The sequence below is a fragment of the Ammospiza caudacuta genome, chromosome 18 (assembly GCF_027887145.1).
Source record: "Ammospiza caudacuta isolate bAmmCau1 chromosome 18, bAmmCau1.pri, whole genome shotgun sequence".
In the NCBI taxonomy this organism is placed as follows: Eukaryota; Metazoa; Chordata; class Aves; order Passeriformes; family Passerellidae; genus Ammospiza; species Ammospiza caudacuta.
This window is the reverse complement of record NC_080610.1, coordinates 4,283,642-4,424,771: the sequence shown is the minus strand read 5'-3', so window position 1 is coordinate 4,424,771 and position 141,130 is coordinate 4,283,642. Positions and strand designations below refer to the sequence as shown.

Sequence of the window (141,130 nt, the reverse complement as noted above, 5' to 3'; positions counted from 1 at the left end):
GAGAAATTTGGGGTGGCTGCATCCAATCTGCAAATTCCCTGTGTTTGTGCAGTGCAGTGTCCATGAGGAGTGTACCCTGCAGTAAACCACACTCACTGTGCCTGCTGGGGTCACTGCAGATACCTAAAGGTGCTAAATCATGGGGAATGTTCAGTCCTGACCTTTAAAGGGGGAGAAATTCTGCTCCTGAAGCCCATTTGTCTGAGCAAGGTGGAATTGGAGTACGTGCTGGGGTCAGCCTGCCCAATGGCAATGGATTTTCTGAATCCCTGCTTTTCCTCATGCTGTGAGTGCGCCAAGCTGATCCTGCCTGCATTTGGAGTAATTGCAGTCTCCTTGAACATCTCATCTGCTGTCAGGCAGTGGGAATTGGGATCATCTCTTACTCTGCAATCAGCCTTCCTCAAGCAGTGCCTCTGACCATCCACTTCTGGCAAAGACTTTGAGCATGGAGGGTTTTAAACACTCCTCACTTCTTACAGTCAAACCCTTACTGTTTATGCACAGCCCTCATGGAAAACATGCTTAATTCTCTCTTTTCCTAAAACCTCTGCCAGCTGCAGGTTTGTTTCCTATCTAATTGATAATGTACACCCTGGCCTGCCTCCTGTCCTTCAATCAGGCAGGTCCACAGCAGCACAATCATGATCCTTCATGGGAAGCTAGAGAGAAAACAATCTACCTTAAAGTGATCTATCAGACAGGGACTGAAACACTTCTGCATTTACTGGAATCTGTGAACCTCATAGCTTAACAGGCTGTGCTCTGAACTGCACTGCTGAGTGCAAGGACTGTGGCCCCTCCTGGGCATCTTGAGGCACTTGTTGGCCCCTGGGGTGGGCAGGGAGGGTGGTGCCATGATGAAAATCCCTGCTGCAGGCTCCATGGAGCACACTGAGCATGTGGAATTGCAGGTCAGAAAACACTGTTCAATTCTGTGTCCCAGTGCCAGGATCTGAGGAGCCCATGGCTCAGGCAGTTTCCTTCTCTCCAAGAAGCACCAAGCATGAACACTCATGCTGCTTCAGCTGCCACTGACACACATAGTTCTGAGCTTAACCCTCATATCTGATCTTCCCCATCTCCTTTCTCTGCTAGTGAAGTGTTCTGCAAAGGAGGGAAAATCCTGCAGGAGGGTGAAACCATCAAGATGCCCAAACTAGCCGAGACCTACGCCACCATAGCCAATGAAGGAGCAGATGCCTTTTACACAGGAAGCCTGGCAAAGCAGATCATTGCTGACATCCACAATGCAGGTGAGGGCCAGGACACCCTTCCCAAGCAGCACACTGCTCAGAGCCCCAGGAGCAGCCAGTGATTGCAGAACCTGGGGAGAGACCAGCCCTGAAATGCTGCCTCTGAGATCTGTGGCAGCAGGACACCCAAAAGAGGCACTTTAACAGATGTGTTTGAAACTCAAAAATCGAGAGTGTTTGCTGTGCATTGCTGGGCCACAGAGCCTCCCAAGTCTGTGCAGTTCAGGCTGTTCACAGAGCCTGAATGCCTCGAGTTTGTGCCTAAATGTTCCATCCGTGGTGGTCCTGTGAGCTCTGAGCTGTTTGATCCCTCGGTGCCACTAGATGGTGGCAGTATCCCATCCCCACCAGCCAGCACTGGGCTTGGTGAGCTCCCTGTGAGTAATTACTGGCTTCATTTGTGGTGGATAATTACTCACTCTCTTCCCCCTTCAGATAAGAAAGAATATTCAAATTATTCTACCTCTGGGGTGCCACAAAGCATCTGCACCCAAAAGTGCATTTTCCTCCTGTAAACAGAATTCATAAGGACATTTTGTAGTAGCCTGACACTCCTGGTGTCCTTTGTAAAAAAAAGATGGATCACCAGAGTTGTGGCTGCTGTAAATCAGCCCAACTTTGTGCTTAGGCTATCTGAGCATGAGATGGATCTATCAAGGAGTAAATCTCCTGGGCACACATCTTTGCTTTCCTCACCTTGTTGCCTTTTGGATTTGTCCACGCTGTGATTCATGGTGGTGGAGCATGACCTCCCCTTCCCACCAGAGATGACACAAACCCACATCTCCATTTCCCTTCTCTTTCCAGGGGGAATTGTCACATTGGAAGACCTGCGGGACTACAATGCCACAGTGATCGAGGACCCCATACAGATCCAGCTCGGGGAGTTCACCCTCTACACACCCAGTGCCCCCCTGAGTGGCCCAGTCCTGGCCCTCATTCTGAACATATTGAAAGGTGACAGTGCCACAGAGCAGTGCCCCACAGGCAGCAGGAGCTGGGGGAGCTCCAAAGACATCACCTTTTTTGGGGGAGCAAGGTTTTTTGGGGGCTAGGCCTCCAGCAGGTGAGAGGTCTGAGAGCCCAGGAGAGATCAGAGGTGCAGAAACATTCCTGTTCTGCTGTAAACTCAGGGATCTTGCCTTCCTACCTGAAATACAGGTGCAAGAGGAAAAATATTTTCCAGATGGGGGAGCTTCCCTGATACTTGTATGGGTGGAACCTAACATTTACTTGAGACTTCTTTGGAAATCACCTCTGCAAGTACAAATTCTGCTGGTGACTCCCACAGTGCTCAGAACTACCAGAGCTCCTGAGCTCTCCATGTGGAGATGAGGACAGTCCAGTGACTGCATCTGGGCTTAGAGGTTCTACATTTGGCACAGGTGCATTAGCAATCCATGGACCCTGTGCTTTGTGTTCACACTTGTTTGTGCTCTGTTTCCAGGATATAATTTCTCTGCTGCCAGCATCAGAACCGTGGAGGAGAAGGGTCTGACCTACCACCGCATCGTGGAGGCGTTTCGCTTCGCCTACGCCAAGAGGACTCTGCTGGGAGACCCCAGATTTGTCAACATTACAGAGGTACCTGGCAAAAACCTTTTCTTTCTGCAACACCAAATGTGACTGGAACATGGCTGAAAGTTTTTTGGTGACTCCACTTTGTCAGGCATGCTCTGTGCCCCTTGCTGTGACAGGCACAGAAACAGCTCTGAGTCAGAAAGTGATGTCCTCTGTGGCTCATGGCTGAGCTGTCAGGGCTATAAATGGAGGCAACCTTCCTGCTGGAAGGAAAAGCAAACTCCTCAATTCACCAGGAAAGCTGGAGTACATTTAGGTCTAACTCTGCCTGCTTTTATAGTGTTTGAAGCCTTATTCACCATATTCCCAGCATCCTTGTGGCTCTCTAACCAGAGGCTTGCCTGTAGTAAAATGCTGCAGCAGGTGGGAAGGGATAAGACTGCTTGTCCCATCTTTGCACTTTGGGCTTTACTGCTGTGCCTGCAACAAGCAGCACACTCTGAGGCAGCCCAGTCTGATGAACACAATTTTTCAACTTACAAAACTCAGGTCAGACCTTGCTTTGTCCTTGTCCTCTGCCCCATCCCATTCCTCTTGTCCCTGCAGCAAGGGTAGCCCTGCTTCCCTCACAGCAGTGTGGGGGCAGCTTTCCATAGCACTGCAATAATGGATGCTGATCAACTTCTACACAAAGGGTTGACTTTAACAGCTGCTCCTGTGACAGCTTAAAATGATCTTTTGCTACAGTGTCCATCTTCCAAGAAGGAAGACTGTCACCATGATATTTTATGAAAAATCCTTTTGCCAGGATTTTTTCTCCTAAGAAGCTGAGAGGGCTCAGAAACGAAATGTTAACAATGGTTATCTGCTGCTGTAGAATGCAACAGGTGCATCTGTGATTGGTCTCATGTGGTTGTTTCTAATTAATGGCCAATCACAGTCAGCTGGCTCAGACTCTCTGAGAGTCACGAGCTTTTGTTATCATTCCTTTATTTTCCTTGCTAGCCTTCTGATGAAATCCTTTTCTTCTATTCTTTTAGTATTGTTTTAATATATCACTTTCTTTTAATATTATATATATCATAAATTAATAAATCAGCCTTCTGAAACACAGAGTCAAGATTCTCATCTCTTCCCTTGTGCTGGAACCCCAGTGAACACCACCACAGGAAGACCCTTGGGGGGAACCTGTAGCCTCACTGCTGGGATTTGCCACTGTTGTGTGGTGTAAAGTATGGAATAATTTTTTCTCATGAGTGTGAAAAACGCCAATCACTTGTTTTTAAAATTTTAAAAGTTTCATAGTAATAAAATGGTTATATAAAAATAGTAATATAATTAGAGTAATAATAATTTGGACAATTTGAATTAGGACAATATGAGACAATAGAGACAAAGAGTTACAGATGTCTAGGTACCTTTTTCTGGGCAGCATGTGCATGAAAAAGGACCCCTGTTAACAGAGGATTAACCCTTAAAAGCAACAGGCTGTTGCATATTCATAAACTTTATACATGATGCATAAATTCCATTTAAACACACGATTCTGTCTGATCATCATCAATGATCAATGTCTTCGTTCTAATCCTAACAGCACCTTTGAGGTGGGAAGAAGTTCGTTTCTTCTGATAAGAGAGCAATAAATTCTTTTTCCCTGAACGATTCAGGTGTCCTGGGGCTGCTATCTCACTGCAAGTCCTTTCTTTAAAAAAAGTATCCTACATAGCATCATTTCTATTTTAACAATTTTTATAACCTGAAACTATATTTAACACAGTACTTAAGAGAGTTAATACAGCATTACTTTCTAAAACAACACATATAATATTCATTTTAATATTTGCCAAAATCAAACCATAAAATACATGCATTTTTCACACGGGGACGTGCCTCAACGTGCTGAGTGGCTGCCCTGGGTTTCTCTGGCAGGCAATCAGGAACATGACATCCGAGCTGTTTGCGGACAGTCTGCGGAGGAAGATCACAGACAGCACCTCGCACCCCGTCGGCTACTACGAGCCCGTGTACTACACTGGAGACAATGCTGGTACATCCCACGTCTCCGTTGTGGCTGACGATGGCAGTGCTGTGTCCGCCACCAGCACCATCAACCAATAGTAGGAGCTCAGACATTCCTTCCCTGTAGGCCTTTGCCATCCTCCTAGCGCTGGTTCTGGGTGTCAAACACCTCTGAGTGTCCCCTCTGGGGCGGGCTGTGGGTCAGCACTGCTGGGGATGGGCGCTTCTGCTGAGCCTGCAGTCAGTGCTCAACACTGAGGCTTCTCTCAGTGCTTGTGTCGTCTCTCTTGTTGAATCCCACCACAACACTGGCTGCATCTGGATCTTCTCATGAGCACAGCTATTGCTGCTGGTTCTGATTTCCCAGGCTTTTGGAGGGAATTTGAGCTAATGCAGCTGGCCTGGGAGCGCAGTGTTTGGCTGTGAGTGCTGTCAGAAAGAGCTGTGTTCACACATATGGCCTGGAGCCAGGGTGTGAAGCTTATTTTTATCCATAGAAAATGTCTCCAGCTTGACACATCTAAGCAAAGCCCCAGTCATTCCCAAATGTGCTGCCGCTGAATGGAGGGCAGTGCTGCCCACCTGGAAGGGGCAGTAGTTGTCCTGAGGTGCTGTGCTGGTTTTCCCCACGGGATCCTCTCAGGGGAGGTGTAGGAATGGCTCTGGGCTGCCTTTCCTCTGTGTGAAGCTGTGTACTCACAGTATTAACTGCTTCCTTCCCCCTAGGGGTGACAGAATGTCCTTTACAATGGGAGGGAGTGGAGCGTTACTCCAATCAAATCCCAGGTTTCACATTGCAGTAAATTCAGCTGAAGCTCTGCCTGGATTTGCTGTGGGTTTGACCTGACTTTGACAATTTGTTTTCCCCAGCTTTGGCTCTGATGTACGATCCAACGTGAGTGGAATCATATTTAATGACGAAATGGATGACTTCAGCTCACCTTACATCATCAATGGATTTGGGATCCCTCCTTCTCCAGCAAATTTCATAGCTCCAGGTAGCTGTAAACTGCATTCCTGACCCAACCTTTTGGCTGCATTGTGCATGCTCACACTGCAGCATCTGTGTCATGGGACCTGCAGGGGACAGGGATGGGAGAGAGTCAAGAAGGAAATGAGTGCAGGGGATGGTGGGATCCCCAAGGGCTGAGCAGGACATGAGCTGAGTCAGGAAGGTGAATACTGAGCCTCTGGTCTTAGATGTGGAGCAAGAGCTGGAAATTGTGAGCTGCAGGCAGAAAGCTGAGCCTCTGTGCTGCCTCTGTGTCCCCACCAGGTAAACAGCCCATGTCCTCTATGTGCCCCTCCATTTTGGTGGATAAAATGAAACAGGTGAGGATGGTGGTCGGTGCTTCTGGAGGAACAAAAATAACGACAGCAACAGCACTGGTACGTGAGGGTGTGGGCAAATGGGGCAAAATGGGAGAGGCGGCATTTGGGGGGACACCTGTCTGCACCTGTGACAGGATCATGGCTGTGGCTCCCTGCTGGGGCCAGGGGCTTGCAAAGGAGATTCCTGCCTGGCATTCTGAGGGCCAGACCTCCAACACCAACTCCTGCCAGGGCTACAAAGGTCTGCCATTAAATTGCCCCCTTGAGTGACTCCAGTGCCTCCTTTAGTGACGTTTTCGCTGGCAAGTTGTTCTTACCACTTGCACAGGATTTGCTTTGAGTTCTGTTCTCTGCATCTCCATCTCCCTATTTACTTAGTTTAGAGTTGTTCCCATCCAACATCCCAAACTTTGGATCAAAGTCCTACAGAGAAACTAAGTAAGAACTCAGTTCAGGCATGGTGTCAGGCCTGACAGGCCGGGCCTCTGTGAGCTGCTGTGGCAGCAGCACCAGGCTGGATCTGGCCTTTTGGCTGAGGTAGAGGAGAATTCTGTAAAAACCACTACAAACAAGTTCCTAAGCCCTGGACTCTGAGTGTTCTCACCTCCCAGCAGCTCCAGCCTGCAGTTCAGTGCTGTAGAGAGGAGCCAGGCCCAGGGGAACTGTTTGTACAATAGCAGGAAGCTGTAGGTGTGTTTGCTGAGGTGTGCTTGGCTCCAGCAGCATAAACCCAGCCACCATGGCTCAGGGATCTGATCCTTTTGCTGTGTTCATTTTAGTCACTCATGGCTTCTTCATGTGGGAATCTCCCTGAATATATACAAGCTGCAATGTACCTGTGTTTTGCTTGGCCAAGAGAAGAACCTCTGAAAGCCACATAACCCAGAAATGGTGCCTTTGGTGTGCTCTGGTGAGCATCCTTGAGGCACCTCTGCCTGTCAGACTTCTCTGAACACAGTAATTAACATTGAGGCTTTTTGCTTCTCACAGACAATCATGAATTCCCTCTGGTTTGGTTATGATGTGAAGAATGCAGTGGAGGAGCCCAGAATTCACGATCAGCTGTTTCCCAACATCACAGAGCTGGAGCAGCAAATAGAGGAGGTTGGTCTCACCAGAGCCATACATGAACTTGTATGAGCTGGGCCCCTGGTGCTGGGAGGGCAGGCACTGTGGAAAACCATCAGGTTTGGCCAAATGTTCCCAGGTGAGCAGCAGTAAAGCTGGTACAGGTCTGGTGCTGGGTCACAATGAGCTGTGCAAAGTGCACCTTCAGTCTCAGTCACACAGGGGTGAAGCCAGTGCATTGAAGAGGGACTTGTGTCTGACACTGAGCATCTGCTTGCAGTGATGCTTGGCACAAAGGAATTGCAAAGCAGCAAATCACATCAGGGCCCAGGCCATCCAGCAGTCTCAATCCAGTCAGTCTCAGGGAGCTCTTGTCCTGTTGTGTAACCTCATGATGAATCTGGAAGGCCCAGAGGGACCTGGGAACAGGCTTGAAAATAATTCACAGTAGAGATGTCAGCACAGCACTGTCAGCTGGAGAGCTGATGGCAAGGTCTACCTTGCTCTCCAGACCCCTCACCTGAGCTGGCAGCTTCATTCACCCTGAGCACCTGCACATCCCCAGAGGCCTGAGGCAGGCACAGGCTTTGGACATCTCTCATGCCTCTGTATCTGCCTCTGTGTACCAATCTCATATCTCTGTGCCTCTCTATTTGGGAAAACAGTCCTACATAATGCAGTTTTCTTATCAAACTCTGCAGAAGTTCCTCTGTTAATAAGTTTCTTATGAAGGTAAGAGCTGGAATCTGCCAGCACTGAGGAGGATGCCCTGCTCTCTACAAGTCCTGTCTTCTCCACCACTGCCAGACAGGATCCATCAGTCCTGGCTGTTAGTGTGTGAATATCTGTGACCAAGAATAGTGTTGGTAACCCACACTGAGCACCACACATATCAAATTCTGAATTCCACTCCTTCAAAAGTAGGGCAAAGGGAAGAGGAGGAACAACACAGCCCTGTGCAACACAGGCCCTGAGCACCTGGCTGGTTGTGGGGGATGCAGGGTGCAGAGCTGCAGCAGGTGCATTTTGCTCACACAGCTGTGCATTGCAGGGCATTAAGCAGGTGCTGTTTGCTCACACAGCACACATTGCAGACTGCAGCAGGCGCAGTGTGTTCACCCAGCTGTGCATTGCAGGATGCAGCAGGTGCGGTGTCCCTTTGTGCTCATGCAGCTGTGCATTGCAGGTGCAGTTTCCTGCAGGTGCAGTTTCCCTTTGTGCTCACAGAGCTGTGCATTGCAGGCTGCAGCAGGTGCATTCATTGCAGGGTGCAGCAGAGGCATTTTCCCCGTGTGCTGACCCAGCTGTGCATTGCAGGGCATCGAACAGTGCTCACCCAGCAGTGCATTGCAGGGTGCAGCAGGTGCATTTTCCCCGTGTGCTCACAGAGCTGTGCATTGCAGGGTGCAGCAGGTGCAGTTTGCTCACCCAGCTGTCATTGCAGGGCATTGAGCAGGTGCAGTTTCCCTGTGTGCTCACCCAGCTGTGCATTGCAGGGCATTGAGCAGGTGCAGTTTCCCTGTGTGCTCACCCAGCTGCGCATTTCAGGGTGCAGCAGGTGCATTTCCCTGTGTGCTGTGCATTGCAGGGCTGCAGCAGGTGCAGTTTTCTCACACAGCTGTGCATTGCAGGGCATTGAGCAGGTGCAGTTTTCTCACCCAGCTGTGCATTGCAGGCTGCAGCCGGTGCAGTTTTCTCACACAGCTGTGCATTTCAGGGTGCAGCAGGTGCATTTCCCTGTGTGCTGTGCATTGCAGGCTGCAGCAGGTGCATTTCCCCATGCGCTGACCCCGCTGTGCATTGCAGGGTGCAGCAGGTGCATTTCCCTGTGTGCTGTGCATTGCAGGCTGCAGCAGGTGCAGTTTTCTCACCCAGCTGTGCATTTCAGGGTGCAGCAGGTGCATTTCCCCGTGTGCTGTGCATTTTAGGGTGCAGCAGGTGCATTTCCCCGTGCGCTGACCCCGCTGTCGTTGCAGGGCATCGAGCAGCAGCTGAGGAAGAGGAGGCACGACACGGCGCGGATCAGCAGCGGCGCGGTGGTCCAGGCCATCCTGCGCACCGAGCGCGGCTGGGCCGCCGCCTCCGACTCGCGCAAAGGCGGATTCCCTGCGGGCTACTGACCTGCTCTGCTCCTGCTCTAGTGACACCAAGGTGTGTTTGGGGGGAAGATCCTTTAGATCTGCAACTCAGGGACTTCTCACAGGAAAGAGAACGCATTTACCTGTGATTCTGTTGGTGGAACTGGGACAGTTCTCTACAGCCATGACCGAAGTGCCTCATGCCACAGCCGTCTGCTAGGACAGGCGCGTCCACCAGGACGTGCAGTGCTTACTTGAAGAGTCTGTTCTGCCTCGAAGAGTTTGTTCCCTGCCTCCTCTCCATCCCACGAAGACAGATTGGGTGCCCAGTTGCTCACTCAAGCTGCAGGAAGCGTTTCCCCTGCACGGTGTCCCTGTCACTGCTAGAGAAGATATTTGTTTCCTGTTGAGTAGGTGGGAGTTACAGGACTCTGGGGCTGGGTTTTCTAAGTTACAAACTAATAGGTCTGTGCCATAGCAGGAAGCCCAGCTCTAGACTGGGACAAGCCAAACTCACCACTCTGTTAACAAAAGATGTTTCTGCATTTCACCCAGTTGATTTTTGGAGATGAGGGGGGAAATGGGAAAATGGCTTCAAACTTTTTTATATTTCTGTTGAGAAGGTCTAAAGGGAAGATGCTACCTGTAAAACTCTGAGCACAACTAAAATAAATAAATACGGAGTCACACATTTTCCTTGCCTGCACAGTTGCTGCAAAAAGGGATGGTGAGAGTCTGTGTGAAAGAAGCTCTTCTGAGACTTTTGTTTTTTCTTCACTGCTTTGATCAAGTCATGAGTAAGCAACAATAGTTAAACATCCAATACAAGCTTGTTTTTCTGCACTTTGCATTTTATGATGTCATACTGCAGGCATGAAATATCAGAGTTTGAGGAAATTAAATTTCTAAAAAAGGACACCATGCAGCTACTCTTGTTTAAAGGTAAGTTACTGTTAACCAGACTTTTAAGGAGCTCTCAGAAATCCTTGTCTGTTATGGAGCAGCTGAGAGTGTTTGTACCTCCATGAGGGGGTTTGGTGTGGGAGCAATACATCACATCACATCAACTTAGCCAAGACCAAACCCAAATGATCCAGGGGTTGTCATGCTCTAGTGGTGTTCTTGAAATCCTTGATACACAAGTGGCTGTAAGTTCTCTCATCTATTTGGCTTGTGGAAACTTCCTGTCAGTTCGTAAGAACCTTAAAATACAGAAAAGAAAATGAAAGTCTGAAGTTTTAGGCATCATGCAGCCTCTTTCCTAGAAGTGTCTGGAGCTGAGGAGAGCCCAGTCTCCCAGAATAAAGTGAGAGCCAGATGATGCATAAATCAGAGTCATGACTTTGACATACAGGTTTGCTTATATCATTTGACCCAAAGCTTTTACCAAACGTGTCCTGGGTGTGCTCTGGCTCCTTTTCCTGAGCTCTTACTGGTGGTGCTGCTTTAGGTGCAGCAAAGACAGTGACTGTAAATGACCTCTACTCACTGTGTTCCCTTTTGTTCCCTCAAGAGACCAGTCTGGGGCCAAGCCTCTGTCCCCTTATTGCCAAACTAGGACTTTCACTTTTCCACTTCTTGTAATTTCACTTCTGGTGCTCCCCAGTGTCAGGCTGCCTTTGGAATTGGGACTAGCTGAATTCTTTCTTGGCTAGGTGTGACCTGGGAAATAAAGAAAATCACTACACAGCAAAATAAGCTTATTGGAATCTTACAGTCACTACAGTTAGTCTAAAATAGGAAGGGAACTGATTTCTGGGAAGTACCTGATGACAATCCTGATTTCTGGTACAGGTCTGAGTGGCTGCTGCTGGGCTGCATCTAACAGTTTGTGGTGCAGCACTTGTTCTTATGTTCCTGAATTTCCTCTTGCTAGTCAGAAAATTCCCCTATTATTCATAACCTGTGTTTAAAAGCTTCCCCTGTGGAAAGCTTAAAACACTCCTAGTTACAACTGTTCTTACAAAATGCATTTGAATTCTTGACTCTGCAGAAGTTGCTTTGTTTGGTTGTTTTTTAGCAGTAGGAAAAGCAAAGGAAGGAAGAAGAAGGAATTATTAAACTGGGCTACAGCTGCAGAGGAAGGATTTGTTAAACTGAGCCACAGCTTGCACTCACTCCCTATGTTTTTAAAAAGCTGTGGATACTTGTGCAAGCTGTAGCTATCTGCATCTCATTTGGACATATCTGTACACAGAGCAGGCACTTCTGCCACCTGCTTGGAGACCACATCCCACTACTCACCCTGTGCATCAGCAGCCAGATGTCAGGCAGTGGTTCCTGCTGTAAAACTCCAACTGCACCTCCAAGCTGCTCAGCTTATGGGATGCAGGGAAAATCTTCAGGCTAGGACAAGAGGGAATGCCTTTAAACTGAAAGAGAGTACATTTAGGGTACATATTAAGATTATATTCTTGATTATGACAGCAGTGAGGCCCTGGCAGAGGTTTATCCGGAGAAACCCTGGCTGTGCCTGCCTGGAAATGCTCAAGGACAGGTTGGATGGCGCTTGGAGCAACTGGGTTTGGTGAGTGACATGCCTGCCCATGACAGGGGCAGAACAAGATGGTCCCTGAGGTCCCTCATCATTCCATGTCCCACCTCTTGAATGCTGGCTCTGCTCCTGGGGGCACACAGAGTGTTGGTGAGGGCTGCCTGCAACAGGACACATTCATGGCTGATTCCAGCTGATGGGAAAGGAAGCTGTGCCATTAAAAGGCAATTCAGATCGTGAGCTGGAGGGTTCACCTCTTGCCCCTGTTCTTCAGTCTGACATTAGTACAAGTTTCTTTTGGCACCCACCCAGCCTCTGCCAGGGAACAAAACTCAGCTGTGAGAGACAAGTGGCACAAGCTGCACCATTCCTCAGCTTCTCCAGCAGCATCTGAGGCTCCAGAGTGAACAACTGGAGAAACACCTGCATGGAGTCCTCCTGTGCTTGTGTGATGGGGTAGGCAACAGGTTTAGAGGAGAAAATCCCAAACAGGTTTAAAAACACTTTATTAAAATATAACTCAAAGACTTCATTAGAAAATAGAGCAGCCTCTGTATAATGATGCTTTAAAAGTCCATGTATGTTGCTTTCAGTACAAAAATAATGCTCTTTTGTTGGGAGGAGCAGGAATGTGGAGAGACCAAACTGAGAGGCTCTCGATCCACACAGATTTCAGCAGCAGTGAGGAGGTGGCAGGGTAAGAGCAGAGGTGCCAGAGCAGGTACAGTCTCAGCTTCACCAGGTATTCTGGAAGTCTCTGCTGTGCTGAGACATCTGCACTCCCATTCCCTTCTGTCTTGCAAATTACATCTGTCACGGGCTTTTAAACTGCTTCAGTGGCGCACTTGCAAAGTTAATAGCAAAGCAGTTAAACTGCAGTGAGTGCTGGACTAAAGATAATATTTCCATGTCTTTGTGGTGGGAAGAAGCTGTGATATTGCTGCACTGGAAAGGTGACAGGCTGGAGTGCTGCAGGGTGCTTCACCCTAAGCTGTGTCAGAAGCAAAGGTAAAGGAAGACTTTGTTACTTGGTGACTTGGGTTTTCTGCAGTGGAACATGATGGAGAGGGACCAGAGGGTGCTGAAGGTGGCCCAGCAGGCAAGCTGGGGGTGCTGTCCCTGTCTCCAGCAGTGCCACTCTCAGCTGCTGCCTGTAAACTCCCAGCTCAGTGGGATTAGCTGGAAATACCCCCGGATCTCGCCAGAGCCAGCATCCTGTCTGGGCTGTGTCTGGGGCTGCTGCAGACGTGTCTGGCCCTGTCAGGGCTTCCCCTGTCAGCTGCTATTCCTGACACCACCACCGTGCACCCCGGAGCTGCCAGCTGGGACAGGGGCGTTCATCAAGGCAGAAAACTTCACCAAATTAGATAGATTTGGTTTCTTTGCTGGTCATAGCCAAAGTGAACATAGAAACTGCCCCCCAGCATTTGGGGCTGTTTCCTTTCCCATTCACCAGCACTGTGATGCTGCCTCTCAGGCTGCCAGGCCACTTCCACAATGAGTGAGCAGCTCTGATGGAGAAACCATTCTAATGGAGAACCCTCCAGCAGCCCTTCCTGAGCTGGGGGATTTAAGATGAATTCCACTTGGCCAAGGAGGGAGCAGGGCAGTGCATGGAGCTGGCTCTGTCCATGAGTAACTCGATTTCCAGCTTGTGGTCAGGACCTGGTAACTCATCAATCATCCCCTGCTGCAGCAGGGCAGTGCTGCAGTCCTTGGGGTACAACTTGTGAAGGAAAACACACGTCTGGCTCTGGGCAGCCTCACTCCCACCATCACTAAAATGCAAGTGAAGGCTGGGATTTCAGTAAATGGATGGCTTTTTTGGACAGGCTTTGAGGGTAAAAACACTGGTGTAAAATCTGGCTGGTCTTGTTTTAATTTGTGTTTTTTAATGGTGTGTGCTTGTTTTATGTTTACAGAGGGATTCTATTTGTTGGAGACCAGGGAGTCCCATGGGCTCTGTGTGTGAGGGGGAGGCTCTGCTGGTGCCTGGCTCTGGTTTCACAGTTTCACAGCACTGTGCCCATAGGGCAATCAGGCTCAGGAGCTTTCAGAAAATCGAATTTTGGAGGATTCTGGGAATTTGACCTTGTATATTTGAAGAATTTTGGGGGTTTTCTGAGTTTTAGGCTTTATTTTCACGAATGTTTGATTCTCTTGGCAATTTTGAGCAGGGCAAGGCTATGGATTAACTGCAAAAGACCTTTTGCATCCAAGTGCAAAATCCAGGACCTTTTGTGTTCAGGTCTTCTCCAAAAGTTTTCCTTTTCTGTGATAGTTCTTAGAGTCCTACAATGCCCTCTGTGTGGTCTGAAGGGAACACTAGAGACAACAGGCTGTGGTAAACAGGGATTTGGAGCATGGAGGATATGGGAGAATTCTGCTAATGCCTGATAATGCTGCATCACTTCTCAGCAGTCCTGGTGAGAAGGCTGAGCTCAGGGCCAGGCTGGGCTCAGGGCTGCAAATGACATCTCCTGATCATGTACACTTTGCAATTTGGAGGAAGTTCTAAAGCTTCCAAAAGCAGCATTTCCACTGCCCTCCTGACCTGCCTTCCCTAAGCTGATGTACCAGTGTTGAGGAGGGGGAGCTGGCACAGACCCATCTCACCACAGGGAGAGGCACCTCCGGGGAGCTCAGCTGAAGCTGTTGGTCCCAGGAGCAGGGAAATCACACATGCCCCCATGGGAGGCTGTCTCAGAGTGTGCAGGCTGGAGGAGGTGTTGGTGCAGTTCCCCTGAGCTTGTGCTTGGGGGAGCTTTGCACCCCAGGGCAGAGAGCAGCAGGCAGGGCAGCGCTTGTGCCATGGTGTGATTTCATCTGCCACTTGGGGAAAGCTGGGCTTCTTTGGATGGGAAAACAGAGGGAGAGTGTGGAATTTTGATCTCTTCCCTCTCCAAATCCATGCTCTAAGCCTGAATGCTTCAGATTTTAAAATCCTGACCCTACAGATGCTCCTTGTTCGTGGCTAAAATACTTCTGTATTTCACATTGCTGAGCCCCAGCAATAGGCTTATTGTGGAACAGCCTGAAAGAAACTGAGATTCCATCAGGAATGGAAGATGCAGCTGGGCCGTTTCACAGTGATCTCAGTGGGGTTTGGACCAGTTTTCCTTTCACACTTTGTATTCTCTCCTCCTGAGTAACTGATGTGCTCAAGAAATGTGTTCTATGTGCATCACATAATGAAAGGTGTAGCTCTAAACAAGGCTGGCTGACCTCTCCTTGTATTGCCTGGGGTGACCTGCAGGCAATCCCAGGCTGTGCCCATGCTCCAGGAGACATCCTGATGGGAATTAGTGGCAAATCCAAGCAAAGCATGTTCTGGATCTCCTGTGGCTTTGTGGATGGTGATGCCATTTCACACTAATACCCAGCAGACTTCCCCAGCTTCCTTTTATCAGAGTAAGCAGAGATGCACTTTCCTTCCTTGGAAATTCCCTGTACAACATTCATTGCAAGTTTATCTTGCTTCTCTTTATGTCCTCTTCCCAGCAGGCCAGTCTTAACCTCCTGTGGGGGGAGAGAAGAGGAAATGGAGTGAGTGGGGCAGGGGCCTGGGATCTCAACATTGCCAGGTGTGAAACAGGAGGATGTGTGTGTGGAGCCAGGCTGAGGAATTGAGGTTTAAACAAGAAGGAGGTGAGCCAGAGGCAAGATAAAGATTACCCAGGAGAGTTACAAAGCAATCTGCTCCCCACCAAGGCCACTCACCTGGCTGAAAGAGTCCTCAAACAGGACACTGTCCCCCTGGGTGTGCATGACAGGAGCTGAAATGGCGTGTTCCAAGTCATAACCAAACCACAGCTTGTTTATAATTGCCTGCAACAAAATAAAACAAATCCCACACTGCCCAGCTGGACATGGAACGTGGCCTGTCCAAGCCAGGCTGCACTGAGGCAGACCCACAGTCCTGCCAGCCTGGTGTCCTCCTTTTGTGGTGACTTTTGGGGGAAGTAAAAGAACAGGATGAGCATGTAATACTTCCCAGAATGCTTTCCCTGGCCTACAGTCTCAACTTTTAGTGACTTCTAAAGTGCAAATTAACAAAAGCACCGAGGAGTCAAGATGCAAGGAGAGGTGAGTAGGGACTGACCGTGGTTAGAAATCTGGGAGGGCTGGAAAACCTGGCAGCTTGCTGTGGGTTTCACTTACCATGGTGGTGGCACTGATAATCCAGCTCCCCCCAGCTCCTCCAATCACCAGCATGTCCCCTGACTTGGAGAGGAGGATGGAAGGCACCATTGCTGAGGGAGGCTTCTCTCCTAGAGCAGAAGCAGAGATATTATTCTTTCCATGTGGCTCTGAACAGGGTAGGAGGAGCACAGGTTCTTCTACCTTGCCTTTATTTTGTCTCCCACACAAAAAAAAGCTGCTCCTTCCTCAAGATGCTCAAGATTTCCAGAAAATTTTCCTTGTACTGAAAGCCCATCTCCCAAGAAAATGGGACCTTTTGGCACAAGCTAAACAAGCTTCTCTTGATGCAGGACAGGGCATCCTACAAGTATTCAGGACCTGCTGCAGCTCATCCAACCAGATGAGGAGCCCTCAGCAGAAACCCTGCCCCAGCAGCACTGGTGTCCTCTCCCAGCAGGGACAGCTGATGGCACAGAGCCATGTCTGCACCAACAGAGCGCACAGAGCTCAGTGCAAGCCTGCACAGCTCTGTACTCAGAATCAGACATGAGCCTAAAATATCACCAGGCTTCTTTTAGCAGTAGTTTCTCCACTTCTTCCCTTCCCTTCAGCCAGTGATCAGCTTCAGCTTTTTTTTTTTTTTAACCTCTGGTTTCTCTGGCTAGAAGCCAAAACTCCTGTATTTCCATACAAGGAGATATTTGAGTAGACACAGACTCACTACAGGGATTTATCCTCTTTTAGTCTGAAATAAACTTGCTCTCATCCAGATGTAGGAAAGGAAAGAGTGTAAACTTACAAGTGTAAGTTTACAGGTTGTTCCTGCCTGTGGTGGTGCTCACAGGGGTCCCAGGATGAGGGAAGGGATGAGGATCTGACTCCATGTTTCAGAAGGTTGATTTATTATTTTATGATATATATTATATTAAAATGATATATTAAAACTATACTAAAAGAATAGAAGAAAGGATTTCATCAGGAGGCTTGAAAGCAAAGGAAAGAAAATGGAAATGATAATATAATCTTGTGACTCTCAGACAGCCCAAGACAGCTGGACTGTGATTGGCCATTAATTAGAAATAACCACATGAACCAATCCCAGATGCACCTGTTGCATTCCACAGCAGCAGATAATCATTGTTTACATTTTGTTCCTGAGGCCTCTCAGCTTCTCAGGAGGAAAAATCCTAAGGAAAGGACATTTTATAAAACATGTCTGTGACACCTGCCCACTCGCACACAGCCTGTGTGTCCATCCCCTGGCCCTGTGCTTTATTCTGAGGATGAGGATGCTCACCTGGTTTAATGCTTCTGTTTGCTATGCAGAAGTCAGCAAGTTCATTATTTAAAATGATCCCAGTTTGGTTGGAATACACAAGGGAGCCAAACCTGCAGGGAGGAAAGATGAAGCCTTTCAGTGCCCAGGGTTCTCCTGTTGTGAATGACATTTACTGCACATGGCATCCTGTGAGTAACTTGTGTCTCCTCCCAGCCTGCAAGTGTCCCAGTGAGGGTGTCCAAAAGGAATTTGTGCTGCTGCTGGTGACAGAGATGAGTTTCCTGTTACAGGTGCCACAGAAATTCAGCAAGAGCCTCAGCAATTTCTTGCATCCTCCTGAATTATGGCAGCCCTTGGAGCTGATGCTCATGGATCTTGGCTGTCACATGAAAAAGGCACTCCTGAGACAGAGTAGAAATTCTCCAGAATAGAAATCCATTTTGATTTAGGTGAAATACACATCTTTGAGTCTGTGGTTAGAAAACATAGCTATGTAGCCTGAGTGCAAAGCCTAGGCTCAGGGAAACTGATTCAGTGAAGAACAGAGATAAGGGGGGGAGACAGAGGGTGATAGAGAGAGACAGAGAGACTGCTGTGAGCGCAGCTCAACCTGACCTAGGAATTCTCTCTGATAAAGAAGAACTAGCAGCAAATGTTACGCGAAATTCGTAAAAATGAATATGTATGAACCTATTGTGAAACTGTACGCATATTTATTTGAGAGGGGTGATAAGACCTTGATCTTGGCCTTATCACTCAGCGATGCAGGATAGTCTGGATAACTCAGTCCCTCTGGGAGACAGAGTGCCCGAGTGCCCAGTCAGCTCACAGCTGTGGTTACCCTTAGCAAGCTCATTGATTTCAGCTCTTTAGTGATATCAGCTCTCCCAGGATTTCAGCTCTTTGCTTGCTAGGTAGGGAGCCCTTGGCTGAGGCTGCAGCAGATGAGAGAGAGGAGAAGGAGAGGTCCTGGCAGTTCCACAGCGATGGTTTCTTGGGGAGTCTGTGAAGGGTCCAGTGACAGCTCTTCTGTCAGATGGGCTAAAACAGCCCCTTTTTATAGGGTGTAGGGGGATCCAAACTTGTCCAATAGTAAGGGGTAGGGGAAAAGTGGCCTATGGGGTTACAGAGATGAGCTATGGGGCGGGGGGTCAGAGACAGGAGCTTATTTTGCTGTCTCATCATGACTCAGCAGCTCCTACTGTTAAGTCTCAATCCTCTATGGAGCTCTAGTAAGCTCTATGGAGTCTGCTACAGAGGGGGATAAAAAGGGACCTGAAGTTCCCAGAAGTACACATGTCTTTTAAGGAGAGTCATCTCCACATGCATCCAGCGCTGTAATAAACATACCAGCTTCACAACTTCCACAAAGTTGTGGAGTTTTTGGCCCTCTCCACAAAACACCCCCAGCTCAGAAGCTGCCTAAACCAGTGAAGCCCAGAGGTTTTGCTTTGCCAGCGAGCCCTCCCAGGTGCCCAGCCTGTGTGAGTGTCCCCGGCCCGGTTACTCACGGGTAGTTGATGGTGCTGGTGGCCGACACGGCGCTGCCGTCTGCAGCCAGCACGGAGATGTGGCTCGTGCCCAGGCTCCTGTGCTGCTCCCTGAGGAGGGGCTCCAGCAGGCTGTAGTGGCTCAGCTGGTGGTCACCACGAGCATCTATCCTCTGCCTGGCAGACTCAGCAAACTGCTCAGACAGCAGGGTCTCCACAGGCACCTGCCAGCACAGCAAGGACACTGAGCTGGGCACCAAAGCACAGGCCTGTCTTTGGGCTCAGCAATTGAGCCCCAAGTCAGAGCTTGGGGTGGCAGCATTCAGTCCCAGGCCACTCTCATCTCAGAAAATGGACCAAGCTCAGCACCAGGGCACCTCAACCTGTGCACAGCCTTTGTCAGGCAAGTGAGTGCCTGCCTGCAGCTGAAGCTGCAGAGTAACAGCCTGATCCTGATCCTGATCCTGATCCTGATCCTGATCCTGATCCTGCCCTGCCTTGGCAAAATCAGCTGCATTGCTCTTCAGCAGCAGCTCTAAGGATTTTCTTTCCTTCCAGGCTGCACAGAAGGAGTGTAGGAGTGTCAGGGGGTGGGATGGTCAGGATGGACAGAAACGAGAGATCTCTGAGGCCAGGTCAGGAACTTGGGGCTCATTGCAGAGAGCCTGGGTGCAGGGCCCTGCTGGGAGCTGCCAAACACAGCTGGGGCAGGGCTGAGAGAAGAGAGGGGCAGAGAGGATGGGAGGGTGAGAGAGTAAAAGGGTAAGAGAATAAAAGGGGTAAGAGGGCTAAGTTCTCGTTACAATACAATAAATCTTCTTCTGTGTTGAATATTCTGATTCTCACTAACCAATCTAGTGCAAGATACAAATCCTATAGCATTTACATACAGCCTGTAAGAATCATTACATCACCATACTGTGTTACATTTCAAACCCTAAAAACTCCTCTTTGGGCCCCTTCTGCCAAGCTGTAGGGTCTGCTCTGACCCTTGGGCCTGTCTGCAAGCAGAGGGTGTTGTTCCATCAAAAGGGGATCACCTTCAGCTGGCCACACCATTGTTTTCCAGTTGTTCAGTAACTGAGGGATCTCAAAGCTTGCTTTCATTTCAATCTCACTTATAGTTTCTATATTCTCAAAATCTTTTGCCAGACAATCATATTTATAAGGCTTTCCTGTTTCACCTTCCCCAACAAAGGAGCATGTCAGAGCATTGCTCAGTGCTGTAGCACTGTACCCACACACCATGGAGCTCACCTGGGCTTCAGAGAAGGCTGGGTCACTCATGTGGGGTCTCAGCATGTTGCCAAACTTCAGGGCCTCTGCAATGTAGTGATAGGTTTCTATCTTCTCCTCAGGTGTTGCCAGTGATGTTTTATGGAATTTATACTCTGTGGAGCAGGATGGAATAATTTTGTTAATGGACCAGAGACATTGTTTTTTCAAGAAGTGTAAAAAAAACAAAGGTTGAAAGGAGCCTCCTCTTCCCGTCCCAGTTCTTATCAAGTTTCCCCTCTGCTTTAGCAGGATGTAGATGCAGAAACAACCAAGTACCAACTTCCACTGTGACTTCAATTTGTTTTGAAGCTTTGGGAAAGCCTTGCATCCTTTGGCCTCTGCAGCAGCTGTGGTGATGCTGACCCACTGTATAAGTGAACCAGTTCATCCTCCTGCTGCATAGCATGATCACACTGCTGCTTTGGGACCCATTCTGGCTCAAAAACTCCATTTCTGCCTGTTGCATTTTATCACTCTGGAGCAACACTCTCTGAAAACCCGTTGCTGACCCCTTTCCATTAGGAATTTACCTTCCAATACCTTGAGGATGAACATGAGCACTGCACCTCCCATGGGTGGTCCTGGAGCAAACACTTTGGTGTGGTTGTTCAGGGTGATGTTCAGAGCTGAGGACACCTGTGCTTTGTACGCCCGAAGATCCTCCAGTGAGAGACTGGACCCTTCAACAGAGAGAGACCCAGGAGCTGCCATTAGCACAGAAACTTACATCTGCCTACATCAGAGCCTTGGTAAAGCTTGTGAGGAGCTCAAATTCCTCCCACCCAGCACAGCACTGCCCTCACACATCCTCATGTGCTGCCAAACCCAGCATGTCACAAAGCCTAAAGGAGTCAGAGGGGCAAACACAGTGGGCAAAGGCCAGACAGGGGGTGGTCTCAGCCCTGCTTCTGGGCCTAAGTTACAGGAATTAGGGAAAGGTGGCCTCTTCCCATGTCAGGCACCACCCCAAGTGACAAACAAATGGCACGGGTTGGCTTTCCCCTGGTCCAGGCTCACTGTGACCCAATGGCTGGGAGAAAGGCCAGTTTTTATGTGTGTCAGGACTCCCTGTAGCTGTTACTCACCAGCCTTGCTGATGTCCTCCACCAGGGCCCTCCCAATCTCTCCCTCATAGAACGCAGCAGCTCCCTGTTCCGCCACGGCTCGCAGCGTTCGCTGCAGCGCTGGCCACCGGAATGACTCGCCGAGATTCAGGAATCTGCCACCAGCACACAGCAGCGGGCTGTTCAACAAGAACATCCATCACTGTCAGCACCCAGGACACCCCTCTGGCTGTCCAGGACCCCTGCCAGGGGGCTCAGAAGCCCTGGCACAGAGCCCAAAACACCTGTGGGTTTGATTGTGACCCGTGGAGCAAATTACCAACCTTAGATGAAGATCAGCAAGCCACAACAGTTTAAGTAGAATATTAGTGAAGTTATCACAACATGGAGATGTAGATTTTAGGGTTTTTGGTATGGGGGCAAGATGGAGGGAACTGGGTGTGTCCAGCCTTTCTCCTTCTTCTTCTTGGCCTCCATCTTCTGCTGTGATGTTGGCACTCACAGATTGGTTTAGAGTAGAAGCTCACTGTCTAACATAGGTGATGGGTATTGGGAAGTAATTGTAAACATTGTACATGTAGTTTTTAGTATAAAGACATAACACTGCCCTGGGGGCAGGCAGAGTGCCTGGAACCGTCCTGCTGGATGGACCTCAGCAGGGCAGGAGAAATTTTTTTATAGATAAGAAACAATGAACAATCTTGAGACCAAGAAATGAAGAGCCCTGACTCCTTCTTCAAGCACCAGGCTGGGAAAAGAGACTTTGGAACTTTTCTCGGAATCACTCTGACCAGCTAGAGATCCCAACACATCACTTTTACAGCATGAGCTTGTTCTTGCCCAAGCCAATGACATTTTTTTCCTCCCAGGAGCTGATCTGGGTTATGCATGCTGTGGACTTTCCAATGTCAGAGAAATCATCTGAAGCTGAGGGAACAGTGGCCCTCACCCTGCAGTGCCATCCATGGCTCTTACCACAGGCTTTTCCCTGGTCCAGAGAAGGCTGAGTGATTGAGAATTTTTTCCAGAACTGGAGAAATGACCAGTGGCTCTGAAAGCAGCTTGATGGTTGGCTCAAACAGGGCTTTCCATGGCAGGCGGCCGTGGCGCTTGTGGGCTTCCTCATAGCCCCGGAGCTCTCCAGGGACACCAATCCAGCGGGGACCTGGGGAGCACAGCAGCACTGTCACACTCATACAGCACCCACACAACCCTGGTTTGGGGGTCCCACCTCTCTGAAAGCTCTCCAGTCCAAGTCTGAGCTGGTAGAGGCAAAAGCAGGCTGGGTTTGTTCATTGCCTTTTCCTGTTCATGTATTTCTCTGTTACTGAGCAGCAGGGGTGTGGAGAGGCTGGAGCCAGGCCTGAGGTGTGCTGAAAACATAACAGGCAACAGGCAGGGGCTGCAGCAAGGGAGGTGACAGCTGGGCACTGGAGAAATGGCACTCCATTGGGGTGGGGCCTGGGCAAACATCAGAACAAGGAAAGCAGTGAAATTCTACATCCCTGGGGAAATTTAAAAATGAGACAAGACAAGCTGTCACATGTCTGACATGCTCCTTCTTTAACCCTGGGCAGCCTGAGCAACACCTGACATCACCCTGCTCTGAGCAGAGCTGCAGCTGTCCCTTCCAACCAGAGTTGCTCCTGATTCCTTTTCAGGCTCTTCCAAGGGTAAGAACATCTCCAGAATCTAGGATACACCCCAAAAGATAACATTCCAGGGAAGGAGAATGAACACAGCAAGAAATGTGGAAAGATCCAAGATGTGCTGCTAAAGCAAGAGTGCCTGAGCCCAGCAACCCAACCCCTTTGTGCCAGCATGTTTCCCCCATCTGTGGACATGGCAAGCACACAAGATTGATTCCTTTTTTCCCCAAAAGCTATTGATCTTATTTTTCTCTGTAAGAACTTCTGGGGAATGAGAGCCTTGGGAAATCCAGTCTTGAACTGCAGACTTCCTAGAGAGGGAAGTTACCTTGTGATTTCTCCTCATGCTGGCTCCCCATTGCCTGGCTGGTCAGGTTGCCAGGAACTTTTTGTGTTTATGGCCCTAATCTTTTTTGTTACTTTTGCAAAAAGCAGTCCAGGCAGAGGGTGTTAAACTAGACAGAACTGCAGATCAAGCCAGTGAGGTGCTCAGCTCCCCACCCTGAGCTCTGTGCACACAGGAGCTCTGTCCTTACCAATGTGGAAGCCAACACCACAGCCAGACAAGAGGTTGAGAGGAAACACTCGTGGGGCTGTCTCACGGGCGTTGATCACCTCCACTGTCCCTGGAAAGAAGAGAAGGGAAATACATCATGTTGTCCTCCTGCAGCAGGTGAACATCACCATTCAATCATCACTGCACGTGCTGCTGGTCCAGAGTTGAGCTGCTCTGGAGCCTTTTGCCAGGTGTGCCAAGTGCACCTGCGGAGTCAGCTGTCAGGACAACTTGTCCTTCACTCCTGTGCTTTTATTTAGAGCAAACCAAGCAGTGCCCACCAAAGGTACTGAAAGTACAGGGATAAGGCCAGGGCTTGTCTCCAGGCAGTGAAGGCTCCCCCCGGGGATCATGGCTGGGATATGGGCTGGGATATGCTGCCTCCTGCACTTCTTCTACAGATAAGACATGTCAGAGGCATAATGTGAGCCTCATGCTCCTGGGAGGGCCATTTACCAAATGATGATGAGGCAAGTCTCATATCTGAAGCCATATTTTGAAGCCCTCTATGTATCAGGGAGCTTGAAAGGACAAAAACAAACCCAAACCCCCACTTGCAGGCACTCATATTTCAGGTCTAGCCTATCACTTTACTCCTTCTCTGCCTTGTATTTGTCCCTGTCACAGTCCCAGAGCCAGCTGTGCTGCAGGAGCCCACAGTGCTCCCTGGTGCACCCAGAGCCTCAGCTCTGTGCAGCAGCATAACTCAGGCAGCACAGGAGGATTGTTGTCAGGAAACAAAGTTCCATGGCTCTGCCAAAAGGAAAAAAGGAGAAAAATATAGGTGGTCTGCCAAAAAGGAAAAAGAAAAAAAATATAGGTGGTCTGCCAAAAGGAAAAAAAGAAAAAAAACATAGGTGCTCTGCCAAATTAGGCTCTTGCATAAGATACACCCAAACAATGCCAGATTTGTGACTCGATGAAACTACTTGGCAGGGATTTTAAAATGATTATATTGTTACAGTGCTTATTGTTGATATTACTATTAGATATATAAGCTCTGGGGGTTTTTGGAAGCCAAGACTTAAAAACTCCCACGTTGAAGACATAAAAGCAACCAAACAACAGTGGAGTTTAAGCCAAGCACAGAAAGGCTCCCCAGCAGACACTGAACCTTGCCAGGTTTAGATTTCTGAAGTGGAGATGCATCTCCTGGGACAGGAGGTGTCAGCACTGCATGGGGAGTCACAGCAGCTCTGGTGAGACAGCCGCAGGGCCAGCAGGCACTGCCAGAGCTGCTGGGGCAGCACAAACCCCTCAGGTGCCATCCCAGGGGCTCAGCTGGCACTGCCAGCCCAACACTGCCAGCACAAACCCCTGCCTGCCTGCTTCTCTCAGCCACTCACACCTGCCTGCAGGGATCGTGTGACTTTGGGATTGCCTTGGAGGGGCAAGGAGGGGCAAACTCAGCTCATTTTCTATCAAAGCTCTTTCCTCCACACACACATTTCTTGCTGTGAAATGACAATCAGAGCTCCCTGTGCTGGATGCTTTGGATTAAGAGCACAAGTGTGCTTTGTGATGTAGCTTTTATATTCAAAATATTGCTCTGAGAGAGCAGGCAGGATTCTGATTTGTGTATCTGCAGAGGGACAGGGCACCATGGAGAGGCCATACCTGTGCTGGCATTATAGATGGTAAAAATGACCCCACCACCCAGGCCTGAGCTCTGGGGGTTCATCACTGAAGTGCAGATCAAGCCTGCAATGGCAGCATCCACAGCTGAGCCTCCACTTTTCAGGATGTCCCTGTGGTGGGAAGGGAAGAAAAAAGACACTGTTAAAATCCAGGAATGTCAGGATGGAGGAACCACATGGAAATGCCTCCTTGGGACCCCTGCAAGCTGAGGAGAGCAGCTGGAGAAATGCAGTGTGGGGCGTGAGGGGCACCTTCCTCAGCTGGATAAAAAGAACAATTAGAGGGAAAGAAAGGAGGGTCTACAGGAGGAAAGAGCAGCCAGGGCCAGACCTTCTGGCAGGCTGGACTTGCTCTGGGGAAAGAGTTATGGGAGAGAGAGAACTGCAGCTGCTCACAAATGCTGTGGGCTGAAAGGGACAGCAAGACATGGAGAAGGATGCTCTGAGCACAGAAATGGGCTTCCCACGTACTAGGAACCAACCAACTGATCTCTAGCTTCCCAAATGCCATTCCTCATAAAGGCACATGCTGGTCAACTGGACAGGAGCACTGAAGTGGGAACACTGGGGCCATGTGAAGCAAACTCCTGAGAAAACTCCTGTCAATTAGCTTTTCATTGTTCCCACAATGTGACTTCTGGGCTTATTAGCACAAAAATGGCCCAGCCTGCTCCCTGTATTTCCAAAGATAAAACCAACAAAGAAACAAAAAAAAAAAAAGCTGAAAAATCCCCAAAAAACCAACCAACCAAAAAAAAAAAAAAACCAACCAAACAGGAAACGAACCCTCAACTGCTTCTACCAAGGCACACATTAAGGCAGCCTCTTGCTGCTGACAGCAATGAGGTTCTGTTACAGAAACTGTCTCAACAAATGCTTCCCTCAAGAACATCTGAAAGCCATCATTTCCTTGCAGTGGAAATGGGGTGGCATTTCCTGCACAGCCAGCACTGGGGTTTGCTAGGAAGGCTCCTGACTGCTTCACTGGGTCATTGCTCAGATAAGGCAAAGCCAGAGGGGAGACTGGAGCAGTTCAGTGGCTGCAGTGCAGCTGATCCCAGGGTTTGCATGGGAACACAGAGCACACACAGAGGCTGGTGTTTATTTTCCATCCACGGAATAGCTGGGACCTGCTGGCTCAGGAACAGGATGCTGCCAGCAGGCAGGCTGATGTGGCTTTCCTTTGTTTCCCCAAGTGCCTCAGAACCATGCCTGCAAGGAAATGACATGTGGACGAGTGGGAAGAAAAGAAATAGTAGGGAATATCAGGCTGTCTCTTTCTGCACGGCTTTTGGCCTCCTGGGAGCTCCCTGGCTGTAAAAAAAAGCAAAGAGCAGATTTAATTGAAATTCAGTCAAGACAGTATAAGTATAAAAGACATATTTGCACCACTTGGAAAGAAAGATGTAGGTTAAAAAAGTTCTCAGGATGTTCAGGTTGTACACCTTCAGTTTGTGTAAAACCTGTCTCTCAAACATTTTGACTCCCATGTGATTATTTTACTGTTCTTTCAATGATTAAATGCCTATGTCCATGAAAGCAGAAGGATGGGAGTTTACATGGCTGTAAAAAAACATCTGACCATGGAGACTGAGGCTCAGGGTCACCCATCCAGCCCTTGCAGCAGGGGATGGACTCACCACACCAATGTCCCTGGGAGGTGCTTTTCTGAACCCAAGCTGTTAATGGCTGTCTTGGTTTGGAAAGACAGGAGTCTGCTAAGGAAGGCAGGAGCCTCCCCTGAAATGGAGAATGTAAATCCTCCCCACCCCTCTGAATTGCTATAAATTTTGAATTATGGGGGCACTCAGGCAAAAATATGGGAGCGGGAAATAACAGTGCTTTAATAGGGAAAGGGAAAAAATCAAAGGATAAAATAAACAATGCAGTGCACTAGAACAACAGTGACAGAGTCAGAGCCCAACCTGACACCCTGTGGGTCAGGGTGTTGGTGGCAGTCCCATTGGAATTGTGGCTCAGCCCCCCTGCAGTGTCAGGGGTGGTTCTGTTGGAGCAGGGATCCTGTAGAGAAGGATGTATTCTTCCTCTGAAGATCCAGTGGGAGAAGAGGCAGCTGCTGTTCCTCTGGGGAATCCAGTGCAGAAGCCGTGCTGGTGTCTCAGAACCTCTGGATTATATCTGGGTAGGAATGCTTGGCTCCTCCCTCTGGGCTCACATCTCCCAATGGGATGCTGTAGTTCTTATCAGCCATGCAGTGACACTCAATAGCTGTTATCAGCAATGTCCCCTCATGAGGGAGGTGTGAATGTGATCACTCAAAGAGAGAGATAAGGCAAACTGCCCACTTGACAAAGATAATCTGCCATACAGATGGTGATTGAAAACATCTTGCATTGCAGTCTTCAACAATTGCTGACACAAGGGCTTCCTAAAAAACTCAGTCACCTCTGCAGAAGAGCCAGAAGTGTTAGAAAGATGGAAAAAATTAGAAAATTTAAGGAAAAAGAGGGAAGAAGGACTGCTGCACTGAGCTGAGACAGTGTTCCCCAGAGCCCCTGGAGAGTGGCCTGTGAGGGAACACATGTACAAAGCCTGGTGACAGGGAAAGGCATGGATCTGACAGGGAAATGCATAGTTCTGGCTGGGAAATGCATGGTTCTGAGAGGGAAAGGCATGGATCTGGTTCTGACAGGGAGGGGCATGGTTCTGGCAGGGAAAAACAGCTTTGAAAAGAAGCTTGGAGATGGTATAGTGCACATTTCAGTGCAATGTATTAAGACCTTAACATGGAACATCAGGGACATTTCCAAAGCCTGAAAAGCACCATTCTCACCCAAATTCACAGCACATTCACACTGGCCTCCAGCCTTGATGCCTTTCCCCCCAGCCTCTCCAGAGACTGAAATTCAACAGAAAATACAGAGCTGGCTCTTGGCGTGTCACATGTACCTCCCTGTGCATGGCTCACTCATTTCCAGTCACAGACCTGCCCTGGGGAATTTAGGGCCATTACATATAGCAAAACCACATCTGGATTTATGTCCCATTACTTGGCTCCCTTCAGATGGATCTCTGCTGCAACGAGCTCCGTTATAATGCAAAGCCCTTCATCAAGTTGTGGCACCTCACCAGGTCTCCCTAGAGATACCCCAGAGTGCTGCAGCTGACAAGATCTGATAAACAATGTTTTGTCCCATATCCTTCCTGACAATTAGCGTTGGGGTTTAGTCATTAATGGAGTTTCCTTATGAGAAGGAGCAGAAGAGGGTGTTAACAACCAAATCCCATTCCAGTAGCAGCAAACAGGGACTCACCTTCCCTGGAAAGGGTGAATGGTGGCACTTTGCTCACAGCAAAGATGGGCTGTGCTGGACTGCAGACCAGACCTCTGCTCTGCCCTAGGCTAGAGGGAGCCCTGAAGCCCCTTTAAACACACTGGAAATGCTAATGTATTAAATTTAATAATTAATTAAACGATGGCGTTTTTTCTGCTAAAGAAGGCTGGGGACTGGGACACCACCCATTACACAGCAGCTGCCTCCATAGGATTTATGAAGAGCAAAAGCAATAACTGCTTCTGTGAAAAAACGCCAGTTACCAAATTTAAAATGCACAAGAAGGGAAACCAAATCCTTTGGGATGCAAACATTCTTCAGAAATCTGCTGGGCCATCACTGAAAAGGATTTTTTTGCATCAGATTCTCTGGTTAGAGCTGAGTTTCTCAGGGCTGCAGACGTTTTCTGACTGTGCAAGTCTCACCATTCTCAGCCTCCCCACACCCTGTCCCCCCGGGGTGCTGATTTCAAAGGCTGGTTCCCAGGGTTTGTGTGAGGCTGCACTGGAGGAGTGGGATCAGAGATGGCTGCTGGGCCAGGCTAGGTCAGCTCTCCTTCTGCAGTGAATCCCATCACTGGGAATGAACATTTGTCCTAAATGTGTCCCTGACCTTATGCTGGCTCTTGCTTCTGCTAATTTGGGAAACAAAGGAATGCAGAGCAGTGGATGGCAGAGCTCAAACAGCACACACTGGTGGGGAATGTAGAGATTTTTTTGCATGCTTGATGAAAAGAGCCTCTTCCAGGAGGGAACAAGAGTTGAGAGCTGGAGGTGAGGTTTGAGTTCCTCTTACTGTCTCCTCAGGGCTCTTGACATGAGGAGAAATTAGTGAGGTGGGCTGTGGTACCAAATCCACATCCTTGGGTAAAAACTGCTCTGGTTCTCCTTTTAGCCTCCCGTGCCTCTTCAGCAAAGCATTTCACTTCATTCAGGGACAAGTTTTCTCCCAGGGCAGGGTTTTAGTCTCTGGACCAGGCAGCTGTACAAGGCTGATTTCAGCCCCCAATTTCCAGCAGAACAAACAGAGCAAGAAACCCAACCTTGCTGAGCACTGAGAGCTGGGCACTGATGGCTAAGGGAAAGTTTAGCTCAGGAGCTGCCAACATGGATGGTGACAGGCTGAAGGCTCACTGAGACTGCTCACTTTCTGCAGGGACCCAAAGAGTTCCATAAAGATTTCAGAAATCCAGAGTGCCTGAACACAATCTCCAGAGCTGGAAAACACATGAGCCCTGAGGAGTTTTCCCCAGCCCACTATCCCACTCATTGAAATACAAGATTCCTCCTCGAGCAAGAGACTTAGTTCAGTTATTCTCAGTGAGTTCAACTGACAATTCTATTAGGAACACACAAAGACTCCCAAATGGAAAAGAATCTCAAACCAACAGAGTATCATGTCATTTCATTCCTGACAACTCACAGAGCATGTTGTTTGAGTTTATCTTGAAAATAAACAAGATTTTTTAATTAAAGAAAAAAAATCTGTGAGTAAGTCAGAGATTAGGGGCTGCTTTTAGATTCCAAGGCTTTAGGCACCAGACCAGTTCTGTGAGCATCCCCCACACGGATTCCTGTGAGCTTTGGGGGATTTGCAGGATGAAAGGGGAGGCTGTGGGGTCACAGCAGGAGAGAGGGACTGCAAGGTCAGTGAGGAAGAGCAGGGACAAACCAGCTCTGTAGGGTATCTGGGGACTGGCATCTGGCATCTAGGGCTGCTTGGCTTTGTTGGCTTTGCCCTGCTCTCACCTTGTTGCTGAAGTGTCACATGAACTGCCAGTTCACAGGTGGGGACAGCAGGGCCTAATGGCCAGGACTGCTCTCAGAAATTGGATTTTATTGCTCTTGCTGTGACAAAATTCCTAAAATCTTATTCAGCAAAGATGAGGCAGGAAGGAGCTGTGTTTTTATCATCTCATGGTGCTCCCATCAGGGAGCCTGAGTCACCCTGCAGAGTCACACAGGAGGTCACAGAGCAGAGCTGATGGCTCTGAGAGGCTGAGCCCTGCCAGAGCCCCTGTGCTGAGGGATTCTCACCAGTGAAAGAACATCATTTCCTCACCTGGCAGTTTGCTCTGAGAACTAATATAGTGCTGAGAGCACTAAAGAGCATCATGTGCTAAGAGCTGACAGCTTAAAAAGTGACATACAGGTGTAACAGCACAGAAATGTCTGGGAGAAAATGAACAGGATCACATGCAGAGCAGTGCAGAGCACACAATGAGCTTCCTAGAGAGAAAAACGAAGCCACCACTGTGGGCCAGTGGGATGGAGAAAGAAATATGACTACAAGGAAAATGGCAAATATAATATAAATCTTCTGGTCCCAAGCTCTCTAGCAGAGGAACATTTTTATGAACAATTTTACTTTTATTATGATTTTTTTACAAGGACATGCACAGAAGAAGCTGGGAGAACACAGGAGTTTGTCTCATTCTGAGTCTAAGGACAGCATGAAATGAGCACAAAGATTTCCAAGAATGGCTGGAGGCAAAGGATACCAGGAAGAGCAGCAGCACTCATGCAGCAGCAGGGGAATAGGGCTGACCAGGCACAGGGTGAGCAGGGCAGAGCCCCGGCACAGGAGGAGAGCAGCCGTGGCTGGGAACATCCCAGAAGCTCGGCAGGGCTGGAGGAGAGAGCAGGACCTGATGTGCAGATGCAAAAGGAAGGGAAAATGAGCTGGGAAGGTGGAGCAAGGGCAGGATTTTGTGGGGATCATTGGCAGACTGTTTGTAGGAAATTCAAGTTGGTCCATCGGAGTGGAGGGACAGCACAGACCTGTCAGCAAGGCTGGAGCTGCAGCTGTGGTGGAGGCTGGGGAAGCCTGGGGAGCTCCTTGCTGAGAGAAGGGAAGGAAGCCAGGGAGAGCCCAGCAGCAGCAGCCAACGAGACAAAGCTGCTCAGTTCTTCACCGGCCGCAGATTTCCGTGCCTCTCACTTCAACGTCTTCCAGCTGATTACAAACTACATCAAGTTAAAGCTTACAAAAGCTGCAAAAACAAATGCAATGGTTTTCCCCAGCAGATTCTTTGGGCAATCCAATTATGTCTTTTCCTCTTTTTCCATTAATAGTGATTTTAAAAGTACTTCTGCTTTCTGAAGAACATGTGGCTTCACATAAAAACCCCATCTCACTGCTTGACAGATGTGCAGCCACTGTATATTTTCTCCAGCTGCTCACAAATGCTGTACATCACTGCCAGAATCAAAGGTGAGACATGGCAAAGTGTGATATTATGGCACCATGTCTCATTTCAGTCCCCCAGCCATGAGGCAAAGCACACAGCATCCATCATGGAGCATCCAGCATCACATGTAAACTTCCATCCTTCTGCTTTCATGGATATTTAGTAATTGAAACAATAGTAAAATAATCACATGGAAGTCAAAATGCTTGAGAGACAAGTTTTACACAAACTGAAGGTGTACAACATGGACATCTTGAGAAATTTTTTAGCTTACATCTTTCTTTCCAAGTGGTGTAAATATGTCTTTTATACTTCTACTGTCTTGACTGTAGAAAATCTGCTAAATCTAAATCTGCTCTTTGCTTTTTTCTTCATAGCAGACACACTTACTGCAGGCTTCAGTCCAGAAACAGACCCCCAAAAGGAAGGGATACCTTTTGTCCCTGCCTTCCCTTCCCCATCTCTGTTGAAGCCTGGCTGCATCTCTCTGCAAGCTCCTCTAAGTCCTTTATCCGACAGATCTACCACGCCACGAAAAGTAAATTTCTCCCTTCCCCACTTAAAACCAGCATTATACTTGCATACTACAAATATTTATACCTTCCAAAAGGCCAAGGGTTTGCAGATTTTTGGAACACTGCAATGACAGTGAACATCATCCGCGGAGGCAGAGGCGCCGTCTGCTCTCCCGGCTGGAGCGGCACCGGAGCGGGACCTGTCTGAGTGCGGGTCCCGTCCGTGAGCCCCCGCCTCGGAGCTCCGTGCGCCTACCGGCCCATGAGGGAGCCCCCGCCTCGGAGCTCCGTGCGCCTACCGGCCCATGAGGGAGCCCCACACCGAGCTCCGTGCGCCTTCCGGCCCATGAGGGAGCCCCACGCCTCGGAGCTCCGTGCGTCTACCGGCCCATGAGGGAGCCCACGCCTCGGAGCTCCGTGCACCTACCGGCCCATGAGGGAGCCCATGCCTCGGAGCTCCGTGCGTCTACCGGCCCATGAGGGAGCCCACGCCTCGGAGCTCCGTGCACCTACCGGCCCATGAGGGAGCCCCACACCGAGCTCCGTGCCCCTATCGGCCCATGAGGGAGCTCCACACCAAGCTCCGTGCACCTACCGGCCGATGAGGGAGCCCATGACTCGGAGCTCCGTGCACCTACCGGCCCATGAGGGAGCCCCACACCGAGCTCCGTGCACCTACCGGCCGATGAGGGAGCCCATGACTCGGAGCTCCGTGCACCTACCGGCCCATGAGGGAGCCCCACACCGAGCTCCGTGCACCTACCGGCCCATGAGGGAGCCCCACACCGAGCTCCGAGCACCTACCGGCCCATGAGGGAGCCCCACACCGAGCTCCGTGCACCTACCGGCCGATGAGGGAGCATGTCTCGGTGTCGGCAGCCACGGCGCCGTGCCGGTACTGCTGGGCAGCGCACCGGGGCTGGCTCAGGATGACCACGAGCGTCACGGCCCCCGCCAGCACGGCCAGGGCCAGCAGCACCAGGCAGCAGATCTTGCCCGTGGACATGGCTGTCCTGCCCCAGAGCAGCCGCGGGGCTCGGTCCCGGCGAGGAGGCGCCTGCCCCGCTCGGGGGAAGTGGATTTATCGCGGGCTGTGACGGAGGTCCCGCGGCAGTGGGCTGTGCCCACAGCGATCACATTCTTCCGAACATTAAAGCTGCTAAAAAGCGAACTGTGTTCTGTCTTTCCTACTCTTTTTTATAAACTTTTCTTGCGGATCCACAATCCGCCCTTTTTTTGTGTGTGTCTCTGATGAAAATGTTTAACACATTCACTCCTGAATTTGTTCACTCTGCCCACTACTCCTGCTTCTCACAGCCTCTCTGCCTTCCCATTCCTGGCGCACAAATTACCTAACAACAGTGTGAATCACTGGGGAAATTACCTCAGCCCTACACTGCAAACTTGGGGTGTTTTGTTCCTCTAAAACTACTCATAGAAGTAAAAGCTGAACACAGTGTACAAACCCTCAACAGTAGAAGGTTTGTAGAACTAGAACCTTCAACAGTACAAAGCTAGAACCTTCATCTATGCTATTAGTTTACCTTATATTATTATAATAGGTAATAATAATAATAATCATCATCATCATCATCATCTTAGTGACTTTCTTTCCATATGTACATCTTGCCAGTGTCCACAGCATGCATCCTTTGCAAATGAGCACAAGAGAGCAACTGGAATAAAGCAACACATTGCAAACATTGGTGCCCAGAGCACCAAGAGCTCTGGGGTCCAACCTGTGCATAGCACCTCGCTGGGACAGACCAGATCCCTCACAGAGCAGTGATGAGCAGCAGGAATTGCTGCCCAAACAGCCTCTTAATTATAGAGTTCTCCTTATATTCTAGAAGTTAAAGATAGGGCTCCACATCTGCCTGCTGTCTTTCTAAAAGATGTTACCTGTGGTCCTTTCCCTGCTAGATTTGGGAGAAGGGGAATTTACCTGGGCAGATTTACACATGTGCTTCAGAGCAGATTTTGAACTTGTCCCACTAAATTTTGTCTATAAGCAATACTATTCCACATGTCATATCTCAGTAAATGGATTTGATAGGCTAAAATGTCTTTTTTTGTGGTTACAACCTTATGAGAACTGAAAATAGTTCAAGAAAAAGTTGGCATGAGCAAACAAGCCTCCTCAGCTCTAATGTGACTCTTCACTCCATTGCAAAACATTGCTGATTTTGTGAGTTTCTCAATCCCTACATTACTTTAATGTTTCATTTTTGACAAATTACAGTATCACACTAAAGAATCATCATCCTGCTGTTTCTGGGAAAGATCTTCCCTTTAAACTCATAGCAGGGCTGATCACTCAGTACCAATGAGACAAGTGGATTTTGCCTATTCACTTTCAACAAATGCTGTGGAGAATTCAACTGTAGTCTCTCCAATTTCTCCCAGTTTCCAGATTTGGGTTTTAACTCAGCACATCAAACCTCTGCATCTGGAAAATTATCATTGTGCAGTCAAGGAGGAGACCTGGAAGAGGCAAGACAGGTAAAGGAGAATGTCATCTCCCAGAGCAAGGGAGAGGCCAAGGATGGCCTGGGAAGGCCAAGTCATAGTTATGGTTAATAACTATTAATAGTTAGTTATCCCAACTAACTGCTGCTTCCTCTCACAGTCAAAACCCATTTTTCTTTTTGTATGGAAATGAAGACTGAGCGTCTTTGTCTCTTTCCCTGTGCAACCTTTACAGTCTTGGTGCAACATTCAACTTTGACCATATGTGCACTGACCCTCCCATGTCAGAAGATGCTTAGCAGTTCATATGCTGGGATTCAGGACTTTGACCTCTATTTTTCTGTTTGTTTGTTTGTCAAAACTTTCACATTTGCTATCATTGTCTGGGAGCACAGTTTGCCTTGGCAGAAATCTCCACACATAGCCTGCACTCTCTGGTCTTCTGCTGCCAGCATGAAGGGCTTTGTATGCTGCTTGAAAGGGGATTCAAGTATTTACAGACCCTTACAGGCCAAGATACACTCTGGGAAAATTAAACTAGAATTTTAATTATTATCAGAATCATTATTCATTAACTTATAAAAAGGCAGAGTATCTTTAAATTGTCCTTTACATTGTTGGGGTCCTGCTACCTCTTTGTCCAAATCTGCAATCAAGAGATCAAATTTGAACATTATGTAATATTTGGAGTACAGGCATTGCTAAGGTTGATGTGAAGACCACAGCTGTCTTTTGGAGGGTAAAAATTATCTAAGGGTGTAAACCCTCAGATTTCTTTCCCAATTTCTCTCTCGGGTTATTACAGAGCTGTTGAAGAGTCTCAGCCATGGGCTGAGTTGGTGGGGAGAGCACAGGGGGACATCTACTGACCAAAGGGGCCAGGGCAGGCTTTGGAGGCACCAGGAGCTTCTCCTTCAGCCTTGCTGGGACATTGTGCACCTTGGTTTGTGTGTTGCACTAAGCCAATGTAATTCCACCTCAAGCCCCAACACGTCCTGACACACACCGAGCTGCCATCTGTAGTCACTGCTGCTCTGACAGTGAAGCTGGTTTGGGATTATGGCAGCATCAGCTGTATTTGAGGAGAAGAAAGCTGGTTGCTGGTTGAAAGACACCCCTCATAACCAGCCCTTAGAGCCTGGAGGTGAGGAGACAATCCCAGAGAGCCCCAGCATCCACACAAGCTGTAAGCATGCTTTCATTTGGCAGAATAAGCCTGGAGATGGCAAATCAAGGAGCCACCTTCAGGGAAGATGAAGACTCAGTGTTGAAGCAGGATTCATGAGAGTCCAGGGCCAGATGAAGAAAACAGAGGTTGCAGCTTTGTGTGCAGCAAAAGAGCAGGTTTGTGGCATGAATGACATTTCAAACATTGCATTTTACCTCCTTTTCTTTAGTGCTGCTTTCCATTGATTGAGGGAAAGTAAACAACAGACAGAAAGTCAGGTATTTGTACTCAACAAAGAAAAGCTAAGATATTGACAATCAGTTTATCACCCTTCATCTCATCTTTTAAAATTATAAATTTAAAGAACCCTAAATGTACACCAAACTCATGAGCCATTCTCACACTAATGTTGTAAATAACCTCATTTGCCTTGGTCTCTACACTGTCCAAATTATTTTGCAACATACTCAGGGGTATGCCTCTTTCTGCTGGAATTTGTCTGCAGAGCATTGTCTACAGTCACCAAGCTCTTAATGTAATAAATAAGAAATGCGTTTTATATTTCCCAGCTCTAAATTAGGTTTTAACCATTGGACAAGAGTCTAAAAAAGCTTCCAAGGTCTTGCAACCAAAAGCCAAATTGGATGTAGTTCATACACTGTTTGTCCCCTACTTCAGTCATGTTGATTTATAACCCAGGAATATAAATTAATTCTATATGATAATCAAATAACCCTTTAATAGGCAATATTCAGGGAGTTTATTGTCCAGATTTTCTGAGGGACATGGCTGTGAGTTCCACAGCTGGTGCTCATGACCCATTTGTCTCAGTACTCAAGTCCATTTGTTGTCAGAAACTGCTGCACACTAAACTTTGCACATTGTTTTTCTTTGCACACAAACAAGTTTATTTTATTGAGGGTCATGGGTCTGCTCCCACAAAAATCAAGTGTTCAGGCATCTGGAGAAACAGATACTTGGAATCAGGAAATTCTGATACTCAAGAATTTCTTATTCATATTTTTCTTCCTTCTGTAATTCCTCAGAATTAAGGATAATAGTTAAACCCATAAACCGCCCTGATTCAGGAAAGCCAAATAATCCTTCTTTTGTTACTGAAATCATAAAAGGGAAATATGTTCCTAATTTACTCACAGGTTTATTCTTTGCTGAGATTAACATTTAAGTACCTTCTGAACCAAGTTTTTTTGTTTTCCTTTTAATTGGAAAGCACGCCAGGGAATAACTCTCACACTTTTAGCTGAGAAACTTGGCAGAATTTCATCTCAAGCCTTGCAAACACACTTCTGGCTCCAGTGTAAGGGCTAAACAGATTCATCCAACAAAGCCTTGAAGGGTTGGAGGGCGATCACAAGCATTCCATGTTTTAGAAGCACAGCAGCAGGGCAGAGACAGATGACTGGAGAGGACAAAGCTACATCTTGAGGACAGCAAGTATCAACAGCCCAACACTACTCTGGTGCTATTTTCCTCAACCACACTGTCCTTCAGTTTTCCACTTAAAGAATGTCTCTTTGTGGGCTGTAAGCATGAGTTTGGAAGGCGCTTGAATGGGACATCACAGGACAGAGAACATTTCTCACACCACTGAAAGCCCAAAGGGACCTGCAGAATGTCAGGGATTCCTCAGCCTTTGTTGAATTTCTCAAGGTTAAAAGCAAAGCTGCTGCCTCCTTCTTCCTTTCCTGCTGGTTGAATGTAATGCCTGTTGGAAATGCTCTGTGGAACCCAAACCAGAACCATCTCTATTTCACAGTGACATTGGTCCAAGGGAGTCAACTTTTGCACAGCTCAACTCAGTGGGACACATGGCACAAACCATTGCCCGAGGGAAACTCTTCTCCATTTGCTTTATTCAATGAGAATATCCAGGCACAGTTTACTGCAAACATCAGCACTTTATTCTTTCTCCTACACTGCAGCTATGCTCAATATTAGATTAACAGTGAAACCTTCTGATTCAGTCCTTAACTCTTGAGTGCCCTTCTGGACCAAATCCATCAGTTTTCTTAAAGACTAAACCTCATTAGTACAATTACTGTAACAGCTGAAAATACTGGCAGGAGAAAACAAAAGGGAGCTTTGTGTGCATGCAAAGACACCAACAGCAAACTCTGCCTGAACCCTGCATTGTCTAAAATAGGCTGGAGTATTACATTAGTGACCCCAAAGGATATCTGTGGAGGGTTTTAACCCACATGGAAGTATTAAATATAATATATTTATAGTATAGTGTCTGTGTATCTGTGTGTGACTACCTATAGAGCTGCCATCATATGGTTAGTATGAGCTCAGTGAGTGCTGGTTCACTGCCATGCTCATTCAGGAGCTGTCTGGATCAGTTTTGCTCACTGGGTCCTGTGCAGGCTTTTGGCATTGAAGAGTTCAGGATTTGAGTATATTCCTTCTCTCTGTGAAGATCCCTGTCAAAAATCCCTCCCCAGCTTCCTCAGCTGATGTGCTTCCCTTGTGTGTTCAGAGTGGCTCTTGCTGCCCTGTGCTGGGCTCTGGGGAGGCTCTCTCCAATGTGGGCTGCTCTCCATGCTGGAGAGGGATCCAGGTAAATGGCTATTTAAATGCTGGCTGTTATAAATGATCAAATTGTGAACCAAAACTATAAGAAAATTTAGCAAAGATTTATTAATTTGTTAGCGAGATCGAAGTTCGATTGTCAAAAACCACCACAGCCAAGGGCAGCGTCGAGCCCGGGATCGGCTCTGGGTGAACACAGATCTGACCTCAAAAATGTCAGAGTCTCCCCCTCGGTTCACAAATGCTGCTTCGGCAGCGAGTTCTTGTACAGTTTATTGTGCCCGAGGCATAGATGACCGAATTTTCTTTGCGTCCCTTCACATGCAGAACCGGGGCTTTACATGTGCAGAGGCAGACAAAGATCCGGTCCAGGTGTCTCGATGCTGTCAGAGAACTTTGGGGAAGTCAGCATTCACATGTAACAGGGTGGTGCCATCGTGGTAGATATAATCCTCGAGGTGATAATCACTCTTGGGTGGACCCCCACCCAGGGAAGCCAGCGATTATCGCCCTAGAAACTTCTGTTCTTACATTAAAACCCCGATGTTTATCTCAACGAGTGTCCAGGAACTAGATGTATATGAATAAGACACTGCTCCTGGCCAGGATGGTCAAAAGACATAGTTTGGATCTTACAATATTTTATACATTAATAGCATGAATTATCTCTACCATATGCTACACTGGCAAAATCCACAAGCTTGGCTGTGCGCTCTCTTCCAAGCCCTCCACGTGCTTCTCCAGCCTCTAACAGCCTGGTTCCCAGCTCCACAAAGCAGGGACTGTCCCCCACCAAGCAATCCCACTTCTCCCTCCCCTGCCATCCCACACTCGGGGTCCCTGCTCCATGTTCTGGCCCCACACATTCAGTCAATTCAAGCTCACACAATGCAGGAGATGAGGGCAAATTCTCCATGGGCTGCACATGCTGAGCCCAGGCAGTGGGGATGTGATGTCTGCAAAAAGCTCTTGTGCAACAGCTACAACATTTTTCTTTTCACTTTTTACTTGTTTTTTTTTTTTTTAAGTTCCTGGTGTTAAGAGTATATAACAACAATAGGGACTTTTATCTTAAGAGATCATCTGAAAACAACCTCATCCTCTCCGAAAAAGCATCAAGGATGGGAAATATTTTCTAAAAATTCCCCTAAATGAGAACTGAGGCTTTTGTGGGATTCCCAGGTAAATGACAGAGCTGCACTGCTGTGCACAGAGAGGCTTTCCAAAGTGCTTAATCACACTGCAATTTCTGAGTCAGGAATCAAGACCAGGACTAGCATCTGGATTTCATCTCCCCTCCAAAATGAGCAGGACTGCCGAAATGGAGCCAGACAGATTGCACTTTCCTGTGAAGTCAGCAGGCCCCACCTCTGCCTACCCCTGCAGCCCTTCCTGAGAAATGAAAGCATCCACACAGCATCCCCACTGCAGTCCTGCACTTTTCTATTTCACTGGAATCCAGGGACATGCATCAGCATCAGAGGGCTGGGAGGGAGAGCAAGGGAGGACGTGTGCAGCTGGTGCAGGGAGGATGGGAAGGAGCAGGAGGTGCCTCTGGGAAGCCACAAGCTGCTGAGGAGATTCCCTCACACCTGCCTCAGGCTCTGCCCTCATGAATCCCAGTTTAAACACCTTAAACACAGCCTGAGAACTCTGCAGCACTGCCCTCTCCCTGCTGCACTCCCAGCTCTTTGGGAAGGATAAATTCCAGATGTGTGAGTGCTGCAGGTCAATAAGGGAGCCAGCACTTATGGAAAACCAGAGCAAGCTGAGCTTCTCTGCAAGGGAAGGGGGGAAGAGCAGGTTCTGTACTGCCCTGTGGTCCTCATGCACTTCACAAGTGTGGAAAATGCCAATCACCTGTTTTTAAAATTTTAAAAGTTTATTAGTAATAAAATGGTTATAAAAATAGTAATATAATTAGAGTAATAATAATTTGGAGAATTTGAATTAGGACAACATGAGACAATAAGAACAAAGAGTTATGGATGGTCCAGGTACTTCTTTCTGGGCAAAATAAGCCAGGAAAAGGATCCACGTTTACAAAGGATTAACCCTTAAAAGCAACAGCCTGTTGCATATTCATACACCTCATACATGATGCATAAATTCCATTCAAACACAGGATTCTGTCTGGTCAGTGACAACTTCTTCCTCTGAATCTTAACAGCGCCTTCGAGGTGGGAAGAAGTTCATTTCTTCTGATAAGAGGGCAATAAATTCTTTTTCTCTGAAAGATTTAGGTGTCCTGGGGCTGCTATGTGGTGTGAGTGCCTCATTCCCTTTTAAAAAAAAAAAAAATCCCACTTACACAGTTCTTATTTTAACTACAAAACTTACCTTTTAACTACAAGACTACATTTATCATATTATTAAAATGTTTACACAGCACTAGTAATCAATACATCAAAATACATATGATAAATATCTGTATAGAGCCATTTATTATGCACTTTTCACACAAGCAAAGCAAGCCTCAGAGAGGCTGACATAACCATAAACCCCAGCTCCATAAACAGCCCTTGCCATGTCCTGGTGCAAAAATATGAAGGTCACTGGTACTGTGCAACTACAGATGTAGGCTCCCAGCTCTGTCCGGGTTCCAGGGATAACAGCATTGTTCACAATAACTTCCTTTCCTCCTGAATGGCCCTGAGAGCCCATGGGAAGTAACCTTTTCCTTGTGCAAGAGCACAAGAAACTGTTTGCTTTCTTCCCTAGAAAGTGGAAGAGCAGCATGCAAGAAAAGAGAAAATCAGTTTTGTAGAGTTTGTTTTCTGTTCTTTTTCCCTGGTTATCTTTCACTGCTGTTTTACTTTGGAAATTCCCTGGTATTCAAATTCCAGGCTGTTGCACAATTCCCTTTGGAGCTGTTGTATCACTTCTCATTAGCCACTTTCCCACACTGTGATCATTGTAAATGTCTCCTTCAAATTTTTACACTCTTTCCTCTAGGGACATGCTGATATTATAGTCCCAAAATTTACTCAGCTGGAACACGGGGTAGAAAATGCAAGAAGTCAAATTTTGATCATTTATGAGCATGAGCAATGGGAATGGAAAAAAATCCCCGCTTTCCCACATTCAGAATTTGAATACTCAACTTCATCAGTGTTAAATATATAGTGTAAGAACACCTGAGCTGAGATGCCTCAGTACATCTTTTTATTTCAACAGAAAATAAGCTGTTTTCAGAATTTCGTGCATACCCTCCCTTTCTTTTCTACTTTGCATATTAATTTTAATTTTTTTTGTACAAGAGCTGGTTAAGTTTCTTATCATATTGAAGGGAGACATTTTCAGCTTATCAGATTGGAAAATGCAAGTAAGTTATTGTTAGCAATGCATTTTAGTTCTCAACCATAACACGGTCCTTTCCCCATCATGTGGCAGCAGCTGTACCAGCACAGAACATTTCACAAACCTTCTCTGGATTCAAACCCTAAGCCAGTACAGTAATTTCCACAGAAACCATCAAAAAGAGAGGCAGTTGCATGTGGAAAAAGGACTTAAGAAAACCTTGAGGGTTTGTGAGGGGTTGTTTGGGGTTGGGTTTGGGTTTTTTACTTGAGTTGTTTGTTTGTTTGTATTTTTGGGGTGAATTGTTTGTTTTGATTTGGGGTTATTTTGTTTTGTTTTGGGTTTCTTTTTAGTTTTTGTGATTTTTCCAAAAAAGCAGAGCTGCTGGTCTCCATACCAAAGGGCAGATGGGAGCAGCAGCATTTAACAAAAAGGAGCAGTTTCTCCATGGCTCACCAGGGTCAATGGAGAAAGGACAAAATAAATAATGAACACAGAAACATCTGGGGTTTGTCTGCAACAGATTAAAGGACTTCCAGCAGTGACTGGACAGAGTGTCCTAGTTTAATGAAAATTAAATTAATTTGAAAGCTTTTGGAACACATAATCTGGATCACAACGTGCATCTCCAGAGCTCCATGCTAGCAGGCAGGATGGAAAATTGTCCTTCAGGCACACACACCAACCTCTCTGAAATTCAGGAAACCAAAACCCAGCTCCAGGTACCAAAGCCATGAGGCTGATGGCATCTTGGTTTCCCTTCTGGCATTCTTCTCCTTTCTGTCTGCACCGGCAATTTTCACAGTGTTTCCACTTTCACTGCCTCTTTCAGGCAGAGTCTTTTGGATGCTGTTCATGAGCAGTGACCAAACTTTCTGTCACTGCAGGCCCCTGGATGAGTTACAGAAATCCACAGCTCTCCTACCAGGTATTTCTATCCCTTTATCCCATCAGCATCTATCCTCCTGCCTGCTGCTTTCTTCTCTGAGCTCTGCTTCTTGTCCACACAGCTTTCCCAGCTGGCCATTCCTGGTGCAGCCTCTTGAGTGCTGCACAGCCATGAAAGCATTCCACACCCAAACCATGTGGAATTTATAATCAATTACAGAGATCCTTTGAGCTGCCCAAGAGCATGGACAGTGCCTCATTATTAAAGCTTCATCTCTGTCCTTTCTGGGACACTTGGTGCCTGGGGCTGCTCTCTCCCTGGCAGTTCCCTCCTGACCTGGCCATGCCCCCACCACAAGGACAATTCTTTTCTTTCAACAGCTCTGCCCAGTGTCTATCACCTCCTGGAATGGGAAAGCCTTGTCCTTTAAATCAGGCAGCCATCACCAAGGCCCAAAGAAACAATTCTGGACTCAACCCTTTGCTCCTGCCAAAAGGAACCAGCACTTTTCCCTTCCTTTGCCTATTCCCATTTCCCACTGCCTGGGACAAGTGAAACCAGCTCCTGAATGTCAGTCTCTGTTTCATGTCCCGTGCTAAAATGGTGCCACATCTCAGTTTTGGAGCCAACTTGGACTTTCTCTTTTCTGCTTCCTCCCAAAGTCTGCCTTGCTGCAGAATCAAGGGCAGATGTGTGCTGGATTCCAGAAAGCTGCCAAGGACTCCCAGCAGACTGTGCAGGTTTTGTATTGCCTTGCCTGACATGAAATTCAGTCAGTCTGAACAGAGTTGGAGACACACATAAACACACTCATCACACACATCAGTGGCCAAGATTGCCCAACACCATATTTTGGAGGCTTGTTTATTCAAGATTAACCAAATGGCCGTTTTGAAAACATAAACACAGTAAAAACAAAAGTATTTATATTGAGAAAATGTTTATATTCTTTATATATTGTTTAGAAAGAGAAAAAATTCTAAAACCCCCTGAAACAGTTCAATGTTCAAATGTAATAGATATGTCTATATAATGTCTGTATATATATAATGACTATATATATAATATGTCTACATAATGTCTGTATATATATATAGACATTTTATATATATATATATATATATAGACATTTTATATATATATAGTCTGTGTATATATATATATATAGTCTGTATATATATATATATATATAGTCTGTATATATATGACATCTATACATATAATGTGCTTGTAATAATGTCTATACAGCACAAATCTGTCCTGGTTTAATGGTCACAGATATTGTTTCATCTAAAGAAAATTTGTCTCATTTGCTTACATTTCCGTCCTTTCTAAACAATAGGCGTAGATGTTGACTATATTTATATTATTGTTCTATTGTTCTATTATTGTATATTTTGTTCTAATATATAATTTATATTAGAACAAAAAACCAGGCAGCTGGGTAAAACTGAGAGCTCCACAGCACCTGTCTCTGACAGCAGCCAGCACTGGATGCCCAAGGAAGACTAAAGCAGGAAGAGTACAACAATAAATGTGTAGTGATTCTTCCCTAAATGATCTCTCAGCCTCCAAATACTTGAAATTCAGAAACTTCCTGAGCCACAAGTGCCTCTTTGCATCTGGTACCCCCTGATAATTTAGTTTAGTGGATTTTTGCAATATCATCCAGCTTCTGATTTACAGGATGATAAAAACCTTCAGAGCAAAACACCTCTTCACTGCGCTGCTTCCCTTCAGGCTCATCACTCTTGATCCCCCAGACTGCTGCTACTCCAGCAGTGCAATAACAGTGGTGAGGCTCTGCTTTAGAAAAACAGAACAGCCCAAGGAAACACTGTCACTGCACCACTGGAGAGGACTCAGTGCTGAGTCCTGTCACTACTGCTGTCACCCCAGTGAGCCCAGAGCACTGATGTGGCCTGCAAAGAGCCACTCTCAAAGCAGCAGCTTCTGAATCCCCCTGCAAATCGTGTCCCCTTTGCCACCCTCCTGACTGCAGCACCTCGAGCCATGAAGTGGCAGGAATATGTGCAACAAGCCAGAATAAAGGCTTTGGGAACATTACCCTAAATGAGCAATCAGAAGGAAAGAAACCCACTGAGTGTGAGTCTGAGAGAGCTGCCTGTCCTCTGACCCTTTGGACAACTGAGCCAACATCTCAGGGCTTTTCTGAAAAACAGGCTGAGCACAGTCACAGCACAGCAGGAGTCCTAGAATGTGAACTATGAAGGGATTCATAACAAGAAAGAAAAAGGGAGATTTAAGTAACTTCTTACTCTTTCAAAAAACCACAGACTTTATCAATTTAGCCACAACCCTGCACCCAACAGCCAATGTTTAGCTCATGCCTCATGGATGTGTTGGACAGTTAAATATGATCTCGTGATAAATGCAAATACGTTGTGTCAGAGGAGTTCAAGATAAACCCAAAACCATCTCAACTCATAGCTTACAAATTAAAAACTTAATTTCCCATGACCCACTAGAAACCCAAAAGCAAGTTCCTATTGTAGTTGTATTTATGCTGACACATGAAGTCACCTGAGATTCAAGGTTTAATTGTCAAAGCAACAATCACAACACAGGCAGTAACAACTCTCTGAGAACAGTCATAGACTGGAAATCATTTCCAACAGAGAACATGACAGAGAGTAATACTGACATCAGACTACAGTTAAGAGCTCTTCTCCATAATAGCCAGTTTCCACAAGAAATTAAAGATGGAACTTGCTTTTGAGTCCAAGCAGTTCCACTGATAGTTCCCAGTGATTCAGCAAAGTGAGAATTAATGGTGACTACTTGCTGCAGAGAACAGGTGTCTACATTTCTGAAACTAATAGTGCCCCACTGTCATTGTCACTGCCACTGTCAATAACAAGGCTGGATGTTGGAAGTAGCCCTCAGGCACCTCCTTGCTCCAAGCTGATGCCTGCTCCTTTGTGACAGCACAGCATGAATTCTCATCCTGCAAATATAGCTCGTGTAAGAGAATGAAAGTTTTGTTCTTCTTGAGGCTGTGATTTGGCATTTCTGATCAGCCACATAATGTTGGTAACAGTAAAATGATGTAAAAGTTGGTGTTTAGTCATTTCCTTTTACTAGAAGTAACAGGAATGTCAAATCCAAACACTCAGAGAACAGCAAGAGAGCAGTTTGAAAAGGACAGCAATAGGCAAGAAATTGCACAGCTGCAGCTCAGTGATGGTGGGGAAGCAATGTGAATGCCCAGAGGTTAAACTATCATGGACAGGAAGAAAGGAACTCTCAGCATGCTAGAAATATGAGATATGACTTCTAAGGGTCAAAAAGCTCAACACATTTCTGGGAAATAGAGAAGAGGTTTTTTTTAAAAAAGATACAGGCTTGGAAACAAAGTTCATTAGTGAAACTGGGAACTCTCCCCTCTGCCCGGACCTCTGTGCAATTCTAAACACAATTTGATAATAGGTCCTTTAGAAGGAATCAATGAACTTAATCTTTATTTACATAGGAGAGTAGCTCTGTCTCAAGAAAAATAAGTGCGTGTTGAGGGTGATTGTGTTAACCCTGGCTGTGCTAAGGAAAAATTCATGGCATGGTTCTTTTCCTCTCTGGCAGTGACAGCCCCAGTGCTTTCACCATGGGTGGATGCCCTGCTGAGGGCTGACTGTAGAACCCCTGGTCCTGTTCCCTCTTGGTGACCTGCAGGGCCTGGACGGGGCTGGTGTGGGCAGCAAATACAGCTCTGAGCCCAGCAAATACAGCTCAGACAGAGGCAGAGGGGAACAAGGCTCTGGATGAGAAGCAGTGCTGTATTAATGGCTGGACTTGATGATTTTAAAAGCCTTTTCCACTTACATGACTCTATGACCTGTCTGTGTCTGCCCAAGAGCCACTAGACCCCATCCCTCACCCACCCTCAAGATGTCCCTTATCCATGGGGCACTCCAGTCCCCACTCAAAGGATCACACAAGTAAAAGCCCTCAGTTTATTGTGGTATCACCTCTGAACTCCACTCCTGCCATATGGCTCAATTTCTCCTTGTCAGAGCAGTAATCTTGACTCTGAACCTTGACTGAGCTCTCAGCCAGAACAACAGCCACACTTCAGGGCACATGGTGAACCCTATAAACTGTTTTGACAACCCCTCTCAATGTCCCTGTCTCACTCTACATGTAGATTTCTCTTTCTTTAGTTCCTAACTCTAACTCCATGTTTGTACTGAGGCTTACACCTTGGGATTACTGCAAAATTTGGGAAGGTTTAGGTGGGAATAAACCCAGCTGTGCCCAGTGGCAAAGCTACTGCTGTTCTCCAGAGATGCTTTGATAAGCACACTGTCCTATCAGGTGAGCTGTACTTTGACAAATATCTGTGCAGGATCCATCAGTGCCTCAGGGCATTTGGAAATCAACACACAATTTGGTGAATATATTGGGAGATGAGGACACCTACAGGAAAAAGGATCTTCCCCAGGCTGTTCCTGAAGCATTACTTCAATAAGTCTTGACATGACATCATGTTTTGTGCTGCACAAAACAGCTGATAGATCTGGGGATGACTGTCAGCACTCCAGGTTCAGCAATAGCTCTGCTGGCATTGACAGAGGTGATTTTTTAACCCCTGGAGCTGACCAACACTCAGAAATTTCTGGGCTTTTCTGCTAATGCATTTCAATAACTTTCAGCTAATATACTTTAGATACCATAAGGTTGCCAATGTCTTTTTCTCCTCTGTTGTGGCTTGTTCAGCAACTCCTAAACTTCTGAACTTGAAGGATATAGGAACAAGATATGGAGGCATAAGGTACCTGCCACACAATCTGAACTCTATCCTTGAATGACAGCCCAGCCCAAGCACAATTCCTACTCTCAGTCAGTCTCTGAGCTCCCTAGAACAGGAACTGTTGATAGCCATAAACTTACACAGCACAACAGAAATAACCCCACACGTGGCACTTGTCTGAATCCCTTCCTCTTTGTGCAATAAACTGTATTTCATTTTAACCAACAGCAATCCTACAAATCATATTCATTTCCCACCACGGCAGCAATAAAAAATTTATATTTCCCCTCAGTCAAATGTTTTACTCACTCTCCAAACTTGCATGATTTACAGGCACCTATTGTGACATTCACTATTCAATATTTCATATTTAGAAGCAAGATTATAAAGTTTTATTATTTTGGAGAACAGAACAATGTGATGTTCTGTTTTTTATGATATTCCTGTAAGTCCTTATATACTGTAGGATTTATTTTAAATCCACTCTCATGATACAAAATAAACTTCAACCCAGGAAATCTGGCAATTGAGGATTTCACATGCAAAGGATGAATTGTTGGTTGGTAATCTATCTGCTCTGTTTCCTGCTGTGTGTGACAGGCATGAGCCTGGAGCCCCTGCACACAGTTTGCTTTAGGGTGGCTCTAAAACCCCAAGGGAGAAAAGCAATAGGGCCTGTCCTACTGGGCCCCAAATTTCAGTTCTGGGCCCATTTCTCAGTTCTGTTCAGTACTGCTGGAAATACACCAAGAAATCTGGTTCAGGATAAGAACAGGCTGTTCAAGACAGTTGCTCTCATTTCAACATTTCAAATGCTCTTGAACGCTTGGCTCAGCATCCAAAGCAGAAACTCTTAATTCCACCCTTAATTCCATCTCCTGTATGACTGGGAGATTTTATCATGACAAGTTTGGTTATAGAATTGGGCACTTGGAATGAGAAATAAAATTAAAGAAGCAAATATTGGTTTGAGGTAAATCTGTTACATTCAAAATGGTGTTACATTAGAAACGCAACTTCAGCTCTTGTACTGCAAGGAAACAAATCCACCTTCCATCTTCCAGGAATAAGAAAGTGCCAGCTTCTGAGAATTTAAAAATAATATAAATCCAAAATATATTTAAAAATGTGTTTGACTAAATACAAATGTCAATATCATGTCTGTAAGCAGCTTCATGAAAACCTGTGGCCTCCCCCATTAAGTCAAATTAAAAAAAGAAGGTGGACAATTAATGTGAGTAATAGATTTGAAAGGTGAAATTACACCAGAAGTTGTTCAGTATTCACAGAAGTTTCTTGCATGAGTCCCTCCTTTCTGCCTCAGTAGACCTTATGTATTTGTTCTTTTTTGTGGTCTTTTCTGAGGTCCTGTGACTGATCCTCCCTCATGGCTCCATGCAGCTCCCCATTCATGCACACTTCATTATGCTTGTCAGGCTGAAGCAGCCAATATTCAAGGCTTTCAAGTTTCACCTCCTGGTCACTCACCCCAGCAATCTACATTGATTTCTCTCTTCTTGACTGCCAGGAGCTAAAAACAACATGCTCTGAGAGCAAATTATTCACATGGGTAGAGGCTGCAGAATCAGAAAGGATAAAGATGAAAGCCAGTTGGCAGACAGCCATTAGTGGGAGAGACATCCTGCTTCCAAAATATGGCTTTCAAAAGGAAAGCAAAGATTATTAAAGGTATCATTAAATTGATTCTGTGCTCTTTAAGGATGGCAGTATCTGGGTTTAACTGGAAGGATAAAAATAACATGAAATACTGTATCAGTTACAAAACCAACCAGCTACAGCTTATTCCATTCATATTATAGCTCTGAACTGCCTCCCTTCCTAAGGCTATTATTTCTTCTTTATTATATTTCATTTTATTAAACAGCTTAGAGCTGTATTTACTTGGTTTTTTTTGAGTACAGGGGTTGTAAAAGGGACCTGGATGCCAAACTAATCCAAGGACCTCTTGCCATGGTTTTAGCTCAGCAGGTTCCTTGGGAATATTCACCTAACACAAATCTTGTAGCTGGAGAAGCTGCTTTTCAGGGACACAGACAGGGTGACCACAGTCACAGGTATCCAGCACTGTGCAGCAAGGACTGTCACTGTCCCTCTGCAGCAGGACAGATGCTTCTCCACCACACTGGTGGACATCCTGCAGCTGGGAAAACAATGGAAATGTGCCAGAACACAAAGAGGTCTGTGCTCTGAGTGAGAATAAATTACCTGACAAATAAAGATTCTCTCTGGGAGGCCCAGATTCCACAGCTGGAAACGCACAGGATTTAGAGGCTGATTCAGGGCTCTGTGGCAAATTCCAGAATTTAATCAGGAGCCCACTCCTCCCCTCAGGCTGTGGGGAGCACTGTGCACACCCAGCACAAAGGCAGCCCCCTCCTGCACAGTGCCCCATTCTACAGCTCATCAGGAGAAGGTGACTTTGCTGCCAGTGGCACTTTGCAGAAACCTGGTGAACTGAAACATCAACTCCTGCAACAGGAGCATCAATTTGGCAAAGTATAAACAGCAAGCAGAGCTCCCACTGCATGCTTCAAGTATTAGTTAAAGCTGAGCAATTCATCCTTATCTTACTGCAACAAGATCTCATTTAAGAAACAGGGAGATTTCTGGAAATGAAAGCAGTTATCAGCTTGAAGCACTATTTCCTTCAAAATCAACAGGAAAAGCTTCTCACAAATGGCACAAAGAGTTTTCTTGCCCAGGCTAATCTTACTTAAAAACAGATTATGGACCACCAGAAACTAAAATGGAAAATGGAACCTTAAGTGTGGCTTTACTTTTCAAAGCCCAATCCCAGACCTCAACCTCTATAATAGAAAAGCAAAACTCAGTAATGGTCACCATATGCAGCTTCCTCAGACTCTTGATCCAAGAGTTGCTTTATCCCCCTGCATAATGCATTATGTTCACACACACTGCCACCAGAACTCATATTTTATCCCAAGTGTTGAAATCCCGAGATTACTTATGCCTCAAGCTCCCGGATTCATGTGATTATGCAAGAAATCCAATTTTAATGAAAACCAAATTTCTAGCGCTTCATATGGTGAATAAAATCTTCAAAATGGGACTGCCAAAATTTCAAAACAGGCACAAAATACACTGCTTATTAAATCAGAATATTCTTAAGGTACTCTCAAGACTGTGGGAGGCAAGCTGGAGCTGGAACTCCTGATACCATGCTGTCATGCAACATCTTAAGCAATTTCTGCCTGCAGAAACCAGGCAAAAACATAACAAATTTGTAGAAATCATTATGAAAAATGACAATGGATGCCCAAAGAGCTGCACACACTCAAACTGGGTGGAGATGGGGATGCCTCAGCCGGCTGTGGTTCAATGCTGCTAACATTTCCTTCACAGGAGAAGCCATCACAGGCACTGGGTGAGTTAATGTTTAATGTTTTCCCACACTACACATGAAGTCCCATCTCCAGCCATGTGGAACTCTGACTGGCAGCCTTAGCAAGCCTGTGCACGTCAGGAACAGCATAAAGTTGGTGTCTGCATGAACTGAACAGCTTTGGAGTCAGAAGTTACTTTGATTGGGCTAGAAACATAATGACAGGTCTGAAAATTCCCCTTTTCTCCCCACCTATATGAATCCAGGCCCTGTTCCAGATGATTTCTCATGAACTGGTAGTCTGGTTTTGTTCCCATCACAGCTGAACACACTGGATATTTTCTAGTCATTTTACCCATCCCTGCCATATCAACACCCAAACAATTCTCCAGCCAAAAGAAAACATTTGACAGATCTCCACTGTTAGAACACTCTAACCTGTGCTTACAGGAAGAGATTAAATTAACCCTGCAAAAGCAACAAGGTCTGACCATGTTATCAGATGCCTGTGCTGTTTCTCTAAATTAGATTATTTCTAATTCGCCTTTTCCTTTCATTAATCAGCAAAATCAAGTTGCAGTCACATGTTCCCAGCTTGGACTTGTTTGCTGCATCTGAGTCAGACTTCAAGAGAAGCTGGAGTGCCCCAAAGCTTCTGGTTCTCCCCCTGATGTCCACCAGCTCTATAAAAGATGGCATCTCTCACTACAAACACTTCTTTTTGAAGGGGAAAAGCCCCTTCCTAAAGCCTTGATATAACACTCCTGAACCCAAACTTCCCATCAATGCCTGTGGATGGTGCAGTGGTTGCTCATATGGATTAATTCAAAAGTTTTTAGTACTGCTTTCAGAAAAAAAAGGCTTTGTGAGCACCAGAACCACACAGTCTGGTTCTTTACTTGTCCCAAATGTTTAACCTGAGCATCAGCAGCAGTGCAAGCTGGCACTGCAGGATTTAGAGACATTTTTCTTCATGGATTTTCTGGTAACTGAGTGTTGCATTAACTCCATATTCTATGCACAAATTGAGTTATTAATCTTTATGACAATTACATTAACCTAATTAGCTCTGTAGAGCTTGATTGATGCTCTAGTGATTACACCAAGGTGACAAAATGTGAGGCTACCCAGGAGAGCTCCTGGTACGGCTGGTTAGTCACTTCTTTTCCTGTCAGGAACCTCTGACAATAAATGATAAAAACATAAAACAAGCCCAAAACCACAGAATCCATACTTGCAGAAAACAGCTCAGCCTCCAACTCCCTCAGGGATACTTCTCTCAGGAAAAACATACCAACAACAGAAAAAAAGCCTTTCTTGTTGCTGTGGCTTCAAGGTAGCTAAAATTTGGGAGGAAGGGGAAAATGAAACCTAGATAAGTGGCATATCAGAGGAAACCTAGGTAAGGTGACTTTTCTGGACTTTGGTCTTTGCATCTGCTAAATGAGAAAAAAATACATATACAGTCTTATATATACATGTGGAAATGAGGGATAATGAACCTATACTGTTGATTTCAGCAGGCTCCAGAGCACACCAAATTGTCCTTCCACAGTTCTCCACAGCAGTCCCATTAGTGCTTCAAATAATTGGACACATTTCTCCCATGCAGCTGTCTGTTTAAACAGGCATCACTGACCTCACCTCCAGTGCTGTTTCCACATTTTCACCCAATCCTTTATTTCCTCTTGCATTCTTTCCCCGATCCTGTCACCTGTGGCATTCACATTCTCTGAAATGAGAGAGACATAATTCTCTCTCTCAGGGCTTTTTTCCTGGAGAAGCACAAAGAGAAGAAGAGAAAAACAATTCTTACCTCTACCTGCTGCTCCTGTTGTTTTGCACATGTAGAATGTGTTAGGATGATTATTTAACTAAAGGGATTTGTCAATTGGATTCTGCTGAAGATTGTTTTGTTTCCTGCTGAAATTTGTTTTGTTTCCTTGGCCAGTCACTCAAAGCTGTGTCCTGGCTGTCTAGAGACAGTCACGAGTTTTCTTTAATATCTTTTAGTATTCTTTGTAGTACATCTCTTTAATATAGTATAATATAATGTAATATAGTATAGTTTAATAAATCAATTGTTCAGCCTTCTGAATCAATAGAATCAGACACCAATCATTCCTCACGTCGGAGATTTCCTGTTTTACTATAATCACCCACTGAAAACACACCAGCTCTACGTTTCCTTAATTCCTGACACTTTCACAGCCAAGTAAACACACAGCAGAATCCTTGCCATCAGGTCCAGGAGCTTTTTCTGGAGCTAAAGCAGCTCGTTATCCCCATCTGGAGGAGCAGTGTTCACTCACAGCCACTCTATATCTACAAAGGGATGTGTAGGACACGGCAGGAATCCCACCAGGACGCATCACACCCAGCAGAGGACAGCCCTGAAAAACGCCTATTTTATGACTGGCTTTTTGCAAATATTCAAATGAATATTATATGTGCTATGTTAGAAATTGATGCTGTGTTAATTTTCTTAAGTAGTGTGTTAAATATAGTTTTAGGTTATAGAAAATGTTAAAATAGAAATTATGCTATGTAGGATACTTTTTTAAAAGAAAGGACTCGCAGCGAGATAGCAGCCACAGGACACCTGAATTTTTCAGAGAAAAAGAATTTATTGCTCTCTTCTCAGAAGTAATTAACTTCTTCCTGCCTCGAAGGTGCTGTTAGGATTCAGAGGAAGAAGTTAACAATAAGCAGACAGAATCCTGTGTTTGAATGGAATTTATGCATCATGTATGAGGTGTATGAATATGCAACAGGCTGTTGTTTTTAAGGGTTAATCCTCTGTTAACGGGTGTCCTTTATCAGGCTTATTTTGCCCAGAAAAAGGTACCCGGACGTCCGTAACTCTTTGTCTCTATTGTCTCTTATTGTCCTAATTCAAATTGTCCAAATTATTATTACTCTACTTGTATTACTCTTTTTATAACCATTTTATTACTATTAAACATTTAAAATTTTAAAAACGTGATTAGTGTTTTTCACAAACACCTTCACAGGGGCAGTGCAGGGACAGGCACTGATCTGGCGACCAGGAACAGAACTCGAGGAAAGGGCACAAAGCTGAGCCAGGGGAGGTTTAGGCTGGATACTGGGAAAAGGTTCTTATCCAGAGGGTGGTTGAGCACTGGAAGAGGCTCCCCAGGGCAAACCTGGCGTAGTTCAAGGAGTGTTTGGATAAGGCCCTGAGGCAGGCACAGGGTGGGATTGCTGGGTGCCCTCGGTGATCGCTGAGGGGCGCTCCCGGCTCGGGCCCTTGCCCGGCTCTGCCACGGCCGCGGCCCTGCCCGCCCTCAGCGCGGGCCGGCTCCATGGCAACGCCGCCGTGACGTCATCCGCGCGGGCCGTGACGCGCAAGGGGCGCGCGGGCGCGGGGAGCGAACGGGGTCCGCGCTGAGGGCCGGGAGCGGAGCGGCGGCATGGCCGGGCCGCACCTGCAGCAGCCCAGCTTCCTGCTGGTGAGTGCGGGGACACGGCCTCCTCCTCCTCCTGCTGCCGGGAGAATGCACCAGGGACAGGACGGGCCGGGCCGGGCCGGGCGGGCACTCAGCGGTGTCTCGGTGCATGGAGCTGCTGTCCCGGCCGCTGCAGCCCCGGGTGTGGCGGGAATGCTGAGGGGGGACTGTGGCGGTCATGGCCGCGGTGAGTGCTGTCCTGAGGGAATGCTGAGGGGGATTGTGGCGGTCATGGGCGCGGTGAGTGCTGTCCTGAGGGGGGATTTCGGGGTCATGGCCGCGGTGAGTGCTGTCCTGAGGGGGAATTGTGGCGGTCATGGCCGCGGTGAGTGCTGTTCTGAGGGAATGCTGAGGGGGAATTGCGGGGTCATGGCCGCGTTAGGTGCTGTCCTGAGGGAATGCTGAGGGGGGAATTGCGGGGTCATGGCCGCGTTAGGTGCTGTCCTGAGGGAATGCTGAGGGGGGATTGTGGCGGTCATGGCCGCGGTAGGTGCTGTGCTGTCTTATCCTGCCCTGCCCGGCTGCCGTGATCGCATTTCCCTTGTGGTTTGTGCCAGGCCACGCTGAAGGCGGATTGTGTCAACAAACCGTTCGCGCAGAGGTGCCGCGATCTGGAGACGGTCATCGAGGAGCTGCCTGCCAAGGTGAGCGGCCCCTTGCCTCTCCAGGACCTCCCTGCTTGGCGTGATTCAGGGAAACTGGTTTTTATATTACTGCTTAGATTGTTCCTCTCTGTCTTATCAAGACAATCTGTGTGGAACGGGCTGCCCAGGGAGGTGTTCAGGGAAGTGGTGCTCAGTGCCAGGGTCTGGTTTACTCGGTGGTGTCTGGTCACAGGATGGACTCGATGGTCTCAGCTCTTTTCCAACCTAACTGATTCTGTGATTCTGGGTTTGGGGGACCTCCAGTGAAACAGTGGGAATGCAGGGTTGCCAAGAATTAAGAACCTTTTCTAGTCATTATAGTGTTGTTTCATTTCACTTACCTTCATTAACACTTTTCAGCCTCAATTTACAAAGAAAACTTGTTTTTAAAATGTGGCAAATAACTGCAAATGATGCTGATGAGAAATCAGGATAGCTCTCCCATAATTGCCGTGTTATAGTGCAATGTTTTGAATGGACAGTCTGCCCAGTGATAACCCAGAAACAGACATAAATAAATGGCTGACATATCTCTGTGTGTTCTAGTACATGCAGGAGAGATTGTCCAAGTGAGGGATTGTGCACATCAATTCTTTGTGTCTGTTTTCCCTGCAGGAACTCCATGGCATCTTCCCATGGCTGGTGGAGAGCATTTTTGGCAGCCTGGATGGCATCATCGTGGGCTGGAACCTTCGCTGCCTGCAGGGAAGAACAAACCCTAATGAATATTCTGTGGCTCTGGATTTCCTGGATCCCAGGTGAACTCATTCATTTCAGCACAGATTAAGAAATGGATTGGTGAACAATGACCAGTGTTTGGCCTCTTTTCATTGTGCAGACTAAGCTCACAGAAGTGAGGCAGCAGAGGGGTTTTTATTTACCATGGGATTCACTTTCTGATGTTTGTTTGCAGTGGCCCAATGATGAAGCTGGTTTACAAACTCCAAGCAGAAGAGTACAGATATGATTTCCCAGTCTCATATCTTCCAGTGAGTAACTGAATAGTTTGTAACAAGGGAATGTAGTTGTTGTGGAAGCTGGTGGAAATTTGCCTGCACTTTGTACCTACGTTTCAGTGCAGGCCAAAGTGTGGCCTCAGTGCTCCAGGTTTGGAGCAGATCCATTTCTTGAAATGGCTCTTGAGTGGAGCAGGAGAGTTCCCAGCCATAAAATCTCTGGGAGATTGTGGTTCTCAGCAGCTGGATGTGTGTGTTCAGCCAAGAAAGCTGCACTGTTATTCTTACTCTGTCCCCAGAGGGAGTTGTGTGGTGTAAGAATCCATGTAGTACAACAGTGTGGTTATTGGTAGTTGCAGGATTGAAAGTCATTTTTTAAGCTTATCCCAGGGCAGAGCCTTCCCTGCCTTTGCTGTGTGCCTGTGTTAAAGGTCTGACTGCTGTCCTGGATGTGAAGTGTCACATTTCCAGCAGAGTTCATCTGTTCATCTGCAGAGTTGTTTTGCTGTGTTTCTTCTATTGCTACCACCCACATGCTGTCTGCAAATTGGTTCAGATAGTCCTACAGGCTTTGACAAACAGAAACCTCATTTAAGTAAATGCTAATTGTTGGTACACACCTCAGTTACCTGGACAAAAGCAGCAGCCAAACACCAATACTCTGCTGCTCCCACTCCAACTGGGAAAATTACTGTAAAGGCTTTTTTTAAAAAATACTGAATTTAAATTTAGAAAATACTGAATTTTCATTTTCAGAGAGAAAGTTGACAGTCTTCAACTTTCCCTGTCCAACCCTGCATCTGGGCACAGAACTCCTGCAATGCAATAAAATCACTGAGCTGAATGTACAGATCACCCCAGAATGCTGGAATGCACAATCTCACTATCTGAAAACATATTTTGCAGTATGCTGAGTACCCAGATTAATGTTCCATTACTCTGTAATGAAATTATAAACATTTCCTTACTCTCTCTTTCAGGGCCCTGTGAAGGCTTCAATACAAGAGCAAGTTCTACCAGAATGTTCTTTATACCACAACAAGGTCCAGTTTCCTTCATCTGGGGGTTTAGGTTTGAATTTGGCTCTTAGTATCCTTTTAATTGTTGAGTATCTAATTATTTTTTTTTAAATATCTAAAACTGAGAGATCATGAGTGTTTCTGTTAAACATTTCTTATCTATGTGGGGTAAATCATGGTCATGCTGGAGAGTTTAGGCTGATTAGGAATGTTTAGATTTACAATTTAAAATAAACGTGTCCTCTTATAAACCCTTCTTAGAGAAATTTCTGGCCTTAATCAAGTCAACAACAAAATTCCCAGTGTTTCTCAGCAGAGCCTGTATTTCACAATTTTTGTTTTTGTAACTGCTTGTAGTTTATGCAATATGGCAGGAAAAGGGCACGTTCACTTTGCATTTTTGGAAGCAGTGTAGCTGTAGCTGGGCTGGTTTCAGTTTGAAGTAGTCAGATGTGCCAGGAGTACAGAACACTTTGTCACACAGAGAACACCTCAATCACCAATGTTTCAGCCAGCTGCAGAGCAAGAAGCCTAGGCTGAATTTGCACAAAAGCTCTAGCAAGGTACATTAGCATTGAAAAGGACCAATGTGGTGTCTATTCAGCACCTGCCAATATCCAACTGCTGTACCTGCTTTTTATTATGTGATCCTTAACTCTGTTCTTCCAGATCCATTTGAATACTACATGTTTTACTTTGCAATCAGTTTGATTACACAGAAGGTAAGTACCTTTCACATTTTTTTCCCTTAAAATAGTATTGGCCTTTCTCCATAATACTCTAAGAGCCTGCTGGGGTGCTGTGTAGCTAAATTAACAGCAGTTTCATCTGTTCTGTTGGAATTTTTTATTGCTTTGGTTCACTTGGTGATCCAAGACTGGATAATAAACAAAGTACCTCCCTTGGATTCACCAGTGAGCAGCCATGGCAGCAAGGAGCAGGCAGTGGGTTCCAAATGGTTTCTGTCCCCCTGTACCCAGTGAGGGTTTCTCTACAGTCAGAACCACAGTGTGGTGCTGTGGGCTGTGGTTCTTTGGTTCCTCTGCCTGTTGTTCCCTCTCTTCTGCCTGGTTGCAGTCACTGCTGCAGCAGCCCTTCTCTCACAGCTCATTTTCCTTTGCTCCAGGGGTGTTTGCTGCCAGTTCACCCTTTCTAACACTGGGCTTCTGCTTTTTTATGCTGAGGGGGTCTGACATCACCCCCAGCACTGCCTTAAAGCAGCAGTGTTTAACCCCAGGTACATCTGTGTGTCTCTTGCAGAACTCACCTGCCACCCATCATGTCAGCCCTTCCAACAGTGCTTATTTCATCCTGGTGGACACATACCTCAAGTGTTTCCTGCCCACAGAAGGAAGTGTCCTTCCCCCACCTTCTTCAAACCCTGGGGGAGCCATCCCTTCCCCTACTCCCAGGTAATGGCTCCAGTGTCAGGGGCAAATTGTGGGAACAGTGCAGGCAAAATATGGCTTGTTGGAACTGTCTTGGTTTGGAAAGACAGGAGTCTGGTAAGGAAGGCAGGAGCCTCCCTTGACTTGGAGAATTTAAACCCTCCCCACCCTTCCAAATTGCTATAAATTTTGAATTAAGGGGCTCTCAGGCAAAAATGTGGGAGCAGGAAATAACAGATCTTTAATAGGGAAGAAAAAAAAATAAAAGGATAAAATAAACAACGCAGTACACTAGAACAACAGTGACAGAGTCAGAGCCCAACCTGACACCCCGTGGGTCAGGGTGTTGGTGGCAGTGCCATTGGAATTGTGGCTCAGCCCTCCTGCAGTGTCAGGGGTGGTTCTGCTGGAGCAGGGATCCTGTAGAGAAGGATGTATTCTTCCTCTGGAGATCCAGTGGAAGGAGAGGCAGCTGCTGTTCCTCTGGGGAATCCAGTGCAGAAGCCGTGCTGGTGTCTCAGAACCTCTGGATTATATCTGGGTAGGAATGCTTGGCTCCTCCCTCTGGGCTCACATCTCCCAATGGGATGCTGTAGTTCTTATCAGCCATGCAGTGACATTCAATAGCTGTTATCAGCAATGTCCCCTCCCAAGGGAGGTGTGAATGTGGTCACTCAGAGAGAGAGATAAAGCAAACTGCCCACTTGACAAAAGATAATTTGCCATACAGATGGTAATTGAAAACATCTTGCATTGCAATTTTCAACAGGAATAAAATCAAATAGAAAACACCTCCACACTTCATCTGTATGTACTTATTACATAGGAACAGTGGTGCAGTGCTTGGTTATAGTTAGAGTTGAAGTAATTGGTAATTACAGGAAGTTGCAGAAGTTTGAAATGTGCAATCAATTATGCAGTTTGAAAGACTGTTTCAAAGTGTATAAAATACTGATTCAAACAATGATGCATCCCTCCATCCCCCTGTGCTGCACCAAGCCCTCCTGACCTGTGTCATTCCGTGCGTTTGTCCTCCAGGTCCCCAGCAGTGCCTTTCTCCTCCTATGGCATGCACCACACCAGCCTGCTGAAGAGGCACATTGCCCACCAGCCCTCTGTGAACGCTGACCCAGCCTCCCAGGAGATCTGGAGATCAGAAACACTGCTTCAGGTACCTGCCATTTAAGGAAGGAAATGCCCTGCTCACTGAGGGATCTCTTCTTGTTAAAGCACTGGCAGATTGGCCAGTTTGCTTTAGCTTGGTTTTGGAATTGAGCAGTGCAGCTGCTGCTTCCTGTTATTGCAACAAAGAACCATTGTGAGATGTTAAGTTGTAGCTTGGAAAGGCACTTAATACCTTTTCTTAGACTAAGGATCTAAGGCATTTGAGTATTTTTTTCTGGAAAAGTTTCTGCATCTGATTTTCTTTTTTAAATCTTACACCACTTTTCTTTTTTAAATCTTATACCACCACTGCAAAAGCAAAGGTTAAACACAGCCAAGTTGGTTTTGTTCATTATCAAGGGAAGGAAAAGAAAATCTGGATTTAGCAGTTATTCTGAAACAAGTTCCTATCGTGCTGCTGAGCTGACAAATTGATGCCTGGCAGATGCTGGGAGTTTGTCATCTCAGCCATTGGCATAACCTGGAACATCTTGAATAGGTGCTGCCTATTTGCCAGTACAGCTTAGTTTTCAAGTTGTATACTGTGGTCTTTCTTATATTATCTTCTGACTGACAGTGTGGGATTACTTCTCTTTCCCTAGCTGAGAAAATATTTGTTTTACAGATCTTTGTTGAAATGTGGCTCCATCATTACTCACTGGAAATGTATCAGAAAATGCAGTCCCCTCACGTCAAGGTAATAGTTTGTACTGCTCTCCTGAACATCACCTGGTGGTTGAGCTCTTACCTTGGGGTAAATCTCCTGTTGTGTGCCGAATTTATTTTTGTGTATTGGTCCAAAGGAAAGAAATAATTTACCAGAGTAGCTACATAAGTGTGCCAGAGTTGATAATCCAGTTACAAAGAATGTTGTGAATAAGTGTGTCATCCAGATTTGCCTTCATTGCAGAAGTTGTGTTAGTTTTGTTCTGTTTTTGTTTCTTTTTTTTGTTCAAGATGAGTTTGTGGGATGGTCACAACAATCTGAACATCAAAGTATTAATGATTGAGAAGATGCCACTATAAAACCATTGTGTTAAATCCCACTGGGGCAACATGACTGCTAAAAATAGCCCAAATTGATTTCCAGCAGAGATAGCAACTGTTACTGAAATACCAATTAGTAATTTCTAACATCCATAACCATTTTTAGCCTAAATCCAAATTTTAAAAAATCTTTCTAAACTGCTATTTTTATTGTTTCATGTTCCAAAATATGCTTTTCACCATAATGGTGTCAGAAGCAGTTCTGTAGCTGCAGAATTTGGATTATCTGACAAGCTCTTGCTCAGATAATGCACTGTTGTAAGCAGTTTGTGGTGGCCTGTTCAGTAACAAACTACTGCATGTAAGAAGTGAGTAAGTGTTGGGGAGGCTAAGACTGAAGGCATTATAAATGTAAAGGGAATTTGAAGGAGAAAATTCTGATCCTCTGAATTCCCTCTGGGTCACAGTGGGACTTTCATAGAAGGGGAGAGAAATAATAAAAGCTACTCAGGATTTATTCCTGTGTGGAAGTGCAATATGGGAGTTGACTGAAAAATTCTAATCCTTCACTCCACAGGATATGAAATAAAACACATTTATATTTTGCTAGGGAAAAACATTGGAGAGCTGAAATGTGATGGGTTTTGTCTTTTACTCTCAAAGTTGAGGTCAAAATGCTAACTCACTAATGTTGCAAAGTCTCCACTTGGGACTCCCAGCAGCATGGCTGTGCACCTGTGATGGAAAGGCTTTGCTTGAAGTTCCTTTGGTCTGTCTGTCTGTCCAGTCTCTGTGCATCAAGCGCTGTGCTTAGGGCAGAAATGATGATTGCTTTAAACTTCTCTCCTCTGTTCACCCTCTGTATTTCAGATGCTTTCTTCTAGCACTAGGGAGCAGCAGTTGCAGACAATGACTCTGCACCTTATGGTGGAGTAGGGCCTAGGTAGAGCTTACAGTTCTCTGAAATCAGCACTTCAGGATCCTCCACAAGGTGTGTTGAGCCACAGCCTGAGGCCATAACTCCCTGATGGTATTTTAGTTTCATTTTTGATGGGAAGTAATCATGAACATGTAAAATAGGAAGTCTTCCTCTTTGGGGGGGGGGGTGGAGCAGTGGAATGGGGGACTGGAATTCCCCGTGAGATACATGAATGGATGAAGGATCTCTCCTGCAGGACTGAGGAAAGGTTCCAGATCAGGGCAGGACTGTTCATTAGCCTGTGATGCTTAAACTGAGCTTTGTAGTCTGGGTGGGCTGAGGGAGAGCAGGCTGCCTTGTAGTTCCTCAGATGAGCAAGTAGAACATCCAGAAGCAGAAGCTCTGTTTTAGCACAAGCATTAAAGACCTTGACTGGAAACCCAAGATGGCCCTATTCCTTATTCTTAAATTATTGACAATTCTGCAGGTTCACTTGATAGCATCCAGCCTTGTGTGTGCTTGGGAGGAAGGGAGTTAGTGACGTTCAGTGCTGGATCTAGAGCTGTTTGACCATCACTGATAGGAAATGGCTGCATGTCTGTTTTGGAAGGTGGGGTGAGGTTCTGCAGAACTTGCTCACTCTGTCCAGCAGCCAGATTTGTTTGCTGTCATGGGCCAAACAGATCTCAGATAAGTAACTTTCTTGAGAAGGAGAGTCACAGATTTTTCTTAAGCCTTGGTAATGTCATCACAGACTTCCCTTTATAAGTAGAAGGCAGTGGAATGGGAATGAACAGTAAACAATTTCTTTTGAGAAGATACACATTACAGCTTTGAAATCTTCTTGGATCTGCTACGAACCTGAGGTTGATGCTATTTGCTATGCTGTCATTGTTTTCCCTTTTAATTCAACTATTTTCCAATTCTTTTGTCTGTTTGTTTTTTCTCTCTCTAATGATCTAGAGTCCAAGTGTGCAGCAGCTTTTTTCCTATTCCCTTCTGCTGTTACCACAAGAAAAACTTAAAAAGAAGTAGTTTGATCAAACTTTATGTCATGCTTCCTGACCTTCCAAAGCTAGGTGTTCAGCCCCCAGCACTGCATGTGGAACAGCCATGAAAATCCAGGGGGTTGCAGGTTCCTGTGGCAGGGGAGTCAGTCTGGAAGCAGAAAATCTGCCCAAGCTCTTGGGGAGCCTGCAGGAACCATCCTGCCACTCCAAGGGTGTGGAACCAGAAGCTGCCAAACTGGCAGCAGAGGAGATGGGGTAGAGGCTGTTTAAAGACAGCAGAGGTGTGATCTGGAGAGTTAGTTTAGATGCCTGACAACAGTCATTGGGGTCTGTGTAGTGTACATTTTTTGTTTTATGTTTTTTCATTAATTTCATACATGTGTGTCACTGTTGCTACAGTATCCTCTTCACTGTCATAGTCAGAAAATGCTGATCAGGTTGTTCCTTCAAAAAGGGATCTGGCTGAGGCTTGCAGAGACTTCATTGTTATGGCAAGGTGCCTTTTGCATCAGCATACCTGTGCTAGGTATATCTATGCCTTTTTAGATGTGTAATGTCTCCCTCACAGCAAAAGTAATTTCCTTGTTTGAGGAAATTCACAAGACCCGCACCCTTCACAAATAGCCTTTAGTAGAGAGAAGACACAGGATTTCTCTGGACAGGAAAGTCCAATTTGAACTTCTTCCACATACAAACTGTGCTTCTCCAGCAGAACAGGAAGAAATGACAAAGTTTTCAAAACAAATGTAAAAAAGCTTGCAGAATATTGCCCTCTTACTCCATTTTTAATAAACAGTGTGTAAATCCTTGTTGCTGCAGTTCAATTCGCTTCTGAAATGGGAAATTTATTTGGCAAAAGCTCCATATCCCCCACTAGTCCTTGCTCTGAGCTCAGAAAAGACAGCGGCCAATTTTTTGATACTTGCTCCCAGTTGTATTTCTAAGTGGATAAGAAATACTATGAATCAATCTCCTCAACACCAGAAAGAAGAGGATACTGTGGCTGCAGTTGTTATTGTGATATGTTGTCCCTGACTGTATTTGTGATGTTCATTTTTCCCCCCACCCTTCTTCCTTGGGCTCATTCTCACTTTTTTTTTTCTCTTGCTCTCTTCTCTCCTTTTTTCCCTCCCCCCTTCCTTTTTGTTTCTGTTGTCTCAGCTGGAGGTTCTCCACTACCGACTCAGTATCTCCAGTAAACACCACGGTAGTCCTGCCCAATCCAGCTACCAGGCCCTCCACGCATACCAAGTATTACCATCTTTTCATTTGGTTTCCTTTTTTAAGAATCTTGTTCCATCCTATAATCTGCCAAGTGTATTGGTGCTGGCTGTACAGCAGCTCCTTCTGCCAAGGTGTGGTTTTGTAATTGGGAACGTTGCATTGAAATTCACCAAATTGGTCAGTGAAACTGATACTGAGAGATGTTAGCAAAGGTGATGGAGAAAAGAGTTAAACTCTAGCATGTTATGAGGACTGATTGGAAACTGTATTTCTAAAAATGCATTTTTGCAATGTAAGACTTACCAGCTATGCTGTTTTTTGGCACCAAAGCTGTCTCCACCAATGGCAGATTTCTGCCTCTCACTCAGTAGTCATTTAATCAAACCTTGCGTGGAAGAAAAGATCAGAATTTGCATGGCTGTCACCCAGATTAAGGTAGGTAACATCTGGGGGTTTTTAGCCAAGGAAATGTCATTGGATAATACTAAATTTGTGGTGGCAATGTCAATTTGGCTGTCCACTTTTGCAAAAGCACAAGTGGTACATTTGCAGATTGTTCAGGAAATGTGCATGCAAAAACATTCCTGTTGGAACAGATTGCTGATTCCTCTTTTCCTACTTCAGCCCTTTATTCATTGGGTCTTCATTTTGGGAATGGGGAGGGTTGAGCTTATGTACTGTAAAGCTCTTTAGCCCTACATGGCATTTCCCTGCTCTTTAATCCTTTTTTTTTGTTTTGATTTGTTTTAATTAAGTGCTATGATATCTCAAGGTGCTGTTTAGAAAGGGACACAGAAAGTACTACCTTAAATCTATTTTACTTTATATTAATGTAATTACTGTATTAAGAATTAACGGTGGTACACATCCATCCTGTACAAAAAGGTTTAACAACAAAAACACTTCTGGGGAAAAGTAGTTTTTAGACCAGTGACATTCACAATGGTGGTGATCCAGGCTAAGAGGAAATTGTATGTGGAGAAACTACTAACATCACCCAAAATGCTGTATTGAAATAGGGTGGTTTTCTAAATTCCAAAGGTACCTTCAGGGGAGGCTTGGGGCTTTTAAAATTACACCTTTCAAGGCCTGTATCAGAGTACTCAGCCTCTGTAAAGGCTGTGGAGATCCTGGTCCAAGGACCACACAGCTTCTTGGAGTTCTACCTTCTGCATAAACTCATCAGGACTGTGGGAAATGTGCTGATACAAGTTGGAGCTGTCAGAAACACGCCCAGCCTTCATTAGAACTGGTAAAGGTTTAACCCTCCCTCCCTTAGGAGAGTCCCAGGCCTGGCTGCACTGCAGGGCTGTGTCTGTCATGGAGCCTGCAGTGAATGTCACAGTGTGTTCAGAATCTCAAATCTCAAAAGGCATCTGCTGTGCCTCAGGCATTGCTGAGAGAGGACATAAACACTGACACTGACACTCCCTCCCTGCCTCAAGCACTAGAAACTTCTTGCAGCTAATCCCACACACCTTTCCAGCACTTTCCATTATATTTGCAGCTGTAAGTTACATTTCATGTACACCATTCTTCTCAACTTTTGTGAAACAGAATACAAATCTCAAATCTGCCTTCAGTGGTGGATTGGTATTAGCTCACTACTCTTAGAGCAGATTACAGCAGCAATGGAGTTTGTGCTTTGAAGCAGCACTTCTGTGCCTCGTGCACCTCCCTGCTGTGTCACACTCCTCACAGTAACATCACTGTGGCTCACCATCACTCCTGGTGCTGCTCCCAGCCAGGCTGTTCTCCCCTGAGGGTGCTGGAACCAACAGGATCTCACAGGACTCAGACCAGTTCCTGTTTTACTGTAACTGTCCAGGATTGTTCTCTCCTGTAAGGCCGATGGTACCAGCCTAGGAAGGAGAACTCAGTACAGCCAGCCATGAGTATAAGCAAAGGACCTGCTGTGCTTCTGCAGCAAGGAACTTGTAGCCATAATGAAAGGCTGAATATTCTTTTTTCAGAAAAGGGTAAGTCAAAATCTACAAGTTATTATGTTCTTTAAAGCTGGCCCAAAATTCAGTGCATTAGAGAACTGTAGATAACTTTTCTTACAATCCAAATTTGCTGCTGTTTCTTAGTGAGCTGATGGCAGAAGATTGATGCAGCTTTTCCTGGGGAGCAAACCTGTCCAAAATCAGGTGGCACCAAACTATGGTGAAGAACCTAGAAGGAAAAGAGCATTTCCTATATTTTGATCTGAGAATATAATTTTCCTGAATTCCCTGGACATTTAGCAAATGACACTCATTAGTGCCTCTCTTTTGCTTTGAATCCAGGAGTCATTCAAGCCCACTGAAGAACACGTGCTAGTGGTAAGACTGCTTGTGAAACATCTGCATGCTTTCAGCAACAGCCTGAAACCAGAGCCTCTCTCCCCTTCAGCCCACTCCCACACAGCCAGCCCACTGGAGGAGTTTAAAAGGTTGGTACATGAGCATGTCTCTGAAATGTACAGAACTGGAAAGCTGAGCTTTCTCCATGAACATCTCAGCTTTCCTTGAGAGGTTGAATTAGGCTGTTTTGATGCTAAATAGAGAAGTACATTATTAAAAATACATGAGAACTAATGGATTATGTTTTTCACATCCTCTGAGGGAGGGCATCTTCAGCAGCAGCTATTGCACCAGTCTATAGAGGAAAGAAAATGCTACCAGAGAATTCTGGCCAAAATTAGTTTAGTATTTGGTATTTAATAATTTGAGTTGAAATTCAATGGCTTGAAGTAGTTTCAGTTTAAAAGGAACAAATTTTGCTCAGTTCTTTCTCTATTTGCATTTGTGGAAGTGTGCTGGGTTGGGTGTTTAGTTTTCAAAATTTGCTACCAGTTTTATGTATGTGACTGTCTTTGAATCTCTTTGCAGGGTTGTGATTCCTCGGTTTGTCCAGGAGAAGCTTTATATCTTTTTGCAGCACTGTTTTGGGCACTGGCCTCTGGATGCCTCCTTCAGAGCAGTATGTACTTGCTTCTCCACTTAGTCTGTACTCAACAGAACTACTTATTAATTACTAGGACTAGTTATTAGTTACTAGAATTAGTTATTAGTTATTGCTGTTTAGCAGCTGTTTCTTGGTCTTTTTTTGTTGTTGTTGTTTCTTGGTCATCTCTCTTTTCTAGACCAGTAAACTTTATATAACAAATTTAAAAATCAACAAAAAACCCTTCCTCCCTTCTTTCCAGTAAAGTCCTGGCACTCATGTGGGTTTATGTGTGACTTTGCCCAGGTTCTTGAGATGTGGCTGAGCTACCTGCAGCCCTGGAGGTACGCGCCCGAGAAGCCCCCGCAGAGCACGGAGCCTTTGCCTCGCAGCGTCTCAGAGAAATGGTGAGGAGGGCAGCAGCTGGGGCTGATCTGAGCCAAACCTGAGTGAAACAGCAGGATTTCAGGAACTGTGCACCAACCTGAGTTAAATTCCTCAGTTATTCCTAGAGAATGATTTCTTAGAACACTAGTTTTTGTTCTGAGAGTATTCTTTTCTCTCAATGTAAGTTGACCATCTTTCCAGAGACAGTATAAAACATTCCCTTAGTGCCTTATTTGATAGAAGACAAAATAACACTTCTTTAAATAGCTGTACTCACAAATCCTGTACTCACTTTGACAGGGCTGCCTTCATTCAAGAGAACCTGCTCATGTACACCAAGCTGTTTGTGGGATTTCTCAACAGAGCTCTTCGGACAGACTTGGTCAGTCCAAAAAATGCCCTCATGGTGTTCCGAGTAGCAAAGGTCTTTGCTCAGCCCAATCTAGCTGAAATGATCCTCAAAGGTAAAAGGATGCTTTGACATCTTCTGTTGTCCTGTCTCAATCTTTCCTCACAATAGTTGCATCTCATCTCATTAGCAGAAGTGCACTTCTCTCCCATTTTTCATGCTCTTTTCCCATTCAAAATCTGTCTTCATTAATGTGTCTCAATTGGTTTAGTAAGTCTATAGTTCTCTTCTAATCACCATAGATTGCATTTCACAATTTTTCTTTAAAGAATAAAGAGCCCAATTAGAATTGTCAGTTTTTCTTACACTTGTATTATTTCATTACATACCTCAAGATTTAAACTTCATATATCTCTGAAAGTCTCTGTACTTAGTAAAAGAGTCATGCATGCATTTCAGGATAATTAGGATATAGTGAATTTGGGAGTGGTGAGATTTGACAAGTATCAATATCTGAAGTATGTTTCTCCCCTGCCTTTTGTTGAAAAATATTACGAATTTTAAATGCTGCTTTGTATGGTCTGCATTAAGTGCAGGCTGACATTTCCTGCTCTGGGCAGAGAGAAGTAAGTAATGAACACTAATTAAGGCCTCCTTCCCCTGCAAGACCAGTGTTATGCAACCATCATCAGTTCTTTTTTCAAATTCCAGGAGAACAGTTATTCCTGGAGCCAGAACTTGTGATTCCCCACCGGCAACACCGACTTTTTATGAGCCCCACTCTTGGTGGGAGTTTTTTGTCATCACGGTCTCCAGCTGTTACAGATGCCTCATTTAAGGTGAAGAGTCATGTTTACAGCCTGGAAGGACAGGATTTCCAGTACAAACAGATGTTTGGCACAGAAGTCAGGAATTTGGTAAGCAACAAGCTCCTTTGCACCTGCCTTTCTACTGTGACAGATGTTCCTCAGTGCTGAGCATCCATATCAGAAGCTGAAAGTAGAAAGCTTCACACCCTGCATTACTGAATAATTTAGTTTGCTTTTGGACCCTGAGGGGTCTCAGTCCAGCACAGCTGTAAAAATCTGCTTCTCTTTGATAAATAATAAGTTAATGTAACAGCTTGCTGCCTTGGAGCAGGACATGGTGTTTCCTCTCAAACATGCTTACTGTGATCTTCTGATTCATCAGTACCTACCAGCAACTCAGACAAAATCAGCAGGAAAATTTAAAAAAGCAGCTGAAGAACCTAAGCAGCTCTGAGGTTTTTTAAATGCTTCAACAGAACTGCCTCTGCCCTATTGGAAATCCTGCTAACAGCACAAACCCATATGCACTAAGGGAGTGGGTTTGCTGGGATTGCTCTCACTTGCAGCTGTCAAGGCACAGTTTTATCCATGTATTGATGCTTACTAGTCCTTTATCTTCATCTCACACAATTTTTGGTGTTTGTTTTAGGTGTTAAAACTGGCCCAGTTAATTTGTCAGGCACAGCAGACAGCAAAGTCCATATCAGACCATTCTGCAGAGACCATGGCCAGCCAGTCCTTCTTCTCATGGTTTAGATTCACACCATCTGACATGAATGGTTCCTACACAGGCAATGACCTTGATGAAATTGGGCAGGACAGCATCAAAAAGACAGATGAATATTTAGAGAAGGCACTGGAGTATTTGTGCCAGATCTTTAAGGTAAGTAACATCTTTCTAAGAACTTGGCAGTGAGAACAAAAGTCAGGATTTGTCAAATGTACATCTGTGTCTCTTGTACTGTGTGGGGTCACAAAGCTGTCCAGAGACCTTGCTAGTAAATTTTAACATCATCTCAACTTTGCCATTTTCAATGTAGATGGAATCAGGTGTTTTGAATTTCTAAGTATCAAACCTACTTTGTTTAAGTGATGACTCTTCTGACTGTATAATTTACACCAAACCTGTTTATACCAAGGTGTCCTCTTGTTTCCAAACAGGCAGTTTTAAAAACTCTCCTGTATCTTCTAAATGTAGAGCTGTAAAAATACAACTGCAGCTATGGACAAACTGTTAAACTTGAAAATAATAGATTATTTTCTCTGCAGCCACACTCCCTTGTACAGAATTGCCCTAGGAGACAGCTCTTTGATACTCCTTGAGAGCTAAGGGAGATACAAACCAGAGCACTGATCTAGAACTGGACAAGAACAAGCAAATCTGGAGAGGTTTATCTCATTTTAATGTCTAACTGAGGTGCTCTTAAACAGTTCTTGTTATCTGAGCTGGCTGTCAAAGACTTCCAAGGCTAATGAGTTTGTGAAGTGAGAAATAAATTAAATAGAGGGTGGATCAAACACACCTGCTTTAGAAGTGTGTTATTGATTCTTGCATAGCTGAGTGAAGCCCAGCTGACCCAGATGATGATGAAGTGTGGGACAGCTCAAGATGAGAATGGAAAGAAACAGCTTCCAGACTGCATTGCCAGTGAGAATGGCCTCATCCTCACCCCCCTTGGCAGGTACCAGGTGAGAGAAAAACTACTCCAAATCACTGCCTGGGCTGTTCTTGAAAATACAAGAGAAATGCACCTTACCTGGGGCTGAGAGGTGCCAGTACAAAGCTGTTTCAGGTGGGAGCTGCAAGTTGAGGTGTTTCTTTTCCCATTTGTAGATCATAAATGGCTTAAGAAGGTTTGAGCTGCAGTACCAGGGGGACACCGAGCTCCAGCCCATCCGCAGCTACGAGAACGCGGCTCTGGTGCGGCTCCTGTTCCGCCTGTCCTCGGCGCTCAACGAGAGGGTGAGCACAGCCCTGCCCCTCCTCCTCCTCCTCCTCCTCCTCCTCCTGGCCTTCCCCCTGCACGTTCCTGTTCCACCTCACCTGTACCTGTGGGACACTTGGTTTGTTCTTACTCCATCTTCTCCACTGTGGTCTAGATGGGTGTTGTCTAGTAGTATTAGCCTGCTTCTCTACCTGTCATTCTGCTTTTCCTACACAAAACATTGCATTGTGATTTATTAAGGGACTCATGGTTGATGAACAAGGGAGTAACATTCATAGTGAATGCTTCTAAACAGGAAAAGTAAATTCTTTTCTTAGTGCAGACTTGCCCTGTGTTTTCATACCTAATGGTTTTTATACCATTTCTGCTGTTAAAAAGTGCAGTTTGATCCCTATAATGCTCATTCTCTATATTAAGAAAATCATAAGTTAGTTCCTCCTGCAAATGCTGTCATAAAGTAACTTCTAAATGCCTCTTCCCTCAGTTTGCAGATCAGATGGAAGTGCTTTGCTCCAGGGATGATTTTGTTGGCAGACTGTGTCGCTACCACCTGACCAACCCCCAGCTCATACAGAAAATCAGGTACAGCCCCGTGGTGAGGGACAGAACGAGCCAGAACTGGGGACCCAGGATCAGCCTGAGGTTTCTGGCCAGCTACAGGACTCTGATCTCCCTGCTGCTGATCTACTTCCTTGCATCCTGGTTTCATATTGGGCCAGTTGGCTGCACATTCATTATCCTAACTGGATATTTTCTGTATGCTATAATAATGACTTTTTTCTTTGAAGGATGGAAACCACATGAACACTAGTGTCCTCTTCCTGGCTTCTAGAAATAAATGTTTTAAGGATGAGCCTAAGATTCCATGACTAAAATGTTTTAATTATATCAGCTCTTCCTAAAATATTTTTTAATACTAAAGTTAATGGAGTTTTATAAACATTGATGTGGCCTTGTCAAGATAATCAATGTAAATTTTATTTTTATAAAAGTCTTCCTGTAGACTCGAGTGGATATATTGTTTGGGTTTTTTTTTTTTTTTGAGGGGGGAGGAATGAGCCATGAGTATTTATAAAACTGCAGTGCTGCCACAGGTGCATCATCACTGACCTCCTGACCAGTTCTTCCAGTTCACTGAGGACAGGAAGGATGTGGTGCATGACACTGAGCCATTTGTGGTTTTGTCCCCTAACCTTCACTGCCTGTGAGTTTGCACTTCCCACAGAACACAGCAACCCTCATCCCATGGTATCCTAACAGGGGAGGAGCAGTGCAATGTCAGCATCCAACAGAGGAATAATAATAAATTTATTACAGTAGAAACAAACAGATAATGCATTAGCTCATGTACAAAATCCTGACAGCGTTCTGCTGCCTCAGTCAGTGCTCACTAATTACCCACATTTAAAAACATCCTAGAACTGATGACACCACATGGATTTACAGAGGTCACAGCAATTTCTTGACACTACTGTAAGAGAGCCCAGCTACTCTTTGAGGTTTGCTGCACCATACAGAGAGGTGGGGCAGGATATAATTGAAACATCTGATATTTGAAATTCTCCTGCACCTCGGGAACTCAAGAAGGACCAACTGGGACACATGGGGAAGTATGAAAAATGCATTAAATTAGAGTTACATGTGGTAAGTGTTTTCATTCAAAGTGCCCACACTAAGGCAGCTGCTGACTGAGCTGAGTGCCCACCACAGCTGAAGGCACAATGGATTAATTGTCAGTTCCACTCCTGAGATGATGTTTTTTTTGCCTTTTTTGTTTAAACAAACTGATGTAGTATAGAAACACTTTCAGTGCACTGCATTAACTCCCACTGGAAGCCAGGTGCCTCAGAAGGAATCTGAAAGGAAGAAATGCAGCAACAAACCTGCTGGACTCATCATGTCACTTGGCCTTTATGCTGTTGGTTCCCCCATCTTTATGTGCACATTTAGTGAATTTACAGAGCAACTCAGTGTGCACATCAGGATCTCTTATTTCTCATCAATCTTACTCAGCTGGGGTGAGAAACCTGGTCCATGCTAACCAAAAACCATTTATACAAAGTTGCATTTAAAATAAGCTACAAAAGGGTTTATAAAATTAAACCTTTTTTGCTCTGTTTGGTTCCACATTCCCACCCTCAAGCATAATTATGCAGATTTATCTCACGTATTTGAGGGATGCCATAAAGGATGTTATTTATCCCATCTCTGGGCAAAGCTAATTCATAGTCACAAAGATTTCCTGCACCCACTGGCAAGTTTTGCAAGCACATCTGAGTTGCAGCTCATTTATTTCTGGGGCAGTGTCAGGTCACAAAACATACAGTGTGAAAGAAATACTGGCATGGAGCAAATTCTGAAGCAAATTAGGACATTTTTCCCTACCCCCTCTTATACCAGACTCCCTGATGGAAGTCCACAAATAATTTCTTCTCTAAGAAGACAATTAAAAACTCATCCTAAATACAGTCTTGAGAACCATATATACACATTTTGTATATCTGAAAATGCTGGCAAAAGTCCACAGAGGCAGAAGATAGAAAGCATGAAAGCTAAGTCTAACCTCAGGTTCTCTACTGAACCTGCCAACCTAGGAACAAAACACCATAAGGCTTCTTTCTTCTGAAGTCACCTCCCATGCTGTGGTTTTGCAGTGGCTTGTGGAAGGTCTTGGCCAGCTGTTGAGGGTTCCTCCTGGCTGCATGAGCAGGAGCTGTTATGCAGCAGACAGACAGGCCTGGCGGATGCTCTGTGCCCAGGTGTTCAGCAGAGCTGTGACTGAATGCTTGTCTGGCAGCTGCAAGAGTTTGGAAGTCATGTATCTGTACACTGACTGCAAAAAGGGATTGGCTGCTGGAGAAAAAAGAGGTAACAGATAAAGGAGGTTGTTGTAAAAATCATATTTAAACATTAAAATAAAATAAGTGTTCACACTTCCCCACTAGTGGCACACACACAAATGTCATACCATACTGCCTGGGGTTCTTTATCCACAGAGGGCTCTGATCTGGATAGTCTGCTGGAACACTGAGCTGGAGTGGGGGGACATTTGGAAGATTCTTGTCATCTGAAAGGCAAACACACTTCCATCAGGGCAGAGCATTTCCTGCCAGACAGGAGGCTGGTAGTGCATAGCTGAGCTTGATTTCTAGCCTGTGAACCCCAGGGAGGAACCAGAGTGCACACCTCCCCCTTCCTTCTTACCTAGCTTGCATATGAGATGAACTGTGCCATTATTACTGCAGTGTGAAGGGTCCAGGTTCACCAGGAATTTAGGATTTAATCTTGCAACTTCTCCTTGTAGGACATTTGGGATGGTCTGTCTTTCATCCTCCTCGTATTTCCGCTTCCGAGGGGAAGCAACGGGGGCCCTGTGTACAACAACACAGCCCACAAAAGGAATCATTAAACATTCCAGACATGAAAAAAGGAATCCACAAACCCATCTGTCCTTTGAATGATTCCACAGAGGGATTTCTGCTCCACGCAGAGCAGCTGGGTACGTACGTGATGGGCTGCCCGTGGATGGCCGTCATGGCCGGCATGAAGGTGCGGTACAGGGAGTGGTTGAACACGGGGGAACGGATGTTGGCCAGAACAGCATCCAGCAGGGGCTGGCACAGGTACTGCTGCTTGGTGGGGGGCACTGGGGGAGGTGGTGGAGTTGGCTGAAACACAACAGAAGCTTTAATCATCACCAAAAATAGAAATATTTACTGTGGAGTCTGAAAAATTTTATAGCCGTAAACTTCCGATGCAAATGATTCTCAAAACTGTACATAGTAACATTAAGGGAGGAAGTAAACAAAAAAAACCATAGGCAGTTTTGGTTTAGGAAGGCTGTCCTGAAATTAGCCACAGTCCAAAGAAACATTTACTCAAGTCTTTGCACAGAGCACAAGAAATTGAAATTCATTCAAAAGATGCAACTTACACGAAAGTACATGCTTGCCCATTTTTTCTGTTTTCTTATTTTGTCCAACCTTACTTGAAGTTTTAACAGCATTGAGTAGTAAAACTCAGTAATAAAAACTGTAAAAATGAGTAATAAAAACTGCAAAAATGATCCTGGCCAAGTCTTAACACCTTTTGGAATGAGTTGCTTATCTCTGCTGCCACAAAGCATTACATACCACAGCCATATCGTTTTTCAGCTTCTCCAGAGCAATTTCACATTTCTGCAGCGTCTTCAGGGGGCACCTGTGGGAGAGGAGAAATTTCATCCACATCAGCCACCAAACAGGCACCTCAGCTGGAGTTTCTGCTGTGTGAGCCCCAGACAGCCTCTGGCAACAGGGCTGGGGCCAACAGCAGATTTCTGCCCCAGCTGGGAAAGCTGACAGGAACAGTTACCGTTTAGAAGGGTCTGTCAGGATATCCAAGAGACTCTTCATTTTACTCAGGTCCTTCTTCCTGTCTGAAACAGTGTGAGAAGCAAACACTGACTACAAGAAAAGCTTCCATTCTTGCAGACAGAGATACAGTCAAAATGAAAACATGAGCCAATACTAAAGAAAGTAGTGAGGATTAAAGATCTTTCATCTAATCCCAAGTATATCCAAAGCATGAACTCTACATGTTTCAAAACCATCAGAAGTAAAAAAAAAAAACTGATGAGAATTTAAGGATAAGAGTTTTGCCCATTCCTCACACTAAAGTCTTTAGTTAGAAGCAAGAAAGAACAGCTCTGACACTTTAAATCCCTGGAAAAGAAGTCACCACAAAAGACAAAGTATTGCTCCTCCCAGCAGATAAGAGAGCTCACACAGGTAAATGCATGGCCAAATTCAGGAAACCTCACCTTCATTTTTATCTATTTTATTGATCATCCTCCGGAGCGGCTCGATGTATTTTGAAAGTTGTTTGAGTTTTTCCAGGTACTGTTGCTCCTCTGACTGACCAGAACTGGCTGGACTCATGACAGAATTTGGATTTCCTGGCAAAAAGGAAGACTGCATGTCACAGGGTGATAAAAGATACTTTTATCTTTTATCAGAACATTACTCTTAATTAATCTTGATCTGAAATGTGGCACTCTCAAAGTGTAGCTCATGTCAAATATCCAAATCTACAACTGGATGCCCTCCATAGTTTAGGTGCTTGCCCAACCTCAAGTTTTCATATAGAAATAACATGTCCTATGGGCAGAACAGCAATTCCCACTTAATACATATTTTTCTGCAAAGTTCCACATACCCATTTTCTAGGTCTTTATTTTGCTTTCACTCTGATGCTTTAAACACAAAATAAACAAAATAAATTCACAGTGGTTTTTGTTAAGTGGGTCCTTCCCTATCTGCAAAGCACACAGCAGTGGTAGGAGAAGGAGCCAGGCTGTGATACCATGAATGGAAGTGACAAACTGCTTATTCTGACTGGGAGGGAAGTGCCAAGTGCCAGAGGACACCTGGGAAGGTGCTCTGGAGCAAAGCAGCCTCGTGCCTGGGATGAACTGTAGTGCTGTCTGGGATGAAGTGGTTTTGTCCTTCACATCTGCACAGTGTCACTAAGCGTTCCTTCCTGTTGGAACTACGGAATCATTATGCCTCTATAAACTTGCTCCATTAAATTAAGTATCATTCTTTTTTTCAAAGACTGGGGATGTCAGAAAAACCCACTGGATAATTCAGTGATGAGAAAAGAGGTTTCAGTGGATTTTGATTTGGGAATCCAAGCAGTTCTGTTATGTGGTGTGTGTGACCTGCTCACTACCTGCAATACCAGCTGCTACCTAGAGCTCTTGGAAGTTCACACTGTGCCAAAAGGTTTCCCAGGAATTATCACAGTTCCCAAAACACAGCCCAAGCCCTGGAGTGCAGCACAGCTCTCAGATGATTTACCTGGAGTGTTGAGAGGACCTGGGGATGGGACACTGAAGTTCTGGGGTGTTCGTGCAGCTGCTGGGCTCTGTGATGGCTGTGGAGAGGGACTGGGGAGAAAGCTGCTGGGTGATGGAGCAGGGCCAGAGCTGGAAAATAAACATAAATTAAACCTGTCAGAACCTGACAAGGAAGGATCCTCAGCCTGGAAGCAGATATGACTTTAGTTGTTGGGATCTCTAGCTGGTCAGTGACCCTGAGATTGTTAAAAGTCTCTTTTCCCAGCCCAGTGCTTGAAGAAAGAGTCAGAGCTCTTCATTTCTCAGTCTCAAGGTTGTTCATTGTATTTTATCTACAAAATTCTTTCTCCTGTCCTGCCAAGGTCCATTCAGCATGACAGTCAGAGGCATTCAGTGTTACACTAGAAACTAGGTGTACATTATTTACAATTACTTTCCAATACCTATGTTAGACAGTGAGCTTCTACTCTAAACCAATCTGTGAGTGCCACCATCACAGCAGAAGGTGGAGGCCAAGAAGAAGAAGGAGAAAGGCTGGACACACCCAGTTCCCTCCATCTTGCCTCCTGAACCCCCATACCAAAACCTCAAAATCTACTTTTCCACCTTGTGATAAATTCACTATCATTCTACTTAACTTGTCATGGCTTGCAGATCTTCATCTAAGGTTGGTAATTTGCTCCATGGGTCATAATCAAACCCACAGGTGTTCTGGGCTCTGTGCCAGGGTCTCTGAGGGGTCCTGGCTGCTCAGGACAGCCAGAGGGATGTCCTGGGTCCTGACACTTAGTAAGCATCATTATGGCAGCCTGTAGTTCTGCCCTGGTGAGATTTCATACACAGATTCTTTATGTAAAATGTGACTTTTCAGAGTGAACTCAGCACAGTCTCACCAGTGGAGCTGGTATTAACATTCATTCATTCCAACAGAAGCAGAGTAAGGTTACTGAATATTTCTGAAAACCTCCCACCTGTGGCACGACCAGAAGTTGCAGTGGGGCTCACCTGACATTGGAGTTTGGCTGGGAATTTGGCTGGCCTGGCTGAGGAGAGGGCTGGGGCTGAGGTGGGGGAGGCATGGACTGGGGAGTCTGAGCCTGCTGCACAGGAGATGGGGAGGACATCATGGTGATGTTGCTCTGGCTGACCTGCAGGGTGGGAACAGACACCATCAGGAACAGCAAAGGGAGCAGAGCAGGGGAACCTAACTACAAGGCTTTACCTGTGGAGAGAAGTGTTCCTCAGACCTACAAGAAATGAAAGCATTAGTTTCCTTTCCCCCCACAAGGACACTCCCACCTGGATCACTCCTGAAGATCTCAGGGCAGTAAATTTATCAACTTCAGTAGAAATGACCATTAAATCTGCACATAACCTGAATTAACTGCATAACAATTATTTTTCACTGCGCAAACCATCATGTTGCAATTAAAATGTCAGAAGTGCAATGTGAAAAACCTGTATTTTATTAGAACTAAAAAAGAGCAGGAAGAAAAGACATTTCCCATTTGATAATTAAGAGTCAAAAACCCCTCCTTATTTACACATTTTAATTACAGCCTTCAAAGGTCTGTCAGACTCTGCAGCTTCTCAACTGGTTTTCTTTAGGAAGAAGGAAGAAAGAAAATTAAGGAAGCCAAATCACCAACATCTTGTTTAAATACTGAGTTCTGAAAATCTGGGTTGAGATAGAAACTCCAAACTGAGCAGCTGGGTGGAATAAAAATGAAGCAGCTTTCTGACCTTTGGAGAATGATGAGGTGTGCCTAAAGGACAAAAAGGCAAGTAAGAGCATTCCAGAACAGCACCAAACAACCAAGTTTATTCTGTACACCCTGCAGTGCCAGAGGAACACTAAAATTTGAGCAACTTCTCACATTTGTTCTAATTCACATTTTTCCCCTTAATCACTTAAAACCAAACAAGAAAACCTGTGCAATGGCAGAGGCATGGGACAGTAATGCAGGTATTGAGTGATCACATTTGTTTAAGGAGCATGCAGAGTTCTTATGACTTGAGGCTATAAGTAAGGACATACAAAGATAAATGGAATTAGCCTGCAGAGATTGTGGCTCATTAACCCATTGTCCATTCTGTAAGTCACTGATGAACACCTTGGAATTAACAACTCTTTCCCTCAGTCTAAACCATTTTTAAGGGAAGGTTCCAGTAAACCCACAAGTCCCAGGCACATCACAGGCACTGCAAACTGGTGGTGCCCTTCACTCTCTTGTTAAATAACCCAGCTGTATGCAGAGGACAAGATATTTAGCACACTGAAAAATATTGCATTGTCTGCTTCTGCATGGACACACTGACTGCAACAGGAGCTGCTCTGCCTGGTACCTCACACTGCAGCCATGCAAAAGGTCATGTTCCCCTCCAAAAAGGCACAAACAACCCCAGCTCAGTGTAAAACTACTCATCTTGAAGATACCAGTTTGTCACCCATTACAGAACAGCTCAAAACCAAATGCAGCCTGACACACTATGATTTTTTTATTCTTCAATAACCCCAGTACCTTTGCAACCTCTCACACAAAGTTAATATTAATACATGGAACAAGTGAGGCTGAAATTAAATATCTTCCTTTTCTTTATAAGCAAAACTACAGAGCCTGGGCTTCTGCTCTCCAAAGGAGGTGGGTTTTTTACCAGCACATCTCTCCTCAACAGCTGGAAAAGCATTTCTGAGGCTGAAAGGCACAGTTTGCCTCCTGCAGACACCATGTGTGGAAGGAAGGATGGACACTGCAAAGAGCATTCCCTGATCCTTCACAAGCCCATTTAATGTGCTATCAGACAGCAAGGGATTTGGAATTTACCCCTATGGATACTGCACCCATTTCTCATCAAGTCAGACTAACACCACCTGGAGTGGTTCATGTCTTCCTGAAAATCAGGTCCCTGTTAAGTGTCTCAAATTGGTTACAAAAAGGACTTCTGAACACTTAAATCCTTGTGTTTTGGGAAGGAAGGAGAAATATCTCATTAGGTTTTCTGCCAGATTTAAGTTGCTGTGTGTAATTCAGCACCAAGGATATTATTTACATTAATTTACAAATGCTGCAGAAAAGTGAAGAAAAGGACATGCAGCATTTACTGTGCACAAAAGCACTGGATGAATTGCAATTTTTGCACTACCCCTTCTCATCCAAATACTTGCACAGGCAAACAGATTTCCTCTTTTCCAGGTTTGCTCTCTGCCACCTTCATTTCAGAACAGCAAAGGCCAATGCTTAACAGTAAGCAAAATTGTGATATTTTCAAAAACGTGCATTCAGAAATGTGCAGTTCTGAACTTACTGTCTTGGTTTTATTTGACAGCAGTTCACTGGCTACATCATTTCAGAACAAGTTTAAAGATGATTTCAGATTTAGGTTTCTACATTGTTTGTAGGATAAAGGTTAAGATTGTAACAATTTAATGAAGTTTCAACTTCTAGGGAATGCTCTTTGCAGCTGAGTAAAAAGAAGGCTTAAAAAATAAGAAAAACAAACAAACACACTACAAAAATAGCTATGAACCCAAAAGACAAAAACTCCCCTCCTCCAGAGTTTTAACTCCACTGAATGCATTCAGCTCCAGAGTTGGGCCATGGTTAGTGCTCATTTGTACACCCTGCATCTTCAGCAGACACAAGGAAACCCAAGCACACATTTTTCACTGAGGGATGTGAATTTCTGCACGTAAATCATGTCCATGGACAGCTACTGCAGCCCATGAGCATCAATCTGCTCTGTGCCTCTACAGTGACCTGATCATGACACACACTCTCACTTTCTGAAGTCCTGCCCATAAGGAACTTAGGCTTGCATGATAAAAGATTGCATTTACACCCACTAAACCAAAGCTTAGTGCTCAGAGCACTGTCCTGGAAGATAAAGCCAGCTGTGAGTTCCAGCTCCAGTTTGCTGAGTCTCAGGCACAGAACAGCACTCAGGAGATAAGGCTGGGAAGGGCTCTCAGTTCTGGCTCTGTTGTAAATCAAAACACCAGGTGGTTGTGGAATAAAACCTCATATCAGTAATTTTTGTATTGTTTGAAAAGACTGTAAGAAGCAGAAAACCCCAACCAAACAAATAAACTCACTGGAGAATCTAATGAGTATTGTGATAAAAAAGGCCAGACTGTTTTGTTATATGGGGTAAAAATAAATAGCCACAAGGTATTGATATCATATCTGGTCCTGCTGTTGAAAAGCTTTCCTCAGTGCAACACCAAGATTCTTTTCTAAAGAGAAAATACACCCTGAACTACCTATCAGCACATCTAAATGGATTTTGATGCTCTTAAATGAGTGATCAATAACCACATACCTGCTACAGCCCTTCACTCCTGTTGTCAACAGCTGCAAGGGCTCTGATGAGCAGGAAGTTACACCCAGCAGACAGCAGCAGTTTAGCATTTTATAAAATTAAGAGATGTAAAAGACAACATTTCTAATTTCTAATCTACCTAGAGCCTGAACCAAGTGTTTTGGCAGACAATGCCAGAGATTCATGCTGGTCCAGAGCTGTCAAGTATTTGCAGTAAAGCATGAACCACTCACTCACCCCAGCACCTGCTTCAGAACCATTTTCACTACAATCATTGCTCATGAAAAATTTCTCTTATTTTTCTGCTTTGACCAGTTGTTCAGCTTCTACATCACCTTCCCACTCCCTGGCATGCTACTGAGACATTTCTGATGAGGAACTCACTGGTGTCAGGAGCCAGAGCTCCTCAGTGACACTGGCAGTGCCCAAAGATCACCCCATCACTGAATGCCTGAACTAGAAGCCTTTTGCTATCAGTAAAGTGTTAAATAGAAGCAAAACTAAGACTTAAAAATCCATGAGAAAGCCTCAAATATTGTGGATAGAAGCCTTGTAACTAGATATAACTTGTAACTAGATATAATATTGTAACTAGATATAATATTGTAACTAGATATAATATAACTTGTAACTAGATATAATATTGTAACTAGAAGCCTTTTGCTATCAGTCAAGTATTAAACAGAAGCAAAAATAAAATATCCATGAGAAAGCCTCAAATATTGTGGATATTTCAAATGGGAGATGATTATCACAGTCAATATTAGTTGCTACAGTGATCAAAGCACAAATTCCCCTCTGACTCCACAGCTAGAGCTGGGGTTTGTGTAAATTAACATACACACTGTCCTGGATTGAAAAGAGCATCCATCCTCAAGCAGAAATGACAACAGATGTGTTTGCCTGGGACTGCAGAATCTTTCTGGTCACTGTCAGTGCCTTTGCAAACTCCTGAGAGGAAATGAAGTGCTCTGACCTGGTGCATTTTCCAGCAGCAGCTGGATAGGAGCTGCCAGCCTGCCAGAAAACAACAGCTCAAATTCTTCTGGGTCCCTGATGCCATGCCAAAGCTGCTCAAACTGGATGAGCCAGGTTTAATACCACAAGAATCACCTGTACATGAACATAGGCCAAGCAAGGTCCTGGGCACAACTCAGCCAGGGACACTGCAGTGCTGACCTGCAACACTCAGAGATGCACACTCGTGGAGTGTGGACCTGTAATTTGAGGCTTGAATCAATTCTGAACACAGCACATCTCAGGTTTCTGTGGTTGAGATGGCTCCTGAGGTGTTAGAAAGTTTCTTTTTCCCAGCCCCATGACCAAAGAAGTCGAGATTCCTCGGTTCTGCTTTTCAAGGCTGTTTATTTTCTCTTATCTTTACATTCCTTCTCTGACCCGCTGAGATCTGTCCAGCAGGTCAGTTTGTGGCACAGTCCCTGCCCTTGGGGTGGTGTTGGCTTTTTATACTAAGAACTACCTGTACTTTATTTACAATAATTTTCCAATACCCATCACCTATGTCAGACAGTCTGTCTCTACTCTAAACCAATCCAGAACTGTCACCATGACAGCAGAAGATGGAGGACAAGAAGAAGGAGAAAAAAGACAGGACATGCCCAGATTCCTTCAAATTGCCTCTAGAACCCCCATTCTGAATCCCCAAAATTCTACTTTTTCACCCTGTGACAAATGAACTATCATTCTACTCAAACTCTTATGGCTTGTAACTCTTCACACAAAGTTGGTAACTGTTTCCATGGGCTAAAATCAAAGGCACAGGTGTTTGTGACTCTGTGCCAAGGTGTCTAAGCCCCTTGCCAGGGTATTGAGTCCTCCAGGGCAGCTAGAGGAATATCCTGGGTCCCAACAGGCAAAGTTTTAAATGTTAAAATAAATATCTACCCCACTTTAAAAAAGCTTTATTTGCTATCCTAAGAAAACCTCGCACTTAAAATAAAAAAGTATCCACAAAAACCACACCAACACTCTGAGTACAGCAGCAAGTTCACAGTTTGATGCACAAGTGCCCATTCCCGTTGCCTGAGCGGCAGCAGCCGGGCAGGGCAGCTGTGCCCGAGGCTGTGACCCAGTAAATACCTGTGGCATTGGCTGTCCGCCCAAGGGCACGGAGCTTGGAGGTGGAGCCGGCACCGCGGGGGCAGGCGGGAACCGTGGTCTGATTTGCATCCCGCCTCGGGCCAGGGGTGCGGTGATCATCTTTGAGGACAGAGGGACAACAGACAAAAGTAATCGCAAAACAAGAAATGCAGTGCACTGGCAGGATGAGAAGCACATGCAGCCTGCGGGGACTGGGGAGGGGGAGCAGGGAGGGGAGGTTAGTGAGCTTTTCTCTAAAGGGTTAAGCTGCCCTGCTGGCCTGGAAATGCAACTCCTTCTTACACTCCTCCTCTCCATCTTCAGAGAGCACCTCATGAACCCCTGGTACCCTGACAGAGCCCATGGACAGCCCGATTCATGGCTCAGGGGCTGACTATCCTGTCATTTCCATAAAGGGCTTTCCCTTAATTTTTCCTGACATCTTGAAGTCCTCCAATCTTTGGAAATAGGTCCTCCAATCTTTGGAAATACATTCTCCAATCTTTGGAAATACGTTCTCCAATCTTTGGAAATACGTTCTCCAATCTTTCTTTGGAAATAAGTCCTCCAATCTTTGGAAATACGTTCTCCAATCTTTCTTTGGAAATAAGTCCTCCAATCTTTGGAAATACGTTCTCCAATCTTTGGAAATAAGTTCTCCAATCTTTGGAAATAAGTTCTCCAATCTTTGGAAATAAGTTCTCCAATCTTTGGAAGTAAGTTCTCCAATCCTTGGGAATAAGCTCTCTGCTGTCAGAAGCTCTCCATGTAAGAAGCTCTATAATGCCACAGGTTTCTGATGTGCTTTCCCCACTGTGGGCCCCAAGGGTTCAGCAGTGCTGGCCATGTCCCCTCTGTCACAGGACATTTTGTCACACAGCTCAGCAGCACCTGGCAGTGCACTGCCCCACAGTGAGCAAATTTCACACCAGCCCAACCTGTGCCACTATAACAATGCCAAAGATGACAAAAAGGACTTCTAGCTTTGAAAAATCTATTTCCTTCCTTTTATAACCCATACAATAAGTCAAGTATACTTTTTTAATTACCATAATTTTGACAAATGTGTATTTGCCAAATGCACACCTTCTGTATTTGTCAGAAGCACACCTTCTACTACTAAGGTATGCTAAATTTTTCTGAGTCCATAATCTTCCTCAAGCTTTTTGATTCTCCAGCTGTATAGAGTGAGCAGACCCTAAAGTACAATAATTTAGGGTAAATTATAAAGGTGAGCATTAGAATCAATTTTTATTTTAAAATAGTATTGGGACTGTGCTGCTCTGCAGTGTCTAAAAGTACCTTTCAGAACCATCAGCCTGCATGAGCCACAAAGATTTAATTTTTTATATCTATATAACCCTCTGCTAATTAAAATTTGATATTACCCCACATACTGAGAATTTACAGCAAATACAGCATATATTTGAGGTAGTATTCAGGTAGCTTTAGCAGATTCATTTATCAGTAAAAAAGCTTCTCTTTGGAGCTTCAAATATCTACAGAAAAGTTCTCTGAGCTACCTTTTTTCCCTACATAAAGGAACCTACACAATCCTAACTGACCTAATGTAGTCTCCTTTCCTGTAAAGGGTTTGGGGCACTCCTGCTGGGGGTTTATGTAAATGGACTGAAGCAGCCAGCAACACATCTCTAGAGTCAAAGAATGCATGTGCTTACAATTGTTAAAAATAAATAAAATTAAATACAACATAGCAAGACTGAAAAAAGAAAGCAATAACTGATAAAGAAAACAGTGTCAAATTCAGCACAGCTGTTAGTTGACAACATCAGAGCAATGCAGTCCCTTTCCATCCAGCAAAGAGGGATGGTCAGAGACAGGATTTCAAAGGGGAACAAGGGGGTGCCTCAGACACACACACACATGCACACACAGCATGCAGCAGCTGCAGAGCAAACACAACAACCCAGCAGTGCCACAGAGCACAGGGATGCCAGGAGTGCAGTGAAGAGCTACAGTGTCAACATGAGAGCTGGTGAAGCAACATAACCCTAACAAAACCAAAAATAAAAGGGGGGATTGCTGGGGTGGGAGGGGAATATCCTTTCAGGCACAATCACCCCATCTCAGACCCTGGTGAATGCACACAGATCTCTGGAGCTGTGCAATCCCAGGCAGGTTGTGGTGACCCACATGTCCCATCTTGGGCAACTTTCTGAAGCCACACCACCAAAAAGTGAAGATTTACATTACTTCCACTGAGGCAAAGGAAATTAGAAGAATATTCACAGGTTAAGTGTCTGGCAAACCACTGAACACCAGCATGACAAACTCCAATTCAAGGTTTTCAGCTGTTTATAGTATTGTGGTTGGTCAAATGAGTGCACATGCTTCCAATTTTGGGTTAGGATTTTTTGTATTTTTTTAAATGTGTGCTCTGGAAAGGAAGTACATATATAAAATGACACCAATTCCACTCTCTTAACAAAAGCAAACTATTTTCCCCCATTCTCCAGCTCATTTATATTTACAAAACCCATGACCCCTTGATAAAGGAGTCAGGAAATGGGATTCCAAAGCAGTATGTCCATAAAGGAGTTACTCTTCTTGTAAAATAAGAACACAAGCAGAAATGTTGAAGTACTTTTAAGATTTTAACTGAACACATATCTTCCTCCACAAGTGAAATTGGTTGTTATGAGGTAAAATTCCAGACCCTGTAAATTGAGATAAATCAGAGAGCAAGAAGAGGATCTCCCTCCAAAGTAAGCTACAAACCTCATTATTTGATAAAAATGAATTGGAATAGAACAAATAGAATCCAGAACCTGCAACTTTCTTTTATTTAACATCCAAACATTCAGCAGCCCATAAATACACTGCTTCTGGTGAGCACATGTGTTACAGTGCCAAAGGCAGCTCAGATTTTCAGTCAGCATCAGCCACTCTGCATCCTGAGCACCTGAGGGAATTGCAGTGACTTCACTTTACTCATACTTAACTTGAACTTTACTCACACTTAACTGCAGTTGATTACAGATCTTTTTCCTTGGTGCTGCATGTATTCTGTGTAGGTCTCTTAGATGCTCACAAGGACTGGAGCAGGGTAACACTGACCTCTGTGGGGTCTTTATAACTTCAGAGAATTTCTCACATGAATCCATGTTTAAACCTGGCACTGCTTTTGCTTTTATGTAAAAAGGATTTACAGAAACTTTATGGAAAAGGAAAAATGCAGCCACAGCAAGCAAAATTCCCAGTCTGAAAGCCCTTAAAGACTAAGTTTAAATGTAACAAGGAAAGATTAAGATAGGGTTTGTTTCTAAAAAAAACTTCCCTGAACCAAATAAAGAAATCAAGGCAGATTTATTAAAAATGCTGATGCTACTGAAAAATGTACTAAATAGAAAGCAAAAATCTAGCCTTAAAAGAGTCTTCTTATAAAGGAAATCCTTACTCTCAACACTGAAGCTGCATTGTAATATTATATACAGCCACAATCTTAAACCTATTATATACAGAAAATATTTAGACAAGTACAAGAAACCCATTTAGTTATTGGACTTCATAGTGGTAGGTGAATTTTAGCAGACTCATCTTGCACTGGCATGAACATCAGTGGAGTAAAACCTGTGTGTGGAATATCCCAAACTCCACATGTGGCAGATAAAGAGCAATCCCCACACAGGACTGGATAAAGCTGCAATACAAAACTGGCTGTCAACCATGTCATCATCACCCAAAGCTTTCCAAATGCACTGTGCTGTTAAGCCACTGGCACATGAAGCCACTAAAGGGGCAGGAATTCAGCTGACTCTACATAAACACAATCCATCTGTTCAGAGTTGAAAAGAGCACCACTGAAGTTAGGAACAAGAAAATAAAGTCAGTGTCTCCTTCCAGTCAGCCTAAGTCCCTGCAGCTCCCACCTGGAAATTATTTAAGAAACAAACAAGTTTTAATTCACATTTCAGCTGTAGGAAGAGAATTCTGCATTGCTGCCAGCACTGTCCCAGCTGTACTTACCACTGTCCAGCTTTACATCCTGTGTTACACTGACACAAGCCAAAGGAGAAACTCAGAAACAGAAAGTGGTCACACCAGCAAGGATGTGGCCAGCTGAGAGGTACCATGGTACAAGACACTGTCCCTGGTACAAGCCTGGGAGGTGTTCACTGCAGAATCACAGCCCACATAAAAAGCTTCTTACTGAATCTATAAAGTGACTTGTGCCCTGAATGGAAATGGAGCTTGAAAACCATAGAATGGCTGGGAATGCATAAAGAATTCTGCCATTAGTCCCAGTCAGCCTCATTTCATCTGTCTGCCTCTCTCTTCATCTACAGAGTGCTGATATTTGTACTTACCCTTGTCTGTAAATGCCTCAATATCAAACACTACACAGGTAAGCCACACAAGACTTCCATATTCTTGTGGAAAATGGGATAAGAGGTTCAGCTCAAGCCATTCCCCATTTTTTCCCTATGTCTCCTTCACACCAGACACACATCAAGAAACAACCACTGGGGCTGCAGGTGTATTGCAGGATAGAAAACCATGTTAGACAACAAGCTTTCACCCAGCACTTTTCTTTTTTCCATGTAACTCTGCACTTGTGACACACACCATTTGTTCTTCACAATTCACACCCAGAACAAGAGCATCTAGATCTACTGCCCATCTCACTCAGAAGAAAATGAAAGATGAAAGGACTGAAAGGGGAGTGCAGAGAGATTTCATCATCTATACTATTTTTTTCTAGTCAGTACATGAAGATGGAAGGTAAATCACATGTGATTAAAGAGAGCAGGCAAAGATTCACAGTACAGAAATCAGTTTACACAACACAGCAGTCACCTAGGAGAGTCTAATGAAAGAAGAGGTGATACACTCCAGGTACCAACAGTCAGACTTGTAGTGTGCCCACAGGAGACCATCTGTGCATTCCTGTGTCAGTACAGGCAACACTGGAACCTACTGGGGACAGAGAGCATGCACAGAGAGGTTGGCAATGAAATCCTGCCTCTGACTCCAGGCAAAGGAGAAACAGCAGAGAAATCCACACCCCCTTCATGGAGGGGATGAGCAGTGTCAGACCCCTCACCAGGAACCACCAGAACCCCACTCCATGCTCATCTCCAGCATGCACCTGGCACACCTGGGAGCTGTGACACTGGGCCCTTACCTGCCCTGAGGCTCCCATCTGAGCAGCCTGGGCCTGAGCTGCCTGCACTGCTGCTGCTGCTGCCTGCTGCTGCTGCTGCTGCACCAGCTGGGCTCTGACCTGGGGGATGACAACAGAACCCAAAGTAAAAATGCATACCTGAGCAGGGGAGGACACTCCTGTTTCAACTGCATTGACTATGCCCATTAAAAGGGGTATGGAGACAAGACCAGCCTCACCAACTGAAGTTTTTAATTTTTTTTTTGTGAAAACATGTTCCCATGTTTAAAACATTTAGAATAGTTTTCCCACAGACTGCACAACCAGTTCAACAACTTCTTGCACATCTTACCTCTACTATTAGGTCGTATGAATAAAAATCATAGGCACTTAAATTTTTAGCAAGCCTATCAATGACCAGCATTGCAAATGTTTATAAATTCATTACATCTGTCACTGTGACAATCATGACATTTAGCTACTTCTAGCTCAGCTGGGAGTAGTTAAATGTCACTTCACAAAGTGGAGACATCAACTCATCCATTTCTGAAGTGTGGCTGACACTCCATTCCTCCCCAGTAAGGCCCAAAGAAAAACAGGTCTGAGCTTTGGTTCAATAGTAACCTATGCAGCCCAGATAAAAATTACTCTAACACTTCAAAAAGCTGCACCATTGCAGCTTTGACCCAGCAAGAGATTCAACAGAACAGAACTATTGTCCTGCCCACCTTCTCTTCAAGGCAGGAACAACAGCACATCAAACTGTGACCAAATCTCCCAACATGGCAGCAGAAGCAAAGCCAGCATGGCAGAGAGCAAACACTGGCTGCAGTCTAGAACACTCCCCAGTACCTGCTCATGTTCTAGAAAAGCAAACTGCATAGAGGTCATTTTTCTTTAACCAGAGTATTTTTCTTTTCCTTTTTTTCACTTGTCCATTCAAGAACAAGACAAGAGATTATTTTTTAAATATTAGCTGCAGTTTTCACAGATTTCCAGAACTCTTAGGTACAAAACTGTTCTCTATTGGCAGGCCCAGATATAAACCTTTAAACACCCTGTATCATAACAAATTATGGTTTTCCTACTTCATTATCAGCAAGAGTCAGATATATGTTTTATTTCTCTAGATGGGCATAACAAAACAACATCAGCTAGTCTCTAGCCCTTACCTGCATAGCTTTTAACTGCTGTGGTGTGAGAGTGACAGGCATAACCTGGCTGGGGATTTGTCCTGAGATTGCCTGAGGCTGAGACACCATGGGCTGGGGCTGAGGCTGGGACTGTGGTGGGAGCTGAGACTGCTGTGCCTGAGCAACCTGTTGTTGTTGCTGCTGCTGCTGCTGTTGTTGCTGCTGCATCTGTTGCATCTGCTGTTGCATGACTTGCTGAGGTGCCTGCTGCTGTATCTGTTGCTGTGGTATCTGCTGCTGCTGTTGCTGCTGCTGCTGTGCCTGCATGACCTGTGCTGCCTGCAGCTGCTGCATTTGAGCAATCCGCTGCAGCTGCTGCTGCTGCTGTTGCTGCTGCATCTGAAAAGCAGGAAAAGACAGCACGTTAAAGCTTCCAGCAATGCAACAGGAGAGTTATTTTATAGTATAAACCAAAAATAAACAGAATCCTAATATATCAGATTGATGTTTTAAGCCCAGAGGAAAGCCTAACCTTTTTATCCACTCATCCCTCACGCATCTCAACCCTCAACGGTTAAATACTCTGTATTTCAACATGACAGGCTTTGCTCTAACTTTAAAAAGCAAAGGTGAAGTCCATCAGCTTCTCTTGTACAAATGGCCTCAGATACAGTTTTCCAAATGTGATCACCCCCTAACAAAAGTGGCAACACATTAGTCACACAATGACAAAACAGCCATTATTGCTACAGTAATTCAAAGGCTATTCTTTCCCAATTTCTGTCACAATGAAAGACTAGCCTGATATTTATAAAAAGAAAGAGACAAAGATTTTAATTCCCTATTGCTATGACAAAAGAAAGCAACAAAACATCTTTAAAGCCTTTCCTCCAGTATGTAACATACTGCTGTCAGTTAAACTGCCAATCTAAGCTGAAGCCCTACCCTGAAGTGGAAATGTGTTAGTAACAGGCAGAGCTGATACTTCCACACAAGCCAAGCCTCACCTGACAAGAAACTGATTGTCTTAGGTTACAATGCAAGATGTAACCAAATGTTTGTATTCTATCACCATCTGTTAAAACCAGGTGGGGCAGTGCTCTTTATCTCTCCCACAGCCAACCCTCCCTCCAGCAGATCTCTGCTGTCCATGGCCACTGAGTGTCCCTGCAGGGCTGATCCAATCCCAGCATCCCATGGGGAGATGCTGTGCCCAGGGGAGGAGCCAAGCATTCCTACCTGGATCCAATCTGAGCCTGGCACAGCACAGCAGCCTTTGCCCCCTGCATTGCCAGAGGAGCAGCTTTCTGCTGCCCTGCATGGCCAGAGGGAGCCCAGGCCCATCTGCAGCAGCCCTGGAGCTGCAGAGGAAAACTCCCCCCTTGTGCAGGATCCCTGCTGCAGCAGAGCCACAGCTGGCACTGCAGGAGGGCTGAGCCCCCATGGGATGGGGCTGGGACACCGCCCTGACACACAGGGGGCAGGGCATGGTCTCACTCTGTCAATGGTTTTGTACTACTACATTTAATTTTAATTTCCCCATTAAATCACAGTTCTGACTTGGGATCTCCTATTGGCTCCCTCTCAAACCAGCACACCCATCACCACATTTGCCATGGGAGCTGTTTGCCATCACCTGCTGTTGGTTTTGCTGCTGCTGCATCTGCAGTTTCAGCATGTGCTGCTGCTGCTGCTGCACAGCCTGCAACTGCTGCTGCTGCTGCTGCTGCGCCACGGCCGCAGCCGCCGCCTGCTGCTGCTGCACCTGGAACTGCTGCTGCATGGCTGACTGCTGGGCCTGGAACTGCTGCTGCTGCTGCAGGGCCACCTGCTGCTGCTGGAACTGCTGCTGCTGCTGCTGCTGCTGCTGGGCTATCTGCTGCAGCTGAAGCTGGGCTGAGGAGAAGATAGACGGGACTTAAAATATGATACCCAAATAATGCGAGATTTATTAATGTCCTTCCTTAGCAGTATACACTTCTGCTTCCTCAAATGGATTAACAGCAGAATTAATTACACTTTGTACTACCAACTTGTAATTTACTCTCCCTTCATTGAGAGTAAGTAGAGAGTAAAAATGTGCAGGAAGAAATGTGCACTGAGGTCAGCAGCAGGAAGCATCTTACCATGGAAAACATGGGAACACGTCTGCACAGGCAAAAACAATGTTCTGAAAAAAACATTGCTCTGAAGCTGGCATGATGAAAGAACTTTCTCATACAACAGCTACACTGTGCTGGCTATACTAAGGAAGACATTTATCCAATTAGGTAGCAGTACTTGAAATCGATTATTTCTGAGTTCACTTGGCTGATTTAACCAGAAGGATGACATCTAGTGTGACATTTAGTGTGACATCTCTTCAGCACCCTTTCCCTGGGAAAAGGCCTTATTATGCAAAGCTGATCCAACAACCTCAGTGGCTGAAGCAAAGTGAACACTTACTCTGCTGAGTAGCTGTGGAGACACCAGGCATGCCATGAGGGGCCATGGCTGAGGTGCCAGGAGGCTGCTGCTGCCCTGGGAGGCTCATCTGCTGTGCCATGGGACCAAGGCCTGTCATGCCACTCATCGGTGCCCCCTGAGCTCGGGAGGCCATGCCCATGCCAGGTGCCCCTGCTGCAGGACCCCCAGTTAGATTCTGCAGGGCATTCATTGGATCTGCAAAGGAAACAGACACTGAAATGCAGCCAGCCATGCCATTCTCCACAATCCCCTGCTCTCTATCATCCACTCTCTGCTCTGGCAACTTCAGACCATAACTAGACCCAATATCCTGACAAAATCAGATTCCCTGCCCTGCCTGTGAGGCTTCTGGCACATCTCTGCCTCTCTGTAAAGAGTGAGGATGATTTAAAGTGCTCCCGTGTTGTGAAGTTCCACACAGATTTTAAATACTTATTAGCCATCTCCAACTTGATACACAAGTCAAGCCAAACTGCCAACAAAACTCCATGAGGATATAAAGCGTTTAACCTCAAAAACCAAGAGAGTCCCACTGTGGATCTTCCTCCTCAATCACAGAAGCAATGCTCAGAGCAGAGGATGGACTTTGCTATACATTTCCCCCTCTAATATCACTGTTATTAGGCACTGAATAAATTCAGCGCCTTTCAAGACAGTTTTCATCATCTGAATGCTGGGCACACAGAAAAGTGAAATTAAAGAGAGAAAGGCAATTCAAGAGGCCAAAACACAACACAGGGTGCAGAAGCAATATGAACCAGGTACAGAACACACACCACCTCCTTCTCAAGAATACTTATAAAATAATTCCCAGCAGGCCAGAGGCATGTTCATGAACCCCAGACTGCACATTTGCCCTGCAGAGGGATAAAAGCACAGCACCACACCATGTCCCTGACACCCACTGCAGTGAGAGTGAGCGCAGGGGCAGAAGCCAGGATCAGATCTAAGCTCGGCAAACGGCACCACAAATATTTCTGCCTCAGGTGCAACACCTGGGGAGCCACAGCAGCCAACAGGCAGGAACCTGGGCTGCTCAGCAGGAGATTATTTATCACTCTGGTACTTTCAGAGCCTGATTGCTGTGAGCTAACAGAAGTACAAACAGGGGCACAAAGAAGCCTGCAGTGTTACACTCAAAGCACTGGCCAAGCCTGTCACCCTCAGCACTGAACAACCCCAACCCTGTCCTGCTCCTCTTCCTTTACTCCAGCAGCATTTAATGCATTTAATATCCCAGCTAGGCAATACACAGATGCTTTATTCTTAGTAACCACAGCCCTGATGTCTAAGCTGCTCTATTTAGAAACGGAGAGTATGGCAAGGAAGAAAACAACAACAGAAAAGGAACTCTTACCACTGACTGAGGCTTGAGATTTCTTATTGTCTGCAAAGAAAAAATGATGAATCATCTTTGTTAACAGTGTCACATTGACCTTCTGGATATACTCTCTACAAGAAATATATTCACATTGTAATTTTAAAACCCCACTATCTACTGTAGCTCTAATAAAATACATTAACCTAAGCCAATTTGGTAATCAGAATGCTATTTAAAAATATGAAAGAAGCAAAGATACAGAAAAAAATTAGGAAGGAGGAAAAGCAGCAAGTTTAAATAATTTCTCAAATACTTTTCAATTATAGATGTTGTATAAAAGAAATAGGATTTATAAATTAGGCATGCATACTACAGGAAGATTTTTAAAGCAACTTTTTAAGAATCAGCCCTAAAATTTACTTTTCTTTTATGATGATTCAATGAGAAACCACAATTGAGAAGAAAATAAAACCAAAAGTAAAAAATTACTTACGAATGTCTCGGAAATGGATAATGAGCCTGGCCACAAGAGAAAGATATTCCTCCTAGAGGTGAAAAATGAGTATTTTAGCATAAGAAATGAAAACAGAATAACCATTACACTTTGGTTCTTCAGAATTCTTCCTCAACACACTGGATTTTACTCCACAATGTGTGTGGGCTTTTCAGAGCAGTTCAATACCAAGAACTGTCTGTTTACAAACCAGGAATATTTTCACTAACACGTCATTGTGGTTGATGGTAAAAGAACACCAAGAAACCACAAAATTCCCAGGAAAGAACCTCCCTGACAGCCACACTAACAGCACCACAATATGCAAATATTACAAACCAACATACATTCTCCACTTCTTATCCACTACAATTCCTTTTTTGTAAGGACAGAACCTGCTTATTTGCATACTGAATTATTTAAGCCCTTGAATTATGTCACATTTGTACTGCAGTAACTCTTTTTAAAGCTGAATTCATATTACAAATACAAGTAAATTAATAACTTGGAAAACTAACATGACAGAAGAGTCAGAATTGAAAAGACAAATATTCTTTGAAATATTTTCTTAGTGTGCTTCATAATTTGTAGGAAGTTGCAGAGGCTGAGACAAACCCATGCAATAACTCATCAGGAGGATGCCAGCAGTGGGTGCAGATTTGTGGCATCAGCATTGTAACATTTTCACCAAGAAAAGTTCTATTTCAAACATAGAACTTGTTTGGAGACAGCAACACTTTCCAATTTCTCATAAAAGCTCCAGGGAAGAAGTTTATGATTTGGTAAGAGTGTAGAACTGTAATTACAGCCAGACTTTCACAGAGACCACTCCTCACTTCCCCTCAAGGTAAAAGAAGCAGCACATAAAAATCAAAATTTCACATAAATCTGTATTCTTAAGTGCACTGGCTTTGCTATTTCTGCAATTCATTACAAACTTCTGACACCCAATAACTTCTGGAAGCAAATAGAGCCTTACCCTTGTTTTGGCCTTCATAAACACATGGCTCTCCATATCTTTGCTAGATTTGTTATGGGCAACACCAGCTTTCCTCATGGCTTCATCACTGAAAAATAGAAGAGGAAAAAAAACAAGGCTGGATTTTAATTGAGGCTATTACAAATACTTCCTGCAGTTAGAAAGGTCTGTGAAACAGCTTTTTACCCCTTTCTCATTTATAGATTAAAAACAAACAAAAAACTTGAATATCCACCACATATTACTTAAAACTGCCACTTTTATAAAGTTTCTTTAAATAAATAATGGAGAAAAAAGCCAACTAATTTCCAATAAGCAACACAAATATTCTTTGCAGAAATTCAAGGCCAACTGCTAAACAAGTCATTATTTTACTGCCTGATGCATTATTTTGACAAAATACCAGCACTTGTTTATTTGAGAAAAACTAAATGACAGGATTAATGTAATCCATGTTTGGCAAACAATGAGATTGAGCTTCCTAGCATCAGGGTTTTCCAAAAGAGTTCTCTAAACATAAGGTGGAGGAATAAAACAAAAAATGTTGTTTAAAGGCACAGAGGCTTTACCAGTGAGTGAGGACAATGAGGGGGAGCATGGGTTGGGGACAGAGGAGCTGCAGCATGGGCAGGGTGGCAGGGACATGAAAAGAAGGGACATTTGCAGCACATCAAAGAGCAGCAACTAATTCACTGTGGAACATGCAAAGAAAGACATCCCAAAACAAGGAGTTCAGCCAGGTGAAGCCCTGTTCCAATCCTCTGAAATTCTGAGAATTTCATTCTCAGAAACCTGCCTGCAAAACCTGTTCTTTTCTAAAGCAGCCTGGCTGTTACAGTCTCAATTCCACAAACCAGTGATCAGGAAATACTTTCACTTCATAATTAACATATCAAAGTTATGTTATTTCTTGGTGACTGCCTTGCATGAGCAGCTACCCAGCATTAAATGCAGGTCAGTGAGCCCTGGAAGTTTCAGCCATTCTGAAGAGACACTACTGCTTTATTTTCCCTGAATTTCTGTGACCTCCCATGCAGCAGGAATGGGTAAATGGGTTCAGCTTTCTGAATCAACTCAATGACTGCTGGAATGTTGGGGAACACCAGACAAAGATGGACTTTGGACCTGGTTAACAGCAGAGATTTGCCAACAGGATGCCTTGGCAAAAGCAAACTTTGAAAATTAGACTTAGATTGCAAGAAGATAAAATCAAAAGGGTTTACCAAAAAAAAGGAAATCTTATTAAACTTTGGACAGTCTCAGCAGAGAAGAGCAGATGTTTAAAATGCAGAGCTTAGGCTGTCACAGCTCACACCCAACACTGCACCTGCTGCAAGGCTCTCATGGGAACCTTTGTGGGGTCTGGCAGCCACCAAAACAATGCTGTTTGTGTATGAAGCTTTCCTAAACTGCAGCAGCATCTGAACATAGTGCAGAGCAACTATTCCTCCATCAAACAAGCCTTGAAGTGAACTGCTGATAAAGGAGCTCTGCTGTGGAGGAAGAAACTACACCCAATTCTCTATTAACAAGTCCTTTTTTTCACTTTCCTTTTTGGAAAGGCTGTCTCTAAATCCACACTACCCTGAATCCTCCTGAACTTTCCAGTCCCAGTACTATGAGAATGCCTTGCATGTTGAGAGCACTGAAAACTGAGCAGACAAAAAGAGAAGACAAAGATTGCACAGAGAGAAGCAAAGAAAGTAACAGGTAAGGTAGCACTTAGGGGATGTGATAGAGACAGTGATCAATATGGTATCAGGAACCTGAAAAAAATCCACAAAGCAAAGAAAAAAAAGTCCAAAAAGCAAATAAATTATCTGCTTTTATATGAATCATCTCCTCTTGACATTACAGAACATGGAAGATGTATTATTGTGGCTACATCTGCATTACTGAAAATGTCCTGTCTGTTAGAATTCCAATAAAGGTTTAGACTGGGAAACAAAACCACACAACTTGTTCCTTGTTCACATATTTAACTGCAATCAACATAAAAACAGTTACATTAAAAGACTATGGAAGTCAGCTAAAAAAGAGTCATAGCTTTAGCACAGAGCACATTCCTTGCAGAAATCCCAGCTCTACAAAACTTTGGGCATGGGAAGGTACCAACCAATTCAGCCTCCATCTGCTTGGTAAGCACTTAGGAAATGTGCAGATGTGCACTAAAAATCTGATTTCATGCAGAACACCCAGAGCTGTGTAGATGTAGACTAATGTAGATGTGTAGATGTAGACTAAATGTGTAGATGTGCACTAAAAATCTGATTTCATGCAGAACACTCAGAGCTGTGGTTTCACAGGATGCAGCACCAACAGCAGCTTCAGGAATTCCCCCTCCACTCTCACAAAGCTTCTTTCCAGCCCAAATATGTGCAAGCTCTCACTCAGGCCAGCTGGTCTAACAAAAATCTTGCAGAACATGTTCTCCTTCCCAAGGGCCCCAGCTCCCTCCCTGGGCAGAGCACAGCAGGGCTGTGTGAATCACACCAGCACAGGGAGATGCAGGGCCAGCACCTCCCAAAGCATCCCAGGGAGCATCAGAGCACAATTCCCTGCTCACACAGCCTCAGAGTGAGTTTACAGCCCAGATCAGACCTGGCCTTCAGGCAATACCAACATCCAAAGGCATGTGCATGAAAGGCCTTTAGAAGGGAGAATGTACTGGAGCTATGTAAGGCCAGGATAAAGGGGTGCCCTGCAAGCAGAAGTGTTTCTCCACACTCCCACGGCACTGCTGGCTCCTGGAACACCCTGGGAGAAGGCAGAGGTGCCCCTCAGCCTCAGCCACTGGAGCTCAGGATTTCCCAGTCCTGCTCCAGTGTGGAAGTTCTGCTCAGCCCTGCAGCCCCACAGCAGCCAGTGCTGGACCCAGGACATGAAAAGCACAATTCTCAAATGTCCACAAGCAAACCAAGCACCTGGAGCACTGAGAGGTTCCTCAGATACCCACTGCCCACACGGGAAGGGTCACTCACAGCATCACTCCTGACAGACAAAGCCAAAGCCCAGAAAACTTCGGGGCTGTCATGAAAACCCAAGTGTGGAATTGCAACAAATGGAGACACCCAGAGCCAGCAGCTCTACAGAGGCTGCCCCAAAACTCAGAAACTACTCAGATAATGCAAAATGAGTTATGTGATTGTTTCATGCTTTCAATGTTCAAGAGTTAACATTTATCCTGAGAAGTGTCACCTCTTGCTTGCAGGATGAGCACACATGTAAGATTTTATTTCCCAAACTGCTCAGAACAACCTTCCCACAGATTATAAAAACCTTCAGGTGATTCACCAGATGTTTAATTACATCCCTCTTCCACCTACTACATCAGCCTCTAATGACAAAGCTGGGAAAGAAACAGGAACTTGGAACTTCTTTCTGGAAAGAAACAGGAACTTGCTGCATGGAGAGCTCCAGGTTTTAGCAAGTGCATTGATTTTATTTCTCGTTCCTCTTATCCCAAGAGCCCCATGGAGCCAGGCCAGGCTGTTTTGGATACCTAACTCACAATAATTGCTTTTAAAGCCTGCTGCAGTCACTGTAACAACTCATCCCAGCCATCCCAGTAACAGTTTTGCTTGCTTTTTAAACAAGGCCATGAATGCAAATATCTGATCCATCCTGTAAAACTGGAAGTGACAAAAAAAAGCTGTCACAACATCTAATAAAAGGTACATGAATCATACAGAGACATTTGTGCACTTGTGTAAAAGAAAACAAATAGAGGGCATGTATTAAAAGTTTAGGATTACTGTCATCTCTTCATTTGGCATTAAAGATTTTTTGGTCAGTAGCAGTAATTTTTTAATCCCTTTTTGTGCACTTCCACTGAAACATTTTTGAGCATTGTTTGCTGCTTAGAGAAACCACACTGCAGTTTGCAGGGCAAATACAAATCCAGGTTTGGTTGTGTTGGGTTTGCAAGTGCTTACTCACGTTTATTCCTCAAATCACAGCACTCAGGGCACTCCTGTTTGCTTGTTTTGACAAAGCAGCAGAACAGAGAGGAAGGAAGGGATTAATCTAACAAGATTAATGACTTTACAGAAAGTTTAGAAAGTGAAACATCCCTCGTGAGCACCAAGGAAGTCTGGCTGGCTCTGACACACAAACATCATCCTACTCCTTCAATACTATAAAAGTTTAATTTTGGAACAGCACCCTAATTGTAGAAAACCCACAAACACTCACACTACTCATCTGTCATAGAAAACCAGCCCAGTTTTAGATATTGAAAGGAATATCAAGCTTTCCAAAATACACGAATTAGCACTCCAACATTAGTTTAGAAAGAACAAACAGTGCTTGCCTTCTGTGCCCATCACCTTACATGGAGCAGAAGAACCTTTAAATATAGAAAAAGCCTGCAGAGCAGCAAAGTAATTCAAGGAAAGCAATTGTTTCACAAAGGAAAACTGAAAAGGCAACAAGCTGAGCTTCACATTAACCCATCAGCATTTTAATTTCATATTCACCCCCAAAAGCCAGACACAAACCCAATAACAGTGATTTTCATAGGGCTGAATGTGCCGAATTTCACAACATCACGGACACTGGCAAAATCACAGCCCCAAACCACACGGTGTCAGGCAGGGTAGGAAATCGGTGCTGCTGAGGAAGGGGAAAGTGAAGGAGAAGGAGAATCGGGAAAATCAAATCAGGGACCGGTCCCGGTTACCGCGCACAGGCTCTGGGCAAATCCGGCAACGAGGCCGCTCAGGAGAGGGCCAGGCTTGGGGGAGGAAACAGCGGGGAGCGGGTACGAGCCCAGGCAGCCAGGGCAGGCCCGGAAAGCCCCGCAGAGCAGCGGGCACGGCCGGGACACGGGCGGCCCCGCAGCCGAGGCCCGAGCGCGGCCTACCCATCCCCGAGCCCGCGGCTGTCACTCACATCTGGCTGACGAGCTTCTGGCGGAAGTTGGTGCTGCGCCAGTCGGTCTCGGGCCCGGTCACGTCCATGGCGGCCCCCGGAGCGCGTCCCGCCGCCTCCGCCGCTGCCCTGGGCCTCCGCCCCGGAACCGCCGCGCCGCCGCTTCCGCCGCGCGAGGGATCGCGGGAAATGCAGTCCCGGAGCGAGCCCCGCCGACTCGCGCGGGATCTGCCTGCTCGGAGTGAGGCTCGCTGGGAAATGTAGTCCGGCCCGGGAGCGCTACTCAGCTGTGGCGGCCCGGGCGCGCCCCGCGCTGGCCCCGAGGGTGGCGGCCGCGGCAGCCCCGCGTTCCCCGCGGCCGTGACCGGCCCGGCGCTCACCGGGCACAGCAGCGGCACCTGCCCGGGCGGTGCTGGGGCCGCCCACGCCGCCCGCCCCGGTTCCGGCCGCCGCCGCCCCTCCCTCGCCCGGTGGGTTCCGGGTCGCACATGAAGGCGGAGGCGCCGCCGCCGCTCTCGGTAGGTGCTGCGGCGGGGGCGGGGGTCGCGGGCCCCGGCCGGGCCGCTCCCCTGCCGGCGGCACCGGCGCTGCCGTTCCCGGGGGGCCGCGGTGGGAGCGTGTCCTGGCCCGACCCCGGCCGAGGCCGCGGCCCCCGCCTCAGGACTGCCCTCCTCAGGGCTGCCCTCCGCGGGCACCGGGGCAGGGAGGGCGCCCCACGGCCGAAGCCGCTGCCGGGGCCGTGGCTGCAGCCGGCGGCGCGACCCGGCCGGGCCCGGCAGCCCCAGCCCAGCCCCGGCAGGGTGAGGCCGGCCCCGGTACCGGCAGCGCTGCCCGCACCGAGGGGCGAGCACGGCGGGTGTCAGCCCTGCAAGGGCAATGGCAGCCCGGCAGGAGAAAGTAAAACCGTGACTGGGCTCGACCTGGCTGTGACCTCCTCCTCCTCCTCCTCCTCAGGGCTGGTCCGGAGCCAGCTGCCTCAGGGAGGGGTGAGCGGTGCCAGGTCACCTTCCCCCGCAGGGAACGCTGCTCGTTCTCTGGCACTGCTGAGAAATGGCGAAACCATGGGGCAAAACCCCACAGACTCCTGCCAGGACAAAATTCATGTGGTGAATAATGTGAAAAAATTCGTGTTCATGAGAAACTGGAGCTGGAAATGCTGGAAGAGGCCTTTGCTCTCTTCCGGGTCATTTAAGTGTTGTGTTTCACATAGGAATAATTACTATCTAACTTTTTTCCTCCTTGTGTTTTAGAATGCTTAAAAAGTCACTATGTGATTTAAGCAATTCAGTCAATCAGGTTGAATTCTTGGCAGCTACCTGAGTTTCTCAAAATTCTTTGAGCAGATTGCCTAATATATAAATTGCACAACAGAAAACATTACAGTTCTATGAATGTGGGTAAGTTGCAACACTGAAGATACAACTAAGATAAAACACTCAAATTAGAAAGCTCGTGTTCTGTAGGTTGTTAGTACAACCTAAAGAACATGGGCTTTCTAATTTGAGTGTTTTACCTCATCTGTATCTTCAGGGAGGAAAAAATACTTAAATTTTAAAAATTATTTATGGGAGGAAAAAATATTTTTGAATACCCGTTTATTTAATTATAGATATACTCCATGGTGGTGTTATCATATACATTTTAAATGAGGTGCTTTATTCTGGATATGTCATAGAAATAACTTGTAATGGTTTGGGAGGAAAAAAAGCAAAACCAAAAAAAATCAGGTGTTTGCTGAAAGGAATGAATGCCAGCATTTGTGAGACAGCAGCATTTGCAAAAGCTGTTTCCCAAGCCACACCTTTGGGTTCCTCCCACTGTTCAAGTATGCTACTAATGCTAGAAACTGAAAATGGCTCAGAAAGTCAATTCAGAGTGTGTTCTGCTTATTCCCATTAGTGATGTGATGGAGGACTGTGTGTACCAGTCCTTTACCTTGAGACCAGGCAAAAGCACATCATCATTTGAGTGCTCAAAAATAATGCTGAGATATGGAATAATACCAGATACCCTCCTTTCTTTCTTTCTTTCTTTTCCTGGGAACCTGGTCAAAAGGAGTTGTTTGGGTTGTTCCTTGTATTTGTAGGAGGTTCCTGAAATGGAGTATTTTAGAATATTTATTTTTGCACAGTTGTGAATGCATAGAGGGATCCTGAAAGAATTACTGGTAAAAGCTTCTGCCTTCCCTTTTCCTTGCAAAAGCCTGAAACTGGCTCAAGTTTTATCTACACATAACATGAACTCAGTTGGCTTCTCTGTAGCAAGTGCCCATTACACATTATCACACAGCTGGTGAATTATTCTGCTATTTGCACTCCAGTCAGAATGAACAATAGTTTTGCTTTTCATTTTACATTGTTTGTGGCATCGCATTTGTTTTCCCAACTATTTTGGCAGGCACCCAGCTGCCTCCCTTGCTCCTCATTCCCTGAGTTAGCTGATGTGTGTTTGTGTGTCCTGCCTGCAGATCCCCAGGGCTCAGCACTTTGCTCCTGCAGCTTGTCTTGTCAGGCTTGAAACCTGCTTTAAATCCTAATCCTTGTCACTCCCTAGGGAGAGATGAAGGTGTGGGCAGCCTTAGGGCACAGATTTCCAAATTCCTCCAGTGCATTAAAATTTTTAAGTGCCTGATGTGTTTGGATCCCAACCAGCACAGCACACTGGCTGTTCTGTGTCAGGGAAAAGCCCCTGCAAGAAGGGACCAAGAGGAACTACATCACTTTGAACAGCAAAAGCAAAGTCATGCTGGGTGAGAGGAGCTCCAGATATCCCAGCAGGCAGGAGACAAGCCTGGCTGCAAGGCAGCTTTGGAAGGAGAGACCCTGGGGGTCCTGATGAGCTGAATGCGATTTCTCCAGTGGGGTCCAGCTTCATTCTGGGCTGTGTCAGCAAGAGTACAGCCAGTAGATCGTGTGAATTATCACTTCCCACTCTGTTAAGCCTTCATAATCCCAAAAAACTGCCCGGTTTTGAGCTCTCTACTGAAAGAAAAAGCTGAGAATTCAGTGGAGGAGCCATATAGGGCAGGAGCACTTACAGGAAGATACAAGCACCTGCAAGGCAAGAACACTGGATTTCGTTCAGTACAGGGCAAAAAGAATAAGGGCAGAGCCAGCTGACATTTTTTAAGCTACCTAATGGGCACAGGACAGTGTAGAGCCAAACTCTCCTTTGTGCATGCCAGGGATGAGAGGCAACTGTCACAAATTGCAGAGAGAAAATTCACACAGCTAAAGAAGAAAATAAATCTGCTGGTTAAACAATCAGTTTTCTGACTGCTGACAAGGATGGAGATTTTGCTCTTGACTAGACAAGGCTCTCCACATCCTGACCTGATTTTGAAGGTTTCCCTGCTTTGAGCAGATTGGACTAGAGACCTCCCAAAGTTTCTTTTTCAGTCTAAATGATTCCACACTTCTAAGAAAGCAAGGGACCCCCACCAAGCTGGAGCCACCTGTCCATATGGCAGTGAGCTGAACAGATTTGGATACCCGACACCAGCAAGCCTGAGTTTATTTTGGGCACAGCTGATGCACAAGAAAATATCACTGTGTGCATAAAACACCTCTTTGGAGTGATGTAACTGACAGCCACGAGCTCCTGAGTACAAAAATGGCTGAGTTTCCATAGAAACTAACTTGGTTAATCCTTCCTGCATCCAGCCATTTCTCTACAGGAGAGAATCAAGGCTGTCAGCACAACTTTACAAGAAGACACCCCCAAAGGCACACATGCAGGTGACATCAGGGGCATCTCTGTGAGCTGGATGCTGGTCAGCAAGGGGAGAATACCTGGCTAGGTGTGTATCACACCACACACACCAACTGCTTCAGCACTGTAAATGAGCTGTACCTTGTTAGAGCACAGCATCCTTCTCCAGAAAAGAGAGGCTGAGTTAATTTCTGTAACAATCTATACCATGTTAAACAGCATCCCTCCCCAGAAAAGAGAGGCTGAGTTAATTCCTGTAATGGCAGCACATGTGTGACAATGGATCTGTGCTGAAAAACATCATTAGGACAGACATTGCATTCTTCTCTATCTTATCTGTCTTGCCATGCCCTTAACTTCTCCCTTCCCCTCTGCTTGTAGTTGAGTTACTCCATTTCTAGACCTTACAAAGTGTTCTTAAAAGGATAAGGATTTTTAGTGAGCATACCAATTTCTCACCATTTTGCCATTGATCAAACTACAGTGCATTCCCTAAATTCCTCCTGTCCCACTGCCAACTTCCTCAATCATAACCCACATACCTTTATTATGAAAGCAAATATTCTGTTGTTGATCAGAGAGGAGATTTTATTTTTAAAAATTAACATGACTCTTTTAATGGGTAGTTAATTAATTATTTCAGTTGAATAATCAGAAGGCTAAGACCTCTACTTTTCTTTGTGCCAGTAATAGGCAGAAGCATGTTGTAGAATTTGAATACAAGACAACCACAGAGTTATCTGCAGGTCACTGAGACATTCAGCTTTCACTGTGCCCATAGCTGGTGATTCAGTGAACTTTGTGTATAATACAGGAAAGAGAAGAAAGAACTTCTTTGCTCCCTCCATTGCAAGGCATGGCTGCCTTCTCTTGGTTCCCAGATGGAATCCAGACACAGAATGTAAAGGACTTCAGTCCACTGAAAAAGAGCAGCCTTGTGTTTCTAGGTATCCCTGAGGGTTTTTCCATTTATGGGGGATTTTTCTGCCTGTTGTCATTTTTTTAACTCCTTGATTCAAAGTGACCAAACAGCCAACATCTTTCTACACTTGCCTGCAGACCTGCACATACAATTACTGATCTTATATGCTTTCTTCTTTATGTACTGGAAACTCAGTTGTAATACCTTAAAATTAATCACTACATCAACCCACATCCTCTAAAATACAAACTAACACAACTGCAGGGTCAAATACATTGTCCAGCCAGCAAAGAAAATGTCTATCCTGATTTTCTCTGCAGTTTCAAAGTGGTCAGAACAAGGACTTGCCTGTTTCTGCAGACAACATCCCACAGCACATGAGACAATACTTGTTGTCTTTGCTACTGTTAAAGATGCACAATGAACTCAAAGAATTCCTCACATGTCCCACCTGCAGGGTTAGTTCTGCAGTACTCAGCCACTGAACTAACAACTGACCACTGAGAAATTTTCTCAAGAAGAGAAGGGAAAGCGAACATATTATTCAAATTTCTAAGAGCTTGTCTCAGTCCCAGAGCTGTTTTCACAATAACAGAAATAAGAGAGCAGAGAAGCCTTAGGAACATCCTATGAGCAAGAAGCTGAAGGTACAAGCAGGAAGCTGACAGTAGAGAAGCTCAGGATGGGGGAACAAACCTGTTCTGTCTCTCTGTCCAGAACTGTCCTGCTTACATTACATTTAGGCAGCTTTGGGTTGGTTTTGGGTTTTTTTAAAATAAAGATTAGGCAAAATTGATTTTTAGACAGCATCAAATGCACAAAGCACACTGGTCAGACCACACAGTTTGAGAAGCAGGGTGCTGTGCTAACAGCAACATCCCTCCTCAGCAATTTTGTAATCAGATTTAGAACAATACCCAAAGAAATACACAAAATGATCATTCAACTCAGCGAACACACTGCATTTAATCCAGAAACCTCAAATCCCAAATCCATCCCACTTCTCTTTGAAAGAAGCCCACAACACAACCCCACTAACCCTGCCTGAGCAGCTGCTCCTGCACGTTCCTGCCCAGCCCAGCTGCTCCAGGGGCAGCTGCTGCAGAGCTGAGCACCCTCAGCTGAGGGAATCCTGCTGGCCACATCCCCACAGCCACCCTGTGATCCTCTGCCCTCCTTGGGCTCACGCCTCTTGTCTGACAGCTCCTGAAACTACCCAGGTAGGAGTTAAGAGGGTTTTGGCTCACATCTGTCAGTCAGACTTTATAGATTAATACTACAAATGTTCACCTTTAATTGCTTAGGCTGGGAGCAGTTCCTCAGGAGGATGTACAAGCATCACCCTGAGGGACAGTCCAGCTCACCAGTGACAGCTGGGTACAGCCCAGGGACAGGAGTTGGGAACAGGAGGTCAGCACTGCCAGAATTCAGAAAGGAGAGCACAGCAAAAAATCTGCAGGTTCAGCTGTTACCCAGCCAAAAATCAGCTGTGGAGGATGGCTGAGCTGCACTCCCAGCATCTCCTCTTGCCCACACTGGGTGGTCACAGCAGAGCTGGTTGGTTCAGCTCTTGATAATGGTTGTGGCATAATTGAAGTATCTACTCCAATTAAGTGTGAGATAAAATCCCTGCAGATCTGCAGGAATGCTCCCACTTGTCACTGAGAGCTGTTCGGATACTAATGCTCACACTGGCTACAGAATCACTAAATAATTTATCCTTTTAATGTATTTCTATTTTCTCTCTTTCATAATACCATTTCATCTTCCTGCTTCCAGTTACATTTGTAAGATTAGTTCTCTTCTGGGGCTTTACTTGCTGAAAGCCTCATCCTCTTTCTGTTACTTTTTCAGATTATTCAGATCGAGAATATATTCTGAACAGTTACTATCTTCAATAATATTAAATACAATTAAATAAATAAAGGCTTGCATTATTGTATGGGTTTCCCACTCTACCCTGCATGTATCTCTGTCTGTAACGTGCTTCCCCTACAATACATTTATTTTCTAACACTTATTACAGGGCTTCAGTGCCCCTGTAGTTTTATCTTTCTCTTATCTTGCCTTGGCCTCTCTCCCACCAATGACTGCAGTATAAAATATAGGATTGTATCAAAGGTCCCCCTAATCCTGAAATGTCCTTGGATTCAGAAAATAGTTAATTTGTTGCTTTTACTTCTGCTTTTTGATACAGTAATTTTACTTCCATAGGGACTCCTTTTGAGACAGCTCTCTAAGAGGAAAAGATAAAACCTGTTTTGGAGCTTTAACTGCATTAAACCACATTAGCAGAGTTAATCTTAATCAGTTCCTCATTTGGACCATATGTCACCCTACTTTGGTTTTGCTGTATTTACTTCCTTTTAGTGAAATGGGAAATTTCTGATCAACATCATGTAACACTCACTGCTTCACTTGCCTTTCTTACTACATTATTTCCCTTGCCTCAATCCATCACTCTTAGTATTCCCCAGGAGCAAATGCAATGATACACTAATGTTTTGTCTGCTTTCATTTGATTTCTAGGAAAAGCATCAACCTGTCATGAAAAATAAGCCATTACTCATCTCTTCAGCTGATGATGGATAGTTTTCCCTCTCTAATCGACCTGAGTGCTCCCCACAAGGCTGTTTTGTCAGAGCTGCTCTTGGTTTTGCTGGCAAAGAGCAGATAAACATTAATTCACTTTCTCAGGGTATTTTCCATCCCATTCACCTTTTGTTTTGGGCAGTGTAGGGTAACTTCCTCAGGCAGAACAATAAACATTCTCATATTTCTTGGTGTCATCTGGGCAGCTCCTTCCTGGCTGCCATGCCCAGAGTACCTGCAGTGTTTGAGATCTGCAGTGCTGCCCTCACTGTCTGTGGCTGCCACAATGAAACAATGGTTCCATTTCTTCACTCTCTGTTTGCATTTGCTGGGTTTGTTCTCTTCTGCTTCTCTGACTGCTGCTAACCCCTTGTGACTGTCCCTTGTGGCTCTAAGCTATTTCCCAGGCTGCTGAAGAGAGGATCTTCTGAGTGTGTTAGCAGCCAAATCAGCTCACTTATTTCCTTTGGCTAATGGGGGGTGTTTTTTAATGGATAGAGTCTATAAGCCCTGACTGCCACAACTTCTGACATTCTTCAAAGACAATGGACAGGGTAAATTACAGGATGGTAGAAGAGGACTCATGAGATTTTGATTGCTTAACCATAGACATGAAACAATCACTTGCAGAGAGTTTTTTACAGATGTTTCCCAATGTGCCGTAGGGGACCTTCCCAGTGTGTCAGTGGCAGCCCTAGAAAAGGGTACAGGATAGCCTTGGACAGTGCCCATTCTGGAGGAAATACTTCCTCTCTGCAGGGAGTCATGGGGAAGTGGAAAGTAGCTGTGCATGCCTGCTTGAAATTGCCAAAATAAAGAAACTCACTTTGAAACCTGCAGTTTCGTACAGTATTCTGCACAATTAAGGTTGGAAATGTGTTTAGCTGCAGAAAATGCAAAAAGCAAAAACAGGGAGAGAGAGGAGAGAGGAGATTCTGTGATGAAATATTAATAGAAAGATGGAAGGTGCAATTTATACTGTTGAAAAGTTACCTGAGAATGCCAGGCGATTGGAATTTGGCATAATTCCAATTTGAAATTTGGCAGAATTACCATTTGGAATTTGGCAAAATTTTGGTCTATTTTTTGTTGCACATGATGCAGAAATACAAAAGAAACAAGGGGGTTTGGTAATGGATTGGCAAGTGAAACTCTTGCTAAGAAAAAAAATACCTGCTGACACGTACTCTGATATTGGTGTGAAAACCCAGGAATCAAAATACCTGACTCCTGGGTTTGGAAAACCTTTTTCTTATTTGGAAAACCTGTTTTTGGAAAACCTTATTCTACCCCTTTGGTGTGCTCATGTCCATCTGTGTGTTTTCAGTATAATTTGGAACAATTTGTCCAGGACAGAGCTGTGTCTCCATTACCTGAAGAGTCGCTTTATTTTCTACGACGGGCAAGGCTCAGAGCACCGTCTGTAAAGCAAAAAGCACAAACCTCTGCCGATTCTGTTGTCTCACAGATTTCATTCTGCTGCAGCTGGTGGCTGAGCATTTGTGCCTGGGATGGCTGAGGAGCAGGAGCTGACTCAGGCCCACAGAGGAGCCCTGGAGGCGCCGGTGCAGCAGCAGCAGCGCAGCAGCAGCACGTACCGCAGCGCGGAGCACTCGCAGGCGCTGCTCAGCGGGCTGGTGTCGCTCCGGGACAGCAGCATCCTCTTCGATGTGGTGCTGGTGGTGGAGGACAAACCCATCGAGGCTCATCGCATCCTCCTGGCTGCCTCCTGTGACTACTTCAGGTATGCTGCTGTCACCCTGGTTCTTGAAGTTTTTCTGATGTTGACATTCTTGTAAGGAACTTTCTCATGTGCTTTCTGTAAATAACTTATTGGTTTGCATTCTTTTATGGACGAAGAGAAATTTGATAGACTTGGTTTGTCCAGTGTCATTGGAGAGGTGGCACTGTCATCTTCCAATCCACTTCTGGAAATTAATAAACTTTTGGAAATCAATAAATGTTGGAGTCAGAAATGACACGCCCTCTTTTACCTTAGAAAGTCCAGTGTCTGCTGTGGTGGTGTTTGTAGGGGTCTTAGGATGAGGGAAGAGATGAGATTCTTGACCCCATGTTTCAGAAGGTTGATTTATTTTATGATATATATTATATTAAAAGAAAATTATATATTAAAACATATATTTATATATAATATACAATGTATACTATATTAAAAGAATAGAAAAAAGGATTTCATCAGAAGGTTAGCAAGGAATAGAAAGGAATGATAACAAAAGCTCGTGACTCTCAGAGAGTCCAAGCCAGCTGACTGTGATTGGCCATTAATTAGAAACAACCACATGAGACCAATCACAGATGCACCTGTTGCATTCACAGCAGCAGATAATCATTGTTTACATTTTGTTTCTGAGGCCTATATTTTTCATAAAATATGTCTTTGAACGTCTGCGTTCTTTTATTTCGTGTACTAGAGCGACACACTGCAGCAACAGGCATTTGTTGTGGTGTTGTTGTGGGTCTTAGGATGAGGTGAGAGATGAGAATTGACTCCCAAGTTCTCAGAAGGCTGATTTATTATTTTATTATATTATATTAAAAGAAAATGATATATTAAAACTATACTAAAGAAAGAGAAAGGAGATATCAGAAGGCTAGAAAAGAATGAATAATAAAAACCCTTGACTGACTAGAGAGTCTGACACAGCTGGACTGGGATTGGTTATGAAGTAAAGACAATTCACATGCTGGGTAAACAATTCTCCAAATCACATTCCAAATAGGAAAACATGGAAAAGTTGAAGCTTCTCAGGAGAAAAAATCCTGGCAAAGGGATTTTTCATAAAATATCACAGTAACAGGCACATGGCTGGCTGTTAGTCACAGCTGTGACATCCAAAGCTTCTGGCTGGGCAGACTCCTTCTGAATGGAAAATCAGACCTGTAAGATGGAGCTGAGGCTGTTGTAGCCACATTTCTCCTCACAGAGAAAAGCAAGGCAATCTTCCCAAGAATATTTCTGGGATTCACATTCTCTGAACCTCAGAGAACGATCAAAACAATTCTCATCTCATTTGCTGTGCCTGTGTTGTGCAAAAGTAGAATGCAATATGGAGATTGTTTACCCAGTGATGGAGTTTTGTTTCCTTGGCCTGTCAGGGCCAGGTGTGTGTGTGTGTCTCAGGACTGGTTCTGTGCAGTGGAGTGCAGTTGAGTGATTGGCAGATTCAGTTTAGATGTAATGTAACATAATGTAATATAGTATAATAAAGTAATTAATTAGCCTTCTTTTGCTCTTTCTACAATACTGCCTCCTGCCTGTTCCTGTGTTATTCTCAGCACAAGAGTGACAGGCTGTTTCAAAATACTAACTATGGCTTTATTCATCTCTCTGTTATTTCTCTGCAGAAATAAAGCTCTTGTTCCTGCACACTGAGCTTACCTCCACTAAATTCACTGTGGTACTTGGAGGTTTATAAAGAGGAGAGACTATCTGAACTGGTGTCTTCTGCTTAAGTGCACTCTAAGTGGCTTTTAACATATCCTTGGCATTGTAAGACTTTGCCTGTGGTGGTGATCATTTCATAATACACAAAACCTCACTGGAGCTGGGTCACTGCTGTGTGCCTGTAGGGTGACTCACTGGCCATTAAACCAGGCAGTCCCCAGGCAATGCGATGAGCAGTTCCTTTGTTTTCATAGAGCAAACACCCAAGTCAATCCAGACAAATTTCTAACTGAAGGAAGAACTGCTCTGCCTTGGAAAAAAAATCCCACTGTCCTGAGTTCCTCTGTTTCCTCTTCCCCCACACCCAAGAGTATCTGCCTTGGGTGGGTATTTAAGTCCTTCACTTGTGAACTGTCCCTTCTAGGTTGCCCCTACTGCTTTCCTGCACAATGAAGTGTTACTTTCTTAGGACCTAAAGGCCTGTACTCCTAACTTAGATCACATTAAAGTGTCCAGCTAGGTTTTTGTATTTCTGAATATTTTTTATGTTCCCAGGACAACATAAGATGAGCAAACTGGAAATAGCTTCAATGCAAATCTGCCATAGCATGTGCCATTGTCTGTTTTGCAGAGGAATGTTTGCAGGAGGATTGAAAGAGATGGAACAAGAAGAAGTTCATATTCATGGCATCACCTACAATGCAATGTGTAAAATCTTGAACTTCATTTACACTTCTGAGCTGGAACTCAGTGTGAACAGTGTACAGGAAACCTTAGCTGCAGCCTGTCAGCTCCAGGTGAGGTACTGGGAGATGTGACAAAAAAGAAACAAAAGCAATGATGAAAGAAACAGAAAACATGGATATCGAGTTAGAGGGAGGGTTAAGAGGTGAGCAGGAGCTTGGGCATGATAAGAAGGATTTCTGGGATGCTGTATCCACTGCAACTAACTGTGGAAGGGTAGGAACAATGAATGGGTACTTGCACATCTCATTTGTGCCAATGATTTCACTAGTTAAAACATTACCCATTTCATCTAGAGAAGTATTTTATGTAGCATTCACTTTCACTGATGTGTTTGTGAAAGTTTCCCTGAAACAGAAAATCCCTGGCCTATGGTAAAGAATTGGGTTTGCTGCTCAGAAATTGTTGTGCTGCTCAAGGTGAGTCCACAGGCACATGAGCTCTCCTGACCCCATCACTACAGGAAATCCTGCCACTATGGTCTGCACTGAGTGCAGGGTTCATGTGCTTTTAAGACAAGTTTTTTTCCTTTCTAATTTCCCCTGCAGCTAACTGCTGCACAAGGCTTTGGTACTAAATCCTAAACTTTGTGAGTGCTTGCTTGGGTTGGTTTTTACATACTTTGTTAGCAGAGGGGCTCCTGGACAGCGGTTAGATCTTTGTTCCTCCTGCCAGATACAACTTCAAATTGTGTTCAGAAGACAGTACTAAATATTCATTTTCCTTTCCAATGGCTTCCTGTGCTCTTGAGTGAAATATTTGTTAGAGATACAATCTTTGATATAGCATGTCTGTAGTGCTCTGGGAAAACAAGCACAGAGTGACTGTAACCACTTTGTCCTGTGTGTTTTCCTGGCTGCTCCAAGCAGGCAGCAGAGCAGGCAGTGCCCAGGGTCACACATGTCCTGGAAGGCACATTGCTGCTGCACCTGAGGCCAAGCTTAGCCTTGCAGCAGAGCATGGCTAGAAGAGCTGTGTTATATTCATCCACACACCCATGCTGAGTTCTGTTTCTCTAGGGAAAGCTGAATAGGGCAAGGGTGACCACGGTGCTCAGACTGTGAGAGGAGCAGCCATTCTCTGGACAATTTCCATACAGTCATCCCAGGCTTCAGTCTCCTGTCTTTTAAGTGTGGGGCAGGTGGTGTCTGAAATGAAAAACCTCTCTGTCTTGCAGATTCCAGAAGTCATTAAGTTCTGTTGTGATTTCCTCATGTCCTGGGTCGATGAAGAGAACATCCTTGATGTGTACAGACTAGCTGACCACTATGACTTGAAGCATTTGAGTGAGCAGCTGGACTCCTACATTCTGAAGAACTTCACAGCTTTCTCAAGGACACAGGTGTACCGACAGCTGCCCCTGCAGAAGGTCTACTCCCTTCTCAGCAGCAACCGCTTGGAGGTTAACTATGAGTTTGAAGTTTATGATGGAGCACTTTTTTATCATTATTCTCCAGAGGAACTGGAGACAGATCAGGTCTCCCTGATGGAGCCCCTTAAGCTACTTGAGACAGTTCGTTTTCCTCTGATGGAACCCCAGATCCTGCAAAGACTCCATGACAAATTAAGTCCATGTCCTTTAAAAGATACAGTTGCAGATGCATTAATGTACCACAAGAATGAATGTCTTCAGCCAATGCTTCAGAGCTCCCAGACACAGCTGAGATCAGAGTTCCAGTGTGTAGTGGGATTTGGAGGGATGCATTCGACTCCCTCCATTGTCCTCAGTGATCAAGCCAAGTATCTGAACCCTTTGTTGGGGGAGTGGAGGCACTTTACAGCTGCACTAGCCCCCAGAATGTCCAACCAAGGGATTGCTGTTCTCAATAATTTTGTATATTTAATTGGTGGAGACAACAATGTAAGTGGTTTTCGAGCAGAGTCAAGGTGTTGGAGGTAAGATAAGGATAATCCTGCTATTAATTTTATTGCCTGTTTCTGAGTCAGTAAGCCAGCAGACAGTCAGTACACTTGCCAGCCAAAAGATCAGGAACTGAGCAGGAGCCTCACTGAAAGCAAACACAAGAAATGAGCTTCATTTAATGAGCTTCATAGTAACAGGAAGCTCCCAGCAGTGCTTATGAGACAAAGCTGAGCCTGACAGTGTAGAAACAGCTACTCCTTCAAGAGTGTTACTTGTGCTTCTTTCTGCCTTGTTGGAGGAGGGAGTATTAAAGGTGTGGGAAGCAGTAATGAGCCTGAACTCTAGACTGTCTAGATGTTCTCTAACTAGCATTTTCTGGAAGTCTTCTATGTGTAGTTTTTGTCCCAGTACAAAAGGATTTAAAATAAAATGTTCTTACCAACAGATTTTCAAGAATCTGTGTGCACAAGAGCAGCATTCCAGAGTGCTTTTATATTACTGTGTGACAGGGAAGAGCAGGAGGGAGGAGCAGGTTTAGACCTTCATCCCCTTTACATTGCAAAAACAGATATAAACCCTTCTGTCTTTATATTGTGCTCAGTTTTACAAGCCTTAGCTGAGTTGCTCTTATTTTATGGCATGCATAGTTTCAATTCTCAACCAGTTTTCTCTGTAACTAAAATTTCCAGATGAGAGAGATGGTTTGACATGATAGTGAATAATGAGATTCACTTTGAGCAGCAGATATTTGGGGAAAAGAATCAAAGATATTTATATCAAATAATCAACATATTTATGCCATTCTTGTATTCTTGAAGATCCAGATTGAGTCTGTGCTATTTTTAGACTGTGTTACCTTGTAGAATGGCTTTGTGCAAACAGAGATTGTGATGTGTAACCTGACAGCAGTGTACAAGATAATGGAAAACCTAGGCTTTGATAGCATCATTATGTCAGCCAAACTACATCTTCTATAAATAGAACAAAACAACTTTGCTAATAATAAAATGCTGGCAAGGCCAAATTTCACATCACTGAGAGATGAGTTCAATTTCAGCTGAAGCCAGTGCAGTACCCACATCCCCAGAGCTGTCTGGTATTCCTGCAGTGATTCTGCAGCTGCAGGAATAACTTTCTTTGATCCCATTCTTTTGCAAGGTATGACCCACGACACAACAGATGGTTCCAGATCCAGTCCCTGCAGCAGGAGCACGCTGACCTCAGTGTTTGTGTCGTGGACAACTATATTTATGCCGTCGCAGGCCGAGATTACCATGAGGACCTGAGGGAAGTGGAGAGGTATGACCCTAAAACCAACACTTGGGAATATGTGACACCTCTGAAGAAGGAGGTAAGGAGTGCATTAGCCACACACACTACCACAGTCCCTCAATTCCTTATTTAAGCTTGCTAGATGTTTTTCTCAGGTGTAACTTTTGATTTGCTGATATTCAATGGGAAGCAGTAAATTCTGTATATGGAGTAAATGGATGACAAGAAAATGAAATAATAGTATATGTAAATTACATTTTCCAGTTAAATGTTATTTTTTTCCTCTTTCTTGTTGATTTTGCCTGCATCTTTATTGTGTTAATCCTTAAAGCTATTAATAAAACAAATAATAAATGTGTGTCACTGCTGGAAATATAAAAAGCCTGAATTAAGTGCTACTGAGTAGAATAACTTGCATTCCTGATAATGCTGCTTGTATAAGAAAAATCACCAATAAAAAGGCTTCCAAGTAGATTAGGGAGTAAGGTTATAGTATGAAGGAACAATAAAGACAGAGAATGCTGCATTTCTGGAACTTTTAGAAATTCTTAATGTGTTTCATTAAGAAATTCACAATTATAATATCTTAAAGAGAACTGTCCATAAGAAAATCCTTTCTGCTTTTGATCTCTGCATAACTCATGACCAATATCACTCCCTTCATGTCTATTCCCTGCTTCCAAACCGGGAGAAATACCCAAGGCGTTGCTTTGCCATGGTTGTGCCGTGCAGGTGTACGCGCACGCGGGAGCGGCGCTGGATGGGAAGATGTACATCTCGTGTGGCAGGAGAGGAGAGGATTACCTGAAGGAGCTGCAGTGCTACGACCCCAGGACCGACCGCTGGGACGCGCTGGCCGACGGCCCCGTGCGGCGCGCGTGGCACGGCATGGCCGCGCTGCTGGGCAAGCTCTACGTCATCGGGGGCAGCAACAACGACTCCGGCTACAGGAGGGACGTGCACCAGGTGAGAGCAGGGCACACCTTGGGAGGTCCACATCTCTGGGCTGTTGTTTGAGTCCCCTCTGGTTAGTTATGGACCCTGGCCTCTCGGGGCATTTCTGGGTCACTGCAACCCCAAGATTGTTCAAAGTCTCTTTTCCCAGTCTGGCACTTGAAGAAGGAGTCAGGGCTCTTCATTTCTCGGTCTCAAGGCTGTTCATTGTTTCTCATCTATAGAAAATTTTCTCCTGCCCTGCCCGAGGTCCATCCAACAGGACAGTTCCAGGCACTCTGCCTGCCCCCAGGCTGTGTTATGTCTTTATACTAAAAACTACATGTACAATTATTATAAATCAAAGGCAACTCTGACAAAGGGGAGAGAGAATGATGCATCCAACTCCATCATCAGAAGGCTAATGAATTACTTTATTACACGATACTATGTACATTGTATCTAAACTGAATCTGCCATGCACTCACTCTTGCTCACAACTGCTCACACTGCACTCATCTCTGATTCTCTCCTGACTGTCCCCTTACACACACACACCTGGCCCTGATAGGCCAAGGGAACAAACATCCTCACTCTGGGTAAATAATCTCCATATTGCATTCTACTATAGCACAACACAGGCACAGCAAGTGAGATAAGAATTGTGTTTTCCTTCTTCTCTGCTTGTCTCACAGCTTCTTTCTGTTCAGAGGGCATGTGAATACAACATACAATGTTTACAATTGCTTCCCAATACCCATCACCCATGTTAGACAGTGAGCTTCTACTCTAAACCAATCTGTAAGTGCCAACATCACAGCAGGAGATGGAGGCCAAGAAGAAGGAGGAGAAAGGCTGGACACACCCAGTTCCCTCCATCTTGCCTCCTGAACCCCCATACCAAAAACTCTAAAATCTACTTTTCCACCCCATGATAACTTCACTATTATTCTACCTAAAGTGTTGTGGCTTGCTGATCTTCATATAGGGTTGGTAATTTGCTCCACGGGTCATAATCAAACCCACAGGTGTTCTGGGCTCTGTGCCAGGGTCCCTGAGCCCCCTGGCAGGGGTCCTGGACAGCAGAGGGATGTCCTGGGTTCCCACACTGGCCCACACGGTCCTACATGGACAAAGCAAAAGACAAGAAATACTCTTCTCCACGTGGGGACAAGTGTCCTGTTTATTGGCTTGGGAAGGGACACCTCAGACTCTGGCAACCCCCAGGTAGAAAGAGAGGGTTCCCTTCTTGCAGGAGACTTTTATACCTGAGGAATGGGGCAGGGGAAGAGGACCCCAGCCAATGGGATACCATTGAGGAGGGGTAACCAGGGGCCAGACCACCAAGGGTTATGGGATGAGGGAGAGACCATGTGATGGGAGAAGGGAATAACAATCCATGTGACATAACATAAACTATTTAGTGCAATACAACAACACCTGGGTCTTTTCTTGGCTACTTGTGGATGCTGGCACTTAGATGTAATGTCTTTCTCCTACTAAGTGTGCAAATAAAACTGTCTGCTCAGTTAGATGAGCTCTCCCCCACTCACCTGCAGAACTGGCAATGATTTCTTTACTATTGTAAATAAACATTACTGTCTTGAACACTTTGTCTCACCCACAAAGCACTAAAGCTCCAGCACTTGGAATTCTTACCAATTTTAAAACATCTCTGATGGATAACTTCATTGGCATGCATATGCCCAGTAAAACATCAGTTAAATTTCCTTTATGCTGTCTTTCCATTATTTTTTTATAAGTGGAGAACTTTTGAATTACCCGTGTGTAATTGCAGGGCAGAGCTGTTAAGGATGTAAATTCCTACATATTGCCCCTACTTGTATAATGCAATTAAAATGTACAGTATGGTAAAAGACATCTGGAGAGAACCTTATTGCAGCTTCTAGAACTGCTAGAGACTTGAAAAGAAGAAGAAATGCAGAGAAATGCAGTAAGTTCCTGCATATTCCCCTTACTTGGGGGTACTGGATGGCAGCTGTATAATGCAATTAAAATGTAGTGTCTGATTATAAGGGACATCTGGAGAGAATTCTCTTCAGCCTTATTCCAGCTTCTAGAACTGCTAGAGACTTGAAAAGAAGACACAAAAAGTAACTCTTTTTACAGAGCCAGTGGAGATGGCAGAATTAAATCTAGCTGAAGAGTGTGTCTGAATGATAAGAAGGTGCCTACAAATGAAAGCAGTTAGCCAAGTAGGTACCAATGAAATCTGAAGCTCTCCAACATATGGCACAGAGGCAGCTTAGCAGATTTTTCGTATTTGTACGTTCCAGCATTTCTTCTCTAATATGCAAACAGGTGAATTATGTCTGGGCTTATATTAGCACGTGTCCCCATCTCTTTCACTTTTGTATACATTTTAGGAATGATATAAGCTGTTACTCCAGCAGCAGGGTCAGAACTTGTGATTTCAAAGCTATGTGGCATCTATGCACAAATTTCTGCTGAGCGCTGTACTTGTATTAGATAATCACATGCTGTCTCCATTATCAACTGATGATATTCCTTCCTAAATAATTTATCTTATGGCCAGCCTACAAGTTTATGAATGAGGATAAACTGGCCAAGCATAAAAATATGGCCAAGGATACAAGTCCAGTTTTGCCTTCTCTCATTTCTTTTTTTGTTTTACAGGTTGCCTGCTATAAGCCAAGCACTGATCAGTGGACAAATGTGTGCCCACTTCCTGCAGGACATGGAGAGCCAGGCATTGCAGTCTTAGACAACAGGATTTATGTGCTGGGAGGCAGATCCCACAACAGGGGAATCCGCATGGACTATGTGCACATTTATGATGCAGAGAGAGACTGCTGGGAGGAAGGGCCCCAGCTGGAGGATGACATTTCTGGCATGGCTGCCTGTGTCCTCACATTGCCCAGGGCTATTTTAATGGAAACAGAGAAGTGGCTCTCAGAATGGCATGCAGACAGAATGAAGCATCATCTTGACTTTCCACCAGAAGTTATGAGTGTATCAGACTGGGAGGAATTTGACAACTCAAGTGAAGATTAGAAAATTTTAATTTTTTTCTTTTTTGCCAGTGAATGAAGAAATGAAGGCTTGGGAAAAGTACTTGAGAGATTTTATATGTCTTTCTTATATCATAAAAGTATTTAAAGGTTTTAAAAAGAAGTGTTTCGCACAAAATGCCATTCACAGTCAATACCTGCCCACCTGCAAGTGTCCTGCACAAAATGCACTGGCAGTCAGTACTGCCCCCCTGCCAGAAAGCAGCATTTTCACAGTAACCACACAACTGCCATTTCCCCCAGGTGTATAGAGGTTCTTGTACTTTGGAGGAGGCTTTTCTCAGCCTTCAGCATGGACAGAAAAAAGCACAGAAGGCTCAGCTTGACTAGCTTCTTTCCTTCCAGCTTTCAGCTCAAAATAGCTTCTTGAGATTTTTTTTTTCCTTTTCTTTTGGGTAATAAAACTTCCTAGCCAGCTTAATACAGGAAGGTAACACCTAGTGCTGCCCTCCTGTGCCAGGTGTCAGACAGCTTGATTAGGTTTCCAGCAGGAGTGAACATACAGAAACAGGAAGAGTAGCAAGTCTGAAACCTTCATCCCATCTGGGCATGCAGCCATCCGTGGAACTGGCTGAGAGTCTGTGAACTGACACCCACTCCTGAACTTCTATACTGCAAGTTCTGTCAACACAGTGGAAAGGAGATTTCTAGAAAAATCTCTCTGTACAGAATATGGCAATCTCATCATTTCATGGTCAGGCACATTTCATTGTTCTCAACCAGAAATTAATAAATTCTTGTCAGAACTTTTTAAACTGCTGTCTCCGTTTTATTAACAGTGATGTGGTGGCTGAAAGTTTCATTATATCCTGCAGCAGGATTGGCAAAGTTACTCCAGCCTGGGAGATGGGCAAGTTTTTCATTCTTTTATTATAGGCTTTACAAGAGAATAAAGACAGCAGACATTGGTTTGCCACAGCAAAAGAAAAAAAATAATGAGATAACAAGAAGTATGGGAGATTACACTGGTCCAAGACTCTGCAGTAGCTGAACCAATGCTAGGAATTACAGCTGAGAAAGATAAGGCACAGTAAATCCTTCCTTCATGGGGCCTTAAAATAATTGGTTCCTGACTCCCATCTTGCTTACCATTAGGTTAGAAGGTGATTTAAAGTCTGAACCAGTGTGGTACTGAACACTATGAGATCCTTCCTGTAGGAGGGGTGGAGTAATCAGTGCAGAAAATCCTGAAAAACTCCCAAAAGCTTTTAAATCTTACAGCAATAATGGGCTTGCAGAAAGGCAAACCAGTGACAGTCACGGGACTAGGCAAGTGTCATCACTTGTGACAAATACTGCACTTGGATGTGCCATTCAGAGAAATGCAGGAAATTCCTGCATATTCCCCCTGCTTGGGGTATTGGTTATGGAGGCAAAGATGATTTCAAACCAGACCTCAGTTACTCTGCTTTAGTAGACTGGGCTGCTGGAAAAAGATTAAGAGTACTTGCACATTTGTTTAAATAAGTTCAATAGCTTTGTCTTGGTAAGAGGGACATTGGTTGGACTTCAGCACTGTCAATTTTCTTCAGCACTTCTTTCACTGTCATTTCTTCAGCACTGTCAATTTTCAGCTCCATCTCTGAACCTTTGCCAATTGGCAAATAAAACAAAAGACCTGGTAACAGCAGGAAACCCTGATTATGAGCTTTTTCAGAAAATAATTCTTTGATAGTGAACTCTGGTCTGCGCACAGGGTCTGGAAATACAGACTTTATTACACTGCAATATTAGAGACTGATAAATATTCATTTTTTGCCTGCAGAGTTACTTGTGATGGGTAGGAATTAAATGTAGCCTGCAGATGTAAGGACATCCCTCTCTGACCTGGCTATCACTAGAACCACTCCTTCCAGACAGCAGGGGGCAATTTGTTTCCTCTGCAAAAAAGTGATTAAAATGATTGTTTTCCATTTTCTATTTTAACCAGCATCTCTAGACAGACCAGTGATGTTATACAAAGATATTGGGTTATTTTTGTTATTTAGATGAAACCTTACTTAGCCTCTATAACAATGAAAAAAGAATTAATCATTCTTTGTCTAGCTCCTTTTCCTGTGTGTGCCACTAGAGGGTATTACTCACTGTTACAAATAACCAAGCTGAGAGCTAATTCTTAGATTACAGAGAACAGAAGACATTCATTAGTAATTAATGAGCCAAAGGAACTTCTTGAGAAAACTTTGGGGGAGAAGGTTTCCATCTTTCTACCCTGTCACTCCTTCTGTGTGTGAATACTGACCATTATTCCATTTATATGCATATGCTTTTTTGTGAATACTGATTGCTAGAGAGTCATCCACTATTCCATTATCAGGATATGCTATTTTGTGATTTTATTATTCACTAAATGTTGCAGTTGGATGCTCTGCAAAGCTAATGAATGTAAGGCTCAGGATGCAGTTGCAAGGGAATTACTTAAAGCAGATGATCACCTACCTTAGCATATATATATATATATATATATATATATATATATATATATATATATATGCCAGTTATATACTATATATTATATTATATATATATATACCAGTCTATATATTATATATATATATTACCAGGTATAATAACCCTAAGTTACATGAACTAACCCTAAGGACAGGTAATATTTGATAAAAATATAAATTTTGTTTTCAGCCCCAAAATTTCTTTACATCTGAGCAAAATATGATTGTTAAATGTTACTCTATGCACTATCTTACTTGCATGTATTTCATTTAGGTAAAAAACCAAAGAGTTCAGCTCAAACCATCCTAATAATTTTTTAGCAGTTGCTCATTTTAGGCCAGCATGTCTTTTTTTCAAACTCTCACACACACACTAAATAATAATAAAATTGCTTTGCTTTAAAAATGTCAATTTTCTCTTACTCAGCAGATATAAAGCACTTCTTGTTTACTGCCATTACCTACATAAACAAAATAGGAAAGATTTAAGGTTTGATAGGAGGATTTTTCAGGATTCTGCAGGAAAAATTACAGGTTGATACAAGAGCTGTAATTATTATTGATTGGTTTTCCTTTCAGGAACTGAACTTTCACAAGCCCACTTAAGCTTTCTGTTACCTCAAGAAAAACATTTACTCATAGGGATTTCCAGCTGATTCTGTATTTCTTTTTAATTTATAAATTCTCTGGTGTCCTAAATATGTCAATCTTGTATCTGACAGTAAAAGGCTTTTTTTTTTTAATTTTATTTTTACAGTAAGCTCTCTGAGCCAACAAGACATTGTGGGCAGATGGACAATGAACTAAGAAAGCTTTAAGTTATTTCTGGTCTGTGAGAGAACAATCAAACAGCTCTTCCAGGACTGAGTGATCAAAATACCAACACTCAAACTGCTGATACATTAGGAAGTCCAGAAGAATAGTAATTAGCTTCCTTGATGATCTATTTTCCTATTTCCTGCCAGCACAGAGGTAAAGCTGTACAGGCATATTTGCCAGATTTGTAATTAGTGGACTTGTATCCTGAAGTATTTCAGGCTTCCACATTTGCAGAAGTGATTGTGATTGCTTCAGTTTTGTTTCATAACTGCTTTCACTACTGTATTTCTTCTCCAGCTGTCTACTTCCAAATCCAACAGATCCTTTCCCATTTCCCTCCTAGTTTAAATTAGGGTTGATAATTTTGCATTGGAAGCATAGCCAGTAGTTGATTTGAAACAAAATAAGGATTTTTATTCTGTCCCCTTGACAGAAATTTACTTTTTACTTAGGGATGAGCCACATGTACAATTTATTTGGCACTCAGCCCAACTGATGGGATCAAAAGCTTCTGGTGAAGGGAAGGAGCAGCTGGGCACAGGAAAGAGGTGCAGGGCCTTCTCAAGGGAATATTCTGCCAGCTGAGGTTTGTTTCATGGGCAGCTGATGCACTTTGGAGCTCCCCATCTCCTCCACTGCATCAGAACTGGCCCTGCCCAGCTGCCAACAGGTAAAGTCAGAGAGAACAAAGGTTTTTATATGTGCTAAAAGGGTAAAGTGGGACCAGACATGCATCCATTCTTCCTAAACCAAATGCATCTGTAGGGGTGTAATACAGCTGAGATGATTTGCTGTAGTCTAGGGAGTTGGAGCCCAGTCTTATCAGAAAACATTCATGATGAACAAGTCACCTTTTTCTCCTATGGAAGCAGAATGTGGGATCTTTTACCTAAAATACCTGGTTTAGTTTAACCACAGTTGCTAAAACTGAGGAGGGAATTACTTAAAGGATGCACACAGCACACAATACAAGTTCAGAACATCTAATTTAAAAATTCATTCAAATTGAAAACCTCTCCATGCCTTAGAATCCTCTCTGGGTGGGAAGGTGGAAGTGCTGGTTCTTCAGCAGCAGTCCAGCACAAAAACTGGTTTATAATTAATACTACCTATTTCTGACAAGTTCCAACTATTTTGAGATTCTTGTATTATCTCTACAAAATGGAGGCAAAATCACTATGTATTATTGGTTTTTATTTTAACAAAAATTGCAATTCAATCAAATGAAGCAGCAGGAATTTTTATTTCCTTTTTATATACTATGAGTAATTAAATCTGCTGCTAACTTACAGCTTTTGTAATTATTTTTAAACATTATTTAGCATATTATTGCAAGTCCAATTGCTATCTTTTAGTCTGTATTTTGGCCATGGCCAAACAGAAAGCAAGCCAAATCTGTTCAAATGACACAAGAAAACATCATAACCTTCATTTTGTATTGTAGCCTGACTACAGTTGTTTAAAACTGACTCTTACTGGCAGATACAAGCACTCAAACCAGGAGGAATGGATCAGAAGTATAGCTACTAAGTAGGATTTCCTAGTAATGGATGAAATTTTTTTGCACAAATGTGACTTTTCAGATGCAATTATTCATCTCTAGGTCACTGTTCTGCTGTACATGACTAACAGCTGTTGTTTTCCACCCAGGAGATGGCTGGATGTCAGCAGCTAGTAAAATGATACCTGCACATGGATTTAGGGACTGCTTTAAGATCCTTTCATCTTAATGATGAGACTTTTCCTGGATGGTTTTGCCTAAAACGACACTGGAGAAGTCTTCCATTTTAGATCATTTGGACTCTGCTAAATGCCTGCAGAGACAGAGCCCATATGTTCCAATCCAGACACCTCAGCTGGCACTGGCTGCCAACGCAGGATGAGGAACAAAGAGCAAAAAAATGACTGAGTAATGACTGAACTTTTGGAAAAGAGCATGAAATAAAGACAGCAAAGCTGCAATAACACTGCACAACAGTCCAGTTAAGGGCTTCAAGACAGACATCTTAAATCTATTTCTCATTTAAACTGGATTTTTTTTTTTTCTTTCAAGCGCTGCTTCATTTCACGTTGCCAGCCCTGAAGCAAAACGAATACCAGAAGCACAAATTAAACGAAGTCACAAGACTGAGCTAAAATCACACCATTTGCAGAGGTTTCTACACCTCCGGGGAGCAGCGCCGTTCTTCTGTCGCGCCCTTGCCCAGCGCGGCTGGACAGAGCCCCGGCACTGAGTCAGGGCTCGGAGCCTGCCTGGGCTCCCGGCGCCAAGCTCAGATTCAAACAGCTCATCCGCACCGTGTGCCAAGCGCTGCCCCCGGGCCCTGCTGAGTCCTTTCCGGGGCTTCCTTCCTCTTCAGCGCCTGCGGCACCACCGTCCCTCCCGCCTGGGCCACGCCGGGCTTTGACCCCGTTATCTGGGAACAGGGCTGTGAAGAGGCAGGAAACGGCCCCTTAGAGCACGTAGGAAATTATCTGGAGATCAGAGATGATTATCGCAGCGGGCCGTTTTGTTCCTTAAAAGAAAATTAATTAACTAGTAAAAAGCAGCAAAACCTCAGGGGAGGTGGTGTCTGTCTGCAAACCGCCTGGGGTTAGGGTGCTGGCACCCCTCAGATCCAGGAGTAGTGAGAGCGGCCCGAGGCAGCCCCGGGGACCAGAGCCTGGGGCTGGGCGGCACCGAGGGGACAAGATGAGGGGTCCCCCTCAGATACCTTAAGGCCAAGGGCTGGGGAGTTTCTGGGGGTGACCCGTGTCAGAGCGCGCCTGCCGCATCCCCTCACAGGGCAGGGCTCCCTCAATGCTGCAGGCGCGCGGTCACCCCCGCCTCACTCACCGCACCGACCGGGGGTGTACCGGGGACGGCAGGAGTGACTCGCGCGGAGAAATGGGGAAGAGGCGACTCTCCCGCTCCCCCGGACTCCAGGGAGGGGCATCGGGGCACGAACCCCCGGGCCAGCCCCGCCGCCCGCCTCCGCTCGGCCCCTGAGGCGGGCGCGGCCCCGCGCTGCCGCCGCCGCCATGGCGCGTGCGCGGGGCGGTGTCTCGGAGCGCTCGCGCGGCTCGGCGCAGCCGCCATTTTGGAGCTCGGCTCGCGAGGGGAGGAACCCGCGGGAGGAGGACGCGGCGCCCGGCGCTTCTGCCTCTCCGTCCCGCCCCGAGCCGAGCCGGCTCCGCTCGCCGCCTTCCCGGGCCGCCTGGCCGTGCCAGCCGCCGCCGCTCTTCGTCACTCGCCTGGCCGGGCCGGCGGCAGGCCTGAGAGAGGCGGGAAGGATGCCCTGCACACCCCGCCGCTGAGGGAGACTCGGGGGCCCTGCGCGCCGCGTCTGGCCAGCCCCACCCCAGCCGCTGCTCGGCCCTTCGCCTCCAGCGGCGCGGAGCTTCCTTCTCCCCGATCCCCCTTCCCCTGGGTTTCCTTTCCCCCGGACTAGGCACGAGCCGCTTCCCCCTCGCCCCCAGCCCGCTCCACCTCCCAGGCCTCTCTGCCCAGGCCTCCTCCGGGTCTCTTCCTCCGCCTGGGCCTTCGGGCTCCTCACCTTCCTTCCTCCCTTTCCTTCCCCTTCCCCGCCCGGAGCCATGTCCTCCGCCGCTCGTTTCGATTCGTCGGACCGCTCCAGCTGGTACGTGGGCCCGGTGTCCCGGGCGGAGGCGCAGACGCGGCTGCAGGGGCAGCGGCACGGCATGTTCCTGGTGCGGGACTCGTCCACCTGCCCCGGCGACTACGTGCTCTCGGTGTCCGAGAACTCCCGCGTCTCCCACTACATCATCAACTCCCTGCCCAACCGCCGCTTTAAGATCGGCGACCAGGAGTTCGAGCACCTGCCCGCCCTGCTGGAGTTCTACAAGATCCACTACCTGGACACCACCACCCTGATCGAGCCCGCGCCCAGGTGAGTGTCGCCCGCCCCCGCCACGCCCTCCGCCACCTGTGCCCGAGTGGCGCCTGAGGTGCGACCTGGAGCGGTGTCACACGCCAGCCTAATAGCTCCGGAGCCTGGCACTGCGTGTAGATGCTGTGAATAAATACTAATAAATTCGTTTCTAACACTGGGCCTTCTTAACTGTCTGGACCTCGCCGACAATTGAAAGTGTTGCTCTTTCAGTCAAATCATCCACGGTGCCTGTGTTGACCTTGTGTGTGGAGGTTCCACGTACCTCTGCACGGGCTGTAATTGCTTTGAGAGAGGGTGTGGCCGCACGTCACCCTTCTTGTGTTACCCTTTTCTTCTAGCATTGTCTCCGTTCCAAGGATGGTTGAGAAGCTGGTTCACCAGTCCTCTCCCTGATGGAAGTACAGCCCGTGAGCTTAGTTTGCTGTCTACCCCTGCACCCACACTGATTACAATAGAGCTGGCTTTTATGTGATTGGACTGCTTCACCCTGTTAAGTCAGCATTAATACATTCTAGGGCAGCATTTCCCAAACTTCTAGAGTGGCATTTCTGCACGAAAAAAAAGGGAAACACTTATTTCTCACAGTTTGCTCATGGCACTGTTCATCTATATGTGCATACACCATACACTTCACTGAGAAATGCTGTTCTAGGAGATGGGAAAATGTGACTTGGCTGTGAGCTCCTTCTTTGTCCTGGTCCCAGCATGGGACATACCTGCAGCATGCATCAGTGAACTGCTTATGAAGAACCCTAGAATACATTCCTTGCTTTTAATTAATAAAACCTTTCTCAGTATCTTTCGTCAAAACTTTTGGGCTTCCTGGATAGAATGAAATTAAATTAAATAAGAGAAAAGTAGTGACATATTAAAAAATAAATCCAAATTGGTTCACTTCTGAAGTCTGCATTTTCATATCTTATTATGTTTTGCAGATTAGCAAGCTCTTAGGAGGGAAGAATAACTTTGAGGTTTATAATCACAATTGAACCTTGGCATGGACCAGTGCTTAATGACAGTCACTTGTCAAAGATTGACAATAGCTTGTCAAGTTGAAAAACTCAAGTGTTCAAAAGTCATTCTGAAAGCTGTCAAGTGATGGGCAGGATGTGACAGCAAGCACAGCCTTCAGGAACCCTGCAAGCTGCTGGCAGCCTTTGGCCAGATTGTGGCTAGAGAGATGGGTAGATGAAAAAAAAATCATTTTCACCATTGCAGGAGTGGAGCTGCCCAGTGTTACGTGCATGCTTAAACTTGTGGAGAGTTGGGAAGGAAAAGTGCTGAAGCAATCTTCATGCTTACATCTGCTCTCCAAGCTGGATATTCTTGAACCTTTCTGGATGCAATAATTTGTTCTTAATCATTTATGGCCATGACTGGCTTGGCTTTCTCAGAACACTTGAGAACTTAGAGCTGATTGCACTTGCACACTTGGTATTTGTGAGGAGTCCTGTGTGAAATGTTCTGTGAGCATTTTAGTGCCTCCTTATTTTCAAAGTTTTGGTTGCATATTGTTCTCTCAGCACAGAGACAAATGGGACCTAACCTGCAGTGAATTGACTTTTTAATAGAGCTACAAATGGGATCAACTTAGCATGGCTTTGAAAAATCAGAAATCTTAGAAATTCAGTTATATGGTTGATGGTTTTAAATGCTGTGCAAAGGAGGCTTCCTGCTGCAAGAGGGAGGATGAAAGGTAGCATTCCCAGATTTTTGGGATTTTTATTTTTAACGAACTACATTTAGAACAGGGGTATGTGCTTCAGAACTGTTATGTTAATTCTTATTTCTCTGGCATTTTCCTGGGCACAGATGCTTGTGCCTTTGAAAGCTGTTCATTCTTTTAATTTCACAAAGTACAGTCTGAAAGGTGGTTTCTATATAGAGCTCTTCAGTACTTCTGGATCTTGGAGATGACATCTTAAATTTTTAAAACAGTTCTAAATGGACCATTTTAAACTTTGGTTTTTTGCATCTCTAGTAGTGAGCTCTGACCATCCCTGCTGATGTTCCTGAGCTCTTCCTGATGCAGAGCAATGCTCCTGAGGGGTTCCCTCTGTCCCCCTGCCCTGGCTGCAGCAGGGTGTCTGAAAGATGGAATATCTTTATCTTCAGGGCTTCTGGCAGATCTTGCAGAAATCACAGGGATTTGACTTCCATGGTGTTTTGCAAGTAGCAGAAGAGAATTGAAGTAGGCTAATGACATGCATTCTTGCTCCCATAGCTTAGATAATAACTATCTGCTGTGGCCTATATCCACTGAGGCTTTTTGACAGCTGCTCTGAGTAAAATGGGTAACATTTATGATGAAAATAGTGAAAGCATTCTCATTTGATGGACAATCTTATATATTAACACAGACAAAGTGAGTGTATTTGACAAATTATGGACATAGTAATAAACAATTATGTAAATAAATTATAGATAATATGGTTAATAGGCAAAGGAATATTTATAGAAGGCTTGCTGGGTTTTTTTCCCTAGTTCCCTCTTATCAGTGGATGCAAGTATTTCATACAGTCTTTATGTCATACCATCTTACTTCTGTTCCCTTTTTCCTCTACACTGCTTCAAGTCTAGCATTCACTTACTGAATTCTTTAGAGTGGCTGCTGAAGTTAAAAACAAAATTACTTGGATGACTTTGGAGGGGACACAGGACTCTTGGAGAGATTCACAGCTGCATTTTTCTGTGTCACCTTTCCACCTCAATCACCCAAACAGTCTTAATTTGGTTTTCTGTATCATTACTCTCATAATTTAAGCTATAGAATTAATTTGACTCTAAGATTTTCACGACAGTCCAGAACAGGTGGATGAAGATTTTGCATTATTTCTCCCAGTTTTCTGCATCCCATGATAGATTATATTGGGCTTCTGGGGAAGCTACTTTGGGTATTTAAGTCATTATTTGAGAAGTGTGAGTTGCTCATTAAATTCCTCACAGTGCTACCAGGCAATGATTTTATTACAAATCCAAGCAACTCTTCTCTAGTTGATGTTCCCACTGCAGACGTGGCACTTAGCTTTGTTCCTGGGAACACAAACCAACAGCTTTCCTTTTCCCCACCCTCAGGTACCCAAGCCCCCCCATGGGATCTGGATCTGCCCCTGCCATGCCCACTGCAGAGGAGAACCTGGAGTACGTTCGGACTCTCTACGACTTCCACGGCAACGACGCCGAGGATCTTCCCTTCAAAAAGGGAGAGCTGCTGGCGATCGTGGAGAAGCCAGAGGAACAGTGGTGGAGTGCCAGAAACAAGGAGGGTCGGATTGGGATGATCCCTGTTCCTTATGTAGAAAAGCTGGGCAGACCCTCTGTGGGGAAGCATGGGAACAGGAATTCCAACAGTTACGGCATCCCAGAACCTGCCCACGCGTACGCGCAGCCTCAGACCGCAACTCCCCTGCCCTCGGCGTCCAGCACGCCTGGAGCAGTGATCAACCCTCTGCCATCCACACAGAATGGACCAGTCTATGCCAAAGCTGTCCAAAAGAGAGTTCCCTGTGCTTATGACAAGACTGCGCTGGCATTAGAGGTAAGTGTGTCCTCCAGTCTCAGAGCTTTCAATTGCCTTGTGAAAGAAAAAACTAAAAATTGTTGTGGTGACTTCATGTGGAGTCTGCTGCTTTATGTCGAGGGACTGAGAAGTTAGGTTACATTCTGAAGAAACATCCACCAGAATTGCTTCATCTCTACCACTTCCTTTGAGAAAAGTGACCTAGTAAATAACTTTAGACCTGTATTTTGCCTCCCTGCTTGCTTGTTCAACTGTGCAGATGTTACAAGGGTAACATGCTGAAGAGTGTACCCGTGCTGAAGAAGTGCTAGTGAGAGAATGGCTTTGCTTCTTCACCTAATCCTGGGGCAGGAAAGAGATGTTTCCTTAATCATTGTAGAGTTCCAGGCTAAGAGCTGGCTGTGGCACCCTCCAGAGAAAGGTAAAGGTTGCTGGCTGCTACACTTGGTGTTTCTGATCCTCAGCTGTGAGATGCAATTAAAGACCTTGTGCTGATTGATCTTCAGTCTGGGCAGAATACATCAGACATTCTAGTCCCTTTTGCTCTGTTTTTCAAAAGTGGAATTTAAGAAACCTTAACACCTAAACTGGGGATGAGGAGTGTAGTGTAACCTCTAAAGTGCTGCAAGTTTTTGTGCTTGCTATTGCATTTTTAATTTTATTTTTATTAGAGATACCTTGTAAAACTTTAGAGTGTTGTTCTGTAAATAGTAAAGAATTCATATCATACTGGAATAAATGATTGATTGGAACTTGTTTTTCAAAGCTATATCCAGAAGACTGTTACTTTTACATTTAGATGATACTGAGGGCTAATTAACCTGTAATTCAAAAATGTCTCACCTGGAAAAAGTGAAATTTGAGCATGCTGCAGTACTTCCAGGCACAAGTGCAAGCAAACAAGCATAGGAAGCAGCAACATTTTAGCAAGTAAAATAATAATGGTTTTTAAAATACTTTAGAACCTTTCCTGTTGTTTTTGCTCAGTTACTTTGCAGGTTAAAGCTGTTACCTATGGCTGCTACTTTTGACTGAAATTTGGAAGGTTATATTTGTGACTTCCCATTTTTCAGAGTGCTCACCCTAATTGCTTTACTCCTGTATTTGTAACACTTCTAAGGTTACTCTTGTGGGGTTAAAAGTTAAATATGAATCACTGGAATTTCTTTGTCTTGTGAAATCTAGCAGCTTGTTATTTGTGAACAGTGTGTGAAAATTACCATAGAACAAAGTGTAAATTCACTGCCAACTGCACTGTACAGAAAATTCCTGCCAAAACTACTAATGCTTCTGCAAGCAGAGCAAGGCAAGAGATTGATTTTGTTATGCTATCAATGTGTCGTGGAATGACTTCAGGGAGCAGAACCACTTGGAGGGTTGGTCCTTACATGAAGACTTTTCTGCCTTGCCCTGTAAGTGACCCAGTCAACCCCATCAGTTCAGCTCCCCTAGGACACCAGCAGGATTCTTTCTCTGGCAGATAAATAGGTTTGACTTGGTTTGAACCTTCAAATTACTCAAGTTTTGTTTGAGAGATTCTTCTCACCCTCTAATCACTTACTGCCTCACGTTTTTGTGTCTCTCAACACTGGCATTTCTGTCTGTTTTCTGTGCCAGTGTACCTCATCCACACTGTGCCTTCTCAAGAGGCTTCAGAAGCAGAATTCTGGGAGCTGCTCTGCATTTTCATTGAAATCAGAGATTGCAGTTTCTCCATATCTATCCATGCACAGGGAACTTCAGCAGCTTCATTACAGCAGGTTTTTTTTTTGTCACATGGGCTATGCTTAAAGAAAAAAATAATTCAGCTTCTTTTCATTATTTTCTTTTAGTTTGCCAACCCCCTGCAGGACCCTGATTAAATATTTAATCCCAGCCCTCTGAGAGCTCTACACATTACTAAATAAACTGAACCATTTGAAACTTCTGTTTTGTAAGACCACTGAAAGTGGTGTTAGACACAAAACAGGTTATGGGAGTGTTTTGGGGAAGAAAGTTAATGGTGTTCTTTGATAAAAATATTATTTGACAGTGTCCCCCTCAGAATAGGGGTACCCTGAGTGGCTGCTCAGCTGCTGCACCTTGGGAGTGTAATTACTGATTGTGCAACCTCATTTCAACTGATAAAGCAATGTGAAAGCAAAATATCTGTTTGCTGGCTGGAGCCTTGTGTGGTCAGCACACAGACAGTACTAAAAAGGAAGAGAAGAGCATCTGGAGTAAATAAAGGCATGGCACAGTAATCTGCTCAGCTTCCTTTTAAGTGGAGCACTGTCATTCTTCTTGGTTCAGCTTGAAAATGGGACAAGCTCCCTGCCTGCAAGTCCAGTGGTTCCATTGTACACCATTATTGTTTACAGAGCTTTCTTTAAGAAAAGGTAAGAATTTGTAGCCTGTTAGAGAGAAGTTTGTTTCTTAAGCAAGTTTTTTTTTCAGTTTTTTTTTTTAATTTCTTACATGGAAAATGTAAGTGACCAAGTGACTGTTCTACAGAAAATCTGAAATGAGATCTGATAGATTGGATAAAGATGAATTCAACAGGTGAATTTAAAAGTGTGACAATTTAAGAGCAACTACAATTTTATTTCTCTAAGATAGTCTATAGGGCATTTATTTTTGCTGGGCTAAGTTTATTTAACATGATATAGAATCACAGAGTGGTTTGGGTTGGATGGAACCTTAAGAGTTCATTTCATCCCACCCCCTGCCATGGGCAGGGACACCTTCCACTATCCCAGGTGGATCCAAGCCCCATCCAGCCTGGCTTTGGACACTGCCAGGGAGGTTCACAGCCTCTCTGGGTAACAATATTGGTGTTATTGAAGTTACTATTGCATAAATGTGTACTCAATCCTATTGTTATTATCCAAAATGAAAAATTAAACTATAATCTGTTTAGAGGCTAAAATGGTAATTGTAAGTATAGACACTATCTCAAAGCTTACAGCAGGTGGTACATGGAATTTTGTGCATCTCCCTGCAGCAGGGAGCAGTTAGTAAAGCCTACAGTAAATTACATGTATTTCTAAGATTTACATGTGCTCTTGTTGGTTAAGTTACTTTGGCAGTTCAGATTTCATGTTTTTAATGAACATTAAATTCTACAGATTGAAGTTTGTAGCTTCTCACTACAACTAACTTCATTACTAATATGTGTAGAATATTATGAATTCTGCATTAAAAACACCCAAACCACAAAACAAGCAAGCTACAAAACAAAAATAGAAACCACCAAACCCAGCCCCTAACCGAAGAGCTCAACAGCCGAGGAGCCAGGTCTGTTTCTGTACTTGTGTGTTTCTAGCCAAGCAGCGATTTCCTTCCTTTCTGCTGCTGCACAGGAAGGGGGATGCAGGACAGGCTTACAGTGTCCTGTGCTTTTTGGGACCAAAACTCTGCCCCACAGGGTTCTGCAGGACAGGCTTACAGTGTCCTGTGCTTTTTGGGACCAAAACTCTGCCCCACAGGGTTCTGCATTGCTGTTCTTCCATCCTGCTGCTTGCTGTGGGAAAACCAGGAGGGCAATCCCAAGTTCAAAGGATTTACACTTTAAGAAGGTGATGGATTTGTCTCTTTGGCATTGTTACTGTGATACAGAACAGCAAAGTCTACCTGAAAGTTTCCCAGCCTTTAAAAACTTGCAGTAATTCTATAGCCAGCCTATTAGAAATAGTGTGCTAATGAAGCCTTGTTTCAAACTGACAAGCTGTAAGCAGGACATGAACAACAAATCCTATATTCACTTATAAAGTGGAATTAAATAGGGTAAGGAGCCAGACAGTGGGAGACCAGCAGCAGCCACCAGATTTATACCTGCTGTGCTTAAAAAATGATTCTTAAATGTCAGAGTTAATTTTGAAGGCAGCAGTGGTTCCAGAGACCAGCAGTGGTTCTAAGTCTAGAGAGTTCATCTCTAGACTTAACAGTGTTACTGAATGAAAGATTTTATTCTTTTTTTAAACAAGAGTTGCACTTTATTTTTAAACATTTTTATACTATTGTTGGCTTTTTATAGACATGCGCCAGCATTATAGTTTGCCTTTTTGTGATGTAGCAATCATACATGTGTGTGTTTGCTAGTACAGAGTTAACCTGTCACTGAAATGTTTTGGTGCAATAAATATCCATCCACCATAATTATATAACTGACTTACAGTATTTCTCCTGAGCTTGTTACAATTAGGTTACAGTTAACTTTTTCCCTCTTCAAAAGGAGAGCTGAGACAAGTAGGCCAAAATGTGCTAGCAGTGGAACTTTCTTAATTAGGAAATTAGGCTACTTCTTTCAGTAGACAACAAGCATTGTGTTTTTCTTTAGCCAAGGAAACTTAGCCTTGCTGTGTTACACATTAAAGTGCAGCTAACCCACAAAGTCTGGATTTTAAGCAAAGTCTTGATCCTATATTTGGGTAGTGTGAATTTTTGATCAGGGAGCTTTAGTTGCTATAAATGTTGAACTGAAAATGAACTCTCCAAATTCTGTACAGTCAGGACAGTGACTGGAAGCAGACAACCTGCAATGAAAAGCAGCACTTTTTTGATGCTGCAGCCCCTGCTCTCATAGTTTACCTGGCTCTTGGTGAAATGGAAAGTTCCTTTGTTTTAATCTGTTCCTAGGTGAGGCCACATTAATTGCATCTAGCACTTCCACATTCCTGTGTTGCCCTTGAACCTCCTTTCATGCCTCAGGAATGGATGGAGCTTTTCCTCTGAGCTGTTTGATTCTGCAGTTTGGGCATCAAGTGTGTTCTGGCCCACAACATCAGAAGTGAAGGATAATTAAGTAATTAAGCTGTGCTTTTAGCCTGGTGCTTTCTTGGATCTCCCAATCCCTTCAGTGTCCTTTGTCCTGTGTGCAGAGTGGCTGAGCTCTGCCTCTCCTGTGTCCCCTTTGGGGACAGTGGGTACCAGGTATTTTCTGGGTTGGACCTTGTCCTCCTCCAGGCAGGCAGCTGGCCTGAGGAACTGTTTTAGTATGAATGGTAGTGAGCTGTGACACTAATTAGGATAATGACTGACATTTAGCACCCTGTACATTCCAGAGAGCAATGTTTGCTATAGCATTGACCCAGTGGGCTAAAATGAGGATTTAGAATATTAATGCATTTTTATCACCTTAAACTTATATTACACAACTTTATCATCCAACTATTGACATAGAATTGTTGGACAATCTGTAAAACTCATTGAATTGGGTGACTAAAATGGCTTGCAGGAAACCTTTTGCAGAGTATGAATCAGATGGAAGGCAGGTATGGGAGAGTCTAGAGTAATGAAGTAACCTTTCTGACTGGCATGTTCCACAGTTGTGTTTCCCCAGGGCTTTGAATTCATGCTCCAACAGGGACATAATGAAAGATGCTATCTAAAATACATTTTGATTTTTATCACCTGGGTGTAACCAAATGGCTGCATTTCAGAAACATTACTCATTTCAGCAGTGATACTTCATTCCAGTGATGCTGGTGTGCTTCCCAACTGAATTAACTGAGCTGGGAGATGCTGAGCCTAAGGAAGTGCTCTCCTCATCAGAGATAAGGGCTATCAGCTGTCCAGAGTCATACAGGAAGTTTGTGGCAGAGATGAGAATAGAACCAGGTCTCCTGACTCTGTCCTGTGCCTAATCATAAGACAATTCTTCTGACTGGCTTAAAACATTCTCTGAAAAAAAAAATAGTGTGTTAAATAATTCTAGTGGGAGATTGCACCTCAGCTGACCATGTTAATGGCATTAACATGCTTTAAAAGGCATTTACAAAATAATGCTTTCACTTGGGGAAAAATACATAGGGGCACTAGTTGACCAGATTTTTCTAGGCATTTTTCAAATTAAGGTCTATAAGGTAAGATCCATGAGTAAGGTTAGCATGAAATCAAGGTTCCTGCACCAAAAATCTTATTTCAACGTGCTGTTTAATTTACTAAACTATATTTTTAAAATAATGTAGCACAAGAGGATATTCAGCAGCTTTCATTTAAATAAAAGCCCTCTCAAAGTCATTGCAAATTAATTTACTATTCCAGTGGCTCTCAGCACATGGGAGTGTGTTTTGAGTGGCTTTTGTCAGCCAGCTCTCTTTAGTGGCAGATGCTGGTGTGCAGCAGCTTTGCCCACCCAGCAGCATAAAGGACATTTCACATCTTTAATCTACAGGCCAGTTTGTTGCCATGCAATAGGAGATATATTTTAAATATTCTTTTCACTCAGCTGAAGCCAAGATTTCCAAACCTATTCCCACTGTGAGGCTTTCAGAACCAAGCTGAAGAATTTCTGTTCTGGAGCTTCAGAATGAATAATGGATTGATCTCTACAGCACATGAACAGAACTACATTGTCACTCTCAGAAAATGCAGGTCCACATTGTTGATTCAAAAGATTATTTTTAAGATTTAAAGGTTTCAGAGTGGGTTTGGTTTATGGTGTAGTGAAAACACAACTCATTAGCTTTAAGCTGTTGTGATATTGGCTGCATCGTCCTCAGGTTGGGTCTAGAATTTGGAACTTAGATCCATCTTCAAGGGTTATTTAAATGTAGCAAATGTAACACTGAGTATTTATAGATCTTATCAGCATTTTCCTAAAGAAACATTTGCTAGGTTCCTGTTTAGGTCATCTTGTTACTATTTAAAGCTTTCTGGAGTGAGGAGTCTGACAAATTGTGCTGTTTAGCAAATGTTCAATCAGAGCATGCTGCAGCAGGCCCTGGGAGATGAAAGGCATTTGGGTGAATTCTGAATTCTGTGTGTGCATGCAGTGTTTAACTGCTCAGTTCTGTATGCTGGCTGCATGATTTTAGGAGCAGCATATATAAAAATGTCAATTTAAGAAAGTAAAATGGCCTCAGTTATATCCTAAGAACTTAGGGGAGTTCAAAGGGTTTTCTCCTCTCTCAAAAGCACAAGATTACAATTGTTCCAAGTGAGAGTCTTAAATATGGGGAGCAGACAGGACACAGACAACCAAAGTAATGGAGAAAAAGGAGGGAAGGCAGAGCAACACATAAGGCTTAAATCTCTGAGAATAGTTTCAAAGTTCAACTAATTTTATTTTAAGAGACATAACACTGAGTGACTGACTGCCTATGAGTTTATTAAGTATCTAAAATTTTACTTAAAAGTTCTTGCCTTTGTGTGATCTTCAAAAATACCTGTTCAGGTAATGGTAACTGGGTTAAATGGGCTTCAAATAATCTAGTGACATGCACATTGTTTTGTAAACTTGGTGCTTTTTCTTTAACATAAACAGGTCTCACCTGAAAAGTTTAAGGATGTTGTCAAGGGCCTATCTGCATCTGGTCTGAATTTTAATACTATTTAGAAAACGTAGACAAATTGCTTTACATACTGTATCAATGTCTGTGTTTTCCTTAAATAAGATTAAAGTTTGTTTCCTTTGAATTTCACAGCAGTAGTTTGGTAACTGAGGCTCAGTTACAAAGAGCTTGCACTGAGTTTGGGAAAGAAACTTAGGAACTGTTGGGCATTAGTCATAGGCTGGTTCTACTTTCTGTGAAATTAGTTTCTAGCTGCTAATGTCACTTTTCTAATATTTACTGTAGTTACCACATAGAGTCAAATAAGTAAACAGGAAGGGAGGGGGAAAGTCAGAGAGCTGCTGTAACAAACCACGTGCTCAGCTCTCCAAAGCATCTCTGAAGAGTGAGGATTTAGCTTGTCTTAAATGCTTCTTGTCAATTTGGATATTTCACTTTGTAAATTGTCCTGATCCAGATTCAATACAGCTGTTGAACAGTAAGAGTGTAATTTATCATCATTTGGGCTGTTGTTTCATGCTTGATCATGGCTTAGACTTCTCTCATTTTCCACTGCCAGATAGGAAGAGAATAGTTATGGTAGGAAAGTCTTGACATGTCATCATTCCTGCTTCAAATGCTCTGACAGGAAGTAGATGTGAACCACAAATAAAGTGAGAATCTACACCTACTGCTACTAATAAAAAAAAAATTGAGAGTGCTTTTCCTCACTTTGAAGCGTACCATTATTTTAGAAATTACAGAAGGTTCTTAGACTGTGATCATCAGAATTAGAGCTTCAAGTAATGGGTTTTTTTGCCTTAGGAATCTTTCTTTGGAAAACTACATTTCTTTTAAGTCAGCTGCTGCTAAAAGCAGTCCCAGCACTGTGCTCTTTTGAAAGGATGTTGTGACTCATCACCCATGGTAGCTTTACTGATGTGAATTTATATCTAAGCTAAAGATACCGTTGCATGAAGCTGTAAGCTCTCCTATAAAAAGAGGTGTAGTTCAGTAATCTTTAAAGATATACATGCAATTAAGAGTCTCAGAGCACAGACAGCGTTATTATGTTTGGCAACAAAGTGTTGGTATTGTAATTCAGTAAAAGTAACTCTTCAATTGATCCTTCTGCCAAGAAGAGGGCAAGATTTCTTTCATGTGAGGGGCTTGTGTTCTTCATTTGGTTTGTATCAGAGCTGAGAAGCCATGCATGATCAGGTGTTTGTGTTCCTGGTTGGAGATACTGAAGCCATGTATGATCAGGTGTTTGTGTTCCTGCAGGTTGGAGATGTTGAAGCCATGTATGATCAGGTGTTTGTGTTCCTGCAGGTTGGAGATGTTGAAGCCATGCATGATCAGGTGTTTTTGTTCCTGGTTAGAGATGTTGAAGCCATGTATGATCAGGTGTTTGTGTTCCTGCAGGTTTGAGATGTTGAAGCCATGTATGATCAGGTGTTTTGTTCTGCAGGTTGGAGATGTTGAAGCCATGCATGACCAGGTGTTTGTGTTCCTGCAGGTTGGAGACATTGTGAAGGTGACGAGGATGAACATCAACGGGCAGTGGGAAGGAGAAGTGAACGGGAGGAAAGGGCTCTTCCCATTCACGCACGTGCAGCTGTTCGACCCTCAGAACCCCGAGGAGAACGAGTGACTCCCCTGCCCCTCTCACTGCTGCTTCATTCTCCTGGCTACCATTGGCATTCTTTGAGGTGGGATGATGACTTAATGGCACATTGCTAGCATTGCCCATTTTCCAGCTTGCTGCAGTTTGACAGTTCCTTTAATGTACATTTGGAATTCATACAACTGAAGTCACTGCCTGACCTTCAGACCATAGTTACATCATCCAGAATTTAGTTTCACTTTTAAAACTGTTTTGGGCCTTAAGCTGGACAAGACTGAACCGGAATATAGCAGAGAGGTTTGGGAAAGAAACCTTTCCTGTTGAGACTTCCATGGACTTTTTTCTGGTTTGCTCAGTAGGAAGACCCCTAATCTTAGATCAAACGAGCAATTTCGTGCATTACTGTCCAACAAAAAGCAACAACAAAAATGCAATTTTAGAACTGAAGAAGATTTAGTTTTGAAATTACCTGTGCTAAGGTAGTACATTTAAAATGATGGTTTCTTTAAAGGACAATAATTGGAGCTTATGTGTTCTAAGCAGTTGTATTAGACACTGCTCTTTTCTGTTAACCCTTAAGCTTGTTGTTGACCTTCCTGAAACAGTGTGTTACATGCAAATAACCATTGATTCAGCTGCATTGAAGCTGAGGCATTTATTTATAAGGAAACCCAGGAGGAGGTTGTACTTGTACCTTGGTTTTGACATATTTAATGCATTTCTGTTGATTTTTGCAAGCACTAACTGTAGAAAGTGAGCTTTAAGGGGAAACACATTGGCCTGGTCTACAAACAGCTCTTCTGCAGTGTTGAAAGTGTAGTTTGACTAGTACAGAAGTGCTTGTCATCAAGCTGTTACTTGGTAGACAGATCAGACTGCCATGAGGAGAGATTGGGGTGGGACAGAAGAACTTGGTAAATACTGATAAAATCCTCTTATTTAAACATTTAAAGACCTTTCATATCTATTTCTCTGCAGGCTCCCTGCTCTCTCCAAAGTTTCCTAGCTGTACCAGCCCCAGCCCATCAAAAGCTCCTTTTCAAACACACTCAGTACCTTTTTACCAGGGTGTCTGTGTTGCTGTGCTTCTCTTCCAGAGCTGCTTTCATCTTCTTTTTCCCTTCCTTTTTTTTTTTCCTTGCATCCCAAGTCCTCTGCATGCTGACATCTTTCTTTTACCCTCCCTGAGGCATTGGCTGTGTTTTATATATGACCCAGGTCCCTCCCCTCCCAGCATCCTGTAGAGAATGGTCAATTGGAGTCAGCTGCCTGCCTTCCCATGGGATAACGCTGGGGCTGGAGGAGGTCAGGAGGTGTCTGTTACTGGTGTAGCTCCTTCCCTCTCCTGTAGCTTTTCCCTGCTAAGCTCTCCTGCTGTGATTGTTCTGCAGCTGGGTGCTCAGCCCGAGCCTGGTGCAGGATTTGAAAGGGCAGGCACAGGGGAGTCCTGTGCCACCTTCCTCAAATGTGTGTTGTAGGTGAACTGGAATGCTCTTTTCAAAATGATGGAACACTGAATTAACAGAATACATGTCTGCAAAGATACAGCTACTAAACCTCCCTTTTCAGGAGCCTGGTTAAGGCAGATGTCCAGTGTGGAAGCTGGCAGGAAAACAGCAGCTCCCATTTTTCAGCTTTGGTAGGCTGTTGTTTGTAGTAAAATGAGAAACTTCAAACACCTGCAGAATGTCATCAGATCTTACAAATGTCTAATGATATAAAGATTGTCTTAAGTTCCAGCATGTTTTCTTGTTGATTTGTGTTGCTTGATCCTAATAAAAGCGTGTTGTTGGTAGCTCATGTGGGAGTGCCATGACATCCTCCGTTGGAAGGCACTGAAGAACTGCAGAAATGGCATTCACAAGCAGCCATTCAAAATGCCAGGTTTTAAATTGTCTCTCCATTCATCTATTAACTGTTTTCTGTAATATTGATCAAGTGGCTGACAGTCTGGAAGTTCTTGTAGAGCATTTTACTACCAAATTAACTGTGAAGTAGAGTAGCATTGACTGAAGTGTTTGGTGCTGTAATTCTTGACAATAGGCATTGACATTTTGTCTTGCAAAGAAAAGCTATGCAGTTCTCTTAACTAAAGAAGGTCATGTTTTTCCTGTGCCCCAACAATACCTGCACGTTTACTACACAGATTGTACTACTGAAAGTCATCTTCTGAATACAAACTGCACTAAACTCAGTCTGCTGCAGAGAAATCTTATTTCAGGCCTGACCTAGTTACATGCAGCTCTTCAGAAGACTGATTGTAGAATTCTTCCTTTGCGTGGTGAATAAATACTGTGAGATTTCAGATCTTGAACAGAACTTTTAACCTGATTTTTTTTTCACTGAAATAAACACCTTGACTCATCCCCTCATTGAATAAGGTGCACGCTTTGAACACAAACATTGTTTTAGGTTTAATTATGTTCCAATACTGCAGAAAAGCAAAGTACTTTTCCTTCAAAACTATGCAAAATTTGTGTGTAGTGGTATCTGATGCAAAGACAAGAATTCTTGAATTTCTGTGAACCTGGTTTTAGGTCATGAGTGAGCAGTGTTTCTCCAAGTAGCAGCGGTGTGGTTCAGGTATGTAAAATGTGGTTTCAATGTAGCATACTGACCAGCCTAAGCTGATTGTAACCTCGCTTCAAAATGTGTCTTGGCTATTTTACTATGAGACAAGTATTTTCATATAAAGACTGCATTGGATCAGTGTGTGTTTCTCTTTGAAGGACTCTGCAATCTCAATTGCTCGTCGCTTGCTTACACGTGTGCTGTCGTTTTATGAAACCTCTTAAACCTGAGTGATAATCTTATCAGTGTCAATGTTCTTGGGCGTGTAAGGTAACCTTGATATGAAGCATGAGAGCCTACAAGTGATGGCTTCAATCTATGCACCATTAAAGTTGTCCTTGCTTTGGAACTGGTGTAATGAGCTGGTGCCACAGTAGTCAACTATCACGAAAGGCTTGGCTTCCTCCTGCTGTGTACATGTGTATATAGACATTGAAGCCTCTGACCAGTCTGAAAGTTTAAATGAAAACTGTTTTAATCAGTGTCCATCACTGGATAAGCGCTTATTTAATTCATAATTGTTTACAAATTGGGAAAGAATAAACAAAAGGGAATATCCTGTTTGGGTTGAGGCTCTGAAGAGCCCGAGCATTATTTTTGTAAAGGGAAAAACAGCATTCTTTGTGCCATTTCATGTGCCTGTAAAGTAATTTTTTATATTGTATTAACATCCTGGGAATGAGTGGGCTGCCTTTGTTTTTTAGTCCAGTCTTCAAGCATTTTCCTCAATACCTGCATTTGAAAGTGAGACCTGCCTAAAAGACTGCCTTTTGGGACCAGTGAAGGCGTTCCTGTATAGTTGTCATTTTCTGTTTATTTGTGTTAAAGTGTATTTTGGGACAAGGATACAATTATTGCAGTGGGAAAGGTGGCCTTGTATTTGAGACAGTCTTCACTGTGTAAACTTTTAAACACAATATGTAATTTAAAGACCATGATCTTCAGGCAATAATATTAAGTGTAAGCTTTTAAATTTTATTTTGGGGATCATAGCTTGTTTTATTTTTTGTGCTATAAGATTAACAGTATTAAATGAATTATATTCTTAGAATATACGGAGTGTCTTTTCTTAAGATTAGTGCCTTTTTAATTTCTTACTCCACTTAATTCATAGAACTGGTCCCAACATCAAGCCACTGTGTTTTTCCCCAAGGCCCTGTTTGTACAGTCTAAATAAAACTTGCCTCAACTTACAGTATTATTTGTGGTCTTTAGTCTGAAAGCCTCGACAACAGCAGCAGAGTGTTGAAGCCCTTACTCTGTCCTTACAATGCCTGTTCTGTGGGTGAGCAGAACCTGCCAGCTGAAGTTTTCCAGAATCAAAGGAAGAATTAAGCAGGAGAAAATGCTGTTGCCAGGCTGAATGAAACTCTCCTGCTCCATCCTCGTGCCTCTTGTCAGACAATGCTGCTGGGCTCTGGAGGCTCAGATGAAAAAGCTGCACCTCTGGTGATACAGATTCCCACTGCCTCCTCCACCCCGGCGCCCGACACGTCCGTGCTCCTCCTGCTCCTCCACCTCTGTATTTATTGTGCTCTTGGCCCAGGGTCTCTGGAACCATAACCTTTGTTTACTGTGATGCCCTTGACTGTGCTTGTAAGAATGACTGGTTCATGCAATGGTTTGACTTTTGCTTATTATTGGTTGAGTAACTGAGGTGTAACCTGTGCAGCACTGGAGAGCAGGGGCTGCAGCTCTGGGCCCTGCCATGAGGTGCTGGTGCACATCAGAACCGTCTGTGTTTGGAAGTCAGAACCCACATCCTGGTCATCTTCTGCCTTTTCAGTCCAGATCAATAGTAACTTCTTAAAGGGTTTTTTCAGTTAATTATTAACAAGGTGTTGATATTTGAGCTGATCCTGTAGAGGAAGAAAACTTAAAGAAGAACATCAACCATGCAACTGCTGCGAAGGAGAAGCCTACAAAGCTTGTATTGGTTCCCTGGACTCTGTAGGTATGGTGACAGCCTCGTGTTTGTCTTCTCTGGAGTACAGATTTCCATGTGATGTTAATAAACATTCATAGCCAACTCTGCATAGTGTCTTATCATCAAATAGTCACATTTGGCAAGTTATGTTTTGGAGAAAATCAATTGTGTTTTAAAGATGAGAATACGTCAGATACTTTCAGTGGGCTTTTTAACCTGTTTCAGGCTAAAAGGCAAAAAGTAAAAGGAAGCAAGCAGTAACTCAGGGTGGGTTTATTTGTCTTACTTGCATTCAGGCTTCCACAAGTGCAAATCTGAGCTAGTTCAGTTACTTCAGTCCAACAACAGG

The 141,130-nt window shown here is 44.6% G+C and overlaps 6 protein-coding genes across 13 annotated transcripts in view; 4 read left to right on the top strand and 2 right to left on the bottom strand.

Moving 5' to 3' along the window:
* Positions 1–9,948, top strand: part of GGT1 (gamma-glutamyltransferase 1) — a 17,364-nt gene extending 7,416 nt beyond the window's left edge. For both annotated transcript variants that reach the window (XM_058816711.1, XM_058816710.1), the window contains exons 6-13: positions 1,099–1,256; positions 2,064–2,213; positions 2,704–2,840; positions 4,707–4,894; positions 5,667–5,794; positions 6,073–6,185; positions 7,119–7,232; positions 9,173–9,948. In XM_058816711.1, coding sequence (XP_058672694.1) covers positions 1,099–1,256; positions 2,064–2,213; positions 2,704–2,840; positions 4,707–4,894; positions 5,667–5,794; positions 6,073–6,185; positions 7,119–7,232; positions 9,173–9,316 — 1,132 coding nt within the window. In that variant the 3' untranslated portion in view covers positions 9,317–9,948. The remainder of the gene's footprint in view (positions 1–1,098; positions 1,257–2,063; positions 2,214–2,703; positions 2,841–4,706; positions 4,895–5,666; positions 5,795–6,072; positions 6,186–7,118; positions 7,233–9,172) is intronic.
* A 2,309-nt stretch (positions 9,949–12,257) lies between these two features.
* Positions 12,258–33,008, bottom strand: GGT5 (gamma-glutamyltransferase 5). Of its 2 annotated transcripts, XR_009275459.1 has the most exons (13): positions 32,711–33,008; positions 24,845–24,975; positions 23,208–23,297; positions 21,998–22,187; positions 21,044–21,201; positions 20,489–20,638; positions 19,938–20,071; positions 18,702–18,904; positions 17,209–17,300; positions 15,930–16,039; positions 15,489–15,596; positions 14,994–15,287; positions 12,258–12,759 (listed from the first exon to the last, which is right to left on the bottom strand). XR_009275459.1 is itself a non-coding variant. In XM_058816505.1 (12 exons), the coding sequence occupies exons 1-12, from the start codon at positions 32,869–32,871 to the stop codon at positions 15,141–15,143; spliced, it is 1,674 nt and encodes a 557-aa protein (XP_058672488.1). In that variant the 5' UTR covers positions 32,872–33,008; the 3' UTR covers positions 12,258–15,140. The 2 variants fall into 2 exon arrangements, 1 of the variants encoding a protein (XP_058672488.1); XM_058816505.1 differs by having other exon boundaries at positions 12,258–15,287.
* A 20,764-nt stretch (positions 33,009–53,772) lies between these two features.
* On the top strand, positions 53,773–70,511 carry SMPD4 (sphingomyelin phosphodiesterase 4). 2 transcript variants are annotated; one of them, XM_058816611.1, is made up of 19 exons: positions 53,773–53,849; positions 54,404–54,490; positions 55,106–55,248; positions 55,404–55,479; positions 56,427–56,535; positions 57,135–57,187; positions 57,726–57,877; positions 58,892–59,024; positions 59,643–59,714; positions 63,095–63,184; positions 65,446–65,591; positions 66,031–66,121; positions 66,392–66,492; positions 66,773–66,936; positions 67,533–67,738; positions 68,280–68,513; positions 69,188–69,319; positions 69,465–69,593; positions 70,061–70,511. In XM_058816611.1, the coding sequence occupies exons 1-19, from the start codon at positions 53,811–53,813 to the stop codon at positions 70,385–70,387; spliced, it is 2,484 nt and encodes an 827-aa protein (XP_058672594.1). In that variant the 5' UTR covers positions 53,773–53,810; the 3' UTR covers positions 70,388–70,511. The 2 variants fall into 2 exon arrangements, with proteins under 2 accessions (XP_058672594.1, XP_058672595.1); XM_058816612.1 differs by lacking the exon at positions 63,095–63,184.
* Positions 70,512–70,877: 366 nt separating this feature from the next.
* MED15 (mediator complex subunit 15) lies at positions 70,878–98,382 on the bottom strand. The gene is made up of 18 exons (XM_058816600.1): positions 98,246–98,382; positions 93,353–93,440; positions 92,374–92,425; positions 91,917–91,946; positions 90,539–90,754; positions 89,730–89,989; positions 88,133–88,492; positions 86,982–87,080; positions 81,836–81,955; positions 76,421–76,563; positions 75,417–75,544; positions 74,378–74,512; positions 73,930–73,993; positions 73,710–73,776; positions 73,084–73,244; positions 72,781–72,947; positions 72,545–72,643; positions 70,878–72,429 (listed from the first exon to the last, which is right to left on the bottom strand). Exons 1-18 carry the CDS (start codon positions 98,311–98,313, stop codon positions 72,293–72,295), a joined length of 2,394 nt encoding a protein of 797 aa, XP_058672583.1. The 5' UTR covers positions 98,314–98,382; the 3' UTR covers positions 70,878–72,292.
* Positions 98,383–98,701: 319 nt separating this feature from the next.
* Positions 98,702–117,435, top strand: KLHL22 (kelch like family member 22). Of its 2 annotated transcripts, none has more exons than XM_058816788.1 (7): positions 98,702–98,742; positions 106,918–107,193; positions 109,487–109,652; positions 110,777–111,495; positions 112,622–112,814; positions 113,468–113,701; positions 116,327–117,435. In XM_058816788.1, the coding sequence occupies exons 2-7, from the start codon at positions 106,961–106,963 to the stop codon at positions 116,702–116,704; spliced, it is 1,923 nt and encodes a 640-aa protein (XP_058672771.1). In that variant the 5' UTR covers positions 98,702–98,742; positions 106,918–106,960; the 3' UTR covers positions 116,705–117,435. The 2 variants fall into 2 exon arrangements, with proteins under 2 accessions (XP_058672771.1, XP_058672772.1); XM_058816789.1 differs by having other exon boundaries at positions 98,711–98,742; positions 106,935–107,193.
* Positions 117,436–123,090: 5,655 nt separating this feature from the next.
* On the top strand, positions 123,091–140,876 carry CRKL (CRK like proto-oncogene, adaptor protein). Of its 4 annotated transcripts, XR_009275471.1 has the most exons (5): positions 123,091–123,880; positions 126,959–127,421; positions 136,176–136,368; positions 138,821–138,866; positions 140,070–140,876. XR_009275471.1 is itself a non-coding variant. In XM_058816840.1 (3 exons), exons 1-3 carry the CDS (start codon positions 123,567–123,569, stop codon positions 136,308–136,310), a joined length of 912 nt encoding a protein of 303 aa, XP_058672823.1. In that variant the 5' UTR covers positions 123,091–123,566; the 3' UTR covers positions 136,311–140,876. The 4 variants fall into 4 exon arrangements, 1 of the variants encoding a protein (XP_058672823.1); XR_009275469.1 differs by having other exon boundaries at positions 138,821–140,876; XR_009275470.1 differs by having other exon boundaries at positions 136,176–138,866.
* The last annotated feature ends 254 nt before the right edge of the window (positions 140,877–141,130 follow it).

Bases quoted from the DNA above. Each gene is read 5' to 3' on its own strand.
- CRKL (XM_058816840.1), top strand. From the start codon at position 123,567: ATGTCCTCCGCCGCTCGTTTCGATTCGTCGGACCGCTCCAGCTGGTAC. The intron at 123,881-126,958 runs GTGAGTGTCGCC...CCCCACCCTCAG, and splicing joins CTGATCGAGCCCGCGCCCAG to GTACCCAAGCCCCCCCATGG. The intron at 127,422-136,175 runs GTAAGTGTGTCC...GTGTTCCTGCAG, and splicing joins AGACTGCGCTGGCATTAGAG to GTTGGAGACATTGTGAAGGT.
- KLHL22 (XM_058816788.1), top strand. From the start codon at position 106,961: ATGGCTGAGGAGCAGGAGCTGACTCAGGCCCACAGAGGAGCCCTGGAG. The intron at 109,653-110,776 runs GTGAGGTACTGG...TCTGTCTTGCAG, and splicing joins CTGCAGCCTGTCAGCTCCAG to ATTCCAGAAGTCATTAAGTT. The intron at 113,702-116,326 runs GTGAGAGCAGGG...TTTGTTTTACAG, and splicing joins ACAGGAGGGACGTGCACCAG to GTTGCCTGCTATAAGCCAAG.
- SMPD4 (XM_058816611.1), top strand. From the start codon at position 53,811: ATGGCCGGGCCGCACCTGCAGCAGCCCAGCTTCCTGCTG. The intron at 66,493-66,772 runs GTGAGGAGGGCA...TCACTTTGACAG, and splicing joins CGCAGCGTCTCAGAGAAATG to GGCTGCCTTCATTCAAGAGA. The intron at 69,594-70,060 runs GTGAGCACAGCC...CTCTTCCCTCAG, and splicing joins CCTCGGCGCTCAACGAGAGG to TTTGCAGATCAGATGGAAGT.
- MED15 (XM_058816600.1), bottom strand. From the start codon at position 98,313: ATGGACGTGACCGGGCCCGAGACCGACTGGCGCAGCACCAACTTCCGC. The intron at 91,947-92,373 runs GTAAGTAATTTT...TTTTCTTTGCAG, and splicing joins TATCCATTTCCGAGACATTC to ACAATAAGAAATCTCAAGCC. The intron at 89,990-90,538 runs GTAAGTGTTCAC...TCTTCTCCTCAG, and splicing joins CTCCACAGCTACTCAGCAGA to CCCAGCTTCAGCTGCAGCAG.
- GGT5 (XM_058816505.1), bottom strand. From the start codon at position 32,871: ATGTCCACGGGCAAGATCTGCTGCCTGGTGCTGCTGGCCCTGGCCGTG. The intron at 21,202-21,997 runs GTAAGAGCCATG...CTTGTTGAACAG, and splicing joins GGACCAGGGAAAAGCCTGTG to CCCGCTGCTGTGTGCTGGTG. The intron at 17,301-18,701 runs GTGAGTAACCGG...TCCTCCCTGCAG, and splicing joins ACCAGCACCATCAACTACCC to GTTTGGCTCCCTTGTGTATT.